Here is a 134,951-nt window from a genome sequence, read left to right on the forward strand (position 1 = left end):
AGCAACCTTCCATCAAGAAGCTCACAGAAGCCTCTTGGCCTCATCCACCAGGGAGCAGACAGAAGAGTCAAGAAGAACGACAATCCAACAGTGGAGGCTAGAACAAAAATTACATTACAGAAAGTTAATCAGGGTGAAAAAGCAGTAAGTTATGTCCCATATGAAGGGACAAGATAAAACCACAGAAAAACAACTAAATGAAATAGAGATAGGCAACCTCCAGAAAAGGGACTCAGAATAATGATAGTGAAGATTCAGAATATCTGAAACAGAATGGAGAAGATGCAAGAAATGTTTACCAAAGACCTAAAAGAAGTAAAGAACAAACAAACAAAAATTAACAATATACTAGGAGGAATCAGTAGAAAAGAATAACTGAGGCAAAGAATGGATAAATGAACTGGAGGATAGAATGGTGGAAATCACTGCTGCAAGACAGAATAGAGAAAAATGAATGAAAAAAAAAAAAAAAAATGAAGACAGCCTAAAAAACCCCTGAGACAATATTAAATGCACCAACATTTGTCTTAGAGGGGTCCCAGAAGGAGAAGAGAGAGAGAAAGGACTCGAGAAAATATTTGAAGAGATAGTAGCTGAAAACTACTCTAACATGGGGAAGACAATAGGCAACTAAGTCCAGGAAAGACAGAGAGTCTCAGACAGGAGGAACACACCAAGGAGGAACACACCAAGACACATAGTAATCAAACTGACAAAAATAAAGACAAATATAAAATATTATAAGCAATAAGGGAAAAACAACAGGTAACATACAAGGGAACACCCATCAGATTATCAGCTGATTTCTCAACAGAAACTCTGCAAGCTAGAAGGGAATGGCACAATATATTTAAAGTGATGAAAGAGAACAACCTATAATCAAGATTATTTTACCCAGTGAGAGAATCAATTTCTAGGTAGGTTGATAAGATGTCCAGGGTGCCCAAGGAGGAGAAAGGGGGCCAGACCCCTTGAGAAGGAGAAAGGGGTCTGGGGCTCTCAAGGAGAAAAGGACAAACATTTTTTTCTACATTGCTTTGTCTTAGTCAATATAACAATGTATTTTGCTGGAGGACATGTTTCTCCTTAACAAGGACCTTCTGGCTAATCTTGTTATTTTAAGACATTTATTGTGGGAGTGGGTCTGGTAAGACCTTTATATTGTTAGTTCTAATCCTGTTAATTTAAGATGTATGTTGTAGGAATGGGTCTGGTAAAAGTACATAGTTCAGTTGCTCGGTCAGGTCCGACTCTTTGCGACCCCATGGACTACAGCATGCCAGGCCTCCTTGTCCATCAACAACTTCCGGAGTTTACTCAAACTCATGTCCATTGAGTCAGGGATGCCATCCAACCATCTGATCCTCTGTCATTTCCTTCTCCTCCCACATTCAATCTTTCCCAGCATCAGGATCTTTTCCAATGAGTCAGCTCTTTTTATCAGGTGGCCAAAGTATTGGAGCTTCAGCTTCAGCACCAGTCCTTCCAATGTTTTTGCTGACTGTATAGAGCTTCTCCATCTTTAACTGCAAAGAATATAATCAGCCTGATTTTGGTGTTGACCATCTGGTGATGACTATGTGTAGTCTTCTCTTGTGTTGTTGGAAGAGGGTGTTTGCTATGACCACTGTGTTCTCTTGGCAAAACTCTATTAGCATTTGCCGTGACGTCACCAGACAGTCGACACTGAAATCAGATTGATTATGTTCTTTGCAGCCAAAGATGGAGAAGCTCTATACAGTCAGCAAAAACAAGACTGGGAGCTGACTGTGGCTCAGATCATGAACTCCTTATTGCCAAATTCAGACAGAAATGGAAGAAAGTGGAGAAAACCACTAGACCATTCAGGTATGACCTAAATCAAATCCCTTACAACTATACAGTGGAAGTGAGAAATAGATTTAAGGGACTAGATCTAACAGACAGAGTGCCTGATGAACTATGCACAGAGGTTCATGACATTGTACAGGATGCAGGGATCAAGACCATCCCCAAGAAAAAGAAATGCAAAAAAGCAGAATGGCTGTCTGAGGAGGCCTTACAAATAGCTGTGAAAAGAAGGGAAGCAAAAAGCAAAGGGGAAAAGGAAAGATATACCCATTTGAATGCAAAGTTCCAAAGAATAGCAAGGAGAGATAAGAAAGCCTTCCTCAGCAATCAATGCAAATAAACAGAGGAAAACAATAGAATTGGAAAGACTAGAGATCTCTTCAAGAAAATTAGAGATACCAAGAGAACATTTCATGATAAGATGGGCACAATAAAGGACAGTAATGGTAGGGACCTAACAGAAGCAAAAGATATTAAGAAGAGGTGGCAAGAATACACAGAAGAACTGTACAAAAAAGATCTTCACGACCCAAATAATCACGATGGTGTGATCACTCACCTAGAGCTGGACATCCAAGAATGTGAAGTCAAGTGGGCCTTAGGAAGCACCACTAGGTTGATGAATCTTTATTAAGCCAGGGCCCACCAAGAGGACAGCTGGGGCAGGAGCAGGGCCTCCTGTAGGCTGGGGGCACGGGAGGCTCGGGGTGGGAATTGGAGAGGGGGGCCCAGGGTGATGCCCCGGCGCTCAATGATTCTCGCTGGGGTGCAGAGTCAACTGCACCTTCTCCACCAGCCCGGCCCACTGGCGCTGCATGCCTTCCACCAGGGGCTCGAATCAGCTCCTGAGGCGGGCCTGGAAGGCCTCGGCCTGCAGACGCATCTGGTTGCCCTGCTCCTCGACCTTCGCGCACACCTCCTCTAGCTGCTGGCGCATCTTGTCCAGGTGGTCCTGGGCCCGGACGCCCACCTCCTCCAGGCGCCCGTGCAGCTTTTGGCGCCAGGCCTCGGCGCGCTCCAGCAGCGGCTGGCCGGCTGGGGTGCTCAGGGTGGCGGCCCGCGATTGGCCCTGCTCCCCCAGGGGCCCGAGGCGCTCGCGGATGGCGCTCACGCTGCGCTCGGCGCCCTCACTGGCCCCGGCTTGGTAGATGGCCAGGCGCTTATTCAGGTCGCCAGCGTCGCGGAGCAGCCGCTTTCGCAGCTTGCACAGGTGGGAGGCCATGCGGGCCGCAGCTCCTCGGTGGTCTTGCCCAGCATAGCCTGCACCTCGCTTCGGTACTGGGAAGCACCACTAGGAACAAAGCTAGTGGAGGTGATGGAATTCCAGTTGAGCTATTTCAAATCCTAAAAGATAATGCTATGAAAGTGCTGCACTCAATATGCCAGCAAATTTGGAAAACTTAGCAGTGGCCACAGGACTGGAAAAGGTCAGTTTTCATTCCAATCTCAAAGAAAGTCAATGCCAAAGGATACTCAAACTACTGCACAATAGCACTCATCTCACATGCTAGTGAAGTAATGCTTAAAATTCTCCAAGCCAGGCTTCAGCAATGCTGCTTTTAGAAAAGGCAGGGGAACCAGAGATCAAATTGCCAACATCCGCTAGATCATCGAAAAAGCAAGAGATTTCCAGAAAAACATCTATTTTTGCTTTATTGACTATGCCAAAGCCTTTGACTGTGTGGATCACAATAAACTGTGGAAAATTCTGAAAGAGATGGGCATACCATACCACCTGACCTGGCTCTTGAGAAATCTGTATGCAGGTCAGGAAGCAACAGTTAGAACTGGACATGGAACAACAGACTGGTTCCAAATAGGAAAAGGAGTACATCAAGGCTGTATATTATCACCCTACTTATTTAACTTATATTCAGAGTACATCATGAGAAACGCTGGGCTGGATGAAGCACAAGCTGGGATTAAGATTGCTGGGAGAAATATCAATAACCTCAGCTATGCAGATGACACCACCCTTATGGCAGAAAGTGAAGAAGAACTAAAGAGCCTCTTGATGAAAGTGAAAGAGAATAGTGAAAAATTTGGCTTAAAGCTCAACATTCAGAAAACTAAGATCATGGCATCCAGTTTCATCACTTCATGGCGAATAGACGGGGAAACAGTGGAAACAGTGGCTGACTTTATTTTTCTGGGCTCCAAAATCACTACAGATGGTGATTGCAGCCATGAAATTAAAAGACGCTTACTCCTTGGAAGGAAAGTTATGACCAACCTAGATAGCATATTAGAAAGCAGAGACATTACTTTGCCAATAAAGTTCCAGTGGTCATGTATGGATGTGAGAGTTGGACTATAAAAAAGCTGAGGGCAGAAGAATTGATGCTTTTGAACTGTGGTGTTGGAGAAGACTGTTGAGAGTCCCTTGGACTGCAAGGAGATCCTACCAGTCAATCCTAAAGGAAATCAACCCTGAGTATTCATTGGAAGGACTGATGTTGAAGCTGAAACTCCAATACTTTTGCCACCTGATGCAAAGAGCTGACTCACTGGAAAAGATCCTGATTTTGGGAAAGATTGAGGGCAGGAGAAGGGGATGACAGAGGACGAGATGGTTGGATGGCATCACCAACTCAATGGACATGGGTTTGGGTCAACCCTGGGAGTTGGTGATAGAATGGGAGGCCTGGCATGCTGCGGTTCATGGGGTTGCAAAGAGTCTGACAGGAGTGAGCAACTGAACTGAACTGAACTGCTTCATTCTGTACTTCAAGGCCAAATTTGCCTGTTACTCCAGGTGTTTCTTGACTTCCTACTTTTGCATTCCAGTCCCCTACAATGAAAAATAAATCTTTTTTGGGTGTTAGTTCTAAAAGGTCTTGTAGGTCTTCATAAAACCCTTCAACTTCAGCTTCTTCAGTGTTACTGGCTGGAGCATAGACTTGGATTAGTGTGATATTGAATGCTTTGCCTTGGATACAAATAGAGATCATTCTGTCATTTTTGAGATTGCATCCAATTACTGCATTTCAGACTCTTTTGTTGATTATGATGGCTACTCCATTTCTTGTAAGGGATTCTTGCCCACAGTAGTAGATATAATGGTCATCTGAGTTAAATTCACCCATTCCAGTCCATCTTAGTTAACTGATTACTAGAATATCGATGTTCACTCTTGCCATCTCCCGTTTGACAACCTCCAATTTGCCTTGATTCATGGACCCTACATTCCAGATTCCTATGCAGTATCACTCTTTACAGCATCGGACCTTGCTTCTATCACCAGTCCCATCCACAACTGGGTGTTGTTTTTGCTTTAACTCCATCCCTTCATTCTTTCTGGAGTTATTTCTCCACTGAGGTCCAGTAGCATATTGGGCATCTACTGACCTGGGGAGTTCATCTTTCAGTGTCCTATATTTTTGCCTTTGCATGCTGTTCATGGGGTTCTCAAGGCAAGAATACTGGTTTGCCATTCCCTTCTCCAGTGGACCACCTGTTTGTCTTGGGTGGCCCTACACAGCATCAAAAATATATAACTTGATAAGACTAAAGAGTGGGGTACTCCCCATCTCCCTTCTGATGTGTATGTCAGAAGTGTTCTCTGTCCCTTTTTCACTTTAATAAAACTGTGCTACACAAAAGTTCTTGAGTGATCAACACCAGTCCCTGGTCTTGAACTAAATCTTCTTCAGAGATCATGAATCTGACATCGTTCACTGTAAGCTATCACCAGGAAGACGCTCATTTAGATTTGATGGAGAAATCAAAAGCTTTCCAGACAAGTAAAAGTTAAGAGAATTCAGCGCCACCAAACAAGCTTTACAACAAATGCTGAAGGAACTTGTCTGGGCAGGAAATACAAGGTAGTAAAAGACTTACAGAAAGTAAACCCAAAACAATTAAGAAAATTGTAATAGGATCATACATATTGATAATTACCTTAAATGTAAACAGATTTAATGCACCAACAAAAACACATAGACTGGCTCGGCAGACGAAAACATGTGCATGTACGCACTGCCACTTACCCCATGACTCTGCTTGACCACACCCCCATATTGTATGTAATTATTCATTTTGTAGGGATTGGGAAGGGGTTTTGCCTAATGGTTCAGTTGGCAAAGAATCCACCTGCAATGCAGGAGACCCAGGTTCAATCCCTTGGAGGGGGAGATTCCCTGGAGAAGGAAAACGGCAACCCACTCCAGTATTCTTGCCTGGAAAATTCCATGGAGACAGCAGCCTGGTGGGCTACCATCCATGGGGTCACAAAGAGTCAGACATGGCTTAGTGACTAAACCACCACCATTTTATATTGCTAGGTTAATCATGTTCCCATTATGGCTTGCAATTGTAATTATCCATTTATTTTTTGTATGGCCATTGATTATGAAAACTGATAAACATCTTTTACTTTTTCATTATGTAACTATTACTCATTTAATACCATTGTATCATGATTGGTCAACAGAAAAATAATAGAATTCTGTATCACCAAAACTACCATTTAATAGAAAAACTTGTGATCACTTTTTGAAATCCACATGCATTTCACAATTATCTTGGAATTTTTGAAAAATACAAATGCTCAGGTATTGCTTTGTTTCTCCAAAGCTCCAGATATGTTTCTAATGATCAGTCATGTTTAAAAACAACTGGGCTATATGGTGATCTTTTATTTTATCTAGTTTGTTTCACTTTTTCTATTTCATATTCAGTGCTCCCATTTTGTTTAGTTTATGTTTTCCAATTTCTCCATCTCTTTTTTTGTTGTTCTTTCTCAAGCTTTTATCAAGTATAGTGGAAAAGCTTTTGTATACATATATACATACAGATAGTATGTATAATATGACATTTGATTCCACTTGTTTGACTTAGTATGAATAGAATGCTACTCTTCTAATTAAAACAATAGATATGCAATAAGCAAGAAAGGTTTACTGTATAGCACAGGGAACTACGGTCAATATCTTGTAATAATTTATAATGGAAAATAATCTCAAAAATAATATATGTGTATGTGTATAACTGAATCACCTTGTTGTGCACCTGGAACATTGCAAGTCAACTGTACTTCAATAAAATATATATATTGAGAAAAAAATTCCTTTCAATGGCGTGTATCTGCCCGTGAAGTCCAACATCCAGGATAGGCATATCTCACTCTGCTTAGGAATTCATTTGTACACTGATGTTTAACACTTAAGAGCCACTAATGATGGTGGTACAATCTTAGAAATGTAATGAATCCCACTGAACAGTGCACTTAAAAATGATACATTTTATGTTATATGTATTTTATCACCTCCTGCTCCTCCCACAAAGAACCACTCAACTGGACTAAAGTATGAGACAAAAGGCAAATCTATATGTGATGTGGGACATTTAAATAACTCCCTTTAACCTCCAAAAGGATGATGGGTGGTCAGTTTCGAAAAGTTCTTGGCTTGTCTGCAGGATTTATTACCTTGTGACCTTTTTCTTATTGAACTTTTTATTATAAAAATTTTAAAACGCAATAAAAAGTGGAGAGGATTGAACAACGAACCCACTTTGAATCTGGGTCCCAGCTTTAACAACCATCACCTTTTCCTGTTCCTAATTATATAGCCCTCTAGCTTTCTTCTCTTTCTCTCCTTTGGAGTATTTTAAAGCATTTCACAGGCATATTAATAGTTCATCCATAAACACCTTAATTTTCCTATTCTATTTTACCATTAAGTTTCATAGCTTAAATCTCATTAAAGGATTCACTAGCTGCTGTAAGGATTAAACAAATAAGATTAGGTTCAAAGTCAGCTCAGTTTCTAAATTAGTATTCGACTTATTCCATGTGATAGGTGGTCTGACCTTGAAAAACTTGACCCTCTACCTGAAAAAAAACGAACCATGGATATAAAACAAAATTGTGAAAAATTAAAGGCTACAATCACTGAGCCATAAATGTCAAAGGGCAGCCAGCATAAATTCTGTAATAAGACTTGAATCTTGTGCATGTCAGCAGAGTAGGAATTCAGGAGAGTGGGCTGGCTCTCTGAGCCAAGCAGTTGGAGAGGTCAAGATAAGAAGATACCAGGAATGGGTCTGGAATCTGTTGCCTTGGCATTCAACATTTGGTGTTCCTCACAAGATCATTTGTAACTGTAAGATTTACAGATCTACATTGCTGGTCTTTGGCTTTCAGATCCTTTGCTGAATACACTCTGTTCATTTCTCTTATAAACTTCTCATGCCACTGGTCCCCACCACAAACTATTCGGTTCCCTCCTTGCTTCTTCTACCCCAGACCTTCAAGACTCTGCTCACGTTGAGCATCAGCTTTTCTCCAACTTCCTGGTTCTTTAGAGGGGCTGTGGTGGAGCCCGCCACAGCTGTTTGAAACTGGAGAACTTTACTTGTGTTTTGGACTTGACCTAGACTGTGGACCCAGAGAGAGAACCTGATGGGCAAATCCATGAAGGTGGTGAGGGCTCTTTAGCGACTAAAAAGCAGAGGTAGGGGAAGGAAGAAAAGAAGGACAGGAGGAAAGGATGGATTTGGAGTCTAGCTGAGGGTGTAGAAGAGACTGCTGGCAGAGATCCAGGGCTCGGGGGGCCTGCGGCCCAGCTCAGCTAGAACGAAAGCAGGGTCTCATCATTACCAGTTGATGGCCTCCTGGTCTGCCCAGGGCCTATCAGGGAAAATTCAAGCCAAAATTTAAGGCAAGGCAGGGTGAACTGATTCTGGAGGGAGACGGACGAAAGGTGAACTGAGCTGGCAACAGGCTGGTGTCAGGTAGGAGCTGCGCTGTGGGATTTAGGACCCAGTGCTTTGTGACATCTAGCTTCCTGTTCTAAACCCTTGCATTTACAGTATGATTTTGGGATTTAGAGCATCTGTATTATTCAGGGGTTGTTAGCAGTGCAGAACCTCAGTCCTGCTCAGACATACTGAATCAGAAACTTTGGGGTGGGAATTCCTCGGCAGTCCGGTGATTTCACGTTTCCACTGCAGGGGGACCGGGTTCAATCCCTAATTGGGGAACTAACATACTACAAGCTGCATAGCATGGCCAGAAAAGAAAAAAGAAATTCTGGGAGTGGCATTCCTTGGCTTATGGCTACATCACTCTAAACTTTGCTTCTATTGTCATCATATCATTCTCTGAATCTGACACTCCTGCCTCCTTCCTCTAAGAACACTTGTGATTTCATTGGGTCCACCCAGATAATCCAAGATAATCTATCCATCTCAAGATTCTGAACCGAAGCACATCTACAACATCCCTTTTACCAGGTAAGGTAATTTATTTGCAGGTTCTGGGAATTAGGATGTGACATTTTTGGGGACCCACTATTCAGCCAACTACAGGAAACCATTAGAGTAGTGACACAATTTGACACCCATTAAAAAAATAATTTTATTTGTTTATTTTTGACTGCTGGGCCTTCGTTGCTTCTCAGGCTTTTCTCTAGTTGGGGCAAGTGTTGGATTCTCTTGTGAAACACAAGCTCCAGGGCACATGGGCCCCATTAGTTGTGGTTCCCAGGCTCTAGATCATAAGCTCAATAATTGTGGCTCACGGGCTTAGCTGCTCCTTGGTATGTGGGATCTTCCCAGACCAGGGATCGAACCCATGTTTCTTGCATTGGCAGGCAGATTCTTTATCACTGAGCCACCAGGGAAGCTCTTGACAAACATTTTAAGGGTAACTATGGCTGCTGCTTCAAAACTTGTTTTTTAAAATTTTTGGCTGTTCTGGGTCATCACTGCTGTGTTTAGGCTTTCTCTAGTTACAGAGAAGAGGAGCTACTCTCTAGTGGAGGTGTGCAGGCTCTCACTGTGGCGGCTTCTCTTGTGAAGTACAGGCTCTAGGCATGCAGGCTTCTGTAGCTCTGGTGCACGGGCTTAGTTGCTCTGTGGCATGTGGAATCTTTCTGAACAGGGGTCAAACCCATGTCTAATGCATTGGCAGGTGGATTCTTAACCACTGGATCACCATGGAAGTCCTGGTTGCTGTTTTGAAAATAGTTTTGTGGTGGCAAGAATGGGAACAGGAAAATGAGTTATTGTGTCAGAGTCACTGTTTAACTTCTAAGGACCTTGTAGTCTGTTCCCATGAAAATGAGCATATAATTCTGTTATGGGCTGAATTTTGGCCCCTTAAATTTCTGTGTTGAAGCCCTAATCCCTGATACCTCAGGATGTGGCCATATTTGAATATAGGGCCTTCAAAAATGTGACTAAGCAAAAATGAGCCTGTTAGACTGGGCCCTAATCCCTTGTGACGGGTTTCTTCATGAGAAGTGGAAACTTGGTTGAATGAAGAGACACCGGGGACATACATGCACAGAGAAAAGTCCCTGTGAGGACACAGTGAGAAGGTGGCCACCTATAACCCAAGGAGAGAGGCCTCAGAAGAAACAGCCCTGCCAAAACCAGGATTTGGAATTCCAGCTTCCAGAGCTTAAAGAAATACCCAGTCTACGGTATTTGGTTGTGGCAGCCCTAGAGAACTGATACAAATCCAGATTGTCTTCCTGAAACCAAGATACAGACTTCCTCCTAACCCCTCAGTTTATGATTCTTGCCAGAAAAGGAAATCATGTCAGAAAAGTAGTTGGCAGTTCCTTTCTGAAGTAACCCTATATATATACCAGGGGTAAACATTTAAAACAATCTTTGTTATTTAAAAGACGTTGTTCAAAAAAGGAAAAGAAAAGCCAAAGACTCGGGGAAACAGTTTGTAAAATACTCATCTGATAGAGGCTTGTATCCAAAATACATAAACCATCTAAGGAAGACATGGGCAAAAGATTTGAACAGCTACTTCACATTAGACAAGGTACAGATGACAAACAAGCACACAAAAGAATGCTCAACATCATTAGTAACTCAGAATGCAAATTAAAACCATAAAGAGCTATCACTATATACTAACGTACTAGAGTGGCTTTTAAAAAACTGACAATACCAAGTGTGTGCAGGAATTCAGAGCAATAGAAATCTCAGACACTGCTGGTTGGAATGGCCACCTGGGACAACAGTTTGATAGATATTTATAAGGTTTAAGCATACTCTTATCATATGATCCAGCAATCTTACTCTTAACTATTAAGCCAAGAAAAATAAAAATGCTTTACTGAAGGACCTGGGTAGGGATGCTTATAGTAGCTCTATTCATACCGTCTCAAGCTGGAAGCAACCCAGTGTCTCTCAGATGATGAACAGATGAACAAGTTATGGCATATCCACTCAGCGGAACACTCCTCAGAAAAGAGAAGGAATTATTATATGCAAAAAAATGGATGACTCTCAAAAGCATTATGCTAGTGAAAGAAACCAGAAAACAAAAACCACACACTGTATACCCCATGACTTTTTGAAAAGGCAAAACTATAGGATATAAATAGATTGGTGGTTGTCAAGGGCAACCCAGCTACCCGGGTGAATTTTGGAGGGGTGATATATAGTTCCATATGATTTGTAAAATACTCATACTCAGTAAAATACTCATACTCATTTGTAAAGTACTCAGTTGTCCTTACATGACTATATACTTTTGTCAAAATTCTTTAAATTGTACATTTAAAATTGGTAAATTTTAAGGAGAATCCCATGGACAGAGGAGACTGGCGGGCTATGGTCCATAGGGTCACAAAGAGTTGGGCATGACTGAAATGACTTAGCATGCACACACACACGGGATGGTTGGATCATATGGTAAGAGAATGTTTAAACCTTAAATCAGTAAAGCTGTTTCTTAACAATATGTGGACATGGTGAGAGGATAACTAAGCTATGACGTGGGATAGACACGGTCCTTGTGTCTTGAGTTCTTACGGCTACTTCTGTGCGGGTCACTCTACCACAGTGGTGGAGCCCTGAACCCACAGTTGTCCTGGTCGGTGGAGGAGACACTGGGGTCACTCACAGGCAGCTGTGACAGTATCTTTTTCCACGAGGTGGCTGAAGAGCAGAGGAGTGATTTTAACGTATAAAAGAGTTTGAAAATCATTGGTTTAAAAGAGGGGTCTTTAGCAGCAATGTATGTGTGCACACAGGAGGCGCTATCTCTGTGTGTATGTGTGTGTATCTGTCTCTTCTGTTTGCAGGAAGGAGGCTGAGGGGGAAGGAGTGAGGACAAGTGCAAGTAGAACAGGGAGGAAATCTATGAGATTTTAATATCCTTAGATAATCTGGGCCCAAACAACTTTGGGAGAGCTTAGAATTTGTGGATAACTGTTACCTTTGGCTTCAACTACCTTCTCTACCATTTTTTCCCCTGTGACTCCAAAGCCTCTCCCCCATTAGAGGCTTATCCCTTCACCTTAGGCTTTAGGCACCTTGCTGTTTTAATGAAAACAGCATTTTAATGCTGTTAATGAGAGTTGCTTAAATCCGCTGCTCAGTTCCTCAATGTTGTACCCTATTATCATCCACCTTGAATGGATACAAGAACCTACAAAGAAATAGGAGTCTTGTCCCAGTTTACCCAGGGAGTAAGTGGGTAGCTTTGAGGCCTCCAGCTCCAGCATCTCCTGGGCCAGATGGCTTCCATAATTTTCCACTACCCCTCACCATCCAAGATCCTATTTCCTTTGTGACCACCAATCAGAGTGAGGAGGGGAAATGGTGCTGGGGTGAGGGGGACTGGCAACAGGGCACAGAGGTGACCAGGAGAGAGTGACTTGGAAGGGAAGGTTTTGAGCTCCCTGCAGTTTCTGCCTTGGGGTATTTGGCTGGGGACTGTGAGGGGCAGAGCTGGGGAAGTTATACCTATGTAAGAGAAAAAGCTGCTAGAAGTGGCAGACGGTGTGACTGTAATTGTCAGGAGACCACCCCAGGAAATGGACAACACACGGTGGTCACGAATATGAGAACTTGGTAGAAAACCTCACCACGTGGGAAGAGCAGAGCCTGGAGCTGGGAGACCAGGATTTCTGTCTGGACCTATGCTTATTAAACCTTGAACAAGTTACAGACCCTCTTTCAGCAAACAACACAAATAAACATATTCCAATGTGTTTTATAAAATGCTACACAGGAATGAGACCTGATTCCAAAAATTGGCAAACCTTCATTAGAAGAGCAGTCCTTGTGAAATGAAAGAAATGAATGAAAGAAAGTCTTACACCACCTTTCCTGAGGCAACGCGCTGCTGCTCTACACTTGAGCATTTAAAAATGGGCACTTGAAAGATTTATTTGTGATCTCTGATCCAAAGTAACTTGCTGGCAACTCAAGATTCTGACCAGGCCACACCCAGATATCAGTGTCAGTTATCTCTTGGGTAGCAGAATTACGGAAGAATTCTTATTTTACTATTTATATGGTTCTGCAATTAAGAAAACAAAGACATAAGCATGTGAAATAGTGGGGAGGTCTGGGGGAACTACAAGAGGTCAGGTGTGTCTGGAAGTTGGGGTATTTGCAGAAGGAGATAGGGCAGGAGCTTGAGGACAGCCATGCTAGGGACTGTGCCTATGGAGTCCTCTTTTCAAAAGCCCTTAGCCTACTTTGCTCTGGGTTTAAAGCTGTGGCCCTCAAAATGTGATCTCCAGACTAGCAGCATTTGCCTTGCCCGGGAACTTGTTAGAAACACAAATTCTTAGGCCCCAGCCCAGGTTCAGTTCAGTCGCTCAGTCGTGTCCGACTCTTTCCGACCCCATGAATTGCAGCACAGCAGGCCTCCCTGTCCATCACCAACTCCCAGAGTTTACTCAAACTCATGCCCATCGAGTCGGTGATGCCATCCAGCCATCTCATCCTCTGTCGTCCCCTTCTCCTCCTGCCCCCAATCCCTCCCAGCATCACAGTCTTTTCCAATGAGTCAACTCTTCGCATGAGGTAGCCAAAGTATTGGAGTTTCAGCTTCAGCATCAGTCCTTCCAATGAACACCCAGGACTGATCTCCTTTAGGATGGGCTGGTTGGATCTCCTTGCAGTCCAAGGGACTCTCAAGAGTCTTCTCCAACACCATAGTCAAAAGCATCAATTTTTCGGCGCTCAGTTTTCTTCACAGTCCAACTCTCACATCCATACATGACCACTGGAAATACCATAGCCTTGACTAGATGGACCTTTGTTGGCAAAGTAATGACACTGGGGCTAGAACCCAGCTCTGTTTTAATAAGCATGCAAGTTGAAGCCTGAAAACCACTGGCTTAAAGTGAAGAAGCTGGCTTAAAACTCAACATTCAAAAAAGCAAATATTATGGCATCTGGTCCCTTCACCTCATAGCAAATAGATGGGGAAACAATTTAAACAGTGGCAGACTTTATGTTCTTGAGCTCCAAAATCACTGCAGATGCTTGAGCTCCAAAATCACTGCAGATTCTGACTGCAGCCATGAAATTAAAAGACGCTTGTTCCTTAGAAGGAAAGTTATGACAAACCTAGATAGCATATCGAAAAGCAGAGACATCACTTTGCTGACAAAGGTCTATATAGTCAAAGCTATAGTTTTTCCAGTAGTCATGTATGGATGTGAGAGTTGGACCATAAAGAAGGCTGAGCACCGAACTGATACTTTCAAATGTGGTGCTGAAGACTCTTAAGTCCCTTGGACAGTAAAGAGATCAAACCAGTCAATCCTAAAGGAAATCAACTCTGAATATTCATTGGAAGGACTGATGCTGAAGCTGAAGTTCCAATACTTTGGCCACCTGATGGGAAGAGCCAACACATTGGAAAAGACCCTGATGCTGGGAAAGATTGAGGGCAGGATGAAAAGGGGGTGAGAGAGGATGGATGGTTGGATGGCATCACCGACTCAATGGACATGAGTTTGAGCAAACTCTGGGAGTTAGTGAAAGAAGGGAAGCCAGGCGTACAACAGTCCATGGGGTCACAAAGAGCTGGATGAGACTTAGCGACTGAACAAGAACAACAAAACTGGCCAGTGCTGCTTGCTCTTGGTGAAGTGGTAAGAAAGACTCAGTTGCCTCAATCATCTGTTAGCCCACCCTATTGTGTGGGGTCCCATGGATTGTTTTTCTAAGCCCTAAAGAGGTCCTCTTCTCTGACATAAAGGCAGTGTAGGTGAAGCCTTGTTGTTGAATAATTAGCCGGGATTTTATTTACAGTCAGAGAAGTGTCTGGGAGGGACAGACTTCATGGTGCTTGTGCAAATTTAGTTGCTTCTCACTTTGGGTTAAGGAAGGTCTGGAAGGAACCCAAAGGAGGTCCTCAGAAGCACTGGGTCATCTAGTTCTAGGGTGTTACAATATGTTCCTTGCTGGTTTTTCTGCTGTTGTTCCCTACTTGTTCTCATTATCCAAGGACAGAGCCTCCCACCTGGGCCTCCTGGCTGAGAACAAAGAGGCCAGGGGTGCATTGAATGTGCTATAAATCCCTCAGGGCCAACAGCTCCAACTCCTTTGACTCTCAGATCCCTCCACTGGAAACAATCTATGCTTTACCTGCACTTACTTTACTCTGAAACTCTTACCCAGAAATACAATTATCCCTGTGGATCTTATCCTCCTTACAGTCAAAAGTGCCTAGTACATAGTAAAGAGTTCAGTAAATAATAGTTACAATTATTGTTATTATCATTTTGTGTTAAACAGGGAGAGAAGAGGTGGAGGGCATCCCAGTCAGAGGAAACAGCAGGGTTGGCTGCATAATTTGCAGGCATCATCCTACAGGAGGAGTAGGGGGTGACAGAAGATGAGAGGGTTGGATGGCATCACCAACTCAATGGACATGAATTTGAGAAAACTCCAGAAGATGGTGAAGGACAGAGGAGCCTGGTGAGCTGCAGTCCATGAGGTCACAAAGAGCCAGACACGACTGAGCGACTGAACGAGAACAATTGAGAGGAGCATTGTGAGCCAGGCAGAAGTACTGGCAGTTGAATTTTAGGAAGATGATAACTTAAGAAATATAAGACTTCCTTTTGGACCCAAGCCTAGCTAGTCTCTACAAGCTCCAAATGTCTTTCACACTCAGAATTCAAGACCCATTCCAACATGTCTCTGGAACCACTGGTTATGGTAAAGAAACCTCCTTATAGCCTGGATTTCTTTAAAAATAAACAAAGAACAAACAACAAAACCTTCTCCTGCCTTTTGGAAATCTGATTCTCTCCAGAGAGCACTGGGCTGCTCATTCACCAGCTGCCATCTGAGGAGCTGGGGAGCATTGTCAAAAGTCTTCTAGCATTTCACTGCTCTTCCCCCCAAATTTTTCTTTATCTTCTTCTAAAATCCTTTTTCCTTAGGAACAGTACTTGCCTGTCTTAGCAGTGTTGTGCTCTGTGGTTCCTATTCCTATTCCTCAAGGTTCTAGAGATCCAGATCATTGTGCTCCTGCCTAGCTCAAGTTCTGTGCCATCTTTCACTACTTTAACCGTAAAGTCGACAGACCTATATCTAGATTCAAAGTTTCCTGATCTAACAATACATTCAATAGATCTATTAATGTGTTAAATTTTGTACCCTATAGAGAATACACTGTATTTTCCAGAATTCCTGTTTTTTTTTTTTTTTTAAATTAAACAGGAAGCAAAACTTATCATTGCTCTCCAAAGTTTTTCCTAATATATTACTCCTCTGCTATCTTTTTTGTTGTTCAGAAACCAACTCTTTTGAGAACCATGTCTTTTTGTCCCTTCACTGACATTGATGGTTTGGATATGACCTGGATGGCCCCAACAGGGCTCCTTGCTCAGAGGGGCCCCGTACTCGGCTTAATGATCTGCTCTTGCCATCTTTAAATTCTTAATAATTTTATCTTTGAACTTGTGTTTAGTAAGTGACGTCCAATGAGACGATGGAGCATGAACATGAACAGAGAAGATACTCACAACATGTGTCCACCATTCCTTGCTGCCCATTCATATGGCATTCATGATGCCTGATGGGCACATAATTTTATTTTATAGCCCCAGAGGCCATATTTATCATTTCAACTAGAACTTGCTTCAAATGCAGAAAAGAAGGTATTTTAAGAAACAGAAACAATTGAGGAACCCTTTCATATCCTTTCTTACTGCCCACCACTTACTCTGAAAATGATGGCAAAGAAAGCAAAGATTGGTTAACCCATAGTTCCTTCTTACAGTCCTCTCTTACTCATCACTAAGCCTAAGGTAGGTGGAATTGTATACATTAAGAAGTAAAGTTAAAACAGGTAAGTTAGTTTTGTTCTGATAAGATGAAATGCACATTCTGTAGCATGTACCCAATACAAAATATAGATTCTGTAATTTTAGTGATTCTGCATATGAGTTACATGAATTAAATGCTCTTGTGTTCACATTTAAATTGGCATTGCACATAAAGATGAACAGTAAAATTCATACTAATAAGTTAAATATTTTATTTTTTGTAATCAGAGTGACATTAAATAGCAAATGAAAAACATCATGGCAAGTCAAGAGAGAATGTGGGGGAAAAGATAGCTTTATCAATTTAGGATCATGGCCCATATGAATCCTCTTCACCTAGCATCAAGCTCTGCAATTTCAACATTCATTTGGTTGAGTCACAGTCCAGAGATATATGTTTTGGAAAAAGACAGTGTATTATCTTAAGATAAAAAGTTGTATATTCATGAAAGAGTTAGAAAAATTGACCTATTTTATATAAGAATGTTTATTCTAATACTTCTTACTATAGTAAAAATTTGAAACAATGTATATGGGATATAATGTATATGGAATGGAACATCAATTCTTCCCTGGGTCTCTGTCCTACAGATTTCAAATTTGCCAGTCCCAACAATCACATGAGCCAATTCCTTAAAATAAATTCCTCTCTTTATCTACAAACATCCTATTGGTTCCGCTTTCCTGGAGAACCCTTACTAACAGAAGTTACTACACTTTTATTTGCTTGTGCATTTCTGTGACTAAATCTAGACCATGCCATGATCAGAAGGAGCATGATTGCCCCCTACCCATTCAGCACCTCAGATGCCGTTCTTCTCTTACTCATAGACCTGCATCTACACACCTGTTTCTTCAGTCTCATTGACATCTCTAGTCCTGTCATCCTTGTATCTTCTCACCATCTATCTACCCTATTCTGATTGACTCCTTTGTCCTTCCCACCTGGCTTAAGCTTCCACAACCTATTATTTCAGTCACTCTCATGCCCCAAATTTCAATTCCCTTACCTTTCCCCTTTTGCTCCAACTGCCCTTGTTGTTGTTGTTGAGGCACTCAGTTGTGTCTGACTCTTTGTGACCCCATGGACTACAGCACACCAGGCCTCCCTATCCTCCACTGTCTCCTGGGGTTTGCTCAAAATCATGTCCATTGTGTCGGTGATGCCATCCAACCATCTCATCTTCTGTTGCCCCCTTCTCCTCCAGTCCTCAATCCTTCCCAGCATCAGGGGCTTTTCCAATGAGTCGGCTCTTCGCATCATGTGGTCAAAGTATTGGAGCTTTAGCTTCAGCATCAGTCCTTCCAATGAATATTCAGGGCTGATTTTCTCTAGGATTGACTGGCTTGATCTCCTTGTTGTCCAAAGGACCCTCAAGAGTCTCTCCAACACCACAGTTCAGTTCAGTTCAGTTCAGTCACTCAGTCATGTCCAACTCTTTGTGACCCCATGGACTGCAGCACGCCAGGCCTCCCTGTCCACCACCAACTCCCAGAGTTTACCCTAACTCATGTCTATTGAGTTGGTGATGCCATTCATCACCAGTGATCCCCTTTAGGATGCACTGGTTGGATCTCCTTGTAGTCCAAGGGACTCTCAACAGTCTTCTCCAACACCACAGTTCAGAAGCATCAGTTCTTCGGCACTCACCTTTTTTTACAGTCCAGCTCTCACATCCATACATGACTACTGGAAAAACCATAGCCTTGACTAGATGGACCTTGTTGTTAGCAAAGTAATGTCTCTGCTTTTTAATATGCTCTCTAGGTTGGTCATAACTTTCCTACCAAGGAGTAAGCGTCTTTTAATTTCATGACTGCAGTCACCATCTGCAGTAAAAGCATCAGTTCTTTGGTGCTCAGTTTTCTTTATGGTCCAACTCTCACATCCATACATGACGGCTGGAAAAGCCACAGCTTTGACTATATGGACATTTTTCAGCAAAGTGATGTCTCTGCTTCTTAATATGCTGCCTAGGTTGGTCAAAGCTTTTCTTCCAAGGAGCAAGTGTCTTTTAATTTCATGGCTGCAGTCACCATCTGCAGTGATTTTGGAGCTCAAGAAAATAAAGTCTGTCACACAACACTGAAATACAAAGGATCATAAGAGACTACTACCAGCAGCTCTATGCCAATAAAATGGACAACTTGGAAGAAATGGACAAGTTCTTAGAAAAGTATAACTTTCCAAAACTGAACCAGGAAGAAATAGAAGATCTTAACAGATCCATCACAAGCAAGGAAATCGAAACTGTAATCAAAAATCTTCCAGCAAACAAAAGCCCAGGACCAGATGGCTTCACAGCTGAATTCTACCAAAAATTCAGAGAAGAGCTAACACCTATCTTACTCAAACTCTTCCAGAAAATTGCAGAAGAAGGTAAACTTCCAAACTCATTCTATGAGGCCACCATCACCCTAATTCCAAAACCAGACAAAGATACCACAAAAAAAGAAAACTACAGGCCAATATCACTGATGAACATAGATGCAAAAATCCTTAACAAAATTCTAGCAAACAGAATCCAACAACATATTAAAAAGATCATACACCATGACCTCGAATAGCCAAAGTAATCTTAAGAAAGAAGAATGGAACTGGAGGAATCAACCTGCCTGACTTCAGACTATACTACAAAGCCACAGTCATCAAGACAATATGGTACTAGCACAAAGACAGAAATATAGATCAATGGAACAGAATAGAAAGCCTAGAGATGAATCCACGAACCTATGGACACCTTATCTTCGACAAAGGAGGCAAGGATATACAATGGAAAAAAGACAAACTCTTTAACAAGTGGTGCTGGGAAAACTGGTCAACCACTTGTAAAAGAATGAAACTAGAACACTTTCTAACACCATACACAAAAATAAACTCAAAATGGATTAAAGATCTAAATGTAAGACCAGAAACTATAAAACTCCTAGAGGAGAACATAGGCAAAACACTCTCCAACATAAATCACAGCAGGATCCTCTATGACCCACATCCCAGAATATTGGAAACAAAAGCAAAAATAAACAAATGGGACCTAATGAAACTTAAAAGCTTCTGCACTACAAAGGAAACTATAAGTAAGGTGAAAAGACAGCCCTCAGATTGGGAGGAAATAATAGCAAATGAAGCAACAGACAAAGGATTAATCTCAAAAATATACAAGCAACTCCTGAAGCTCAACTCCAGAAAAATAAATGACCCAATCAAAAAATGGGCCAAAGAACTAAACAGACATTTCTCCAAAGAAGACATACAGATGGCTAACAAACACATGAAAAGATGCTCAACATCACTCATTATCAGAGAAATGCAAAGCAAAACCACAATGAGATACCATTACACGCCAGTCAGGATGGCTGCTATCCAAAAGTCTACAAGCAATAAATGCTGGAGAAGGTGTGGAGAAAAGTGAACCCTCTTACACTGTTGGTGAGAATGCAAACTAGTACAGCCGCTATGGAAAACAGTGTGGAGATTTCTTAAAAAACTGGAATTAGAACTGCCATATGACCCAGCAATCCCACTTCTGGGCATACACACCGAGGAAACCAGATCTGAAAGAGACACGTGCACCCCAATGTTCATCGCAGCACTGTTTATAATAGCCAGGACATGGAAGCAGCCTAGATGCCCATCAGCAGATGAATGGATAAAGAAGCTGTGGTACATGTACACCATGGAATATTACTCAGCCATTAAAAGAATTCATTTGAATCAGTTCTAATGAGATGGATGAAACTGGAGCCCATTATACAGAGTGAAGTAAGTCAGAAAGATAAAGACCATTACAGTATACTAACACATATATATGGAATTTAGAAAGATGGTAATGATAACCCTATATGCAAAACAGAAAAAGAGACACAGATGTACAGAACAGACTTTTGGACTCTGTGGGAGAAGGTGAGGGTGGGATGTTTCAAGAGAACAGCATCGAAACATGTATATTATCTAGGGTGAAACAGATCACCAGTCCAGGTTGGATGCATGAGACAAGTGCTCGGGCCTGGTGCACTGGGAAGACCCAGAGGGAGTGGGTAGAGAGGGAGGTGGGAGGGGGGATCAGGATGGGGAATACATGTAAATCCATGGCTAATTCAAGTCAATGTATGACAAAAACCACTACAATATTGTAAAGTAATTAGCTTCCAAATAATAAAAATAAATGAAAAAAAAAAAAAAAGTCTGTCACTGTTTCCATTCCACTCCGCCCCCGCACCCCATCTATTTGGCACAAGGTGATGGGACCAGATGCCATGATCTTAGTTTTTTGAATGTTGAGTTTTAAGACAGTTTTCTCACTCTTCTCTTTCACTTTCATCAAGAGACTCTTTAGTTCCTCTTAGCTTTCTGCCATTAGGGTGGTGTCATCTGCATATCTGAGGTTATTGATGTTTTCCCCAGCAATCTTGATTCCAGCTTGTGCTTCATCCAGCCTGGCATTTCACATGATGTACTCTGCATATAAGTTAAATAAGCAGGGTGACAATACACAGCCTTCACGTACCCTTTTTCCCAATTTTCAACTAATCCATTTTTCTATGCCTGGTTCTAACTGTTGCTTCTTGTCCTGCATACAGGTTTCTCAGAAGGCAGGTAAGGTGGTCTGGTATTCCTATCTCTAAGAATTTTCCACAGTTTGTTGTGATTCACACGGTCAAAGACTTTAGCATAGCTGCCCTACCAGTCCCTAACTCTGAATCATCCTAGCCAACTGCTGCCTTCACTCCTTCTCTTCTAGTCTTCCTCTGGGGGATATCAGTATTTTTCTCTTATGGACTTCAATTAATCGAATGACTATAAACAGTAATCTTCTTTACTCAAAGTCTATTGATTTAAATGTAATTACATTTAAAAGATAGTTTGACTAAGCATCAGGATACCATAGCCTAGTCAAGTTAACACATAAAGCTAACAATCACAGCGGGGCAGTTGCAAAAACTCACATTTTCATTTAGCAAATATTTGTTGAGCATGAAGAATATGCTGTGTAACGGAAACACAAAGCTGGATAAAAGACATCTTCCCTATCCCCCCAAGGAGTTCATCGTCTCTTAGAGTGAAGTAGATACAGAAGCAAAGACATTTGTAGTGTGAGGAAGTAAGTGCTATGATGGAAAGGTATATGGAGGAATTATCTGTTTGGGCTTCCCTGGCGGCTCAGTTGGTAAAGGATTTGCCTGTAATGCAGGAGACCTGGTTCAATCCCTGGGTTGGGAAGAGTCCCTGGAAAAGAAATGGCAACCCAGTCTGGTATTCTTGCCTGGAGAATTCCATGGACAGAGGGGCCTGGCGGGCTACAGTCCATGGGGTTGCCAAGAGTAGGACACAGGTGAGCGGCTAACACACACACACATCTGTTTGTAGGATACAAAATGTGATAGGGGTCTATTAAGTCAACAAGAAGATCAAGAAGTTGTGAATCTAGACATAGCATGAATCAGCCTCATGGTTGAGGTTGTTATATAGGATGACACAGAACTTGGACTGGACAAAAAGGTGGTGACTGAACTGCATCTTAGACTTTGTTTCAGTGAGGAGACTAGGACAGGTGAAACAGAGAGAGTGATGAATACAAACTTAAGTAGTCTGCACTTGATCCCATGTGTAGTGAGGCTAGATGAAAGTGACAGTGTGGTTAAAAAAAAAGACTCCAGATAATATGGATATAGGCACATTTACTAAAATGTAGGGCTTCTGAGGGTGGATTAGGAGACAAGGGCTTTGAATGAAAAGCTAAAGGTTTGAAGTTTACCTTTCAGTCTAGCACTTTTCAAAAATTTTGAAGCAGTGAAACTCTTTTTTTCCCTGAAAATAATCTTAACAGAAGTCCAATATATCAAATGGATACAATATATCAAATATATCACTGTTTGCCTGGTTTGAAAGCCCCTGATGAAGGTGATGAAGATCTGAGGAGTTGTAAACTCTGATGTCCATATAGAACCACATTGGAAGGGAAGAGGGTGAGAGCTGAGAGGAAGGTTAGAAAGAGAGGAGAGTGTGGACTATGGAGGAGGCAATAGAGATGAAAGGAGCAGGTAGATTTGAAGGATGTTGGAGGAATAAGCAATGGGCGTGGGAGTGGTGGAGGAGAGAGTCCAGTTACATTCAGGAGGGAAGAAGGAGAGCCCTTGGTGTGGTGGTGGGCTGAGGTTCTTGGCTGCCATCAGGGGGGAGAACATAAAAACATCTGGTCCAGTTGTATGGCCACTGTCATTATTCTTGTGGTCATTATTTCTTGTCCCCAAAACTGCTGGGATGTTTTGGAAGAACTTTAGAAAGAAGTTTTTGGATTTATTCTCATGAATAGTGCAGTACTACGTATTTGTTCATGCAGTCTGACAATCTGAGGAAGTAAAAGAACTACATCTGGGCTGTCAGGAAAGTTTTATTTGAAAGACCCAACATAGTTCTTGATATTGCTAACACTGCTGTTAAGTCCTGTGCTAAAATTGTCCTTGCAGGTGCCCAATAGTCAGGAATACTTAAAGGTTTGAGATTTTACCTGACTTCAAAGCTATAAGACTGCCTCATGGATACTGGCAGAAGACACAAGATTCCTGGGTCAGAAACAAAGGACAGCTTGTTACTCACAGCAATAGTAGTAGCTACAATTACATCCTTTTTGCACTGGTTACTCAAAACCCAATTTCCACAGGATGACATGAAAAAGCCAAGCAATGCCTGCACATGTAGTGGGAACATTTTAACAGAGGAACCCCAAGTTTGGGGAACTTGGATCTCTTATGGGGCTTTCCCGGTGGTTCAGCAGAAAAGTCTCTGCCTACAATGCAAGAGATGTGGGTTCAATCCATGGGTGAGGAGATCCCCTGGAGGAGGAAATGGCAACCCACGTCAATATTTTTGCCAGGAGAATCTGCATGGACAGAGGATCTTGGCAGGCTATAGTCCATGGGGTTACAAATAGTCAGACACAATGATCTTTTATAATGAATAGCAAGCCTACCTTAACTTTCTCCTGAAGGGAGACAATATCCTTTTTATTTTTTAAATTAAAAAAACTTGTATTGAAGTATAGTTGACTTACAATATTGTGTTAGTTTCAGATGTACAGAAAAGTGATTCAATTATTTTTTTCAAATTGATCCATTGTACTTTATTGCAAGATATTGAACATAATTCCCTGTGTCATACAATATATCCTTGTTGCTTACCTATTTTATGTATGGTGATTTGTATCTGTCAATCCCATACTCTTAATTTTCCCTCTCTCCCTCTCCCCTTTGGTAACCATAAGTTGTTTTCTGTGTCTATGAACCTGTTTCTGTGTATGTGGATTTATTTGTATATTTTCAGATCCCACATATAAGGGATATCATTTGTCTATCTGGTTTACTTCAACTAAGTATGACATTCTCCAGGACCATCCATGTTGCTGCAAAAGGCAATATTTCATTCTTTTTAAAGCCTGAGTAATATTCCATTATACTGCTGCTGCTGCTGTCACTTCAGTTGTGTCCAACTCTGTGCGACCCCATAGCGGTAGCCCACCAAGCTTCCCTGTCCCTGGGATTCTCCAGGCAAGAACATTGGAGTGGGTTGTCATTTCCTTCTCCAATGCATGAAAGTGAAAAGTGAAAGTGAGGTCGCTCAGTCATGTCCGACTCTTAGCGACCCCATGGACTGCAGCCTACCAGGCTCCTCCGTCCATGGGATTTTCCAGGCAAGAGTACCGGAGTGGGGTGCCATTGCCTTCTCTGATATACATCACATCTTAAGCTAATCATCGGTTAATGGACACTTTGGTAATTTCTATGTCGTGGCTATTGTAAATAGTGCTGCAATAGTGAACATTGGGTTGCCCATATCAACAAATTTGCCTCATGCTCTGGAGGGAGACACCATCTCTGTCTTCAAGGTTGTTTGCTATATAGACATCCTTGAAAAGATATCTGGAATAAAGGCAGCTCTGATCCCAAGATACGCAGAATGCCAGAGAATATATAGACTTGTTCCCTAACATGACAAAGCTCAGATAATGATCAGCTAATGTGGTGATTAATTTCCCTTCACTTTCTATCTCTTTCTCCTATTGTATTACTCTTTCTCCCATTGCACCTATAATACACAGGTGACTTTTCCAGTTGACCTAAAAGGTCAAACCTTCTTCTATTACTGGCATGCTTTTTTTTTTTTTTTCATTTATTTTTAGTTGGAGGCTAATTACTTCACATATTACTGGCATTCTTTTGACCACTATGTATCTGAAGTTGTCTCCTAAAGGGACGTTCAAATGATCCTTCACTGATCAATTCCTCAAGCTACTTTGCTTCGTCTTACTTCAAAGCTCTCACGTCCTTTGTTAGCTTGAAATATGGTAAAATTTGATCAGTTTTACTTACTTAGACTCAAATCCTGAGCTTATAATTAAGAGATGTATAAGGAATGTTCAAAAACACTTCTAAAGATTTTTTTCAAATTTGAGAGAAATAAAATGCATATAGAACTTGGCAGAAAAAGAGTTGTAAAACAGAGCAATACACCTTGATGGAAGATTTTATGAGGTAGTTGGAGAGAGTAAGCTTCACACCTGGAATGTCTTGCTAAATCACTGGTCTGGACACTTTATAATCTCACTGGAATGGAGGTTCTTACTCTGTCACCTTCAGATGAAGGTGAGTTACAGCAACAGCCCAGACCGATGCTCTAAAGGAAGGTATATCCTCAGTCTCTTTTGAGGCTAGAGGGTTAAAGTGGAGGCTGCATCTGGAATTGGTCAACAGCAAATGCACAATCTTCCATCAGGATAATGCAAGACTACATGTTTCTCTGATGACCACGCAAAAGCTGTTGCAGCTTGGCTGGGGAGTTCTGATTCATCTGCCATTGCACCTTCAGCTTTCCCTTTGTTTCTGTCTTTACAAATTTCTCTTGATGGAAAAAACTTCAATTCCCTGGAAGACTAAAAGGTACCTGGAATAGTTCTTTGCTCAAAAAGAAAAAGTTATGGGAAGATAGAATTATGAAGTTGCTTGAAGATGGCAGAAGGTAGTGGAATAAAATAGTGAACTTGCTGTTTAATCAAGTTCCTGATGAAAATGAAAAATTTGTCTTTCATTTTTACTTAAAAACTGAAGAAACGTTTAGGCCAACCCCATACGTTGAATCCTGTCACTCACTTGCTTAGCACCCTTTGGAACTTGGACGAAATTTCCTCTCATAGCCCTCCAGAGCCTCATCTCGCACTCCTTCCTTCATGCTGCCCCCATTCTGTACTTCCCTCAGGGACTTGTCCTTGTCAAACTGTTTCCTATTCTGTTGCCTCTGAGCATGCTGTTCCCTCTCCCGGAAGACTTTTTGGCTCCACTCTGCCTGGTGGCATCTGAGATGCCATGCACATTATGCAATGTCTGCTGAGGTTGGCACCCGGGCAGCCCTCTTTCCTAATCACAGAATTCAGAACGGGCTGTCAGCTTCTCAGTTGCAGAGCACCACACTCTTCCCTCATAGCATTTGTCATCATTTGTATTATATACATACTTCAGTTTTCACTTTTTAACTGTCTGGAGAAGGGGGTAAGTTCCATGAAGGTAGAAATCATATTTGACATGTTAACCACTCTCTCTGTGGGCTTAATACAGTGCTTGGTATAGCAGGTACTCAATAAATTCCTGGTAAATGGATGGATGAATAAATGAAAGCCAGCAGGGTAAGGGGAACAGGGTCTTACAGTCTGGGTAATGAAGAATTAAGTGGCAGCTTGGCACTAATACTGAGAGAACTTGAAGCATGAGTAACATCCTGGGTCCTTCTCTGAGAGTCCCATCTGTCAAAGCTCTTAGAATGTGTACTGATCATTCTCTAAATGGGGATAAATATTAACATACCTTTATTATGCTGAATGTGAACTCAACCTGCACAATACTTGGCCTTGTCTCTCGAGATGATCACCAGACACAAATGGAGAGAGATGGGTATATCCCCGTTTTTTTGTTTTTTAGCTGAGACAGTTATTTATCCAGTATCTCTTTAGCCTGAAAACAAAACCATTAATTACAAAGACCAACTTTTTAGGACACAGAGCAGGGTTGATATACCACCCTGGAAATTGTGTGTGTCTGTGTCGATTTCTGATTACTAAGCCTCTGGAAATATCTTGAGAACTAACTCATGCCTACAGAATAGGCACAAGCTTCTGGCGTCATCAGGATTCAGCCACCACCAGTGGATGGCGGCTCTCTTCCATGTCAACACGACTCTCTCCCAGAGCTCTGTTCTATAACTTAATTCTATTAAACCTAAAACTTCATCCACCCCATGGCTCACATCCCCACAAATTATAGTCACTCTCTGTGGTAGTCATTAGTTCTAGTCACAGAATATTTCTAGTTCTCCAAGTTCACAGCAGGATTGCATAACCTCATCCCTTTAAATTTAGATGTGACCATGTGATTGCTTTGGTCAATGTAAAATTCAGCAAGTGTACACCAAGAATTGAACTTTGGCTATATCATGGACAGACAGAGACAGCTTCTGTCAGCCTGGATCTCTAAGTGAAGATGACAGGAAACAGAGGCAATGTCAACCTGTAATGTAGGAATTAAACACAAAGATAAAATTATTAAGAATTTCAAGATGACAACAGCAGATCATTCAGCCACGCAGAATCTGCCTTTCCTCCTCCTCTCACACCTCCATTCTGCACCCTGATAGCTTGATGTCCCTTCAAGCTGCTGTGTTCTGCCTTTACTTACTTACCTTTTTGGTGTGCTCCATACCCAGAAGGCTGCCCTCTCTTTTTGGCCCCTGCATTGCAGGAACATTCTGACCCTTTCCTTGGGGATGACTGCTGAATCAACTCTGTGCTGAGACCTTCCCTCGGGGCTTGCTGATGGCTGGAGCGCCCCCACCTCTTGCCTGCCCTCACTGGCCAACACTGTTCTCACCAACAGTATGTCAGCTTTGTGTCCTGACACCCATTCTCTAAGGCTACATTGTAGCTGTCTCTGATCAGGGAGGGAGAGCTATTCCTTATGCTCTTGTGGATTTAAAAAAGCAGGTATTACTTTATCACTAAATGCCTAGAGAATCGAAATCCCAGAATAAAAACAGAACCCTCTCTATAGTCTCTTTCTACTTCCTTAAACTTTTTTTGTAATTTTTATTTCTTTTTTTCTACTTCCTTTTCAAACTTCCTTTTCTGTCTCTTTGTATCTACAGTCAACAGAAAATTAGAGCCATAACTCAATGGACATCAAAGTTTCTGCTGAAAAAACTGGTAGCATTTGATAATTTATCATCATTTAAAATTTTAATTACATTTTATAATGATGTGCATGATATAAAATTTAGTGGATGTGAAAAGGTAAACACAAAATGTTAAGTCTCCCTCTTCTGCTCACTCTGCCCTCACTTCCTCTCTGTCAGGTTCTGGAATAACCTTCTGGAGATCTTCTATGTACTTACAAATATACAAGTATTTTCACTCTCCTTCCCCTCCCCCCAACTCTTACATTGTTCTGCAGCTTTTTCTTTACTCTGAACATGCTCTGTAAATAATCCAAAATCTTTGCAACTTTTTTATAGCTCTTTATAGTATTCCCTTATTTAGGCATATTGTAATTTACATTAATAAAATGATGTATAATTACATACATATTCAAGTATATTTGTGAATACTTTCCTAGAAGTCGAAGGGTATGTTCATTTTTAATTTGATATAATGTCAAATTGCTGTCTGCAGGAATTTACAAGAGTGCCTGTCCCCATATATCTTTGTTAGTATAGTTTCTAAAATCTTTCAAAGTTGTCAATTGATGTGAGCTAAAAAATGTATCATCATTGTAACTTTAATTTGCATTTTTAAAATTATAGTGATCTCAACTATGTTTCCATATATTTAGAGCATTTATGTTTTCTTTCCTATGAACTCTTCATATTCTTTCCCATTTTTCAAATAGGAGAATGCTCTTCTTACTGATTTTTAAAGAAGTTTGTTTATAGCAGGTTTGACTTGAGGAATTAAAAATTTTTTTTAATGTAGCTAAATTCATCTTTCTTTTAAGGCATCTGGGTTTTGTGTGATGCTTAGAAAAGCTTTAATTGGAGGTTACTACAAAATTTTTCCCACAATTTTTTCTAATAATTTTTAACATATAAATCTTTGTTTTATCTGGAATTAATTTTGTAGTAAGCACTAAGCTAAGAATCTAAATTAATTTTTCTTCACTGATCATCATCCTGATGTTCCAACACCATTTATACATTAGTTAATCCATTTCTTCCTCACCGACTTGAAAAACCACCTTTAACATATACTAAGCCCCTATTTGTCTGTGGATCTGTTTCTGGATCTATCTCTGGTCTGTCTAATTATGACTTAAACTCTATAACTTCTATTATTATGTCAAAGGGGTTACAATAGTATTTTAGGCTAGTGTTAGGGGGTGCTGCTGGTATATAGCAAAGCTAACTAGGCCATATGGAGACAATTCTTAATCCTGGCCTAAATCATTCATCATCTAGCTCTTTGCCAACTACAACAAGGGAGGGTCTGACACTTAAGGAGCAATGGGTTAGGGATGTCTAGACACCACATCCTGCTCTCCGTTAAGCTCACAACCACCCTATGAGGTAGGGTGCTGCTTGAGTTATTTTGGTCACAAGAAATAGAGATTCTTTGGAGCTGATTCAAATAATAAGGGGGTCACTCTTTTCCTATATAAATAAGGGGGACATGAATCTCTGCCACCTCATCAGGAAAAGCCCACAACAAGATCTCTCAGGAAGATCTCAAGCTTTTTTCTTTGTAAAGTGCACATCATTTATGTAGTTTAAAAACATAAGCATACACAACTTACCTTCCAAGGTTGAATGCATGCATACTTAATGACTTATAGCAAACATACTAGAGTGCTGGCCTATGACAAAAGCTGGGGAGGAAAAAGTTGCAAGTATCAAGATGGAAGGGTTAAAAAAACAAAAATGAAAAGAAATAAACTGCAAGTAATGGGACTTTTCATGAGCTGATGTGAGTATGCTATGCATTGAAGAATTGTGAATCATTTGCATTTGAGATTCTTTTATGAGACTGATGTGCTGCCTACTGCGCTAAGGAGGCAAGTTTGAGATTCTTTTAAAAATTAAAAGTCATAAGTCTGTTCTCTATATCTGCATCTCCATTGCTGCTCTGCACATAAATATCAGTAGCATCCTTCTAGATTCCATATATATGAGTTAATATATGATATCTCTTTTTCTCTTTCTGACTTACTTCACTCTGTATAATAGGGTCTAGCCTCATCCACCCCATCAGAGCTGACTCAAATGCATTCCTTTTTATGGTTGAGTAGTATTCCATTGTATATATGTACCACAGCTTCTTTATCCATTCATCTGTTGATGGACATCTAGGTTGCTTCCGTGTCTTGCTGCAATGAACACTGGGGTAAGGGTGGGGGAGAAGGAGAGGGTGAGATAAATGGAGAGAGTAGCATGGATGCATATACATGAACATATGTAAATAGATAGCCAGTGGGAATTTGACCTATGACTCAGGGAACTCAAACCTGGGCTCTGTAATAACCTAGGGGTAGGGGAATGGGTGGAAGGTAGGAGGGAGATTCAAGAAGGAGGGGACATATGTACACCTATGATTAATCCATGTTGATGTATGACAGAAATCAAACCAACATTGTAAACCAATCAGCAATTAACAATAAATAAATACTAAAACAACAACAACAAATTAAAAGTCAAAATGTGAAACTCCAGGCAGTTCACTGGAGCCCTTAAGACAGGTCTCCATTTTGGGGGGGCAGGTTATACAGGGATTGATTAGAACTCAAAGAGGCAGTGGTGAGCTCTTCTCATAGGAAGACTAGAAAGAACAGGGCAGCCAGATCTCATGGACACTGAGCTCCTTGTGACTCAAAGTAAGGTCCATGAACCGGAGGCATGGCTCTCACCTGGGAGCCTGTCTGAAATGCAGAATCTCAGGTCTCACGCCAGACCTGCTTAATCCGAGTCTGCCTCTTAACAAGATACACAGGTAACAGGAAGAAATCATTAAAACTTGAGAACCTCTGCTCTAGGATATAGTTTGGGAAGAGGAATGTTGCTTAGGATCCAGTACAACCCAGCCTACTGAGCCATTTCCTTGTCCATCTATGGTGGTCCTCATAGGTTTTACCGCAGAAGGGAAACAAGTTTGAGAGGATTCAGGATGTAGCCTCAAGGAAAGTGATCAGAATACAAAGAAGACAGAGGTCACTGGATTTGGAAGGGACTGGAAGCTATGAGGTCTGGAAGCTATGAGGCCAGGGTGTTTGGTAGCTGTCCTTAGGGCCATTGCAGTCTCCCAGGATTCTGCGGGACTTGGAGAAGACAAGAAGACTATATTCCAGGAGCCCAAAAGGGAAGGATGTCAATAAAATGAAAGACTGGAGGTGACCCAGCAGGTGGCCATGAGTCTTAATGGAGTGGGACTTTTACTCAAGGATAGAGCCATCACCGGCCATGGGAATGCCAATTTCACTTACCCACCCTCAGGTCTGAAATGTGTAGGAAGAGAAGCCTCTAGAGGAGAGCTAGAATTCAGGTAAGGTCCAGCGGTAAAGGACACATTCTGTGGGGAAGTTGATGATGCAGGAGAATTTCCTGGTACAAAATGGGGCTCCACAAGGTATACTGTGGATACTGAGATTTGAAAAGAGAGGTAGAAAATTAAATGAAGGACAGCAAACTTGGAGTAATCCAAGGAAAAGACGTAGGAGGAAATGGCTGGAGGGAAGCCAATATTTGGGGAATGGCACCAGTCAGGATAACCTTACCCCCAACATTACAGGTTGACACTACCTCTGTTTCCTGTCATCTTCACTTAGGGATCCAGGCTGACAGAAGCTGTCTCTGTCTTTCCATGATATAGCCAAAGTTCAATTCTTGGTGTACACTTGCTGAATTTTACATTGACCAAAGCAATCACATGGTCACATCTAAATTTAAAGGGATGAGGTTATGCAATCCTGCCGTGAACTTGGAGAACTAGAAATATTCTGTGACTAGAACTAATGACTACCAAAGAGAGTGACTATAATTTGTGGGGATGTGAGCCATGGGGTGGATGAAGTTTTAGGTTTAATAGAATTAAGTTATAGAACAGAGCTCTGGGAGAGAGTCATGTTGACATGGAAGAGAGCCGCCATCCACTGGTGGTGGCTGAGTCCTGATGACACCAGAAGCTTGTGCCTATTCTGTAGGCCTGAGTTAGTTCTCAAGATATTTCCAGAGGCTTAGTAATCAGAAATCGACACAGACACACACAATTTCCAGAGTGGTATATCAACCCTGCTCTGTGTTCTAAAAAGTTGGTCTTTGTAATTAATGGTTTTGTTTTCAGGCTAAAGAGATACTGGATAAATAACTGTCTCAGCTAAAAAACAAAGAACAGTGATGTATTGTTCTGGATGTTTTAGCTGATACTTTAATCTCGACTCCCTGAACTCCCGTGTCTCCTTGAGACATCAACCAGTGTTGCAAGTGGGAGCAGCCAACCACACATTTTCTCTGATGGCTAAAATCCCATCGAGTCATGTCACACTGTCTTCTCTGATATGATTTAGAGAAGCAAAGTTTTAATGTTCTTGGATTGACTGACGAGCAAGGGTCTGTGGCTATTTTGAGTGCCAGCCTACTAGTTCTGCAGAAATATAAATATTAAATCACAAATGTTAACCTCTCTGGGTTCTGGGACTATAGATCTATATAATCTGTTGTGATTAGGCCATTAGTTTATAAATTTCCTGTTTGGATGACTTTGAAGGAAGCAGATGCTGGACCCCAAGACCTTTGAAGCAGTCAGATAGGGGACATTGTTGGCTGTCTATCACATCCATTCTTTTCCCTAAAAAACCTGATATTGTTTGGTCCCCCTAGTCCACCAAATTACTAGGGGACGATAACCCTGTCATCAGCTCAGGGATGAGCCCTGACTGATCTAAGCCAGGTGTCTCAGTCTTGGCACTCTTGACGTATTGGATTGGATAATTCTTTGTTGTGGGGACTTTTGTGTGATTACAGGATGTTGGGCAGCATCTTTGAGAGTAGTATTTCCAGCCCTAGTTGAAACAACCCAAAATGTCTTCAGATATTGTCAAATGTCTGCTAGGAGGCAAAATCACCCCCGTAGTAGAGAACCACTGATGTAAATCAGCCATGATAATCTTACTCTTCTTTCAAGATAACTGAGTTTAGAATGGGTATATGGCAATTTGACTAATGAAATTAAGGGAAAAGAAGGCCACTGGGGAGTTTCATGATATGTTTTATTCCCTTATGAGAAAGAGACCCAGGAGGAGATAAGTCCTTTCTCTTTCTCTGGATTTTGTAGTTTGTGGATGAAATCTGGATATGTTGTAGCACAAAGATGAGACAAACTCAGAGAGAAAGACAAAATCAAGAGATTCTCCGAGAAGTGGGGCAAGAGCCCTGATACACCCACCAGGAGCCCAGCCCACCACCGGGCAGATTTTTATTAGAACCAACAAGTATTTTTATTGTTAGAGCCAGAGTGTTTTGTTCTTTGCACCTGAAATCATCTGAACGGAAGTCACTGGGGAGAGTGGCACAGAGAGAGGTAGGGCCCTCCCTCATTCCTGCTGGGACAATTGCCTTCTTAATTAAAAGTAATAGATTTCCCATAATGGCAACCCACTCCAGTATTCTTGCCTGGGAAATCCCATGGACAGAGGAGCCTGGTGGGCTACAGTCCATGGGGTGGCGAAGAATCAGACACGACTTAGTGACTAAACCACCCCATTTCCCATCATTGAAGCGATAGGACATTCCTGCTGGGACAATTGCCTTCTTAATTAAAAGTAATAGATTTCCCATAATGGCAACCCACTCCAGTATCCATGCTTGGGAAATCCCATGGACAGAGGAGCCTGGTGGGCTACAGTCCATGGGGTGGCGAAGAATCAGACACGACTTAGTGACTAAACCACCCCATTTCCCATCATTGAAGCGATAGGACGTTAGGAAGTTTACTTGGATTTTTGGCAAGTTTATAAATAAACTGAGCTCCTACTGTCTAGAGGACAGGGATAAGGCAGCTACAAAGATAAGGACTAGATGATGCTGGGCCAGGAACAGATACAAACATTGGAGAAGCACAAACGTGCCAATCTGTGCTAAGTAGGTGGAGGAGTCAGATTTCAGTGCCAAGACTGACGCAGGCTCAGCTGATCCTCCAGCACTGAAGCCAAACCCCCAGGTTTGCTTATACCGTGCTTTTTTTTTTTTAACCATTGGCTGCACATTGGAGCCACTCGCAGAACTTTAAAAAATGTTGATGCCTGGGTTCCCTCCACCGTCCTCGCAAGCTTCTTATATAATTGGACTGCTGTGTGGGCTGAGCATCATTTTTTTAAAACCTCAAACTTTTCACAGTTGGTGGATTCAGGTGTCTAAGCCCAAGTGCTTTCCATTCTATTGTGTTGCCTTTACACTCGTGGGTACGTTTCTTATTTCTATCTTTGTGTGTGTGTGTGAATAGATAATTCTTGCACCTGGTGCAAAAGACTACACAAACACACACAAAAAGCCTACACAATACAGTTTCTCTCCCATGCCTGTCTCTCAGTTAACCACGTCCTCTGCCTAGAGGAAAATTTATGACTGTACTACACAGGCATAAGTTTATTTTTGGTTCTTTTTATACACTAATGATAATTTTGTACGCATACTGCTCTACAGCTTGAGTTTTTGACTTAACTGTATCTTATAGATCATTCGATATTAATACCTAATCTCTTTGTTTTTTATTATGTGATGACTAAGTAATACCCATGTATGGATGGGCTTTAATTTACCTAACCAGTCCACAATAGATAGGGCTCAGGTTGGTCCTGCCTGGCCTTACTATGACAAATTATGCCCCAGTGTATAAACTTACATGCATTTGTAGGTATGTCTGTAAGAAAAATGGGATCTCAAGATCAATGGGTAGGAGTGCTTGTAATTGAGGCCTGTGTTAAACTGACCTCATGGAGGCTTTGTTCTGTCAGCAAATGTGCTGGAACAAAGAGCACCTCCTAGACTTGCCTGGAGGTCCAGTAGTTAAGATTCTGCGCTTCCAATGCAGGTCGTCTGGATTTGATCCCTGGTCAGGGAATCACAATCCCACATGCTGTGGTCCGTGCCACTCCCCTCCTCCCAAAAAAGAAACAGTACCTCTGTCCCTGTGGGAAGGGGTGTTAGCATTATTTGATTTCTACTGAACTGATGGGTAAAAAAATGGTACAACAATATATTTAAAATTTGCATTTTCACTACTCTGAGTGATGTTAATCATCTTTTCATATGCCAAATAGTCATTTGTTCCTTTCCTATGAACTTCTGTTTGTATCCTTTACCTAAGAGTTCTTGATTTCATTTTCTTATTAACTTAAAGAAGCTCTTTATATAGTCAGCACTCTTTCAAAGAGCAGTCCAAAGGTGAGAATCACTGTCTTAAGAGTTTTTCCTGTCTCCATCCCTCACACTCAATCATTGATCATGTCCTGTTTGGGCTACTTCGTGCTCTTATCACTAATTTCACATCTTGTCTTCTGTCATAAGCCTAGTAGTGGCATTCAGCATCTTTCCCCAGGACTCTGGTCTAACCTCCCACCAGTCCGTCCTCCACTTTGCTTCCAGCCTTGGTGCTATGCTTTTGAGAGCTGATGGGATTCTATTCCTTCCATTTCGTCTGAGCCTTCTTTGCCTAACTGCCCAGCTTCCCTCCTGCCAATCCTCACTGAAATCTGCTCTCTAGACCAGAGCATTGCATGCCATTCAGAACAAACCAATCCTTTCCATGACTCCAAGACCTGGCATTTGCTGTTTCTGATATGTGGAATTTTCTTTAATCACTGAGTTCTTATCAGATAGAAAACTTGATATTATGAGTGATGTGCTTAGGTAACTGGTATTCAAGATCCACCACATATGAGGCTCTGAACTGAAGTCTTTGCATATCGTGTCTCATGATCTCCACTTTGCAGATAAGAAAAGCAGAGCTCAGAAAGGCTTGAGGCCACACAGTGCTCCCAAGTCAGTTTCAGCATGCTGCCGTGCTCTTCTCAGGCAAACTGTTTGGGGGATAAAAGCCCAGTGGCCTTCAGGATAAGGGGATCAGACACAATAGCCGTCACATTTAGAATGGCACTGCGCGGGGGCTTCCTGGCAACATTTCATAGTGGCCTTTTGCCCATTTACTGTTGACATGGACTATAACTGTGGACAGAAACTGGGTTTCAGAGTATTGTGGACAGGGTGAATCTTCCAGCCAGGTCAATTCATTTATGGTTAGTTTTCCTGCTGTCATTTAGCCTGCTGACTACTTTCTTCTTCCTATTGAATATAAATGTTCTATTTTTAATGTTCACTTGCTTTTTAGATTTCCCTGGTGACTCAGACGGTAAAGAGTCTGCCTGTAACGCAGGAGACCAGAGTTTGATCCCTGAGTCAGGAAGATCCCCTGGAGGAGGAAATGGCAACCTAGTCCAGTATTCTTGCCTGGAAAATCCCATGGACTGAGGAGCCTGGCTGACTACAGTTCATGGGTCACAAAGAGTCAGACATGACTGAGTGACTTCACTTTCACTTTCACTTTTTAGATTTCACATATAAGTGAAATCATATGGGTCTGACTTATTTCACTAAGCATAATACCCTTCAAGCCCATCCATGTTGTTGCAACTGGCATGATTTCATTCTTTTTTTTTTTTAATGGCTGGGTAATATTCCATTGCACGTACATACATCTTCCTTAACTATTCACCTATGGATGGGCGCTTAGGTTGCTTCTGTATCGTAGCTATCGTAAACAATGCTGCAATGAACATAGGGATGCATATATCTGTTCAAATTAATGTTTTTGTCTTCCTTGAAAAAATAACCAGAAATGGAAATAGCGGATCCTATCATAGTTTTTAATTTTTAATTTTTTGAGGAACATCCATACAGTTTTTCATAGTGACTGCACCAGTTAACATTCCCACCAACAGAGCTTGAGGGTTCACTTTTCTTCTCACGTTCATCAACATTTATTTGTTGTCTTTTTAATGATGGCCATCCTGACAGGTGTGAGGTGATATCTCACTGTGGTTTGAATTTGCATTTCCTTAATGATTAGTGATGTTGATCATCTTTTCTTGTGTTTGTTGACCAACTGCATGTTTTCTTTGGGAAAATGTCTATTCAGGTCTTCTGCCCATTTTTAAAATGGATTGTTTGTTGAGTCGTATGAATTTTTGTGCATTTTGGATATTAATCCCTTCACAGATATACTGTTTGTAAATATCTTCTCCCACTAACTAGATAGATTTTTCATTTTGTTGATAGTTTCATTCACTGTGTAAAAACTTTTTAGTTTGACGTAGTGTCATTTATTTTTGCTTTTGTTTCCCTTGTGTGGGGAGACATATCCAAGAAAATATTGCTAAGGCTGACACTGCCTGTGTTTTATTCTAGGAGTTTTATGGTCTTATACTTAAGTCTTTAATCTAGTTTGAGTTTATTTTTGTATATGGTGTGAGAAAGTGGTCCAGTTTGATTCTTTAGCAAGTAGTGGTCTAGTTTTCCTAACATTATTTATTAAAGAGGAGGTCTTTTCTCCATATTATATGCTTGCTTCCTTTGTCATAGATTAATTGGCCATGTAAGTGTGGGTTTATGTCTGGGCTCTCTATTCTATTCCGTTGATCTATGTTCTATTTCTGTGCCAGTACCATACTGTTTTGAGGACTGCTGTAGCTTGTGGTACAGTTTGAAATCAGGGAGTGTGATACCTCCAGTTTTGTTCATTCTCAGGATCATTTTGGTTACTTAAGGTCTTTTGCATTTCCATAGTTTTAGAATTTTAAAAAATTTTAGAATTTTTTATTCTATTTCTGTGAAAAATGCCATTGGTATTTGATAAGGATTGCACTGAATCTACAGATTGTTTTAAACTTTGCAATGTTTCACACTTAGTGACTACTGGGTGTGATGAATGTATTGCCAAGCTTTGGGCCTGCCCAGTCCCTTTGAACACCCTTCTTAATTTAGGACTTCTCCATGTTGTGACTCCTGACCCTGTGGGCCTGCTTCCCCAGCTTCCCTTGAATCTAGGGCACTAGTATGTGGCTCAGGCTCAGGCAACCAGTTGTCAGATGTCAGTTCAGAGGCAAATACCATAAAGAAAGGGGTGCCATGCAGATTTCCTTCTAGCAAGGATGCTGACAGATCGATATCTAATCATCAAAGGTGGCTGTGGCATATCGCAGCTGTAAAACCCTATGCTTATCATCAGGTGTTGGGCAGAGAAGCCAGAGCCTGGTAGCCACAGTAATAGCATATTCACCAGCAGAGTTTGATGGTATAATTTGCATATTATGCTTAGCTGGCTAGTCTCTGAATTTGATTCTCTGATCCTCCTGAAGATCCTGAAAGGGACCACAGATTCTTCAATAAATGCTTTTTCTGCTTAAATTAGCTTGACGGTGTTCAGTTTGCAACTGTGACAGATAAAATTAGATTGTTGTGTACCCTGTGGCTTCAATTTTTAAATTGCAACTGCTTTTAAATGACTCTTTTCCCCAATCTCTCAAATTCACACATTACCAAAAAAAAAAAAGTTCACACATTACAATTGAACTATGAAACATAAGAAATTTATGCATATCATTAGGGTCCAACATTAAAGACAACACAAAGCAAGTAGAGTCCTAAACATTTATATTCAGGGCAGGCCCGCTCTCAGTCTTAATATTCTCTAAGTAGTCCCATCACTTACAACATGCTGCAAACTTGATAAAGCCCAACTAGTTAAAGGAATATTTGACAAAGAGAGTGGCCTCTTGCCAAAGTGGTCTCTTCCCAGGGCAGCTCCCTGAAGCCTAACGGTCAGGCTCAGGTCAGCCCTGTGTGAGGCAAGAGGCAGCCTTGTGTAAAACCTGGCATCATATCTATCAGACATGCCTTTGCTGACTGGCCTGTGGCTCTGTCTCTTCCTCCTCCAAAACTCCATCACATATAAACACACACATGTTTTGCTCTTGAAAGTGAAAGTGAAGGTCGCTCAGTCATGTCCAACTCTTTGCGACCCCATGGACCATACAGTCCATGGAATTCTCCAGGCCAGAATACTGGAGTGGGTAGCCTTTCCCTTCTCCAAGGTAATCTTCCCGACCCAGGGATTGAACCCAGGCCTCCCGCATTGCAGGTGGATTCTTTACCAGCTGAGCCACAAGGGAAACCCAAGAATACTGGAGTGGGTAACCTATCCCTTCTCCAGCGGATCTTCCCAACCCAGCAATCAAACTGGGGCCTCCTGCATTGCAGGCGGATTCTTTACCAACTGAGCTATGAGGGAAGCCTGTTTTGCCCTTAGTGATAGACTTTTCCATTCTGTAATAATGCTTTTATATCTTTGATTGAACAGTTAATCCCTCAGAGGTAAGAAGCACATTTTGTGTTTCTTTTGTATTTCTCACAGCACTGAACAGACTGTCCTGAGCATAGCAAGGGTTTGTTTAATACATATTTGCTGATTGATTTCTCTTTGGGTTATGGAATGTAAATTACGTGGATGTGTCATGACTCTTCAATGTTTGTGTGTGTTTGTGTGTGGGGATGGGCTCGAGGATCAATAAATAATAAATTCCACATGTAGAGTTTGGAGCCAGAAAAGTTGAAGATGTAAGTCCTGGCCTTGAGTGAGCAATACTCTTTACTTTTTCATGTACGTGTGCAGGCTTATAACAATACCCACTCCAACCACCTCCCAGGATTGGGAGCTTTGTGAGATAACAGGCACTTGAAGTACCTTGTGACTGTTATCTGGTCCATAAGAAATGGGACCAAAGAGGGGAGTGGGGAAGAGGCTCTACAATTACCGTGTGGAGAAAGAATCTAGATGACATGACCTACTGGGCAGATGGGGACTGCGGTCATGAAATTAAAAGACGCTCACTCCTTGGAAGAAAAGCTATGACCAACCTAGACAGCATATGAGAAAGCAGAGACATTACGTTGCCAACAAAGGTCTGTCTAGTCAAAGCGATGGTTTTTCCAGTGGTCATGTATGGATGTGAGAGTTGGACTATAAAGAAAACTGAGCGCTGAAGAATTGATGCTTTTGAACTGTGTTGGAGAAGACTTGAGAGTCTCTTGGACTGCAAGGAGATCCAACCAGACAATCCTAAAGGAAATCAGCCCTGAATATTCATTGGAAGGACTAATGCTGAAGCTGAAACTGTAGTACTTTGGCCACCTGATGTGAAGAACTGACTTACTGGAAAAGACCCTGATCCTGGGAAAGACTGAAGGCAGGAGAAGAAGGGGATGACAGAGGATGAGATGGTTGGATGGAATCACTGACTTGATGGACATGAGTTTGAGCAAGCTCTGGGTGTTGGTGATGGACAGGGAAGCCTGGTGTGTTGCAGTCCATGGGGTTGCAAAGAGTCGGACATGACTGAGCGACTGAACTGACTGGGTTTGGTCCCACTTGCCTGGGGCCAAAAGGTTTTGTAGCACTGTACTACTGGGTTTCTAGACAGTTTTTCTAGGCAGCAGGCATCCTCATCTCCCACTCCTAGCCAAAGTCATCAACACCACCTCAGACTATAAAACACCTAACCCTATTGCCTGACTCCCTAACCTAACTTTACCTTGGTTCAAGTACTGATGCTATCTTACAGCTTCAGCCTCTTTCTGCCTCTAGTCTCTGACCTCCTTGCCCTGTATCCACATGGAGGGCAATTATTACTATAAAAAAGCAAATAAGATAACATCATGTCTCTAAGAATCTCTGTTGGATAGCTAAACCTATTTATCTGTGGCGTTTCTATATCTAAAGAGGGAAACCCAGTTATGAGACTATTGCAGTCTGGTGAGAGATGTTGGGTGTGTGAATTGTTACACAAAACGTGGACAATGGTTATCTCTAAATATTTTGTATTAATTTATCAAACAAATATTTATTACATGCCTGCCATGTGACAGGCACCATTCTAGGCCCCGTGGACACGAGCAAACAACCCAGGTACAGATCCTGCCTTCTTGTAGTTCACAGTACATAGAATGGTTTGTATTTTATAGGTCACTTTGGCCCCTGAGTGAAGAACTGACAATAGGGGTTGGGTGGAGATAGGCATGAATGGAAGCAGGGAGCAAGGCAGGACAACAAGATATTGGCTCCGGCTGAGTTGTTGGTGGCTTGGCTATGGGTCAGATTGACTGTTCGCTGACAGACTGGCTGGATATGAAGGTGAGTAGTAGGAAGGAATCAAGGATGATTTAGGGTGGATGATGATGCAATATGCTGAGACAACTGGGAAAGGAATAGATTTGAAAAGACAAGTTGAGTTCGGCTTTGGACATGTTAAATGAGAGATGCTAGTCACTTCAGTGGGAGATGACAAATGGCAGTTGGAGAAATTAGTCTGGAACTCCGGGAGAGGTCCTCGCTGCAGATCTACACGTGTGAGTCATCAGCACGTAAATGATATAATAGTCATGGGACTGGCAGGGAACACCAGGGAGAGAGTGTAACTAGATCAGAGAAGAGGGTGAAGGACAGACCTTGAATATGCCAGCATTTACCAGTAGGGAAAACAGGGGCTAAGGAACCTGGAGTGAGGTTCGAGGGAAACTAGAAAGGTAAAGCTTCCCTGGCTCAGTAGAGGAAGGTGTGTTCAGATGAGGGATTTGGTCAGCTGTGCCCAACATCCCTGAGAGATGGAGTAAGACAAGTGTATAAAAGAAAAAGGACTGGATAACCAACAAGGACCTACTGTATGGCACAGTACTCCATATTTTGGAATAGCCTATCAAAGAATCTGAAAAATATACATATATATATATAGAATTGAATATATACACAATAGTTATATATATATATATATAACTGAACCACTGTGCTGTATGTTGGAAACTAACATGACATTGTAAATCAACTATTGTGCTGTTGTTGTTTAGTCGCTAAGTCGTAGCCAACTCTGTGACGCCATGGACTGTAGCCTGCCAGGCTCCTCTGTCCATGGGATTTCCCAGGCAAGAATACTGGAGAAGGTTGTCATTTCCTTCTCCAGAGGATCTTCCTGACCCAGGGATTGAACCCTTGTCTCCTGCATTGGCAGGCAGATTCTTTATTTCTGAGCCACCAGGGAAGCCCATAAATCAAATACATGTCAATAAAACATTGTAAGTGAGAAAAAAGAGATAGGAACAGAGGATTTGACAATATGCACGTCATTGTGGTGACTATGACCAAAACAGTTTTGGACCTAAGCCTGACTGGAATACAGGGAGGGAAGGGTGAGAACTTGTAGTTGGCAAGAGTACATAGCTTCTGAGAAGTTTTGCTGAGAGGCTAGATCATCGATGTTTTTGTTTTTTCTGTATATTTGTATATAAGCTCGTATATTCTTATTTCCCAAGAACGAACATTTAATACTGCTGTTTTATTATTATTATAGATTTCAGATAGCACTCCCCTGTTTATAAGAGAAGGACAAGCTCCCCAGTAGAACACTGTGAACCCTCATCTTCCCTCTTCTGTGATCTTTCCAACCTCAGGCTTGCTGTTCTTCACAATCACTGATCTCCCACAGGCTGCAGTCACTCCTGCTGGCTTCCATCATGAATAAAAGTCTGGTACCAGCATATGATCCAGCAATCCCACTCCTGGGCATATACCCAGACATAACCGTGGTTTGAAAAAATACATGCACCCCTATTTACAACAGCCCAAACATGGAAACAACTTAAACATCCATCTACAAATGAATGGATAAAAAAGACATGGAATGTATATATAATGGATTACTTAGCCATAAAAAGAATGAAATAATGTCATTTGCAGTAACATGGGTAGACCTAGAGATTATCATACTAAGTGAAATAAGTCATAAATAGAAAGACAGACAGAGACTAAGACCAATGCCATATAATATCACAAATACCATGTAATGTCACTTATATGTGGAAGCTAAAATATGACACAAATGAGACAGAAACAGTTTCACATATACAAAGAATAGACTTGTGGTTGCTAAGCAGAAGGGCAAGGGGAGGGAAGTATTGGGAGTTCAGGATTAGCAGATGCAGACTATTATATATTATATGGATAAACAATAAAGTCCAACTGTATACCACAGGGAACTGTATTCAATATCTTGTGATAAGCATAACGGAAAAGAATAGGAAAAAGAATATACATGTATAAGAGCATCACTTTGCCATACAGCAGAAATCTACACAACATGGTAAATCAAATGTTATTTCAATAAGATTTCTAGAAAAAGGAAAAAAAAGTGTGATGCTGGACATTAGCTGTGGCTCCTATTTGTCTCAGAATCCCTAAGTCACCCCACTCCACACATGGCCAGGGTCGTTTGGTTACACACAGCATCCACACAGTTTCACTCACGCCATCAGTCCCACAGCTGCAGACAAAAGTTCTTTTCTGCTTTCCACTCCCCCGCTCTTAGAATGGCAGGATGGGATAACTAATAGGGAAAAGAATAGGGCCTCAAAGTCAGAGGGACGTGGGTTCCTTCGCTTATCTGCCACTCATTAACTGTGTGATCTTAAGTTTCTTAAGGGCTCTGTATCCTCATCTGTAAAACAAAGTTAGTAAAACTCACATCCATTCCGTTTTGTGAAGCTTGGCATAAAGTAAAGCAGTAGTTGTGGCGGCTAACTTTGCGTCAGCATTGCGCGGACGCCTGGAGCCACAATAGGTGAGAACGAAGATGCTTCAGAAATGTGACCCGGTAGCAGGGGCCCCTCACATGACCCCGAGATGCCAGACAGTGTCTCCCTCCCCGCCCAGGGCGTGTGCAGGTCCGCTGACCCGTCTTTCCAGTCACCCCGCACTCCGGGTCTGTGATCATGCACCCCCCACCCATAGCTGAGCCTGACGCGGCGCTGGCTCATGCGCCTTTGCGCCGCAGCCTCCTGCCACGGACCACACGTCTCATCCTCGGCGCCTGGCCCCGCCCCCCGCCCCAGGCGCGCCCCTTCAGCTTGCCCACTCCTGGGCTGAACGGCCGCGCCCGCGGGCCGTAAGCTCCGACTGGCTGCGCCGCGGCGGCGGGCGGCCCGTAGGCGCACACACCCTCCCCGCGCAGCCAATGGGCGTGCGCGCGTCACTGACCCGGCGCCCCGCGAGCCGGCAATCCCTCAATAAGCCACATTGTTGCACGAAACTCCAGCACAGGAGTCCCAGGCCGCTGCTAGCACCGCCGTGACACCTAGCCGGGAGGATCCGCGGGCGAGCGCAGCCCACGTATGAGCCGGAGAGGTCCGGTCGCCCTAGTGAAGCCGGACTTCGATTCTTTCTCAAGTTGAGCCTTAGTGATCTTGTGGCTGAAGTTAGTACTTGGACAGTGGGACATCCCAGCGAGTCGCCGGGAGTGACTCTCGGTCTCCTTTCAGCAGTTGCGACTACCAAAACCTGTTTTCAGAGACCCGAAACCCTCCAGCCAGGCGCGCCATCGTGTGCTTTCTTTGTGTGCCTCCCGGACTCACCAATCCCGGCCGCCAAGCCCAGGTACAAAGCGGTCCGACCGCGCCGCTCTCCTACCCCGCACGCGCTCCGGCCTCGGTTTCCCAACTCTGTTCCGTCGGGAGTTGGCAGGATGATTGCCTCTCATCTGCTCGCCTACTTCTTTACGGAGCTCAACCACGACCAAGTGCAGAAGGTAAGTGAGCGCGGGAGGGGCGGCTGACTCTCTTCTGAGGACCTTACTTTGTCCGCGGGTCTCTTGACGGGTCCCGGCCGGCTAGGAATCTCCTCTTAGGCCTTGCGGGGACCCGCCTTCTCCCCATTCTGGGCAGCGGACGCGGAAAATGCCAGGACGGCGGGGAAAAGCCCCGGGCTGGAGGAGCCACGTCCGCTAGGCACCGGCCGGCGTGTGCGCGCGTGCGAGGCTCCGGAGCTCGTGCACCGCGCGCCGCTCCCTCTCCTATCCCGAGCGCGCTCGCGCTCCCCCCACCCCGCCCCTGGAGGGGCGGGCCACCCTGCACGTAGTCTGTGACTGCTGGCTCCACGTGGGAGGAACCCCCCTTTCGCAGCCTGTGTTCCGGCCAGAGCACGTGGGGAGAATCGTGGCGGGTTTGGGGGAGAAGACTCGGCTCCCGCGCTAAAGACGGCATTTCGGGGACCTACGATTCCCTCTAGCGTTCCTCACGGCCTCGTGGGAAAAGACCACACGGGAAAAAGCTGGGAAACGGGCAGAGGAACTGCGCCCGCCGCGCCCCTTTTCCGGAACTGAGGCGCCCGGAACCGAGGCTCCGCTAGGGACGTACGCCCCCTCCTCCTCTCATCCCCCAGCGCCGGGCTCCGGACCGCCCCCACCTCGAGTACCCAGCCCCGGGCCCGCCTCCAAATGGGGGGCGGACTTTGGATATTACTTTTGGTGTTCCCAAAAGTTTCTCCAAGAGGACCAACTCCACAACCCCCTCGTTCCTTTGCCGTCTTCCTGGGGATTTTTGTCGTTCTAGAAAGGAGATTTTTCCAGTTGTAGGCCTCGACCTGTCTGCCCACTTTCTCTCTCAGCAGTGCCCCCAAATCCGAGCTCTTGCTCGGGTCGGGTCTTTTACCTAAAACGAACCTCCTGCCTCTCCGGGGAGCTGGCTCTCTGTGCCTCTGGGTATGGAGTGGGGGTGGGGCTAGCCAGGGCCCCAGGCGCTCTCTGGGGGAGAATTGAGTTTCTGAAATGCTCGAGATTGCGGGATTGGCTCCTGCCCTGGGCCTCAGCTAGGATTTGAGACGAAGGGGTGGGCGGGGGTGGAGGGTGTCCAGATCTGTGAGTCAATGACGGAACGTTGCTCAATTACATACTTGAAATTTCTGTCTTAGTGGGAACACATTTTGGGGAAAATGTTTTGACATTATCTTTCTGTGGGGTGACCTGCTCATACTCTCTTTCTGGTTGATCCTGAGAGCGAAGGAGAGGATGGTGGGTCGCCATCTCAGTGTTTTCAGAGCCGTGGCAGATGAATTCCAATATAACATGAAGTTTCCTAGCCTCAAACTGGAGTAGGGAGCAGACGGCAGCTGATTTACTTGAGTTTTACTTTGCTTATAAGTGACTTGCTCTCTAACTCAATCCTGGGATGAGGCTCAGCACTTTAACTTAGTTTATTTAAGTACCTGTCTGTCAGAGGCAGGATCGTAGCCTTGGGCTTATTTGCCCAAGAAGTGAGTTAGCCCTTGTGGAAGACTACCATTTCTTGGCAAGTCCTAGAATTCAAAGCTTGGTGTTGTTTAGTCACCCAAGTCGTGTCTGACAGTTTGCAACTGCAGGATGTCAGGCTCCTCTGTCCTTCACAATCTCCTGGAGTTTGCTCAAATTCATGTCCATTACGTTGGTGATGCTGGGGCTTCCCAGGTGGCTCAGTGGTAAAGAATCTGCCTACCAATGTGGGAGACGCAGTAGATGTGTGATTCCTCTAAATTTAGGTAATTCCTCTAAATTACCTGAGTCAGGAAGACCCCCTGGAGGAGGAAATGGCAACCTACTCCAGTATTCTTGCCTGGAAAATTCCACGGACACAGGAGCCTAGTTGTAACCTCATGGGCTACAGTCCATGGGGTAGCAGAGTTGGACATGATTGAACAACTAAGTATGCACGAATTGGTGATGCTGTCTTACCGTCTCATTCTCTGCCACCACTTCTTTTGCCTTTAGACTTTCCCAGCATCAGGGTCTTTCTGATGAGTTGACTCTGCATCAGGTGGCCAAAGGAGCTTCAGGTTCAGCAGCCCGCCTTCGGATGAATATACAGGGTTGATTTCATTTATTTTATTTTATTTTAGGGTTGATTTCTTTTAAACTGGAGGGTTATTAATTCAGGGGCGGTCTTCTCAGTTGGGTGAAATATTGCCCCAGGACTTCTAAATTTACTCACTCCTTGTACAGAGGATGGAACCTAGGTCCACAAATTTACCCTCCCCCAAGCCAGAGGATGAAAGCTAGGGCTGGAACCGTACTGGCCTGGAATGGGGAGTGGTCATCCCTTTAGTCCCAGATTGTAAAGAGAATTACCCAGGATATGTAGAAATGAGTTCTAATCTCTGTTTTGTGGTTTATTAACCACAGGACCCTGAGCAAGTCACTGTGCTTCTTTGGACCGCCAACTTTTTTTTTTGTAAAACAAGCATGATAAACCTCAAGTTTCTCCACTTTAGGAAGTTGTGATGATTAAGCACAACAATGTAAAAAGTTCTTTATTGTGGGTTTCTCTGCACTTGCAGCTAGCTACCTTTCAGCCAGTGAAGTGCCTCAGGGACACTTGGGTGTATTTCCTCTAAATTACCAGTGGGGGCAGAATTGAGTCAGGCCTTAACTCAGCAGTTGCGAAAGCTGGAATTTAGTCTTCCAGTTTAGGTGAGCAGTAAAAAAGTTGGAGGAAAAAAGATGAGAGTGAAAAAGTTGGCTTAAAACTTAACATTCAGAAAAATAAGATCATGGCATCCAGTCCTATCACTTCATGGCAAATAGATGCGGAAACAACGGAAACAGTGAGAGACTTTATTTTCTTGGGTTCCAAACTCACTGCAGATGGTGATTGCAGCCATCATATTAAAAGACGCTTACTCCTTGGAAGAAAAGCTATGACCAAACTAGACAGCATATTAAAAAGCAGAGACATTACTTTGCCAACAAAGGTCCGTTTAGTCAAAGCTATGATTTTTCCAGTAGTAGTGTATGGATGTGATAGTGGACTATAAAGAAAGCTGAGCGCTGAAGAATTGATGATTTTGAACTGTGGTGTTGGAGAAGACTCTTGAGAGTCTCTTGGACTGCAAGGAGATCAAATCAGGCAATCCTAAAGGAAATCAGTCCTGAATATTCATTGGAAGAACTGATGCTGAAGCTGAAACTGCAATACTTTGACCACCTGATGCAAAGAACTGGCTTGTTGGAAAAGACTCCGATGCTGGGAAAGACTGAAGGCAGGAGAAGAAGGGGACAACAGAGGATGAGATAGATGGATGGCATCACCAACTCGATGGACATGAGTTTGAGCAAGCTCTGGGAGTTGGTGATGAACAGGGAAGCCTAGCGTGCTATAGTTCATGGGGTCGGAAAGAGTTGAACATGACTGAGCAACTGAACTGAACTGAACTGAACTTGGGTGAGCAAAGCTATTTGATTCTAGCTGCTTTTAGGAAATAGGAAGCGAATCAGAGACAGTATTTTGGAAACATCTTTTAAACCATGTCTCTTACATCTCCAGCATTGACAGGAAGGTTCTTTATCACTAGTGCCACCTGGGAACATAGAGCAGTGACTCTTAAACTTTTAAAAGTTGATCCTTGAAGGAAGAATTAGGAGAGAAGGTTGAAGCTTGAATTTTAGAGTTTTTTGAAAAGACCTTGATTTGAACTCTTCTGAAATCCCTATCATTTTATATATTCTGAGCTGAAGTCTGAGGCAGGGAAAGTTTAGGTTCATCTGCCCAAAACTAGCCCCATCGGAATCACTTGTCTCCTGATAGACAAGTCCAGTGTTTTGTGCTATTAGGAGAGGAAGGGTTATTTGCTCACTTTTGCTAATTTGACAGTTTGAAACTCAAGAGCAAACACATATAGCATCTACTGTGTACCAGGCAGTTTTAAGCTCTTTACATCTGTTATCAGCATTTGCTCTTTACATCTGCTCATTAACATTCACAGCAACACCATGAAGTAGATACTATTATCAGCATTCCTGTTTTACTGGTAAGCAATTGAGGCACAGGTGACTTGTTCAAGGTCACTAACTTTCTCGTAAGAGCAGGGAATTGAAGCCAAGCCAGTTGGGTTCCAGAGGTCCTTGCTCATGACCATACTGCCTCTGCCTCTGGGACCTGCCTCTGGGACCATTAGAAGACTCCATCCTGGTCTATGTCTGTGTTCACTTTTGGATGCTGGCAGCACCTTCATCCAGCATGTCCCGGAATGCAGCTAGCTCTCCTCTTGGTCAGATTAATGGCACCAGTGCTCTCTGACTTTTCTGATTGGGATCCCTGGACTCATTTAATTGCATTTCCTTTCTGATTGCTATACATTTGTCAACTGGCCTCTGGGTTACTTCAGAGGCCTCGTGGGGCTTGCTTCTAGTCTCTTTCTAGAGTTGGACTAGATCATTTCGGAAGTCTTTTAAGACCTTGTACTATAACTTTATATGTGGAGCCTAAAATATGACACAAATGAACTTCTTTATGAAACAAACAGACTCACAAAGAACAAACTATGGTCACCAAAGGGGAAAGGGGTGGGGAAGAGTAAATTAGGAGTTGTGGTTAGCAGATACAAACTATATATTAAATAGATAAACAAGGTCCTGTTGTATCGCACAGGAACTATATTCAATATGCTGTAATAGGGCTTCTCTGGTGGCTCAGTGGTAAAGAATCCCCCTGCCAGTGTAGAGGACATGGGTTTGATCCCTGAGCCCCTAAGACCCCACATGTAGCAGAGCAACTAGGCTCATTCACCACAACTGTGAACCTCTGCTCTAAAGCCCGGGAGCCGCACCTGCTGAGCCCATGTGCTGCAGCTCCTGAAGCCTTCACGGCCTAGAGCCCGTGCTCCGCCAGAAGAGAAGCCACAGCGATGAGAAGTCCACATACTGCATCTAGAGAGTAACGCCTGCCGCCTGAAACTGGAGAGAAACCTGTGCAGTGTCAAACAGCCAGCATGACCAAAAATAAATAAGTAAATTTTAAAAAATGCTTTAAACAATATCCTATAGTAAATCATAAAGGAAGAGAATATGAAAAAGAATATATATAATTTATCTGAATTACTTTGCTGTATACCAGAAACTAACACAACTTTGTAAATCAATTATACTTAAAAAAAAGACCGCACTGATTGCCCTCTGACCCCAGCTCCCACATCAGCCTCATCTTCTCTATCTCCCATTCCCCAGAGACGTGCATCACCATTCCTCTTGAGTGTCACACCTGTTCACACTAGGTGCTTTTGTGCGGCATTTGTATCATGCCATTGTACACTGGAGTTGGTAGTTTCAGAGAATGGAGACTCCTAGCCATTCACCTTTATAGCCAGTTTGTAGCCACTAGTGAGGTGCTCAGTGAATGCAAGGATGAAGGAGTAGACCTTTCCGGAAAAAGAACCTGAGTAACTGCTGCAGCAAGTGGAGGAGGGTGAGAGGCAGCTGGGGAGGTGCTGGTACTGCACTGAAGGGGTGAGTGGATGGGTGGACTGTTGGATTGTGAGCTATTCCCTCATCAAGGCCTGAGGCGTGGTGTGAGGCTGATCCCAAGAAGAAGGGGTGGCAGGAGAGATGGAAGGAGAAAGAGGGAGTTTCCTGTCTTCTACCTGCTGCTGCTGCTGCTAAGTCACATCAGTCGTGTCCAACTCTGTGCGACCCCATGGACGGCAGCCCACCAGGCTCCCCCGTCCCTGGGATTCTCCAGGCAAGAACACTGGGTGGGTTGCCATTTCCTTCTCCAATGCGTGAAAGTGAAAAGTGAAAGTGAAGTCGCTCAGTCATGTCTGACTCTTCGCGACCCCATGGACTGCAGCCTACCAGGCTCCTCTGTCCATGGGATTTTCCAGGCATACAGATAGTTAGTTTAGGCTCTTCACTAGATTAATGAGGGGTAGCTTTCAACTCTAAACTTAAGTGAGAGGGGGAAATATCTTGGAAGCAGAAAGGTTTAACAGAACCCCCAAGAGATAAGAGTTTAATGTTTTTTGAGAACCTGCTGTGTGTACAAGGCCCTCTAGATAGTATGTCGAAAATTGAGATTAAGACACCTTTCAGCTCTCTAGTGAGATAAGGCTCCAGAAATAGATACTTTACTTCCGCTGAAGGGTTGTGGCAGTTATTTCCATGGGATGGGGAATTGACTGGTATTTTTTGAGCACCTACTCTGTGTCATTAATCTTCAGATAGGGGATGAAAGTGTGGGAGTAAAAGGATTGATTAAAACCTTAATGGCTCAGCAGTAAAGAATCTGCTTGCAAAGCAGGAGACATAGGAGATGTGAGTCCAATCCCTGGGTTGGGAAGATCCCCTGGAGAAGGGAATGGCAACCCACTCCAGGATTCTTGCCTGGAGAATCCCGTGGACAGAGGAGCCTGGTGGGCTGTATAGTCCATGGAATCTTGAAGAGTCGGACATGACTGGAACAACTTAGCACAGGCACACGTAAGATTATTTTTGGCTGAGTTAACTGACATTGACAGGTAGGTACAATTTGGCCTATTTGTTCAACTTTAACTTAGTACTTAGTATTTTAATACTAAGCTCCTTTCCTGCTCAGAAGACAATCGATGCTAACAGGAATGTTTTGTAACTTTTTAAATATGCTTTTTAAATTTATTTAAATATTTTTTGGAAAAAGATTTTTACAATGTTATTTTGTAGCTTTTATTCATCATCCATTTGTTTTGTATTGTCAAATTTATATTTCGGAGAGTGGCCAAGAAGCAGGTTTTTCTCTACCCCTGAATGAATTAATATTCTCTCTGAGCCTCCTCAGACAAAGTCAATATATATTTTTATGTATCACTTTTCAAAGTTGAACTTTTCTATCACCCTAAAGAGTTTGAGGGCAGGCAGGGGCCCTTTTCCAGGAGGCCTCAAAATAGCACAAGCCTAACAGTTTTCTCAAAAACTAGCAGCCTTAGTAAGGAAATCTGGTACATTAAAAGAACTGAAAACAGAAAACTGGCTTCCTTTGTTCAGATACTTCCGGTTTAAAAGATGACTTCTGATAACTGGTTCCTCTTTATCAATGTTAAGTTTTGAAGTCAGCGAGTTTGGTTTGTTTTCCAGCACTGCATGTTATCTGTCTTTGATTTTCCAAAGCGGTTGGGCTGGAGATGTGGCAGAGCAAATCGCAGAGTTCATTAGCTGTGACTTAGTATCTCACACCATAGATCACAGGTGGTTGTTTCTGCTTGCTTTTAAAGCAGTTCGCTCAGCCTCAGTGTTGTTGACATTTTTGGCTGAATAATCTTGGGAAGGGCTACCTAGTCTATCATAACGAGCAAGAGTTTTTCTCCTAGTCCAATTTACGGGGGCAAAGACTGTGTTTTTTGTTTGTTTGTTTTTAAACTACTCCTTTAGAGCAATGGTTTTCAACTATTAGTGATTTTGTGCCCCAGGTGTACTTTGGTGATGTCTGGAGACAGTTTTGGTTGTCATAAGCAGGTGGATGAAGATGTGTTATTGCATCTAGTTAGCAGAGGCAAAGGATGATGCTAAACATCCTACAATGCCCAGGACAGGTGTCCTCCCACCCCCTCCCCCCCCCAAAAAAAAGAGTTTTCTGACCTCAAATATCTATGGATTGAGAAGCTACATCAACAGAAGCTGCATTAAATGGAATAGTCTATCCCCCATTCTAGGATTGCAGTGCATCGCTAAATGGTCGTAAAGCTACTTAGTAGTAGCTGTGATGAAGACCATAGTTTTTAGCTCTCAGTGTCCCATATCGTGGACTAGGCATGGGGGGAGTGGCCTTTTACAAAAGGTGAGTTTACAGTGAGGTCTGCAGACCACAATAATTAACAGATGTCCATGGCCCCTGGCTGAAATGTGGATTACCTGAGTTACTATTTTTCTGTCTTCAACCAGAAAAATGTGGGCAAGGTGAGCAGTCCAGGAAGCCACGGGAGAGAAGTTAGCTCAGCTGAATCCCGGAGAATCTCACCCTGACTTTCGCTGGGGTCTCCCTGAATGCCAGGCATTGCCAGGCTTCTGAGCAAGGCAGGCATGTGAGAAGGTGGCACTACTATCTTTGGGAACAGGAAAGGGGCTGTGGGTACCCACTGAGGGACAGTCCAGCCCTCTCGGGGAGGGTCTCCATGGTGACCAGTAGAGCCAGGCTTCCTGGGGTTGAATCCTGGTTCCTCACAAGCCAGCTGTGTGAACTTGGGCCAGTTATTTAACCTCTCTAGACCTCAGTTTCTTCTTGTGAAATGGTGAGTGGATAACACCTTGATAGGTTCTTTGTAAGGATTTAAGAGAGTGAATATATGTGAAGTTCTTAGAGCTGTACCTGCCGGAGTCAACACTCAATGTGTCAGATATTGATGGTGGTGGTTTAGTCACTGACTTGTGTCCTATTTATTGCTACCCCATGGACTGGTTCTGTTCCTCAACCATCAGATATGAGTACATAAAGACATTCTCAGATACCCAACTGTGCTGCCCATCTGGGTGGGAGCAGAAGAGGCCCTGTTTCTTTTTTCCTAAGAGCTTTCAGGGCAGGTGGGGTCTGGCCCATTTATGTTCTCTGTCTGATGTCAGGTTAGAGCAGAGGACAGGGAGGATAGAAGGATGAAAAGTTCCTAAAGCTGAGGAATGAGGAAGCATCCTCACTGCTCCCTTCTAAAACCTTCTCTTTCCCGGGCAGAGGAGACCCACTTTTGAACTCTTCTTCTAACTTGCTTTCCTCCTGATCCTCTGGGGAGGAGGTAGCAACCCCATTGGGAGGGTGGGTCTTTGGGATGCCTGGGCTGTTTCAGTGCACCTTAGTTGAAGCGTCCTCCTTGGAAAGTCATGCGAGACAGTTGCGCTAAATAGTCATAGCATTAGTTCAGCCTCTTTTCCTTGTAGAAGCCTGGTCCCCTCCCCATTGGAACCTCCCCTGGAGGGCAGAATTGCAGAGGCTCCAAGGGCAGCTGCTGAGGCCACTTATGCTGAAGTTGGCTTGTGAGATGCTTGCTCACACTTCCTCACATCTGCCGCAGACTCTGGCTTCCCACTGGGGGAACCACTTGAGGTGTCTTGTGCTATTGAGTCATAGGGCTGGGTCATAGTAGGTTTCAGCCCCACTGACCCTGGAGTTTTAATGAAGTGAATGGTCATTCTCCCATTTTTTTTTTTTTTTTTTTGGCACATTGACTGTAGAGTCTCTGGCCATCTTGGTTCTCAGCAGAGAGCTCTTTGCCCTTCATATACAGACTCTGGGCTGTCCAGTTTGGCCTCTTCTGACATTAGGGTGCCTGGGGTTCTTGACAAAGCCGGAGAGGACCTCTGTGTGGGACCCACGCCCTGCCTCCCATTCCTGTACAGCCTTTGTCTTGTCTAGATTGTCATGGCTGGACAATCTCCTTTTCCCCGGAAGTGTCATGCTTTTTGCATTTTTGTCTGGATCTCTAAGCACTTCCTTAATAGTCCTTCCCTGGAGCGGCGTTGTTGTCGTTCAGTCGCCCAGGCATATGCAACTCTTTGGGACCCCATGGACTGTAGCACGCCAGGCCTCCCTTTCCTCACCATCTCCCTAAGTTTGCCCACGTTCATGTCCATTGCATTAGTGATGCTGTCCAGCCATCTCATCCTCTGATGCCCTCTTCTTCTGCTGTCAATCTTTCCTAGCATCAGGGACTTTTCCAATGAGTTGGCTATTTGCATCAGGTGACCAAAATATTGGAGCTTCAGCTTTTAAAATCAAAGATTTTATTTGACTGGTTTGATCATCTTGCTGTCCTAGGGACTCTCAAGTGTCTTCTCCAGCACCACAGTTCGAAGGCATCAATTCTTTGGCACTCTGCCTTCGTTATGGTCTAGCTCTCACAACCGTACCTTACTCCTGGGAAGACTATAGCCTTGACTATATGGGCCTTTGTTGACAGAGTAATCTTGGAGTTAATGAAGGGAGTGAGGCTCTGGGAAGCGTTGGTACCTTCCCACCCAGCCTGCTTCCTTCTCCTCAGCTTAGCAGCCCTGTCCTGGAGGCTTGCATGTGGCCTATGTTCTTGGAAGGCTTTGTTCCCAACTTCTTCCTTCTGGCATCTCCATATTGTCTGATAAAGGAATGAAGCCAGATAAGCTATTGAACAGCTTTAATTTGGGCTAAATAAAGGAATTTGAAGCTGTCACTTTTCCTTTTTCCCATTTGAAGGACTTTTTCCTCCTCAATTTTCCTGTTTCAACCCCTTCTAATGAAGTCTTCCAGCCATTTCCCATCAGCTTTCTTTTCCCCTCAATTCCCAAAGGCCTTAAAATAGCAAACATGTGCACCGCTTAATAAGTGCTGGACTCTGTCTAGGAACTTGACCACAACTCAGGCCACCCTCAGGCAGCCCTCCAGGATAGCCATTATTACTGCCTGTTAGTCAGATGGAGACACCGAGACACAGAAAGGGATAGTACCTTGCTCAGGAGCAAGCCAGCATTCAAACCCGAGAGGTCCGATTCCAGAGCCCCGGCCTTTAGCCCCAGCATGGGGCTGCCTGGGACAAGTGGGGATGGCCAGTTGTCTTTCAGCTTCATGGGGTTATGAGACTGGTGTCCATTGAAAGAGACCTTTGAGCTCATCTAGTCCAAACCCTTCGTTTTACAGTTGAGGAAACCAGGTGTCTTGTGCTAAGGGACCAGCAGGGAACCCCGTTTCACGCCCCGGCCATCCTGTTTCCTTTCAGCACCACTGGTATAGCATGAGCTGTTCCCATCATTCAGATGTGGGCTCCCCAAGAACTACAAGCAGATTTGCTCTGTGGCTCATTCCTATGATAACCCCATAATTTTTTTTGTCCAAACCGGATCACTTGAGAGTAAAAGGGGACATTGTTAACAGTTATGCTGCTACCACAGTGGGCAGATTATCCCGGGCAAACTGGGATATATGGTTGCCCTGCTTATGGTGGGTGTGACGAGGGTGGGGGGGAAAGTCTGGGGCTGGACATGGTACTAAGGGACAGACCCAGGGAGTTTGATCCAGCAGGTGACAGAGGGCAGCACACAGGAATGGGAATTTAGATGCCCCTGTTGGAATCTGGGCTCAGGCGCAGAGTCTGGTCCCTGGCATAGGCTGTCCTGAGGAGGCAGGGTAAGGGATCTGGGGTAGAGGCCGGGGCAGCCAGGTAGATGGAAGAGGAAGCTCTGCTGTCAGGGTCGCATGCAGTGCAGGCCCAGGCCTGAAGAGCAGGGCCAGGCTCTGAGCACCTGGGCAGTCTGCAGGGGCCAGCACTTCTGTTACCCTCTCACCCCTCTCCGCGGTGCTCCCCTTGCCCCTTCATGTCCCCGTAACATGTGTCTGGAGCACCTGCTGTCTCAACACTGAAATAACTCTGGTGTCACAAATATGAAGTTGGGAACCTGGAGTCGGTGCTTTTATTCCTCTGGGACCAGTGACAGCAAGAGGCGCTTTTTAGTCAAAAGTGTGTTAGTATAACCAGTTGGGAACTTGGGGAAGATATTTGTGAAGAGGCCATTTGTATTGGGCCCCTGAAGAACAACTGGGAATTTGTTAGGCCAGAGTAGGAGTACATTCTAGGTACGGGGTCAACACACAGCTCTATCCTTTTCAAGAAAAAACAAAACTCAGAATTGTATTGATGTGTGCAATTTAAGTGATTGTGAATCTATATCTTATTGTAGTGAAAGAAACTGCTTATTGTCTGTCCTTGCTGCTTCAGTTTGTGATTAGTTGTTGACATATTTGCCTCCTACTGATAGTCTGAGCATTTGCAGGCAGAAGGATCTCCTTTGTCCCAGTATCCTAAGTGCCGGGCACACTCAATTTAGCAGTCAGTATGTGTGGGTGGAAGAACTGTTGCAGGGTCATGCACACCTGGGACATGTTATTCCTTTGAACTGAAGTCCTGTAGTCTGAGGATAGGAGGGTCCCAGGACAGGGGTCCCAGAGGCCTGTCTCCTGGACCCTGACAGGTGCTGTTGCCTGTGGTCTGTCTGGCTGTAACTTGATGCAGCTGAGAGCAAGAACTGGAAGAACAGGAAACTGTGTGACTCACGAGCCACAGGATCCTGGAGGAGTGGCCTGTGAGCCTCGCTCCACACTCACCCTGGCCTCTAGGCTGTGAGTGTGTCGGCTGGCATCTCCCTGAGGTGGCATTGTGCCCCTAGCGGGGGTCTGCTTTGTCCCATCTGAAAAAAGTGTCAAGGCAGATCTGTAGCTTTTGGTTAGCTGCATTTCAGAGGAGAGGAGCCTTAAAGAATCCAGAATCAACTGTGTCTTTTCCTCCCCAAATCATCCTTTTTGTTGTTGTTGTTATCTTATCGGGAACATCTGGCCTTGGCTTGGCAACTTTACAGGATAAACCTGCTGCTCTTTGTACAAACTTGGTCCTCCCAGGAGGAGTCTGTGAAGACATTAGTATTAATGAGGTCATAGATAGCAGTTACCTAGCTTTCCCTGGATGAGCGCACACCTATGCCCCAGGTCAGGGCATTCATCTGGCCTGGATGTTACAGGACCTGTTAGGAACTTGGCCTATGGTTTGGGGAAGCTTCTTCAGACCTTGGTTTCCTTGTCAAAGATTTGCAGTAAAACACTGGCAAAGGAATAATGTGAAAACATGAAATTCTTTTGAAACTAAGTTGCAAGTGTATACTAGCACATAGAGTCACTGGAAGGCTTTGTGTGGCTGCATTTAGGTTATGGCTTTCCCCTCCAATTTGACCTCTTTGGTCCTACAATGTGCCAAAGACTAGGACCTAGTCAGTACCTTGTCATTATTCCTTCCTTTATTTTTAAAGTGAAGTATAATTTGCAGAGAGAACTGCAAACACTAAGTAACCACCACCTAGATCCAGTAACAAATTATTACCAGCAACAGCAAGTATGCATGTGTGTGTGTGTGTGTGTGTGTGTGTGTGTGCTAAGTCACTTCAGTCATGTTGGGCTCTCTGTCACCCTGTGGACTGTACCAGGCTCCTCTGTCTATGAGACTCTCCGGGCAAGAATACTGGAGTGGGTTGCCATACCTTCCTCCAGGGGATCTCCCCAACCTAGGGATTTGACCCAGGGTTTGAACCTGAGTTTCTTGTGTCTCCTGCATTGGCAGGCAGGCTCTTTACCACTAGCGGCCGCTGGGAAGTCCCAACAGCAAGTATTTCCCCCACTAAATGTAATCACTATCCTGATTTCTACTTGCGTAGATCTGTTTCTGTACTTATTATAAATGGACTCATATGATCCGTTTCCTTTTGTATCTGGCTTTTACTCAACTTTGTATTGTGAGATTTGTGTGTAACGACAGGCGCTGCATTCTCGTTGCTGTATAGTACCCTGCCCCTGCCCCTCCAACCCTGTTTTAACTGTAGTTCAGTTAAAGTAGATGAAACTAGCCAAAGTCCTTCACTTCAAGCGGGCGTGGTCCTTTCTAACTTTCTTCCTAGGAGACTAGGTTATAGAGCCCTGGAGTCTGCCCTAATGTATTATTTAATATATATACACCAGATTGTATCTTTGGTACAAATATAAAAGGGCCAGGAAAGTTGAAATTCAGTCAGTTGGTTTGCTTGGGGACTAGAAGAATCTAAAACCTAGGAATTAGCTAGTGTTCATTCAGCAGCTCCTGGAGAGAAGTTTCTAGGTACTAAATCAGAAATACTCAAAGACTGGAGAAAGCGGTTTGGCAGTACAGCAGTACCTCAGGGTGTCCTTGTGTTCTCGCCCCAACTGTGCTTATGGGGTTGCTTTCTTATCCAATTTGGTCACTTGAATTTGCCCTTCTACCAGGAGGGTGTATCTTGTAGGGATGATTGATGAGCATTTGCTTGTTCATGTGTTATTTATTTTCTGCCTGCTTATTAAAAGGATTAGTTGATATGGTTTAACTTTCATTGAAAGGACTTCTAGAATAAGAGTCATGGAACAGGCAGGAATGATTAAAACTTCGTTCATTAAAGTTGAATACAGAGCCCTGAGCTTCCTACTAGCCAAAGCAAAAACAAAAAACAACAACCGCCAAAACTGACTCTTTCTGAGTCAGTTGTTTTAATTTCATTGGCCTGTATCAGGAAGTACAGTGACTCTGGGCAGCAAGACTTTCTCTTGACACTAAATCCTACAGGGAATTGACTGGCCAGTGAACAACACAGCAATTTCATGCAGTGGGGTGATCTTTATGATTCTCCCTTCCTGTGACTCCTTGATTAAAGGTAACTAGGATTAAGTCATACTAATACGAAAGCATTGCATTAGGCAGCTAATGCAGGGTAGTGAGGTGAGTGGCTTTCTGGTCATAAAGTTCATAACCTCCTTCCAATATCCTGGGCTTGCCCACACCTTCTGAGCCTTTTCACATGATCTCTCTACTGTCTCCATGTCAACATACATCCATTGACATGTATGTTAGATATGTATGTTCTTAGCCCAGAAGCAATCTCCTCTGAATGCTAGTCTCATAGGCCATTTACTCATACTCACTTCCAATGGGCCATTTTACATTAACACCCATCTTCCATTCATTTCAGAAACATTGAGTCTACAATGAGTTGAGTTCTGTGGTATCTTATAAAGTCCTAGAGAACAGGAATCTTGATTTCTTAAAAAAAATTTAAAAAACATTTGTGTGCATCAGTTGACCATTGAACAATATTGGTTTGAACTGTATGAGTCCATTTATGTGTGGATTTTTTCAATAATAATAATGTGCTATAGTACTATATCACTGCATTATTCATAGTCGGTTGAATCTGTGGATGTGAACTATATACAAGGAGTGCCAACTATGGAGGTTCAGCACCCAACCTGTGTGTAGGTCAAAGACTCACTGTATATATATTTAGAGTGTACATCACATTGTTGTACAACTATCACCACTATCTCTGCAATTGATTTCTTTTAAAATTATATTCTTGTATACTATAGTGCTTTGCATGTAATTGATTTTCAACAAAGACTTAATGAGAGAAGCTGGGGTCAGGGATTCAGCAATTGAATGATAGAAAGGAATCTTACAGATTTAGATGTTGAAATTTAAGGTTTCTTCAATACTTTCTTTTGAGACCTCTTAAGGTATTCAAGGTAAGATTTATGGCACTTTATGTAACAAACTGTCAAACTTGGCATATTGCTCTTTTCTGGATGTAAGTAGTTTGATGAGGACCATTTCTTCCCTGGGACTTGTTAGGATGGCCTCAGGGAAGGCCACTAGTCGTTCAGTTGAAATTGGCCTGCAAGATGACGGTAGGTTCCTGAGGACACTTGGGGGTAGGATTGTCATTTACTATTTCTGACACTATAGTAAGGGATCTGGGTGATCCAGGTTCTAGTTTCAACTCTGTGACCTTGGTGAAGGCTGCTCCCCTGACCTCAGTTCCGTGAGTTTCCTTTCTGGCTCTCACCTCCAGGCCTTTCCTTGCTGGGCTTCCTCATACCTGGCTGGGGCTGTGTCTGCCACGCCCGAGCCACTTCACACTTTGAATTGGAGCCTCTGCGGCAGTGTCTTCTGCTCCATCCATTCCTTGCATTGTTGCTATGACAGTTTCTCCTTTTAGTGCTAGTCTAGAGGAAACTGTGGGCACTTAAGGAGATGAGCTTTCCATTTGGTTGTGTTGTTCAGTCGCTCAGTCGTGCCTGACTCTTTGCGACCCCATGGACTGCAGCATACCAGGTTTCCCTGTCCTTCACCATCTCCTGGAGCTTACTCAAACTCATGTCCATCGAGTCGGTAATGCCATCCAACTATCTTGTCCTCTGTCATCCCCTTCTCCTCCCGCCTTCAATCGTTCCCAACATCAGGGTCTTTTCTAATGAGTCAGTTCTTTGCATCAGGTGGCCAAAGTGTTGAAGCTTCAGCTTCAGCATCAGTCCTTCCAATGAATATTCAGGACTGATTTCCTTTAGGATTGCCTGGTTTGATCTCCTTGTAGTCCAAGAGACTCTCAAAAATCTTCTCCAACACCACAGTTCAAAAGCATCAATTCTCCATAACTTAGCTTTCTTTATGTGTCCAACTCTCACATCCATACATGACTACTGGAAAAACCACAGCTTTGACTAGACAGACCTTTGTTGGCAAAGTAATGTCTCTGCTTTCTAGTATACTGTCTAGGTTGGTCATAGCTTTTTTCCCAAGGAGCAGGCATCTTTTAATTTCATGGCTACAGTCACTATCTGCAGTGATTTTGGAGCCCAAGAAAATAGTCTGTCACTGTTTCAATTGTTTCCCCATCTATTTGCCATGAAGTGATGGGACCAGATGCCATTATTTTAGTTTTTTGAATGGTTAGTTTTAAGCCAACTTTTTCACTCTCTTTCACTTATCTTAGGCTGAGCCTGAAGTTACTATTCTCCACCTAGATGGGGGCTTAGTTCTTGCAGAAAAACTCAGGAGAACTCAAGAGATAGTTGTTCTGTGTATCCCTTGAGGAGGAACCAGGACCCTGCTTTATTCCTGCACTGTTATTTCTTGGCTGCTCCTCCTTCATTTCCAAATTCCGTCGCTTCCCTAGTTAGTAACTGTTTGAGTTAGTTTAGAACTCTGGGGAAGTCTAGGAGGTCGATGCCTTTTTTCCTGCAGACATGAACCGGGGGCTTAGAAAGGCTTTTGTACCTGGGAAGGAAGACCCACAGGGTCTTGCTTGTTTCCAGTTGCTCTTTCGAACTTCTCTTGCCGGAACCCACAGTTCTAGAGAGGAGGCAGGCATGGACTAGTGTGTTATGTGAAGAAAGAAATTGACCAAAATTGCCCAACGAGGAATTTCTAATCTTGAGATTGCTAAATAGATGTGTCTAAAACTGCTATCTCTCTTTAATACACACCCTTGCCTCTGGTTAGGCAAGTGACCTTCTCATACCTCAACCAAGCCTTGCTTCTGGCCTGCCTCTTTATCCCCAGCCTGGAATGCCCCCTCCTTTCCATCTTTTTTCCTCATAGAGATTTAAAGAGAAGTAGTCCAGGGTGATAGGCCACATGCACACCACAGAAAGAGAGGAAAGCGTTTGGGGAAACAGCTCCTGTTTTGCTAACCCCAGTGTGACTAAGTGGGGTTAAGAAATGTCTTTGATCCTCTGAAGGTGCCGCTTGGCACAGAGGAGTCTGGGAGGAAAAGAGGAAAGGGGATAGACTAAAAGGTTAGATATTAATAGATAGCTTTACAATTGCCACCTCATTTATGCTAGTGACCCTGTTGTGAATGCTAGCCCTCCCATTTTATAGGGAGGAAACTGGGACTCAGATGCCTGCACAAATGCTAGAGCCAGGATTTGAACACTGATATTTCTGATGCCACAGCCTACAGTTCCCCACCACCACCTACTAAATAAGGGCTAACCTGAATGATTCAACTTTGATAGCTTCCAACAACTGAAACTTTTCCCCAATAAGTTTCAGATTCGTCTTTCCAACTCTCAACACCCAGAACTGATGAAGGATTATTTCACAGTTTAGCCTAATGTCTTAAGTACCAACTTTCAAAGATCCCAGGCAGAAAGTGGTAACAAATGACCTTGAGCAGTGTTGGCTAGAACACAGTCCGTTATTATCACATTATTGGTAAGGTAGATACCAGCCCAAGGAGAGGGGAAGATGTCTGAACATCCAGACAGTAATAAAGGTGTCAATTTGATTAGTCTGGAATGGGTCTTTGGGATTCTTAATAGGTCATTCTAACGTGTAGCCAAGTTCAGAAACTCTTATCCCAAGTGGCAGAACATAGACAGAAGTTATCAGAAAGTAGATTTATCTCAGAGAAAAAGCTTTCTAACAACTAGAGCTGACCAACAGTAGAAGCTGACCAATTTTGAGAAGTGAGGAGCCTGTCATGCTTGGAAGCATTCAGATGTAGGCCTGATGACTATTGGGGTAAGAGGGACAAACAAGATAAACTCAAATGCTGTCTACGTTCAATGGGATTTTGAATTGTCATTACCCCAAGGTTCTAAGAGTTAATATTTTTAGCCATAGTATTACTGTGCTGTGTACACTTGGTAACTCCTAAGTGACATTCTGCTATGACTTTGGGCCTTCGTTGTGTTCCCTTCCACTGGTTGCACTGTGAGTGAAAGTTGGCAGGATTCTGTCAGGTGCATTTACTTCCTTCCCAACCCAGGAAAAAGGTCTTCGTCTGGAGGCTGCTTCTGTTTCCGACTCCTGCTTCCCTTGGCTACCCTCAACTCAACGCAACAGTGCTGGCCAAGGCTGGGTGGGCCTCAGTGGTGTGTTAGGAAGTTAGAGCATCAGGTGATTAATCATTCCTTCCTGAGTGGCCCTAAGAAACTCAGGGTGGATACATCATCATGTCCATCATTATGGCCCAAAGAGAGGAAGTTTGGGCCAAGGTGCTGTAGTTGCATTTTTCGTAGCTGTCCTGTATCCTTTTTCTTGGTCTCATCTGATGGAGAGTAAATCAAAACACTGAGGTCATCCAAGAAACTGCAGAGAGTTCCCACTCAGATGAGTAGGGTCCTCAGGAAAAGTGAGGGTGTTAGTCCTAAGGGCCTAGCTTTAGAACCAGACACCTGTGCTCCTCACTAAGTGATCTATAAAATGGAGATGTAGAAGTTTTGCAAAAGGACAATGGATGTCATGTCAGTAAACTTGTAGGGTGGGTTTTGGGAGGTAAGAAATGCTTGGTAAATGTTTAGCTGCTATAAAGGTGATCATCATGATCATTTTCATCTGTTACTGAACACTGAAGAATGATTATAATCTCTTGGGTAAAGGGCAACATGATTTGAGTAAAGGCTGACCCTTTAACTTGTTAGGTCCTTTTGAGAGTTAAGGATAAGGAGTGTTGATTAGATTTCTGACAAGCCTTGTAGCAGCTTAAACATCAAAGTTAAATTAAGCATGACCACTGTAGAATTATGGCCATCCAATCTTGGTCTTTTGTGTACATGACCTCACAGTCCAAGAAGGACCTCACACTCCTCACACTCCACAGGGCAGCTCCTTAACAGGGCAGCACCACAGGCTCAGCTTTCCCACAAGGGAACATCTGGAGCCTTTGCAACATCTGGAGCCATCTATGGAGGCGGGAGTGGGTGGCAGCGAGGCTTCCGGGCCTCTCTTCTTTTTGGGAAAGTAGTAAGGCAGGAGCTCCAACTTAGTCACCTGTCAAACTCATGACAATGTCCAGAGATGTGTCTGCTGCCCTCAGACCTGCCAGGGCAGCCCTGTGCGTGTCTGTGTGGGGGGATGACTGGTTCAGAAGATGGCCTTTTAGTGGATGTGGCCAGCCTGAATGCGCTGTAGTGCCATTTGAGCTGCATAGACCTTGCTACTCAGGGCATTCATCTAGCAGAGTGGACAAGAGCACAGCGGGCTGCCTGTCTAGCCCTGGCTTAATCTTTTGCATCTGTGTGATTTTGGGCATGTTGCCTTCCCCTTTCAGTTGAATGGAGAAAATAACACCTCAAAGGGTTGGATTCAGTGAGTTAATGGGTATAAAACCTTGAGAACAGGTTTTGCTGAAGGGTTTGCTGTTATTACTGTTGACTATGAGGTTGTACTTGGATGTGGCTTGGCTTTAGCCTTTGTTTGGTCTGGTGGCTGGGACTTGTACATTAGCACTGAGATGCGTTAAGCCCTAATGTAGTGTTCCTAGGCCAAGCCGGGTGTCACTGGGTCTGAAGCAGGAGGCCTCTGGGGTGGTTATAGTTGCTCTGGGCCCAGAGTCTCCCGCATTTTGCCTCCCACTGTGCCAACAGAGAGAGAACGTGTCTGAGCCTATACGCTTTTTCCTCCTGGGAGCCTCACGTGTCGCTGTAGGGGAGGCCAACCTCCTGAGGAACACCCTGGCTCCCCAGTATTGTAGGAAGCCCACATCAGTGACCCTGCTCAGGGCAGGGGCTAGTGTCCCACAGACCTGAGGTGCCATGAACCTGAAATTAGGAAATAGAGTGGATGATTGAAGTCTTTCTGATTTAGACCAAAGGAGTTAGATGTCTACGGTAGCTCTCTAATAAATGCTGGCAGCAAGGGAACTTGGGGATATCCTCATTTCTGCAAATTTAAAGCTCTCTATGAGAAGCCTCATCCCTCCGCTGGCTGGGGAGGGAGTAGAGATGTGGCTGAGTGGCTTTCACTGCTCTAGGCCTGCTTTGTCCTTTTCCATCCCATCTGAGGATTGTGTCTGTCAATTTTGTTCTGTTTTAACCACATCACAGTGACGGAGAGGGGTGGGCTGATTAACCAAAGTCTCTTCTTTGTCTTGCTTACAGCTTCTTGCAGCATTTTATCCAGTTTCTGATCTTTCAACTTTTGGGATTTTAGAAGAATGATGAAAGATTATTAGTGGTCAGGATGTTTGTAATGATCCGAGAAGGGCCAATCTCATAATTACTCAGGAGAGAGGGATGGACCCCAAATCCCACAGGGAGTTAAGATGTGGCCTGGAAGAGAGAACATGTGAGTAAGAGGACTGTTTCTCTTGCTCTCTGTCTAATTCTGCAACCCTGCCCCGCCCAACCCAAAAGAGGGCAATGGGTCTGTTCTTTCCTTAAAGTATTAAACAACTTTTGCCGTTTCTCTGAAAATCTCAAGCTTCAAAATTTGGTTAAAAAACTTTGGTTTTAACTTAGAACCAAAAAAGTTTGGTTCTAAGAAGATCTGACAAAGAAAAAGTGCTGGAAAATAGAATAATCTATTAATACTAATGAGCCCATTTGTCTGGGAAAGCTAATTATAAGTGAATGTGTATGCTTCTTGGTCAGAGTTGGGCAAAGGACAGGTGGGCATTTATTTGTGTTTCCCACAGGAGTAACAGTGGTAGTGGTCATCAGCCAAACCAAGCCAGTCAGGATTCCTTTGGGAATCCTGAAGTTTGGGAGCGGGGAAGAACAGGGTCTCTTCATCCCCCAGTCTGCTGGTGAGGCTGGGAGTACCAGGTCCACCACCCTCATACCTTGAGGGCACAGCTGTAGCTTGGTCCAAGGGTCCCGATTCTACCCCCGTCTCCGTGGCCAGCAACCCCACCTGGCCTGGACATTGCTGCTGAGAACAGGGATATTGTGGAAACTTGAGTGACTCCTTGGATGGATTTCTATCAGATCTTTTTCTGATCAAAGGAAACTGGGAATATCGACAGCCAGAGCAGACGAGAGCCTTCAAGAAGCAGACTGTCTGAGGGGGACTCCTGTTGTTTCTCCTCCCAGTGTTAAATCTGGGAAAAGTTCACTTAAATTTATGTTGAGAACAAGATAAATGAAATGACTAGGAGAGCCGCCTCTGCCTCTGAGGATGGGGGAGGACCTTTGCTTTACCACATATGTCAAGCCTCTGTCAATGTGTCATGCACTGTGCTAGGCTTCAGGGATGCAATCGTGAACAAATAGTCATGGTTCTTGCCCTTGGTGCTTATGATTTGGACACTAATGAATATATATTTCCAAATTGAGGTTGGTGATGTGAAGGGAAAAGTCCGAGTTCATAGGAAAAACAGGGAGGCCTGATTGTTTTATTAGGAAGATCAGAGAAGGCCTCTGTGCAGAGAGGCCTGAAGGATTGGTAAGGGATTTGTAGATGAAGAGCAGAGTGAGGTGCTGTGTGGCTTGTGTGAACAGTCGTAAAGGCAGGGAAGGGCAAAGTTGGTGTGTTGGGGGACGGAGCCAAGGCTGGTCTGCACAAGGAGTGCAGAGGCAACTGGTAAGATGAGGAGGAATGGGAGAGGCGAGGCTGTATGGTAGGGCCTTGGAAGGATTTCAGATTTGGTGCCGATGGGAAGTCACAGAAAGGTTTTAGGCATGGGAATAGTATAGACTCTGTCTGGGGATGGAAAATGGATGGCAGAAGTAAAAGTAGAATCAGGGACTCTTATTAGTCTAGGGAGGAGGCGACGGCTGCTTGGCCTGTGGTGAGGGGCAATACAGTTGGCACGACTGGCCTTGAGTGCGGAGGACAAGAGATGAGCCTTTCCCCTAGCTGGCCTTTCCCCTGGTCTTCACCATTATCCAGAAATAAAATTAGACCATTTTTCTAATTTTAATTTTTAGTTAATCTTTTTAAAAACCCTGTCATAGATTGTGGTTCAATGGTCTTTAATAATAACCTTCTCTACCTAATAGATTTTACCCTTTTGAGAAGCTGAATGATGTTCCATGAGATAAATGAATACCATAATTCATTTAGCATATATGTCACTATTCACGTTCCCGTCTTTCAGGTTGACCAGTATCTCTACCACATGCGTCTTTCTGATGAAACCCTTCTGGAGATTGCTAAGCGGTTTCGCAAGGAGATGGAGAAAGGACTTGGAGCCACCACTCACCCCACGGCTTCAGTGAAAATGCTGCCTACTTTTGTGAGGTCTACTCCGGACGGGACAGGTAATGTACCCATGGGGAGGGGTCTGAGAGCTCCTTTGCCTGGGGGAGACTTGGGTGACTTTGCTCAGGTACCCAAAGAACTATATACATCAGTGACGGTTCTTTGGTTTTAAGCCTCAGAAGCCAACGCTGGCTAATTTAAGCATGTAGGGATTTGAATGGAAGTCTATGGCATGGGATAGAGGGAAAACTGGGAAACGAGGCAGCCCTGGCAGTCAAGGGAAAGTAGATCTTTGTCGTTCCTGCTGGGGTACTGCTATTGGCCATTTGATTGCATCCCATGGCTCAGTTTGGGATTTTTATACCTTCACAGAGACTGCATACAGTGCGGGTCATAAACAACAAATATGCTTAAGATGCTTACGGCCATACGCCATGGCAGTCACTCTTGAGCCCACCTAACTGGTACATTCCACAGGCTTGTTGGAGAATCATTGCAGTACAGATTGTTCTAGATTGTTTCTTGAACTCCATGAATAAAGACCACTAGAAATCCAGATAAACTTGGGATAATGTAAAAGAGACATGGTACATAGTAAGGTATGAAAGTCTCTGAAATTGTGCAATTAGAACTTGTCAAGCTTTGTTTTACCCCCTTATTTGGATGCAGTCTGTATTTCATGATGCACCTCCCCAAAAGTGATTTAACTGAACTGGAGAAAAGGGTCATGGGGAGACTGAAGTTGGAAGGTGGGTTCGGGCTAGATTCAGAAACCTTGCATGCATACCTGGAACACTGAGTCTTCAGTAATACGCACTGGGGAGTAGCTGAAAGTTTTTGAGACACTGAGTCTTCAGTAATACGCACTGGGGAGTAGCTGAAAGTTTTCGAGAGGTGTGAGCAGAGCTGTCTTGGTAACGCACGTTGTCAGCAGCTTGTGTAGAGTGTGTGTGTGGGGGGGATGATGGGTGGTTAGTAGAGCACGGGGCATGGCCCTGGTGGAATGTAGCGGGCAGAGACCAGAGAGAATTCAGAGGTCATACCAGGGTGTGGAGCACAACTGTCCCAGGGTGGCAGCATCCTCAGAGAAGGGAATGGAACTAAGTTGCACCAGCGCTTTCTGCAGACAAACTTGCCACGCAGTTTGTTTCATTTAATCTTCATGACAATCCTCCATTTTAGAGATAAAGTGTCTCTGGGGCCACGAGGAGTGAAGGGGGTGTGATGGCTACCTGCATATAGAGGGTGAGAGAGAGCCCGGAGGCAGCTGCCAGGGGAGTGGAGGAACTAGGAAGTACAGAGCCTGAGCCGCCCGGGAGAGGAGACAGGCCAGGAAGCTGATGGTTGGTGAAGATCCGCATCTGCAGAGACACTCCCGGGGTGGGGAAAGTCACGGGATAGGGCTTGTTCATGCACGATGTGCTTTCAGAGTTTCCATCATGTCTGTGTCCCTGAGGCTCACCTTTCTACAGTTCCTAAAAGAAGTATGTGTTTGCTAAAGCCTTGGGTCCCAGAGCTGAGGGTGTGACCTTGTTCAAGACTGTTTTGAGTGAGTGTGTCTCAGCCTCTCGGAGAGCTCCTTTAGTGAGGATCCTCCTCCGGTTCTCATGTATCTTGGTGTGCTCTCTGGAAGGGCACGTTTACTCTACCTGCCACTTCCTCTAACTGGCAGCCACACCCGCTTTTATTGCTTTTATTTGACATTCTGATAAATTTACTAGCTCTTTTAGTCCAGGGACCTTGTCTTTGTCTCAGGCACTAGCACTAAGCAAGTATCCTAAATATTTTCTAAATATATGTTATGGGCTAAGGGATTTTTCTGAGCACTTAATGTAGTAATTTATTTACTTTTCACAAAACCCTATAAGATGTGTACAAATTTTACCTTGTTTTTTTTTTTTAAGATGAGGAGTTGGGAGCCTGAATGGTCAGATGGTTGTCTACGGTCACACAGCTAAGGAGAAGCTGAGTCAGGATTCAGACTCATAAATGCCAAAGGCTAGGCATCAGGGCTGCTGCCCTTGATCCATGGTGTGTGTACGTGCACGCATGAGCCTGCCCACTCAGCGACAGCGCACACAGCACAGGCTCAGTTAAAATTTTTTGAAGCTTATTGGGGAGAGCTAGGTATGGGGCCAACTTTTTCTGCTCTTGTTGCTTTCCTGAGATTGCAGCATGGAGATCTCCCCTTGCCTCTTAGAGTTTGAACCCATTGCTATACGGTATGGTCACAGACTCTACCGTGCTAATGGAGACAGCACCTAACATGGAAAAGGGATACTGTGTATTACGTGAGTCGCTCAGTCATTTCCAACTCTTTGTGACCCAGTGGACTGTAACTCACCAGGCTCCTCTGTCCTTGGAATTCTCCAGGCAAGAATACTGGAGTGGGTTGCCATTCCCTTCTCCAGGGAATCTTCCCGACCCAGGGTTTGAACCTGTGTCTCCTGCATTGTAGGCGGATTCTTTACCATCTGAGCCACAAGGGAAGCCCCAACTGTGTATTGGAATGTTTTATTCACTTAAGCAGAGCAGGTGCCCACTAGAGGACTGGAGACCAGACTGCAGGAAATGGGGTCCCCAGCCCCGATCATTTCTCATTTCCTGAGGTGTCCGTGGGCCAGCTCCTCACCCCAGCTGTCTGAGACTCAGCCTTTTTTCCTTTGTAAAAATGAGAGGTAGGTCCAGCAGTTCCGGTCTGTTCAACATGTCCTGGAACTAGTGTGTCCTTCTGCAAAGGTCCTTGAATTACTGTAATGAAGGAAAAACCCATAATGTTCATCAGCTGGGCACTGCTCAATTAATGCGGAAAACAGTCCTCGGTAACCTGCATAAACCATGAGGCAGTTTTATCTAAATTCATGGGAAGATCATATGTATGTGATCACATATATGTGTACAGGTGTGTAAAATCTCAAGGACATGTATTAAGTTATTGGTAGGCTTTGCCTGGAATGTGAGGTTGGCAGTGACTACATATACATGTATATGACGACTCAGCAATTCTACTTCCAACTATACCTTAAACAAATTTCTATATGAACTTGAGGAGACATGTCTGAGAATGTTCATGGCAGTGCTGCTTATAATAACAGTGTATTGGGAACCATTTATAGACTGTGTATGATGGGATACTATACAGCATATTACCAAAAAAAAAAGTGTATAAATATGGATACATCTGGGGAAAAAAATGAATGAAAACAGCAGGATATGTACCTCACAGTAGTCGAATGTAATTAAAAAAAAATCCCTCCAAGCATTGCTGTATGTTGCTCATGCACACATCCTAAAATTGTTAGGGTATAAACTTAAAAATGTGTACCAGATAAATGATAGGGTTGCTTCTGGAGAGAAAGAAAATTGAACTGGGGAGGGGAACATGAGGGAATATACTTGAACGTGGTCAACATCAAGGCTTTGAGTTTTATGTTTTGTTAATTGGGGGCTGTGAGTCCTGGAAGGTGGCAGTGAGGACCGCTAACACTTCAGTCAATGAAACTTGCTGAAGTGAAGATCCTTCTTTGTTACTGACACCCCAGGAAAGTGCTGAGAGGAGAAATGAGGGAGAGTTGTGTGCAGGACCGCTGCCTTTCTCCAGACATGGTCACAGAGCCTGTGAGGCTTGGCTGAATCACATGCTTGCTGGTCGAGGCTGCAGTCCAGACACTGCTGCTGCTGGCGGCGACTGTGCTTCTCTGCTGCAGAGGGCTCGAAAGTGAAGTCACTCAGTCGTGTCTGACTCTTTGTGACCCCATGGACGGTAGCCTACCAGGCTCCTCCATCCATGGGATTTTTCCAGGCAAGAGTACTGGAGTGGGTTGCCACTGCCTTCTCCAGGGGATCTTCCCAACCCAGGGATTGAACCTGGGTCTCCCTCATTGCAGGCAGATGTTTTACTTTCTGAGCCACTAGGGAAGCCCGCAGAGGGCTAGAGGCCTTGCGCAAGTGTTGCCTGATCCAGGCTAGCCTTCTTCAGCACTCAGATTAGCCCTTTCCCATGTTGCTTTTCTAATCTGGGAAATTAAACCTCCGATCTAAAGCTGTGATCTAGAGGGATGTAGTCAGTGGCTTTCTAACTTTTCTGGACTACATACTCACAGTAAGAAACTCATACATAGGAATGTTGATAGACAACTGAAATGAGTTGCAGGAATTAATGTTTATTCTTAAATGTGACACAAATCTATTATCTTCTACACTTTAGAACTGTCTGTAGTCAGGACTTAATTAATTTTTTTTCAGCTTGCAGTGTGAGAGCCACTATCTTAAATGCTCCTCACCCAGTTTGTCCTGGTCAGGCCTTTGTAAAATTGGCTGTTTCTTGCCAGGGGTAAGAGGTGGTTTCAGGGCAGTGTGTGGCAAGGGGCAAAGATTAGAATTCTAGGTTTAAAAGAGTGTGAATTCAAGTTGTAGTCTTTTGAGTAACTCATTTATGCCCCAGTCCTCCATTTTCTCATTTGTAAAAAGGAGAAGCATCAGAGGGTTGGCTCTCAGAATTAAGGGGGAGTCTGTCACGTAGCTTTCTGTGTGCTGTGAACCCAGTCCTATGCAGCCACAGCAGCGAGATGCACACCCAGCACTGATTTTCGTTGCTCAGGGAGCAGGTGTGCGGGCTCATCCCCATCATGGGTGGTCCTGCATTTCGGAGCACGGACCGAGTTCCAGCTTTCATAAATCAGATCTTAGCTATCGAACGGTAATCAGAGGCCTGGTAAGAGAGTGTGGGAGAGACTTCAGGAAGTTTCAGGCCGTTCATTTATGATGGAGGCCTCCATTACACCCAAGAAAAAAGAACCTCCAAATTATGGCTTGAGTTCTTTGTGAGAAGGAGGGAAATGTCAACAGCCAGAACCCCGTGGCGGCTGACTCAAAAGTATCTGTGCTTCACAGGTTGTGCAGACTCTGCAGTGCAAAGAAAGATAGTTGGGACAGATAGAAATGAAATATTTATAAATGATCCAAGGATATCTTTGTTGTTGTTCTAGGTACTAATTTGTGTCTGGCTCTTTTGGAACCCTGTGGATTGTAGTCTGCCCCTGGTGACTCAGTAGTAAAGAATCTGCCTGCCAGTGCAGGAGATGAGGGTTTGATCCCTGGGTTGGGAAGACCTCCTGGAGGAAGAAACGGCAACCCACCCCAGTGTTCTTGCCTGGGAAATCCCACGGACAGAGGAGCCTGGCGGGCTACAGTCCATGAGGTCACAAAAGAGTCGGATACAACTAAGGGACTAAACAATAACAAAAATATCTTGCTTGGTGACAGAATTTGATGTCAGCAGGGTATGTATATGAAAAATGCTCCTGATTTGTTTTTTTTCTCTAAGATAGTTTTAGGAAGTTGAAAGAATAATATAATGAACATCCATATACAGACTACCTAGAGTCTACATTTATATTTTAACCAAATCTGTTTTTATCACATTCCTCCATCCTTTTGTCTCTCAGTTTAGCTTGTTTTATTTGAGGCATTGCAAAGTAAATTGTAGAAATCAGTTCATTTCAACCCTAAAACTTCAGCGTGCTTGTTATTAACTAGAGGTCAATGTTACCCTTTTATCTTTTGATGTAAAATTTCGTACGAGATGCAAACCTTAAATATCATCTGATGAACTGACAAATACATACACCTATTTAATACAACATCTATCAGGATAGAAAACATTACCATCAGCCCAGAAGTTCCCTGGTGCACTTTCCCAGGCAGCTCCTGTCCCCATCCCCCAGAAGCAGTCCCTGTTTTAAATCCACATGTATTACTAGTTTTTCTTGTTTCAGAACTTCCGTTATATATGATCATACAGTAGTTACTCTTTATACAAGGCTTCATTTACCCATCATAATGCAGGCTTTATCCGTGTTGTGTATATCAGTAGTTCCTTTTTGGTTGCTGATTCTCTGGTGTGATTGGAATCCTATATGACATGAATTCTATGGACACCTGGTCTGTTTCCAATTTTCCCCTAAGGTGAGGAAAGCTACTATAAACATTGTTGCATAAGCCTCTATGTGGAAATATGTTTCCATTTTCTTCCTTTTCTTGAGTAAACAACTAAGAGTGGCATTTCTGGGTCATAGGGTTTGGGATGTGTTTTAATTCATAAGAAACTCCCGGACCAAAATGGTTTGAATTTTGGTTTCCAAAGTGGTTACGCTATTTTATACTCCTAGCAGTGCTGTATGAGAGTTCCACTTGCCCCAGTAATTATTGTCTGTAACTCCCCCTACCTGTTTTGCTTTTGGCAGTGCAGAGTTGAATGGAGAAACTGTTTACTTGTATCTGCCAGGAATCTCACCATCTTGAGCTCGCAGTGGGCAGCCCTAACCTAAGCTTGGCTGTGCGTATGTGATTGCACAGCCCCAGATATAGCCCGATTGGGACCTACTGCATGCCTCACAGGGATATGGCTTTCAGGGGCAGTTTCATCTTGTGAGGAAATGCAAGAAACGCTCAGTTGTATCTGAATCTTTGCGAACCCACGGACCGTAACCTGCCAGATTCCTCTGTCCACGGAATCCTTCTCTAGGGGATCTTCCCAACCCAGGGATCAAACCTGGGTCTCCTGCATTGCAGGCAGATTCTTTACCGTCTGAGCTACCAGGGAAGCTTCAAAAATACTGGAGTGGGTAGCCATTCCCTTTTCCAAGGGGTCTTCCCAATCCAGGGATAGAACTCAAGTTTCCTGCATGGCAGGCAGATTCTTTACTGTCTAAGCCATCCTCTAGCTAGACTTAATTCCCTCCAGAGCAGGGAGTGATGATGATGATGAAGAAACTAGACTCAGATTAGGCAACTAACCTAAGTTGCATAGTGAGCAAATCGAAGCATTGGGATTTGAACCCAGCCAGCTGTGTTTCAATGCCTGGGCCGTTAGGCATATCGCTAGTGCTGCATTTGTGTTTATCTGCCCCCAACACTGCTAGCACAATGCATCCATTCTTGTGTTAGTAACTTAGGCCTAGCTATTCAGTTCATTTAATAGAGTCCCCACTGAGTCTGGTCCTCTATGGGGCAGCTGTGTGCTGAACTACCCCGTGTCCCATCTTTGAAGAGTGAAAGTTATCCTGGGGACATAAGGCTTGACCGGATGAAATGATTATTCAATGATATGGGGTCACATAATGCAAGCACATGATGTGATAAAGAGCGACTAGACTGCGATAGGGTACATGGAACCTGGCACAGAACCCTGTCAGGGGCTCTTATCTTGGTTACTCAGCATTGTATCAACAGCTGCGTAGTAAAGACATAGATCAATAGCTTTCATACATGCAGGTTAATAAGTGGATTTATATGGTGCCTACAATATAAAATGAAGATTGTATTGATTAGCCTCCATATAGTCATATAATCATATAACTGGAGTTTATTAAACATTTACATGTGCCAGGCATTGTGCCAAACACCTTACGCCTTCATTGCATTGATCCTTGACCAAAAACTTTGTGTGTCTATTTGTCTTTATCCCCGTGTCCTAGGGAGAGATGGGGAGGTGCTGGCTAGATAGGATATTATTACTGTCCCTTTTAAACAGATGGTGAAATCCCAATGTCAGATTTCTAATAATTTGCCCAATTATATGGCTAATAATATGGCTAAATGTTAAAATGGGATTTGAACCCAGGTTGGCCTGCCTGAAAACCTTTACACACTCAGTGCCTACACATTATTGTAGCAATCATATCTGAATCCTTTGAAGAGTGGTTTCACATCTTTCACAACTAGTATAACAGCTCTGAGTTTCTTAAGAAACATTACCTGAGTATAAAAGTACCAGAGTGGTGCTTTCTGATGATAGTTTGGCAGTTCTGGGGGGCACTTAAAAAATGTTATGTGCTCCAGGTTCTTTAATTGGAGTAGGGAGCAATTATGTTTCTCTATTTGTACATTTGCATTCAGCATCCTGTTGGTGTGCTATAATGAAGTATCTGAAATCTTGGAACTTAAAAAGAGACTGCCAGATGTGGTAATGACTGAGGTGTTTCCAGGTATGTAGGAAATACGTGCCTTGAAATGTTTGTCTGGCAAAGTTAGTTTTGCTGGCTTACATACCCAAGACCTGGAGATTTTTAGTTGTCATCTCAATTGGAGTCCATGCCATACATTCTTAGAGCAGTCTGTCACGGCACCATGCCACCTTCTAGGATCCTCAGAGCTCTGGGAACACTGCATCGAAGTTACTTATTTAAAGAAAGCTTCTGGAGCTTGTGGTTCTGAAGAAGACAATTTAGTCATCTGAGGAAGCTGTAAGGTCGTGAGGTGGGCCCAGTTTTCAGCCTTAACAAGGCAGGGCATTGCCACTTCTGAACACAGTTACCTTTGACTAAAGGGTACTGCTACTTAAAAATTCAGAACAAAACCAGACCTGTTCTATTTGCAAGTCACCCTTTATGCACTGGTTGGCACACTGCTCTGAGCTCCCTATGGGAGGGGCAGGTGGTGATCTATTTTAATCAGTGGCAAGTACCTAGTGATTGAAAATAAACCGTTGAGAAATCCAACTGGCTCTCATCCCTTACAAATTACGTGGACATTGGGAGTGGGTGACTTGAACAATGCAGGAGTTATGGCCTGCTCAAACACATTACTGATGTCCCATCAGCCATGATGATGGTGAGTATCACGTTCAGGCCGTTAGTTACTCAGATGCTGTTTTAGTCCTCTTCTGTCTTTCCCTGGGATGGATGAGTTCCCAGGAGAAATTGAAATCCCTTTATTTTGCTGACTTTATGTATTTGATAAGAACCTCACTGAAAGTGGGGTTTCCCTGGTGGCTGAGACGGTAAAGAATCTGTCTGCAATGCAGGAGACCTGGGTTTGATCCCTGAGTCAGGAACAGCCCCTGCAGAAGGAGATGGTAACCCACTCCAGTATTCTTGTCTAGGAAATTCAATGGACAGAAGAGCCTAGTGGGCTACAGTCCATGGGGTCACTGACTGTGATGTCGGACGAAGAGTCGGACACAGCTGAGTGACTAACACTCGCTGAAAGTGGGCACAGTGGTAGTCCAGGATGGGAAATGAGTCAGCAAACAAACTCTGCCAGAGGGAACAACTTGAATCTTAAACCACTGGGCAGTTTGATGGAGGGTGGCAAGACCTAATACTCTATTGCTAGTTCCCTTTTTTCCTTTTTTTAAATTTATTGATTTGTCCACATCAGGTCTCAATTGCATCATGCTGTGGCGCATGGACTCACTAGTCGTGGCCCTCGGGCTTCAGTGATTGTGGCATTCAGGCTTCCCAGCTGCAGTGCTCGGGTTCTGGAGTGCGCGGGCTTAGTTGCCCCATGGCATGTGGGATCTTAGTTCCCTGACTAGGGATTGAACCTGCATCCCCTGCATTGCAGGACATACTCTTAACCGCTGGCCAGGGTTCAGGAACACGGAAGTCTGGCCCGTTCCTCTTCACTGTGAGTTATTTTCTTCTGATAGAGGGTTGTTACCCCTTCTTTTGTCTGTTTTCGGAGGGGCATGTTCTTAATTAGGAGGTCCTTCGTTGGAGAGGGCTTGGGGAGTGTCCAATAAGTTGGGAACAGGGGTTTGGTATAATTGTGTGAGACAGCACCAGTTTGCGGCTAGCAAAAGCACCTGCCTCAGAAAGCTTTAGTAGGTCCTGGGTTCCCGTGAGGACAAGGGCGTGTCGCTTCTTGCCAGTGGGTGTCTGTCCGCCACTTCCCACTCAATTTTGAGATCATTAGGCCCAGAGGGATGGGCCAAGTTACTGATAGAGATAAGGGTGTTTTTGCTTTTTTTTTCCCCCAACACTTTATGGCTTATTTGCTTCCATCCTAGACTCTGCGTCAGGTAATCCTCAACTTCAAGGAAACAGCACCATGAGAAATATGGGTGAGGCACATAGGGGCTGGCATGGGTGTTGGGGTCAGATGAACTTGGGGTCAAATCCAGCAGGCCTTTACCCCGGAATGATCTTAGCCAAGTGACTCAACGTCTGAGCCACACTCTCCCTTCACCACCCCAGCCAGCTCAGAGCCTCTGGGTTTTATGCTCTTGACATTGATAATGAAGATTCCCACCCTCCCATCCCTTCCCACCCCCTGCTTTTTTGGCCGCACCACACAGCTGGTGGGATCTTAGTTCTCCAACCAGGGATAGAACCCAGGCCCTCAGCAGCGAAAACTAGAGTCCTAACTACTGGACCGCCAGGGGAGCCCCAATAATGAATAATTCCTTATTTGAGGATTTACAATCTTCTCATGAGCAGCCTCCTTGCTCACTACAATAGAAAACTTTGCTGGAAAACTAGACCTGAATTTAGATCTTGATTTTAGTTTTTCTTGACTTGAGCCTTGGTTTTCTTATCTGGAAATGGGGGTCATTGATGATTAACGAGATTATGTTTATAAACATCATTTAACATGATAATTTCTATTTAAAATATCTACATTTTGGGCCTTAAATTAACCGAATCTCCTCCACACCTGCCTCTGTCTTTTCATTGTTTTATTACCACAATAATTCAGATGCAAGTAGGGAAGTCCGAGCTGTGTCCCAGAGACCAGAGATGAAGGGAAGGTTCTGGGCTCCAGTTTTTCGAAAAAGTCACATAAGAAAGTATAAGATGAATTTGATCTTTCAAATAAACCTATAGTGAAACCTCGCTTCTTTGATTTTTTTGTAGTGGTGGTAACACCACTTAGAACTAACTGGAGAGAGCGACTTATAAAGGAGAGTGAATGCAGACATCCAACTGGAAAAAAAATTGTAGATATACAACCAATAAAACTATTCTTTTTAATAAACAAAGAGCTCTTTTACGTTATTAATAAAATAAAGAATACATATGTTTAAAAGGCAAGACATGTGAGTAGAAAATTCATGGAAAAAAGAATTTACACTGCCAGTCGGTAATTCAAAGTGTCTAACCTACACAAAGGAAAGAAATGAAGTTTAAAAAATGAGGTGCCTCTCTGACCAAGAGGTTGGCAAAGATTAATTGTACGTGACATAGGACACTGGTGACGGTGAAACCCATTTGTTGGATTATCTGGAAAGAATTTTTAGGAAGATAATTTGATAATATCTCTGGTTTTCCTGGTGGCTCAGATGGTAAAGAATCTGCCTGCAATACAGGAGACCCAGGTTCGATCCCCGGGTTGGGAAGATCCTCTGGAGAAGGAAATGGCTATCTATGCTATTATTCTTGCCTGGGAAATCCCACGGACAGGTCAGAAAGAGTCAGACACGGCTGAGTGACTAACACACTTGGTGGTTAAAAACATAAATCCTTAGAACCAGCTATTCAAATCCTTTTCATAGAATGTGTCAACCAACAGTCTTGTCTGTTTTTTAAATAATTTTATTTATTTATTTATTGTTGACTGTGCTGGGTCTTGGTTGCTGCGAGGGTTTTCTCTAGTTGTGGCGAGCGGGGGCTCCTCTCTAGTTGGGGTGGGGGCTTCTCACTGCGGTGGCTTCTCTTGCAGAGCCCGGGCCCTAGGGCGCGCAGGCTTCAGTAGCTGCAACATGTGGGCTCCGCAGTCGTGGCTACCGGGCCTTAGAGCACAGGCTCCGTAGTTGTGGCGCAGGGACGTAGTTGCTCCGTGGCATGTGGGATCTTCCTGGACCAGGGATCCAACCTGTATCTGCGGCATTGGTGGTCAGATTCTTTACCACTGAGCCACCAGGGAAACCCTGTTTGGTTTTTTTGTTGTTGTTGTTGTTTGTTATTTTCAGTATTGATGTATTTATTTGGCTGTGCCGATTCTTACCTGTGGCACATGGGATCTTTCAGTTGTGGCATGTGGGATCTTTAGCTGCAACATGTGGGATCTAGTTCCCTGACCAAGGATGGAACCTGGGCCCCCTGCAGTGGGAGCATGAAGTCCCTAGTCTTCCCTGTTTTTATAGTATAAATGTATCTAAGGACACTCAGGGCTTCCCAGGTGACTCAGTGGGTAAAGAATCCATCTGCAATGCAGGAGTCATAAGAGACGTGGGTTCCATCCTTGGGAAGATCCCCTGGAGGAGGGCTTGGCAGCCCACTCCAGTATTCTTGCCTGGAAAATCCCATGGACAGAGGAGCCTTGTGGGCTCCAGCCCATAGGGTCTCAAAGAGTCAGACATGAGTGAAACGACTGGGCACACACAAGGACACTCAAGAAACATTAATAATGGTTGCTTTGGGGATGTGGAGAAGAAAAGAAATGTCTGCTTTTCATTTTTTCCCACTTTTGTACTGTTTGAACATTTTATTTTATTTTTGTTGTTTGAGCATTTTAAAAATCAGATGTTAAAATTGTTTTCTAGACATACCAACTTGCTTAACAATAAAATATATCTTACCTCTGGTCTTAGGATCTTCTTAAATTCTTAACAAATGAACCATCAATGTGCAGATGAAATATGAGATGTTTTCTTAATCCATTGCCTCATACACCAAATATAGTCATTCAGCAGAATAATCTTGCTGGGCCTCAGTGGGTCCTATGCCCTGTGGCTGTGTGCTTAAGAAACCAGCTATAGGTTTCTCCTGTAGGTTCTCCTGCCCCAGAGCCTTGCTCTTACCCATCCAGTCTGACTGTCCCTGACCCACAGATACCATCCCATTTCATACCACATCACATACCCTCTGCTCTGCACTTCTAGGATGTCCGGAAGGTAAAGAGTGGTGGTAGGACTTGGGCCAGGAGTAGGATAGGAGTAGGCAAGAATTAGAGGGGCTGAGAACTAGGAGAGGAGCAATGTAATCAAAGAAGCAATGACAGTGACAGCAGTAACTGCTTATTGATGATTAACTGGGACCTGTCTATTCAGTTTTAATGTATTCTGTATTTTGTGTAAGCTCATGAGCCCTGGGAAAGTCAGCATTGTGAGCCCTGTTATGCAGGCGAGGTGACATGCTCAGAGAGTCCCTACAGGTACTGAAGCAGCTGAGCTGGAATTCAAAACAAAGCCTGCTGCTGCTCTGTGTGAGCAGCTCATGCGTGGTGGGGAGGTGGGCACTAGGGAAGGGGGGTCCATTCACTGTCTCAAGGGGTCACCTTAGAATTTAGCTCCAGGCGTCATGATGCTGGGCCTGTCTCAGAGATAGTGGACTCTGGAAGGACTGAAGTCTTCGGCTGTGTTAGTTGTGATTATGTATGTTTGTGGAGGGGCATCAGGCAAGAGAGATGAAGAGGAATGTCTGATCTGGCGGAGTCTGAAAAGAATGACATTCCTTCTTGGGAACGGAATTATCAGCAGTACTTTATTATTTGTGATTTCCCTTCAGTCCATCAGCAAATACTGCAAAAGCACCATTCTCGATGGAGCTGTCCCCTCCAGTGAATCCGGCTGGGCTCGCCTTGAATCGTGACCAACCAGGGGCAGCCTCGGCCGCCTCAATCCCCCACGGTCGCCGATTCAGCAGATTCATGTATCCTGGGCTGCAGAATGCTGAGGCAGGCGATTCATCTTTGATTTTCCTTTTCATCCCCCATGAGAGCCTCACATAGTTTTCCCTACAAACTGGCTGACGTCCCACTACCAGGGGAGGCTCAGAACTGGTATGCCTGGAAAAGTCCCCCATGGCCACAAGGGGAGCAGTCTCTCTAGATGGGGTTGAGGTTGTCCTAGCTATCTAGCAACGGTGGCTAAAGGGCTGGGGGACTGCTAGATGCCATGGAAGGGACAGAAAATTAGTGCCCCCTGAGGAGGAGTGCTGAAGTCACTGGCAAAGATTCTGGTGGCTTTTCTTAGACAAATGTCTTCAGTCTCCCCTCAGAATGTTGCTTTTACTTTTTTTCAGTCTGAGAGGCAGCCCTGACGCTGGGCCTGGGAGACGCAAGTGTGAGTGTCAGGCTGTGTTTGCCAAGAGCCTGGAGGGAAGGTTCTAGTCCTCAGTGAGTGTATTCTGAGTTCTTGGTATTGTGCTGGGTACTTGAGGTGTGTTACCTGGTTTTCCCCTCATCTCAGCCACATCAGGTGGGAGGCTTCTGCTCTGGAGAGGAGGCAGCTGAAGCTCAGAGGCTCAGGAATCCGCCATGGCCCCAGAGTGGCTGGAGTTCTGGTGTGGGTAAAGTGGGCGCCAGAGCCAGTCTCTCTGTGTGTTGTTACCAGCAGGACCAGGGCTGTGTGATTACATCCCCCCCCATGTAATCTCGGGGGGATGATGTCTATTTCAGGCTGCCCCTCTGGATGGTAGGGGCTGTGTTGGTAAATGCCCTCAAGGAGCTGGGCAGATGCTGGCTTTTCTCAGGACCAAACAGTCCTTGCTGCTGAGAGCACGTGGGTCAGAATAAACCCTTGTTTCTCTTAGTCAGAGTGCTTCCCAGACCCTCTGATCCATTCTCCCTTACCTCAGTGGCAAGTCTCCCATCAGAAGAGGGGCTGAGTGTTGACAAACATGCCAAGAAGTGCATCCCCACGCCCCACCCCAGAAGTAACCGTGTGGCAGGGCCCGGGAAGGCTGTGGAGCAGGCCTGGTTGAGGAGACTGCTCCTGGGACGAGTGCACCTTGTTCCCAGTCCTGGCCTGCCCCCTGAGCCCCAGCCCCGGCTCTGGCCTCCACGCCTCTTCAGCACTTCCATTCTGCACCGTACAATGGTGTGTGTCCCCGCAGCCCCTATCATCTGGAATCTGGAGCTTTCCTGTTCTGCTCTGCTTATTTCCTGGAGGGACTGGACTATGCCTTCCCGTGACACCTGGAGCTCTCGACCCACTTGTGTCTGTGGAGTCTCCCTCGCTCCCCTCTCGCCCCCGCCCTGTGGCTTGTCTGAGTGGCCTGACTCTTGTCTCATATACTCTTAGGTCAGCCTTCTCTCACACTTGAGTAAGCCTGGGTTTTTTTTTTTTTTTTTTTTGGCGGGGGGCACCTGCTAGACTTATTTACGAGGCCTCTTAGTTTATAGTTAGCTGGATCCCATTTTACTCCCTCTTATGACTCTCATTCCTGCCGAGGGATTTTGCCATCACTGTGTACAAACATTAAAGACTGCGTTTTGTTCAGAGGTCCCAACTTGGCAAAAGGCCCAGGGGGGTGCCACAAGCTTGTAGCAGTGTGTTGGGTGTCCTGGGGTCATGAAGAACAAAACTGAGGCCTGGTCTCTTGATGCAGGGCTTGATGGGCCCTGTGAGCTCAATGGGGACTTGGGTGAAAGCCCTTGGGAAATAGTCAGCTTTTGTGAGGGGGGTGGGCACCCCATCATTGGATATGAAACTGATTCTTCATGTGTATCCTAAAAGTAATATACAAGTGCTTAGGATTAAGAAAAAGAATAAGGCAATACATAAAAGTGCATAGAAAAATGTAAGACCCACTTTTTTCACCCACATCTCATCATCCAGAGATGACCAGTGTTGATGGCAATATTCTTGGGTTTTAAGTTTTGGTCTCTGTGAAACAGTTACGCCTTGTCTTTCCTGAACTAATAGTGGCCCTTCTCTCTGCAGAACATGGAGAGTTCCTGGCTCTGGACCTGGGAGGGACCAACTTCCGTGTGCTTTGGGTAAGAGTAACAGACAATGGACTCCAGAAGGTTGAGATGGAGAACCAGATCTATGCCATCCCCGAGGACATCATGCGAGGCAGTGGCACCCAGGTATGAGCCTTCTCTTGGGGTGGCCACGGGGCTCGGGGCCTTCAGGAGCAGGTAATGCTCCTTCTGTGTGGTCTTGGAGGGAGGAGACCTCGTCTCCCCTCTTTGCCAGATGATGCCTCTCAACACCTGGAGGCTAGGTGGGGGCCCCCATCGAGAGAGGTACATGTGGCCAGAGAGCATATGCACGAGACCCCAGGGTCTGGATGTGCTTTAGTGGGAGGGATTTTGATTTTCTGTCTCATCTGAGCTCTGCTTGCATGCACTGGTGATTGAGCAGTCTGATGTCAGGAGGCTGGACCAGTATACCTGGATACCTATGGTTAGTGGTATCATTGAATAGCAAGTCAGGAGAATACATAATTGTGGCTTCACACTGCCACCTGTCACGGTGATTGTTCTGACTCACTGTTGTTAGCCTAGCAAAGCATGAAAATGGAACCTGCTTCTTAACCTTTTTGGTTATTTGCTCTCCCTCTTTTTGACATTCTAAAACAGACGAGGTTTTACACACAGGGATGGGACCCTGTTGAAAAAATCCAGCTTTGGGGTGTCTCTTCCACTTGGCACTGCAGTGGGCTCTGTGCTTCCACACTGGCCCCAAATCATGCTAAGTCATCCCCACACCTCTGTGACCCCAAGTCACGTTTTGTACTCAGCACATACACTAGAAAGAGTGGATGGAGAAGAAATGTGAAATCCAAGTAAGAGTCGTCTCAGTAATAGCTAGAAGAGAACAAGCAAGGATGGACTTGCCATCACAATAGTGTCTGAACATGTGTTGAGCATCTGCTGTGTACTGGGTCATGGATCCCTGCTGGGAATCAAAGTCCTGGTATACCCTTTCTGTTATTCAGATCCAACTGGACCACCAAGACATACATATTGGCCCACAGATAGTAATACATGTTGTGCAGGAGGAAGAACTGACAGGTGTCAGGCAGAATAAAGGCGCTTTGTATGGATTTCTTCTTTTTATCCTCACACTGGCCCTAAGGCTGGGTGCTTCTATTCTGTCCACTTTTAGATGTGGAACTGGGCTTTGAAAGATTGAGTGACTTGGCCTTAGATTACAGGGGAGGGAGGGGCCAGAGGCAAGGCACAAAGCCAGATCCAAATGACCAGAGCCTGTGTGTGTCTGATCCTAGGAGGCTCCATCTGCTCTTTAGGCCCCATGGTGTGACCTGCGGGAATGGTGCTTCCTGGAATTAGGCAGTATGGTGGTCTAGGGTCCCTACTACCTGCCCCTGCTTCCCGAGTAGAAAGCACTCCCCAAAGGGGCTAGTGCTAACTCTTGGGGGCTCTCTCCCTCTCAACAGTTCCCCCAGGAGAGCCTTCCTACAGAGGGCACTCACTGCCACCACACCAGAAGTGTCTGGTTGGCTGGTGGGTGATGGCCACAGGTTCAGCCATTGTTCTCTGTTTTTCGGTATCCAAGGACAATGGTATCCCCTTTCACCTGCTCTGCAGGTGAAAGAAGCTTTCTTGGGATGTTCTTTCTCCTCCTACTCCAGCTGCTCTCAGTTCATGGAGCAGAATCACCAAAGACATTCCTGGATACTAGCACAGCTATAGGGATCACTCTGGAGTGCTGGCTATTCCTGCTGTGTTTATTATACCTAATATGTACTCAATAGAAGTGTGAATGGAGGGAGACGATATTTAAGGAAGGGGCTCATCTCACATGGCCATCTCTTGAGCCTTGGAGCTTGGAAGAGGTGGAAACTTCTCACTTCTAATGCATTATTCTTCCCACCACACCTGACTACCTCCTGGGAAAGAAATTTCAGACCATGAGTAGGACATGTAGGGGAGACAGTTTTAGACCCTTTGTGTGTCCTTGGGGATGGCCCTGAGGGTAAACCTGCTTTCCTTGTTTTAATGCTGGAGTTGGGCAAGGGAGTCTCTGGGACGGTAGGATTTGAGCTCCACTGAGGTTGTCATGTGGCTCCAATATACAGAAACTAAACGTGTTAGTCCAACAAATCTATGAAACCTATCTGAAAGAAATTATGAACGACTGCAATATAAATGCTTCCAATAGATTTTTAAAATGCTGTATAAAAATGAAACAAAGAAAACTAGAAAATACAGGTGCTCATTTCATCCCAAGGAAGGGAAAGAATGCTATCATTGTAAAAACTGCAGAAAACACTTGGTAAAAAGATTGGAAGGAAATTCGTAGTGGCTATTTTAGTGGTAGAATTATTGGAGCTTTTCCCCCTATATTTTCCTTTTTCTTTCTTTTTAAAATATTATCTATCAACCTTTAATTATAGGAAAACAAATGAATTTAAAAATAAAATTTAGTTAAAACCATGACCAAATCACCATACTCAAAACTTGAAAAGGCTTTTGAAGATCTGTGAACCTGGGTAGTATGAGTCCTGGACAAAATCTGTCTCATGGCCCATGAACTTCCACTTGGGAGCAGTGAATTACAAATTTTAATAGCAGCCAGTTTAGATTTTTTAGTGTTTCCTGTGAGAAGGGGAGTGAGCAGATTCTCAGACCAATAAGGGAAAGGAAGTCTTTCTCCCTTCATAAAGTAATGCCCTTTGAGCCTTTTTATGGCAGGAAAGTGTTAGTTCTTTCTCCCAGTATCTTATCCTTAGATCATCAGCTAACAGAAAAGGAGATAGTCTTCCTTCAAAGGAAGCAGATGGTCTCCTCCTCCCCTCTTTTAAAGAGCAGCAGGTTCCTCTAGCCCACCACTGTCCAACAGAGCTTTTCAGAGTGGTAGAACTGTTCAGGATCTGCCCTGTACTGCGAGGCAACCACTAGCTACTTGCATGTGACTAGTGTGAATGAGGAAGTGACTTTTTAAATTTTAAAAATTCTAATTAATTGAAATAGCTACAGATGGCTGGTGGCTACTGTATTGGGTAACACATTATCTAATGCCTCTTCACTGCCTCTCTCTTTTTTTTCCTGCCTACCCATGTTGGTAGTACAATTGGAAAGAGCAATGATCAGGGCTGGGAGAGGGGAAACCATTTCTCTTTCTTCAAACTCTCCCCCTATCTCTGATGATTGGCCTTATCTCTTTGCACAGCTTCTGTAACTTCCTTTTTTTGGGTAAAACTATTGTACTAAAGATAATTTTGATTAGAGTACCAGGAAGAAGGTGCTGGGAATTTGTTTAACCCTATTGTAAATTGTGTCACTCATCAGCTTGCCAACAGAACAGAACTTGCTGAATATCTATCCAGAAACCCTATTTCCACATTAAAATCCTTGATCTCTGCTCAACGGAGTTGGCACTTAGGCATTGGGGATCCTCTTAGTGAGAGAGCTCTGTCATTACCCAGCATGTACTCTAGAGAAAGTTTTGGCTTGGAAATTGAGTGTTTTGGTATTACTTGAGGTTAATTTTACACATGATCAGACAGAGACAGGATCCACTGGGAAGTTCAGTTAGAGCCAGCCCCCTTCTAGAAGGGGCTGGCCTTGTTTTCCTAGATTCTTCCCACTGACTGAGCATACCCCAGACATCTGGGGGGCCAGTGCACCTCTTAACCTACCCTGTTACCCCAAACCTCTCAGTCCCTTTGTAAATGCAAATACTTTTGGTTTAGTGCAGTGGTTCTCAAACCGCTGCTTCAGGATTACTTCGAAGGCTCTACCACCACCACCTTCTGATTCAGGAGGTTTCAGTTTGGACATGCTGCTGCTGCTGCTGCTGCTACTGCTGCGGACTATACTTTGCGAGTCCCTAGATTAGTGGAATCTTCCTTGTTTCTGCCTGGAAAAGAAAAGGAACACTGTCTTCTTTTACCCCTTTTGGCTTTTAGATTTTGCCATCTGGTCAACCTGGCTCTTTGAATCTGCTCAGTCTTTTGGACCTTTGCTTACTTTTTGCACCAGAATGTTCCTAGCCTCAGCCTCTGTGTCGAAGGGGTCACCAATTTCTCTTTGAGGATATTGACTGGGGAAAAAGGAAGCCAAGGGGCTATGGGCTTTGGGACAAATTGAAAGTGGATGATTTCTTGGGCTTACAATTTTTCTTAGGGGCTTCGGATCCTGCTTACAATAGTTATGGTTATGAGGCTGCCCATCCACAGACCCTATTTCTTTTTCAGTGCTTTTTGTGACTCACTTGGGTTCTCATGTTGAAGTTAGAAAACAAAGATAACTTCTTGGAATTGCCTCCAGAAGACTGGTTTTTCTAGAATGGAGGAAAGATCTGAGAGTTACTTTTGTTAAGTTCATTTGTAGAATGCCAACAGAGAATGTCCCGTCCCCTCCCGCAGTCACAAGAGACTGGGATGCTAAAATACTTGTTGGCAGTCAGATGGGTTGCCCTTTCTGCTAAGATAATCAGCTGTGCATCCATGTCAAGGGAGGTTCTGACAGAGCCACTAAAGGGTATTCTGTTCCTAGGTCTTGTGATGACTTTCTGACTAGCTCTGGCTGCAATTTTTCCCTGCCTAATGTGGTTGATAACTGCATTGTGGTTTGGATAAATGGTCTAAGTGAAAGACAGAATTTAATAATCACTAACTAGTGTTAAGTCCTTATATGTGTTGACTCATTTAATCCTTTTGGTAACTTGTGAGCCAGTCCAGTTATCACCCCTGTTTTATAGATGAACAAATTAAAACTTCAGAAGGGATACATATCTTGCATGTACCCAGCCACGCTAGTTCCTTTCTGAGCCAAAGTCCGTGCTCTTAATCTCTATCCTTTCTGCCTCCCTGCTCATCTTCCTCTGTTGTGCCCTTAGCTGTTTGATCACATTGCTGAATGCCTGGCCAACTTCATGGATAAGCTACAAATCAAAGATAAGAAGCTCCCTTTGGGTTTTACCTTCTCATTCCCCTGCGTCCAAACAAAACTGGATGAGGTAAGATGAATCCTTCAGACATTTTTGTTGCTTCATTCTTTGGAATGGGAGGACTGGAAAGAACTCTGAGCCACTTGCTACTATGGTGATGGAGCTTGCTCTGATGGATTACATGACAATGTTTGAGTATTGGGAGATCTGTCATTCTAATAGAGTGTGTGTAGGTGTATGTGAGAGGGGTGGTAAAGAGGTATTGGAAAAGTGGGGAGTCTTAATCACTGTCCCCTCAGATGACTAAATGCAGGCCGACATACATTGCACATCATCCTTATCCCTCTTAGGGAAACAGGAGTGAGAAATTCAGGGACTCCTTTGTTCTAAAGTGTCGTAATAAACATTCTTGAAAGTTTACAATATTAGGATACAAGAATCGTATTTTGGCAGTTCTATAGCCTGCTTCTTGGGGACAGTAAATCATTCATTTAACCTCCTTACTGGTCTCTAACATAGTTTCCCCTTTGTAGGCTAATAAGGAAGACCTGTATAAATTCAGTCATAACTTTAGTTTAGCCTTATGGCAGAGGTCTTCTAATGATGAGGAGTATGGACTGAGTTTTGTGGGAAATCAATATTCCTTTGTCCTTTTCCAGAGTTTCCTGGTCTCATGGACCAAGGGATTCAAGTCCAGCGGTGTGGAAGGGAAAGATGTGGTTACTCTGATCCGGAAGGCCATCCAGAGGAGAGGGGTGAGTGGGGGCAGCCAAGGGAGATGCAGGGGCTTGGGGTCTGGAGGCCCTTTACATTCTTTTGAGTCCACTCTGAAGGCTTGCCTTGTCTATCCTCAAATCAGCATGAGGATTTTTTGTGGGTCTTAAGGAGAGGTTTTTTTTTCTTCTTCTCTGTTATGTTACCCAAAAAAATCTTTGTTTTTTTCCCCAACTTTATTGAGAGTTAGCTCAATATATAGTATGTGTATATATATATAGATAAATAGATAGATAGATATTTTACATTATTATATATTATATATATATTATAAGTTTAAGGTGTGCTGCATAATGACACACCTGTATATTGAGAGACAATTAGCACACCAGTGATCTTATATATGATCAGATGCCTTTGGGCTCTTTAGATTAGCATGATGGACAAGTAATCTTAGCCTTGGTAAAAGAAAAACCCTCATTTTCAAATGAGACATTTGGGGTTTATCTTGGTATCAGGGTGGAATGGGGCAGAGAAAGGACATGATAAAGATCTAGTCACAGAAAGGCAAGACCTACTGGGAGGGAGGGAAAGAAAGAGAATGAGAAGAAGACAATGACAACAAGACAGGCTCTTCTTTTTTTTTTTTCCTTTATTTTTATTAGTTGGAGGCTAATTACTTTACAATATTGTAGTGGTTTTTGCCATCCATTGACATGAATCAGCCATGGATTTACATGTGTTCCCCATCCTGAACCCCTCTCCCACCTCCCTCCCCATCCCATCCCTCTGGGTCATCCCAGTGCACCAGCCCCGAGCGCTTGTCTCATGCATCCAGCCTGGACTGGCGATCTGTTTCACACTTGATAATATAAATGTTTCGATGCTGTTCTCTCAGATCATCCCACCCTCGCCTTCTCCCACAGAGTCCAAGAGACAGGCTCTTCTTAGCGTGGTAATGGCTGTGAACTAGACTGCAGGCCTGCTGTCAGGGAAGTCCTCTATGATGAAGACCAGTGGGGTGGGAAGTGAGATGCTGCCGTGAGACTGGATCTGGACCCAACTTCCGGCTCTAGCGCTGCACTTGAGCTGTGTGCCTTATTGCTCTTCATCGTTGCATCTGTAGTCTTTCTATGACAGTGAAAGTTAGGGCCCCCCTTGTATCCCTGCAGGACTTTGATATCGATATTGTGGCTGTGGTGAATGACACCGTTGGGACCATGATGACCTGTGGCTATGATGACCAGAACTGTGAGATTGGTCTCATTGTGGGTACGTGAACACTGGGTGTGAGCGCTGTGGGTGTGTGAACGCAGTGCTGGCCAATGGATTGTGGCAGTGGGCTGCCAAGAGAGGAGGAGTCCTTGGCCTGGATCTTCCTTTGTACACCCTGTCAGAAGATAATGGTGTGGTCACTTTTGAGGGCTGAGCCAGGACTTGAGGAGTTGTGGGTGGTAGTGGGTGGAACTGTGTCGAGATGACCCAGGACTCTGCAGGGAGGAATCCTAGTCACACTGAGCGGTCTGAGGACAGAGTTTTAAGAGGGAGATGGGGGCCGGGGGCTGGGGGAGGACAGTGTGAGTGGGTGCTGAGCATTCTCTTGTTTTGTCCAGGCACGGGCAGCAACGCTTGCTACATGGAAGAGATGCGCCACATCGACACGGTGGAGGGCGATGAGGGCCGGATGTGTATCAATATGGAGTGGGGGGCCTTTGGGGATGACGGCGCGCTTGATGACATCCGTACGGAGTTTGATCAGGAGATCGACATGGGCTCTCTGAACCCCGGAAAGCAACTGTGAGCGGCCCCCTGGGTGCAGTGGGCTCAAGGGTTGGGCTCAGCAGCTGAGGTGGGGGCTGGCCAGGGCTAGGGGGTGGTTCTTATTTTTACTTTGCAGCTTTATATATAGCCCCTAAAGTTGCCAAGGCACCCACTGCTTATGGAAATGTGCTTATTACCTACATTATGACTATCAGTTGCTGAGAGCTGTCTACAAAAGATAGAGCAAGTGGACAAACCAGATTATGGCTAATAATTTGACTCTTAAGAGTGGTCATTTTAGAAGATCGTATTCTAAGTGTGCTGCTCTGCTCTTTCTCTCTGCCTTCAGTCTATACATTGTCCATAGAAATAATTTTTGCACCACATAAGAAAAGCCATTTTGAGATAACAAAGATAAGGTATCTGAAAGCTCATTTCATAGCTCCTACCTCTGTCACTGCCCAGGGCATGAGGCTGAGAGTTGGCTCCTAACTGCTGCCTATTTTGAGCTAGGCTGAGTTGCAGGAGTCCCAGGGCCTCTTGCTGTAGCTGTAGGCAGACCCAAGGCCTGTAGAAAAGTTGGTTAAGGAGCCCCTTTGGCTGCCTTCTCTGGACCTGTAGTCCAACCAGGGTCCTTGAGTGGACTGGAGGAGGGGCTCTAACTTGTTTTTTTTGGTCCCTGGGTGCTATATTCTCCAACCTGGTCAGACTTGGTTTTTAGTTACTTTTGATTCTTACAAAACGTTATTTCAGTCTCACAAACGTTTGCCTAATGTCCTTATTAAAGATCTTGAAACAGGGATTGCCACAAGCTCTAAAGGCAATTACGAAACGTTTTGAGCAATCAAGTCCTCCCTGGCGTTTTTTTTGAGCCTTGCGGGATCTTAGTTCCCTGGCTAGGGACTAAACCAGGGCCCTCAGCCCTGAAAGCTCGGAGTCCCAACAACTGTACCACCGGGGAATTCCTAGGCCGTCTATGGTCTGACTGGTGCTGTGACTGTTGTAGGAGATCTAGTACTTATCCCTGCTTGGAGAGGAAAATGCAGCCTTATAAACCAGCTTTATGAGAGAGGCTTTTGCTTTCCAGCGGGGGTGTCCTTGCTTCCTCAAAGCACAGCTTATTTAAGTCACAAGCTTCTCTCACATGTTCAAAAGTGAGTCCATTCATAGAATACTGGCTGTGTCTGCCATGGCTGGTGAGAAACTCATGGACAGAAAAAACTGCTCAAAAAACAAACAACCAAAAAAAGCTGGGAGGACATATTACTAATGCATCAGTTGTCTGTGAAGTTATTGCTGGGCTTGAATACGAACTTTTTCTCACTGGTTTTATTTCTAAATAAATGTGTTCCAAACACTGACTGAAACTCTAAAACCTGAGATAAAGAGTTTCACCACTCACACTTCAGAGCCCCACTGGCCCCCTCCATTACCTCTCACAGAACCAGCTATTTTGGAGAAGGTACAGAGTAGGCACGTGAGTTCCTTACTGCCTCTCACGCAGCATGCCTGTGCTGGTGCTTAAACATTTTAAACATACCTCCTGCTCAAGCAGTTTTACCAGCTCTCCACTTACCTCTAGTTCTGCCATACCTGTTTGTGGGTCTTGGGCAAGTCACTTCCTGAGGGCCCGGCTTCCTCTCTTGTAGTTTGCAGCAGGTGACTTCGGAATTTCTTCCACACCCTGCTCTGGGCCTTCTCTGAAAGCCCTGTGTGCCTCTTCTCTCTAGGACCTAGATCCTTTCTAAGATACCATGAAAGGGCCTTTTTTTGGCTAGAAAGAATTGTAAGGGCTTGGTTTCTCCTGTCATATATCTAAGCCAGAAAGACTGCCTTATGGAGACAACAGTGTCACCTAGTGTTGAAAAAATAAATTACCTAAATTCCCTCTCAGCTATCTTGTCACTTTCCTGCTCAGAAACGGCCAACCTGTCTCACCTGTCACCCCAAACCAGGTGACACTTAGAGCTCCTTCTCATCTGTCCCGACCTGTCCTTCTATTCTTGCCCAATCCCCCTTCCATCCCACATTGTTCTATTTTCTCAGGAAGCCACAAATGGCCTACAAGGGGAAGGAAGTTTGAAGTGACGAGTTGCTAGCCCTGTGGGCCCAAATTTAATGAGAGTGACCTATTTTTTTTTCTGCTTGGAATAAATACTGAGGTTTTGCATAAGAATTCATTTAAAAAGAGTATTTCCTTGCTAGAGAAAAAGTTCATTAAAAATTGCTACCCTACCACATAACCCACTTCACCTCAAATTCAAGCTTTGGTAGAGTGTCCCACACTCCCTGGATGTTTGGTTTGGCTGCTAAAGGACCCTCCTTCTCCATAGTTCAAGGTCCACCCGCCTACAGAGACAGCCTAAGCTCCCAGTGCCTCCAAGCCCATTTGTGCCCACCTGTCACTTCGATTGGAGAAGGAAATGGCAACCCACTCCAGTGTTCTTGCCCGGAGAATCCCAGGGACGGGGGAGCCTGGTGGGCTGCCGTCTATGGGGTTGCACAGAGTCGGACACGACTGAAGCGACTTAGCAGCAGCAGCAGCAGTCACTTCTCTACAGATCTCACTCCTAGTCAGTGCCACACAAGTTTGCGCTTTGTTCTGCATAGGTGCCATGTGTACATGCTGCTTCCACAAGGACATGTCAAGTTTGCTGGCAGCAGAGACTTATTTTGTTTGCTTATTTTGTTTGTATCTCTCTCTGCAGATTTGAGAAGATGATCAGTGGAATGTACATGGGGGAACTGGTGAGGCTTATCCTAGTGAAGATGGCCAAGGAGGAGCTGCTTTTTGGGGGGAAGCTCAGCCCTGAGCTTCTTGCCACAGGCCATTTTGAGACCAAAGATGTTTCAGATATTGAAGGGTAAGCTGTGGGTCCTTTTCTGTTTGCTGGGACCTCAGAAGAGTGGACAGATGGCTGGGGAGTGAGGAAGAGGCACAGGCTGTTGACCCTTCAGATGTGGACAGCAGGAGGGTCTCACCCAGCGTGAGGCTTGGCCTTACATGGCAGGCCTGTGACTTGATGTCACTTGCCAGATATTTTCCACTTGTGTCTGTTTTGAATGTACTGACTACCAGAGTGACTCACGGGGAGTCATGGGGAGAGCTGGCCCCCATACAAGGACTTTCACTTTTACACTCATGTTCCTGTCTGGCACAGCGACCTCAGCTTTATGCTAGAGGCTCCCTGTTGACCCTTTAATGAGTCATTTTCATCTACTTCTCTTTTCCTGGAGCCCTGGTATTTCATTCCCTTTTGTTGTTTAGTTGCTAAGTGGTGTCTGACCCTTTGGGACTCCATGGACTGCAGCACGCAGACTTCCCTGTCCTTCACCATCTCCTGGAGCTTGCTCAAACTCATGTCCATTGATTCAGTGATGCCATCCAACCACCTCATCCTCTGATGCCCCCTTCCTCTCCTGCCCTCAGCCTTTCTCAGGATCAGGGGCTTTTCCAATGAATTGACTCTTCATATCAGGTGGCCAAAGTATTGGAGCTTCAGCTTCAGCATCAGTCCTTCCAATGAATGTTCAGGACTGATTTCCTTTAGGATTGACTGGTTTGATCTCCTTGCAATCCAAGGGACTCTCAAGAGTCTTCTTCAGTACCACAATTTGAAGCATCAATTCTTCAGCACTCAGCCTTCTTTATGATCCAATTCTCACATCTGTACATGACTACTGAAAAAACCATAGGTTTGATTATATGGACCTTTGTCTACAAAGTGATATCTCTGCTTTTAATATGCTGTCTAGGTTTGTCATAGCTTTTCTACCAAGGAGCAAGTGTCTTTTAATTTCATGACTGCAGTCAGCATCTGCAGTGATTTTGGAGCCCCAGAAAATAAAATCTGCCACTGTTTTCATTTCTTTGCCCATCTATTTGCCGTGAAGTGATGGGACCGGATGTTATGATCTTGGTTTTTTGAACATTGAGTTTTAAGCCAGCTTTTCTACCTTCCTCTTTCACTTTCGTCAAGAGGCTCTTTAGTTCCTCTTTGCTCTCTGCCATTAGGATGGGGTCATCTGCATATCTGAGGTTATTGATATTTCTCTTGGCAATCTTGACTCCAGCTTGTGATTCATCCAGCCTGGCATTTCACGTATGTGCTCTGCAGAGAAGTTAAATAAATAGGGTGACAATATATAGTCTTGACGTACTCTTTTCCCAGTTTTGAACCAGTCCGTTGTTCTCTGTCCAGTTCTAACTGTTGCTTCTTAACCTGCATACAGGTTTCGCAGGAGGCAGGTAGGTGGTCTGATATTCCCATCTCTTTAAGAATTTTCCACAGTTTGTTGTGATCCACACAAAGGCTTTAATATAGTCAATGAAGCAAAAGTACATGTTTTTTTTTAGTTTCCTTGCATTTTCTATGATTCAACAGATGTTGGCAATTTGATCTCTGATTCCTCTGCCTTTCTTAAATCCAGATTGTACATCTGGAAGTTCTTGGCTCACGTACTGTTGAACCTAGTTTGAAGGATTTTGAGTGTTATCTTGCTAGCATGTGAAATGAACACAATTGTATGATAATTTGAGCATTCTTTGGAATTGCCCTTCTTTGGACTGGAATGAAAACTGACCTTTTCCAGTCCGGTGGCCATTGCTGAGTTTTCCAGGTTTGCTGGCATATTGAGCCCAGCACTTTAACAGGATCATCTTTTAGGATTTGAAATAGCTCAGCTGGAATTCCATCACCACCACTAACTTTGTAGCGATGCTTCCTAAGGCCTATTTGACTTCATCTCTAGGGTATCTGGCTCTAGGTGAGTGACCACACCATCATGGTTATCTGGATCATTAAGACATTTGTGCAATTCTTCAGTGAATTCTTGCCATCTTTTTAAAATCTCTGCTGCTTCTTTTAGGTCCTTGCCACTTCTGTCCTTTATTGTGCCCATCTTTGCATGAAGTGTTCCCTTGATATTTCCAGTTTTCTTGAGATTTCTAGTCTTTCCCAGGCTATCGTTTTTGTCTATTTCTTTGCATTGATCACTTAAGAAGGCTTTCTTCTCTCTCCTTGGTGTTCTCTGGAACTCATTTAGTTGGGTGTATCTTCCTTTTCTCCTTTGTCTTTCACTTCTCAGCCATCTGTAAGACCTCCTCAGACAATCATTCCCTACTGGCAACTTTCAGAAAGGGCTCTATCCTGACTCCTGCTTCATAACAGAAAAAGAGGTCCTTGGACGGCCCATTAGTTCCAAAAGTTAGAGTTGAGGCCTGCATTTTCACAGAGCAGTGGAAGTGGTAGTGAGCATGGCCTGATTTTTGTTTTTCAATCAACGATATCTGAAAAGTTGGACTTGGTTTCCTGGTTTTTTTCCTTTTAAACTGCAGCTTTATTTATTTACTTATTTTTGACTGAGCTGTGTCTTCTTTGCTGTGCAGACTTTCCTCTAGTTTCAGTGAGTAGGGGCTGCTTTTCATTGCTATGCGTGGGCTTTTCATTGTGGTGGCTTCTCTTGCTGTAGAGCGTGGACTCCTGGGCTTCAGTAGCACGTGGGCGAAATAGTTGTGGTTCCCGGGTTCTAGAGCACAGGTTCAATAGTAGTGGCACACGGGCTTCGAGTCTCTGTGGCATGTGGGATCCACCCAGACCAGGGATCGAAGCCGTGTCTCCTGCATCGGCAGCTGGATTCTTTACCACTGAGCCACCAGGGAAGCCCTGGTTTCCTCTTCCTGAGACTTCCACTTGTCACTTGAGGAGGCCTGTTTCAGGCACCAGATGGTGGAGAGGAGATGATTTTGTGGCTAACAGGAGCAGTGAGACAGTCCCAGTGACTTTGTTTTTAGTGGGATACTTGAATGAACTGTACCTGCTTGTTAAACTTGGAGGAGATGACAGTGCTCGGTATTTGTGGACACTTAGTTCCCCTAAGAAGAGGGCTAACCTCAAAGCATCAATCCTTGACCAACATCTCTAGATGCAAGTTAAAGCAGTGCCAACTCCATTGTGAAGTGCAACTGACTGACTGCTTGACAGAGAGAAAATAGGGTGGGCTCCACAGCTGGGTTCCTGTGGTCGGAGATAGTTGGCGGCAGGGACAACATTCCCACTATCCTGAGACGATCAAACTCACACACACACAACTTGGTGTGTAAAGCCCCAGGAACAGGGCCTTGTCCTCGCGTAGTGTGTGCATAAGGAATCTGGGTTGTTCTCACTGGGGAAACGGGCACCTGAAGGACTGTGTGTATGGGGGCGGCGGGGGGGAAGGAAGACCTCAGCTTGTGCCTTCCTCGCCTCTTTCTTCACCCCACCCCTCCATGGGTGGGCAGAGCAGTGAGGCCGGTGTCTGCCTTCCCTAGGACATGGCACTTGCTGGGGCCGAGGGCTTTCTTTGTGGGCACACATCTTCCCTCCCACTGGCTATGGTAGCTCACATGCTGTTTCTGTTCCCCAGGGAGAAGGATGGCATCCGGAAGGCCCGCGAGATCCTGGTGCGGCTGGGCCTGGACCCAACACATGAGGACTGCGTGGCCACTCATCGGGTCTGCCAGATCGTGTCCACACGCTCAGCCAGCCTGTGCGCTGCCACGCTGGCGGCCGTGCTGCGGCGCATCAAGGAGAACAAGGGCGTGGACCGGCTGCGCTCGACTGTCGGGGTCGACGGCTCTGTCTACAAGAAGCACCCCCAGTGAGTCAGCACGCGGGGCCTCTGCGAGGCCTGACCCCGCAGGGACTCTACGTTGCACTGTGGGGGTGGCGGAGATGGACCATGGCGTCGAGGTTCTTTGTGGAACGAAAGCTCCCCTCTGGGCAAGTGGGAACTGGAAGTGTGTTTCCTTGGCATGGTTGGAGGCTTTCCTTGGAGCTCTCCTGTCTTCTAGGGACTCTTTCTTTGTACTTTCTCAGTTCCAGCTTTATCTGGCTCACCTGGGTATTGAATTAATCCTGCCCTGCCATCTATGTTTTGATCCCTTGGTCATAAGTGCTTAAAGATTCAAATCTCAGTTGGGACTTGAAAGATATTTTTCTGTGGTACCCACTTAGCTCATCATTTTCACCTAATAAGAACGCCAGGTCAATGCCCTTCATTAACTGAAGGGGCATGTGGAGGGTCTCAGCCCTTCCATGCCCCAGGCTCCTAGTCCAGTGCTTCAAAAACTTTAAGGTGCGCACAGATTACTAGAGGATCTTGTTAAGTGGCAGATTCTGATTCAGAAGGTCTGGGTTCAGCCTGAGATCCTGTGTCTCTAGTAGCACCCAGGGATGCTGCCAGCCCATGGACCACACTTGGAGTAGAAAGGCCTTGGAGACCGTGGCTCCAAGCAGCCACCACACAAATCCTCAGCTGTTCAGACACTTCTGGGGTTCTTGGCAGAAATCAGCCAAAGAGAGGCCGAAGTCTAGAAGATCATTTTGACGTTTCTGGTTTTGGGTCTTTCCTAGGCAGCATCTGCTGAAATGATGAAACATGAATAGTAGTTGGTGTCAGAATCACCTGAGGCTGCTAAGTTGGGCAGAGGAGCTGGGGCCTGTGAGGAGGGGGGGTCTTCTGTGAGTGTGTGCAGGAGATGGTGGCTTCCCAGAAGGGTCCTTCCCTTTTCACAAGGTGGTTGCAGTTACATATTTTGAGCTTTCATACAGTGACCCCCAACCTGGGAAAGAGTAGGGAGAGAGTGTTTAGGGTGTCATTTGGGCTGAGATGGTGAGCTACTGCCCCAACCCTTTGTACCACTGGCCCTTCCTGTGGGCAGCCCACTCTTACCCCATCTCTGTGATCGCAGTTTTGCCAAGCGTCTTCACAAGACCGTGCGGCGCCTGGTGCCCGACTGTGATGTCCGCTTCCTCCGCTCTGAGGATGGCAGCGGCAAGGGGGCCGCCATGGTGACGGCGGTGGCCTATCGGCTGGCCGACCAGCACCGGGCCCGCCAGAAGACCCTGGAGTCTCTGAAGCTGAGCCGTGAGCAGCTGCTGGAGGTCAAGAGGAGGATGAAGATAGAGATGGAGCGAGGTCTGAGCAAGGAGACTCACGCCATTGCCCCTGTCAAGATGCTGCCCACCTACGTGTGTGCCACCCCTGATGGCACAGGTACGCAGCAGGGCTGCCACCCAGCTCACAGGGCTCAGTCACTCCAAGAGGACTCCCCTAGCCTTCGCATTAGGTGTTCAGGTCAGATCGTCATACATGTTTCTTCAGCTGTAGTACTGGGAAATTCTGGTGTCCAGTGAGCTCGACCAAGGTACTCCTTTGCTAAAAGTGAACAGTGGTCGTAGTAAGCACTTAATGAATGCTTACTGTATGTCCAGCGCTTCTCTAAGCATTCCGCACGTATTAATTCATGTAATCTTCAACTGTTAACAGACACTGATAGTTAATTTTGTTTATTAACAAGCTATTATGTTTTACACAAAACCTAGACACAGGGAAATTAAGGAACCTGCCCAACTTCACATAGCTAGAAGATGGTAGAGCTGGGATTCAATTCTAGGCATTTTGGTTCCAGGGTTAGATCTTATAAGGTGAGGGGTTGGCAAACTAAAATCCATGGTCTAAATCTAGCCCACTGCCTATTTTTACAAATAAAGTTTTATTAGTACACAACCATGCCCATTTGCTTGCATATTGTTTATGGCTGCTTTGTGCTACCAGGGACACGTTGTATTGATACACCCTAGTCCAGCCAGGTCTCGCTCCTCTAGAGAGGGGAATGCAGTGCCTCCCTCTTGCAGCTGCCTGAGGGTTGCCTGGAAACTGTGATTGAGGCATGTAGTGCATTGTGACTGTCCTACAAAGGAGGGTTTTCTCATTTAGAAAAATTTCCCTTCAGTTTTTTTTAAAGAGTTGGACTCCGTTGTTTCTTCTCTCTTCTCTATTCTGGAACCTTATGTAAGGTGGCCTTTGATTTTGTACAGGTGGCATGTTTGGATATTGTGGAGTGTACCATATCACCATTTTTGTGTTCCGGAGCTCATTGTAATTCCTGGGATCCCGCAACTTGAATTTATTTGAGAACCACAAAGGAGCCAGGGAATCTCTAATCCTGGGGTCCTTATTTTCTTTATCATTAGGTGGAGCTTACTGTCTATCATGGAGAAGGAAATGGCAACCCACTCCAGTACTCTTGCCTGGGAAATCTCATGGACAGAGGAGCCTGGTGGGCTACAGTTCATGGGGTTGCAAGAATCGGACACAGCTTAGTGACTAAACCACTGTCTATTATCCCGAGGTTGTCCAGGCCTCCTGGGAGAGCTCCCTATTAGGGGAAAGTGACTGTCACTCTCTTTAGCCCCAGTAAATTATCTTCCTGGGCTTATTTTCCAGAGAAAGGAGACTTCCTGGCCTTGGACCTTGGGGGTACCAATTTCCGGGTGCTGCTGGTGCGTGTACGGAACGGGAAGCGACGTGGAGTGGAGATGCACAACAAGATCTACTCTATCCCGCAGGAGGTCATGCACGGCACAGGGGACGAGGTAAGACGGGCGCACCCCTGGGAGGGGCTCCAGGAGACTCACCCGGGGGGACAGTGCTTTCTCTGCTTCCACCCGTGGTCCTGGGAGGAGTAGGTGGGCTAGGGCTCTGGCTGGCCTTACCTAAGAATGTGCCTGAGCTGGCATTTCTCTTGGGTAGAGGCCCAGAGCCGGTGTTCAGGCCCTGCTGGGTGCAGCCTGCCCTGGCCAGCCCACGTTCCCACCCCCACCCACCGCCCCACTCAGAGCCCACCTTCTCCTTACAGCTCTTTGACCACATCGTCCAGTGCATTGCGGACTTCCTGGAGTACATGGGCATGAAGGGTGTGTCCCTGCCTCTAGGTTTCACTTTCTCCTTCCCCTGCCAGCAGAACAGCCTGGACGAGGTAACAGTGCTTTCCCAGAGGGCTCTCCTATGGGCTGTACTAACTCTGAACCAGCCAGGGTTTTAGAGCAAGGGATAAAGCTGACCCAAGAGGAAGAAAGGAAGGGCATTAGTGATCAGTCATGGGGAAGGGCTTGTTGATGGGAATGAGCAAGTCAGAGCTGGTGAGAGTCAAGTAGGTAACAATCTTTGGGATAGTGATGACAATGCTAATAATATCAACAACTGACATTTTTAAAAAGTATTTTGTGCAAGGTACTCTGCTAGGTTTCCTCATTTGACCCTCACAGCAACCTTATAAGGTAGGTGTTTGTGTGCCCATTGTGCAGAAAGGAAAACAAGGTCTACAGAGATGCCAAGTATCTTGCAGGTCATATAGCCTGTGAGTGGCTAAGCCATGATTTCATTCCAGTTTCTTGACACATGAGTCCATGCTGTCAGTTATGCTCAGCTGTTCCTGAGGCCCCTGTTTTGGGCTCAGGACATTTCACTCCATCTCCTGTTTGGATGTCATGATATTTCCCGAGTGTCACCGTTGCTTTTTATTTCCCGTCAGCTTGCCTTGGATGAGTGAAGCAGGGGATAAAGATCTGGTGCTCTCACAGCAGACTTTATGTCGCTTATGAGTTTTGTAAACGCCTCCTAGTCCTCCCCTCTGAGAGTTAAATTTACCGTGTGCACTGCTGGCACAGGTCAGGTGTTAGGAAGTCCTGGTAAAAACCCTGCCTAACCCAGTGTTTCCCAACATCTGTTAACATTTGTCCAGTGTTAACTAGTCTAGGATTGCTTTCAGTTTTTCCAGCTTCTTTGTCTCAACATATTATTTTTTTCAGTATTAATGCATTGGTTTTCAAAGCCTTCTCATTTGCATCAGTTTACCAAAAGTACTTATCAAACATGTATATAAACATTTATGTGATATTTAATGAAACACTGCTTATTGTAACAGTCATTAGAAACAAACTGAGTTATTCAGCAGTTGGGAAATAGTTGTCATGAGTCGTTCACTGCCTCATATTAATGACTAGTGTTTTGGAAGGAATCTCAGTGATTTGGAAAAACACTGGTGGTAAGACTAAAATAATATTTTTAAGAAAAGTATAATCTCTATAATACAAAATGTATAAAATGTGATTAATAGGAAGATAAAAAAATTCCAATTTATATGCTTCTAGACTTCTATTGAAATATTTTTAACAGATTTTCAAGTATACTTCTTCTACTGAAATATCTTTAACATACTTTTCAAGTATAGCATGTATATATATATATATATATATATATATATATATGCTTATGTGCATATATATATGCTTATATATTTATCTGGTGGCCCCCAAGACATGTCAGCTGTTTCTTTTCATGCCTGAATTGTAAAATTCCAGGTCATTGTACTGCATTTATGCCGTATGTTCTAAGTTTCTGTGAGCAGCAGGTGTTCAGTCTAGAACTGTGAAAGCTAAGAATAAGAGAAGCAGAAGCTGGGTTCTGTCTTTGTTCTGTCTGTAAGTTGGTTTCTGCTCTGCTGAGATCAGCCTGTTGAAGGGGACATGAGCAGGTTCTGAAGCCCAGAGGCCTCAAGCCGCCTGGCTTAGCTGGAGGCCACGGGCAGCTCTCCCCAGCTGTTGGGGCCTCTGCATGCCAGATTATTTAAGGATCATTTGCAGTAATGTTATTTCAACATTCCAAATGCTTGGAAGTGCCAAACACAAAATTTCATCAGAGATGTCAAGCTAATTTGTAAATAAGAAAATCAAAGTGGTTTGGATATAGGTGTGTAAACTAGGTCACTCCTGAGATTGAACTTGGTTTTTCTGAGTTTCCTGGGATCCGAACACAGTGGGACTTGTGATATCAAACTCCTGGGCCGTGAAAAACCAAGCAAGTCTTGGAGAAACCATGCCAGTGGGTAGTAGTGAGCACATGGCCCTTTTGTGGGTTCAGGCCTCTCAAGAGTGGTCTGGGCGTCCTGGATGCCTATTCTCTGATGGACTGAAGCAGCATAGAGGGAGCCAGGGAACAGTATATGAAACAGTCGCCCATATTCCTCATATATATCCCTCATGTATCTGCTCCTGAAAGGCCCTGTAACTCAGCAGAGGTACTTATTTAACTTCGTAGTGGAGTCTGAAAATTCAGAGACACAAACCGACCCCTCTGTGTGATGTTCAGGGCAAAGTGTTTTTCCTGGTGAAGGAAACAGTTCCTTGGCAGGGGCAGTTGTGTGGTGCTTATGAGCCCTTCCATTGGAGTTGGTGAGCCTGGGGGTGAGTGCCTCCTCTATTCCAAGCTGCAGGCCTTGGGCACTTTACTCCAGGGCCAGAGTTACCTGTAAAATGGGCATGATAATGATAAACATTTCATACAGTTGCTGTGAGGATTAAATGGTGTAACACATGTGTTGTGCTTAGCCCAATACCTGGTGCATAGTCGGCCCTGCTAGTAGATAAAATAGGTTCAGAATAACTTGTGGGTGAGGTGATTGGTTTTCAAAGGGCCTCTGATAACCTGTGAGGTTGACAACTAGAGAATGAGCCAAGAGTCTTCTCTGATATCCACCTCCCTGCCCGTGTGTGATTTTTAGAGCATCCTCCTGAAGTGGACGAAAGGCTTCAAGGCATCCGGCTGCGAGGGTGAGGACGTGGTGATGCTGCTGAAGGAGGCCATCCACCGGCGGGAGGTAGGAGAGGCGCAGCGTGAGGCCTGAAGGGTCTGTGGGTGCAAAAGCGGGGGACTGCTAAGTGCAGTGGTGTTGGTCACAGGGATAGTTATTCTAGTCCTTCAGCAGTTTGTGAGTGTCCATGGTCTGTCAAGCCCTGCTCTTGGCAACTGGGGATTCAGGAATGGCTGCAAGCTCTCGTTCTGTAAACAAACCGTGAGCTAATGTCAGGTGCTTTTGTGCTATGAAGGAAAATGAATTTGGGTGAGGACAGAGTGAGTGGGGCTGGGGAAGCTCATTCTTTTAAATAATATAACCAGGGAAGGTCTCTGAGGAGTTGACATTCGAGCAGAGCAAATAAGCCCTGCTATATAAGCTTTCAGTTCAGTTCAGTTCAGTCACTCAGTCGTGTCTGACTCTTTGCGACCCCATGAATCGCAGCACGCCAGGCCTCCCTGTCCATCACCAACTCCCGGAGTTTACTCGAACTCATGTCCATCGAGTCAGTGATGCCATCCAGCCATCTCATCCTCTGTCGTCCCCTTCTCCTCCTGCCCTCAGTCTTTCCCAGCATCAGGGTCTTTTCAAATGAGTCAGCTCTCTGCATCAGGTGGCCAAAGTATTGGAGTTTCAGCTTCAACACCAGTCCCTCCAATGAATACCCAGGACTGATCTCCGTTAGGATGGACTGGTTAGATCTCCCTGTAGTCCAAGGGACTCCGAAGAGTCTTCTCCAACACCACAGTTCAAAAGCATCAATTCCTCGGCCCTCAGCTTTCTTTATATAAGCTTTATACACATCTAAATCTTCCTTGCAAGTGTCTGAGGGGCAATATTGTGGCTAATTTGGGGGTTGGGACCTGCTGTTGTTCTCAGGAGTTTGACCTGGACGTGGTTGCCGTGGTGAACGATACAGTTGGGACTATGATGACCTGTGGCTATGAAGACCCTCACTGTGAAGTTGGCCTCATTGTTGGTGAGGACTTGGGCTGTCCTTCCCCTGTGGGGTCACATAGCCTAGGATGGGGGGGAGACAGTGCCGAGGGAGGCCCTGACTGACGTCTCTTGGTTGGCAGGCACAGGCAGCAATGCCTGCTACATGGAGGAGATGCGGAATGTGGAGCTGGTGGAAGGGGAAGAGGGGCGGATGTGTGTCAACATGGAGTGGGGGGCCTTCGGGGACAACGGATGCCTCGATGACTTCCGCACAGAATTTGACGCAGCTGTGGATGAGCTCTCCCTCAACCCTGGCAGACAGAGGTAGGTGCCCAGCTGCGTGTGGGCTCTGGTATGTTTATATCAGAACTAAACAGTGATGAGTCGCCCACAACAGCAAAGCGCAGGATGCTCATTCTCTTGAGATGTTAACAGAAGAGATTTCTTTGGAAAGGGCTTCTTGTCAGATACATCTGGGAAGTTGTGGGTTAAGTCCTTTTTGTCCTGCTGAACTGTGATGGTCTTGAAGTCCAGTTGGGAAAACAAAATCACAACAGTTATGTTGCAAGGAGAATTGGAGTTGGTCACACAGGTTTTAGAGGGATGAAAAGATCAAAGGGGGTTGCTGAGTAGCACAGAAGTTAGTATACCTGTAGGAAGCAGCTCCTACTGTGAGGACTGGACAGGTGAGATAAAGTGTTAAAACCTAGGTGTGGGACTTAAGGAAAAACAGACAGTTGAACCACTTGTTGCCATCAGGGTGAAGAAGCATTGCTGGGGCGAGGCAGGTAGGACCAGGAAGCGAACAGGAGCAAGCCTTTCTCCATCCATCCAGTGTGTAGCATCCTCTGTTGTCATACTGGACAAGGGGGCAGCCCCAGCATCACCAAGCCCTTGGTGTGGTGGGGTCCCATTAGGAAGAGGTTGAATGTAATGTTTCCTAATTGGATTAACCAGGGACCGTACTTCTGCAGAATATCCCTTGCAAACATTTGTCTATAGTAGAGGTCACAGACTAAAGTGCCTCTAGGAACCAGCCAGACAACATTAATGAAAAAAAAACAGGCTGGAGTAAGGCAAGATTAAGCGATAATGGAATCTTGGTTGAAATTGAGAATGTTGATATTTTTAAAGGCACTATGCAGAGCCAGAAGACCCTCAAGCTATTGAGTAGTCATATTTAGTTCTCTTGGCCAGTTTAGTTCTCAGCTAGTGCTAGTTACTTAAGCAATAAATGATTAGGTTAAAGAGAGAGCATGCTAAATTCTCAGCAACATTAGGGATTAAGATTCAGCATCCTACCCTTCTGGAAGTGGGGTGAGGTTTGGTGTGAGTTCCTTCTTGAGAAGTCAGGAATAAGCCTTGGAAGGAAAATGAACCCATTAAATGGAGTCAATTCAGGGAATCCCCTTGGGTCTCAGGACACATTTTACTGAACGCTATGAGTCAGTACATGTGGACGCCAGGAATCCTGCCTAAGTGAGTCAAATAGCATTTCCTTTTCCACCACTGGGAATCTGTATGCTCTCTACCTTCTAATGCAGTGGAGGCTGGTCTGTCTCAGCACATCCCACACTTTTTAACCTCCATGAACGTTACCTGCATTGCAGGTTTGAGAAAATGATCAGCGGCATGTACTTGGGCGAGATTGTTCGTAACATCCTCATCGATTTCACCAAGCGCGGGCTGCTTTTCCGTGGCCGCATCTCAGAGCGGCTCAAGACAAGGGGAATCTTTGAAACCAAGTTCCTGTCTCAGATTGAGAGGTGAGAATTTAGGGCCTGGAGTAGGATGGACCGTATATCCTTTTCGTGGACAGACTAGCTGGGATTTTCACAGTTCAGGTAAGATCAGGGTGTGGCTCACATAAAGATCAGTTTGGGAGCTAACGTGTTTATATAGTGTTGTTTTAAAGTACTTTATGAACAGTTGGCATTTTAAGGGAAAATATGTGATATTTCTTGTGAAAAATCATGATTTTTCATAAGCTGGATCAACCTCTGCAAAGCAGTATTGGTGGTTCTAGGCCAATTTCAAAGGTAGGAAGAAAGATAGCTGCTCACAGAATGTAAATGGGAATGCACGGCGGAAGAAGATAACTCACTAAAGCACCTGTGCTTGGCAAGAAGGCTCTTCTTAACCGCTGGCTGCAGTAGTAAGGCAACCAGGATCAAGTGGCCTCCTGTGGCGGCTCATGAAAGCGAGGCCTTCTTCCTCCAGTTTAATGGTGGGGAAGAGAAGTCTGCTCTAAATTAGAATGCTGAGTTTCAGAGCCTTCTGAAAATTAACGCTGTGTCATTAATATTACTCTCAGGCGTATTGAAAAGCAGGAACTGGACAGCCTACATGAGGGGGCCCTAAGTTATCTGCAGCGGTAAACAGAATACTCTTCTAGTTTACATGTCTGTTTTCTTCTTCTATAAATAGAGCACAAGTAGACCGCAGACCGCCCAGAGTGGGGGACCAGAACAGGCATCTAATGTTGGCTGTCGGTGCTTGTCCTGCTGGCCTATGAACAATGAGAGACTGGACAGGAAAGGGCTTTGCAACTGAAAGCTGTCATGTGTTAGCATCATCACTGTCTTTGCTATTTCCAAATAAGTGGAATCATGGCCAGTGAATTTCCTTTTGAGTATCAGTTTTGCAGCAGCAGTGTGCCTGGGTGAAGTGGCAGAGGGAGCTGTTTCTTTGTGTTCCTGTCCATGTGGGCCAGTGTGATAAGCGCTAGTTCCTGAATTGGGTTTAAAAATGGAACCATCTCTCACGGACGGTAGCCTTTACCCCTAGCCCTTGGAAATCCAGGTCCCCCAGAACTGCTTCTGATGAAGGAGCCAGGCCCTGGAGGGGCAAGCCTTCAGGCCCTCTTGGTACGTCACTGACCACTGGCTGTCTCCTCTTGCCCCAGCGACTGCCTGGCCCTGCTGCAGGTCCGTGCCATCCTACACCACTTAGGGCTCGAGAGCACGTGCGACGACAGCATCATCGTCAAGGAGGTGTGCACCGTGGTGGCTCGACGGGCAGCTCAGCTCTGTGGTGCAGGCATGGCCGCCGTAGTGGACAAAATCCGAGAAAACCGTGGGCTAGACACCCTCAGAGTGACAGTGGGTGTGGACGGGACCCTCTACAAGCTACATCCTCAGTGAGTGCCTGACCTACACTCTTCCTACCCATCTTTCTCCCACATCTCTTCATTCTTTCCCTGCTTTCCTTTCTCTCTCTCTCTATTTTATGGCAAATTATCAGACGTTCCAAAGAGTGTGTATAGCGCATGTATTATAGTTTAAAGATTAATAACTAGAAGTAGGTCTGTGTTTTACCATCCAGCTTGGAAGCCCCCTGTGAGCTCTTCCCAGTTGCACCCTTCATTTTCCCCACCATGGGTAAATGCTGAGGTGTAAGTCTATCACTTTTTTTCTCCCATATTTTATGTATGCATCTACAGTGTTTATTTTTACTTAATTTTTTTTGGCTGCACTGAGCAGCATATGGGATCTTAGTTCCTGGACCAGGGATCGAACCTGAGCCCCCTGCATTGGAAGCTCAGTCTTCGCCGCAGGACCACCAGGGAAATCCCAGTTTGACTTAATTTTTAATTTACCATAAGGGAACTCATGGCATCTTTTCTTTTGTGACTGGTTTTTCTCACACTGCATGTATGGTTTTTAGATGCATCAACACTGAAGTCTGCAGTCATAGTTCATTAATTTTCAGGGCTGTAACCTTTGAGTGACTAAGCTATAATTTATCCTAATGATGAATATTTGGGTTATTTCTAGATTTTGACTATTACAAACAGTGCTTCTGCCAGTGTTCTAGTAAATGTATGCTGGAAATCTGGAGCATTTTTTTCTGTAGTCTAGGGTAGGAGTTGGCAGATTATAGCCACAACTATTTTTATAAATAAACTTTTATTGAAACACAGCCATACCCTCCTGTTTATCTGTTGTCTATGACTGCTTCCAGCTATTAACAGCAGACTATGTGACCCACAAAGCTCAAAGTGTCAACTATCTAGCCCTCTATAGAAAAAGTTTGCCACCCTCCTCTCTAGTATGGAAATACTGAATTCCCTTTTCTTTTTACTCTTTTTCCGGTCTTTGTCCATCTCTTCCCCCTTTTGTCCTCTCATCACTATTTCTCTTCTCCTTTCTTCTCTCACTTGCATATATTTTGAATAAATTGTTTTAAATCAGGATATACCTCAGTCTCTTTCCCAAACAGAGCTGGGCCCCTTGATCCGCAGAAGGTAGGATGGAGAGACCCATTGATTGAATTGTCACCTGTGTCACCATGATTGTTTCAAGGAGTTGAGAAGCTTGCTCAGAGTCTACAGTTAGTGCAAAGAGTGGACTCTGAGAAGTTCTAAGTTTCTCTTATTGGTGTTCAGTGTCATTGTGAAAATAGGAACCTCAGTCCCAAGTGAGGGTTGGGAGTGGGACAGAAGTCCAGCCACTAGCACGGGGGCTTGATGTTAGGACCTCTGTTCTCAGCTCTACCAGTGGGGAGGAGCAACTGGACCCTGCTCTCATGGCAGATAATGACAAATGGTCTCTTTCTCTAGTCCCGTATCAGGAAGAATCTTTGATTCTTGTCATCTCCCAACAACACCCTCCTAAGTCTGCTCCTTTTACCTTTAATGAAATTTGGGGTTAGACATGAGTCTGATATGAGTTAATATCTCTGGAAAATGGAATATCACGTGTATGGGACTTGGTCCTCCCCTCTAGAACTGATAAACAGGCACTTCTGCAAGGCGTGCATAAATGACCGCTCTTTTAAGAACACAGCTGGCCATAATCTCAGGCTTTTGTCCTAGAGTTGAATCTTAGCTTCTCACTTAGCTTCTCTTGCCCACTGTGACATAGAATTTGGGCATGTTGCTTAGTCTCTCCAAACCTGAGTTTTCTGAAACACAATACATAGTGTTTAATATGGTAGCTATCATCTTCTCCATCTCAATTATTTCTAGGTTTCTAGCATCACTTCTTAGGGTCCTATCTTTCAGGACACAAATCTATCATGACTAAGATATTTTATTCTGTCTTCCTCCCACCTTTCTCAGCTTTGCCAAAGTCATGCATGAGACGGTGAAGGACTTGGCTCCAAAATGTGATGTATCCTTCCTGGAGTCAGAAGATGGCAGTGGGAAGGGGGCAGCTCTCATCACTGCTGTGGCCTGCCGCATCCGAGAGGCTGGACAACGGTAGAGCCCCTGCAATTGGAAGGACTTCCTCTGGTTTCCCTTCTTTCCTGCTTTAAATTATAAGATGCCATTCCCCTTGTGTCAGAAACAGACCCCTTGGCTTTTCCTTGCAGAGAGGACCTCATTGGACTAGGTTTTGTCTTTCTCTACTCATTGTAGAGTTTGGTACCCAAGCCTTGGCCCTCCTGAGATAAATACAATTTGAAGTAAGGATTTGTTCACACTTGTCACAACCATTACCATTGATTTTCTTAAAACTCGAAAAAAAGATTTAATCTTTAGTAATCCCCCTGGCCAAATTCCATGTCCCTGTATAATCCTACAGGATGGGGACAATAATAAAAAATATGTTTGCTTCACCTTGAAGCCTGACCGTGACATTTCTAGGTGGAAAGCATCCCCCAGCTTGAAGGTTGGTGCTATTTCTTCTCTCAGAGAGCTGAGAGGTTTCCACTGACTTGAGCCCGATTCTCCCATAGGCAGGGGGGGAGGGACAGCAATGGAAGGGAAGTCCATGGATAGCCATGTGGCAGCCCCTCTTCAACCTCATCTATAAGCATTTGCCTCGTGGGTTCCAGTGGGTGCTGTTCCTGGAATCAAAGCATCCTGCGACTGATCAAGCAAAACCAAAGCCTAGAGTCCCGGGAGTGGGTTCACAGGTCATCAATAAGCAGTGGACCTTTGGGAGCGGGAAGACTTTTTGGTCTGTTTTAAAATTTTTTTCCTGCAGAAGTGGAAACACTGTATTTTCATTTTAATTTATATTTGAAATGTATTTAGTTCATGAAGTACATCTGCTCCTTCATCTTGACGCTGTATGATCCTCTGTATGTAATGTATTTATATGTTAATTTGCTATGTCTATAAATACACAGAGTCTCAATAAATCAATGTAGTTAAAGGATGGAAGATGAAGATATACTGATCAGTTACTAGAAATACCTCATTCATCTCCAGGAAGAGAAGGAAAACATCATTAAAGTGAGCGAATGGTCAAGCAGCTCCTCCTTTCCCTGCAGACTCAGAAACTTGGAAGGTGTCTGGGGATAGTGTGAAGGAGGTTGGGACTATGGACTGAAGAAACCACACCAAATGGTTGCTCAGTCTAGAAACTTGTCTGGCACAATATTACATGAGACATTAACAAAGGAAACGAATCATTTCAAATAAACTGCTTAGCAATCTTCATTCTTAGGGCAGTTAGTAGCATTTTAAACCTCTCTAACAAGATAAAGGAAGCCACCAAAAATATTTGCAAAATGGTCTAACCGTTGATAGCAAACCAAAACCAAACTATTTGTCAAACATACAAAACTTCAGGGACAACACATTTGGTGGATTTGTACGCTTCTAGCAAATTTCACCCTGGGTTTGTTTTGTAAATGTTCTATAAGAGGTATTGTCCACAGACTTCCTAGGCTGAGCTGTTTTTACAAGAAGTATTTGTTTCAAACTGCTTGGGTGGAGAGGGGAAGGGACCTAAAACCTTCCTTACCCTACTTTTTAGAGTGCAGTTAATCCTGAATCTGAGAGCCCACTCCTGCCCTAAAATATGAAATCATTTTAATATTTTTATTAAATCCGAATACTTCATAATAAAGAGGGGAAGGCCTTTTAACAATGTTGAGTAGGATACAAGGATCAAAATAAAAATGAAATGACACAACTCAGAGCACCCAAATTTTGCACATTCATCAAACTTGTAGTGAGAACAGTGTCTAGATTTGTGTATCACTAAGGGATGCCCAAGAAATAGAAGTGAACTTTAACTTTTAAACTTGAAAAATTAGGCATCATCTATGAAATTGCACATTTTTAAAAGGTAGAGCTGTGTGTGTGGCTTCTAAAACGGAATGCTGGAAAATGCATTTTGAACTGTTGTGTTCCCACAGATAGGTGATAGTTCCTTGCTGATGCTGCTTTGCCTGTGTAAATATATTGACTCTCAATCTCTGACTGTGATGTGCTCAATAGCAGATCATCTCACACCCTTGAGCACTCAGTCTAGTGAAGATGTTGTCATGTACAATAAAGAACTAGTTCGATTAACTGTGTGATGTTAACTATTATTAATAAATTTTAACATTTTTCAAATATTCCACGTGTGATTCATGAGACTTTTCAAGAGTGCAGTCATCTTTCAAGCATATTAGTATTTCCTAACCCTTTCAAGCATATTAGTATTTCCTAACCCATCTGAGTAATTGCTGAGTGTTTTGATTTTGACTATACGTGCTTGACAGGCGTGCGGCCAACACTTGGCCAGATATTTCTCACCACAGAAACACAGTGCCAATGGAATGGGGAGCTAGATGATTTTTCCTAGGCTGTGTTTGAGCCCCTGGATTTCAAGCACCGCTGAAACCATGGCTGATGCGGCAGTCTGCTGTTTTAAGCAGTTTGGCTGAGATGAGGCAGAACCCTCAGGGACTCTGGCTAGACTCTGTAGGTATATATGATTCACATTTAAGATATAAAGCCCTTACTTATATGAACTCTAAAAAGCACTTGCCTCTATCCTCTCCTTACCATCTTTTAAAACTGTTTCCTTAATAAGCAAAATACAAACCTGGTAAATAAACTTCTTACAAGTTCTTAATGATACCCACTGATGATATTGACATGGCCCTGCTTGACATTAACTGAAAAAGGAGCAGATAAAGGCTAACAGAATAATAGAGATAGGCAGAACACAAAATTCAAACTTGCTAGTGGTGAAGGAAAGGAAATTAAAATTAGACCCTATTTTTCTGACTTTAAATTGGTGAGCTTATAGCAGCATACTTATATACAATTGGTAGAAGTGCAAGGTACAGTCATTTAGGAGAGGAATAGGCAATGTCCATTTAAAAAAACAGCATTCTGTATACTTTTCTAGGAATCTGTAAGAGGAAATACACATAGTTGGAGACCAAGATTTATCTTTAAGGGTATTTGTGATTGCATGACTTAAAATAACAAAATAGGGGTCTGCCTAACTCGTACCAGGATCTGGTCAGGAAGACAATCTACTACAGTTAATTCAAACAGATTTTAACACAGGGACTTGGTTACAGAGGTAATAGTAGAGCTGAGAAGTTCCATAGTGTAGAGGAGCAACCCAGAGATTAGCAACATCAAACATCTCCACTTCTATCCTAATGGCTGGGTCAGAAGTTAGAACCATAGAGCTGGGGTGGGAAGTGGTTAGAAATACCTGACTTCTTTCTAATTTTCTGCAGTGTCTCCCATTGACCCTACTTGTGAGGCAAATAGATTCAAGAGATTAGATTTGATACAGTGCCTGAAGATCCATGGGCATAAGTTTATAAAATTCTACAGGAGGCAGTGATCAAAACCATACCCAAGAAAAAGAAATACAAAAAGGCAAAGTGGTTGTCTGAGGAGGCCTCACAATTAGGGGAGAAAAGAAGAGAAGTGAATGTCAAAGGAGAAAAGGAAAGATATTTGCATTTGAATGCAGATTTCCAAAGAATAGCAAGGAGAGATAAGAAAGTCTTGCTAAGTGAACAATGCAAAGAAACAGAGGAAAACAATAGAATGGGAAAGACTAGAGATCTCTTCAAGAAAATTAGAGATACCAAAGGAACATTTCATTCAAAGATGGGCTCAATAAAGGACAGAAATGGTAGGGACCTAACAGAAGCAGAAGATATTAAGAAGAGGTGGCAAGAATACACAGAAGAACTGTACAAAAAAGATCTTCATGACCCAGAAAATCACGATGGTGTGATCCCTCACCTAGAGTCAGACATCTGGAGTGTGAAGTCAAATGGGCCTTAGGAAGCATTACTGTGAACAAAGCTAGTGGAGGTGACGGAATGCCAGTTGAGCTATTTCAAATCCTAAAAGATGATGCTGTTTAAGTGCTTCTCTCAATATGCCAGCAAATTTGGAAAACTCAGCAGTGGTCACAGGACTGGAAAAGTTAAGTTTTCATTCTAATCCCAAAGAAGGTCAATGCCAAAGAATGTTCAAACTACTGCACAATTACACTCATTTCACAGGCTAGCAAGGTCATGCTCAAAATTCGCCAAACTAGGCCTCAACAGTACATGAACTGAGAACTTCCAGATGGAAAGGCAGGATCTAAAAAGGGCAGAGGAATCAGAGATCAAATCGCCAACATCCAATGGATCATAGAAAAAGTAAAAGAATTCCAGGAAAACATTTACTTCTGCTTCATTGGCTATGCTAAAGCCTTTGGCTGTGTGGATCATAACAAACTGGAAAATTCTTCAAGAGATGGGACTATCAGAGCACCTTACCTGCCTCCTGAGAAACCTGTATGCAGGTCAAGAAGCAACAGTTAGAAGCAATGGACCTGTTCAAAATCAGGAAAGGAGAACTTCAAGGCTGTGTATATTGTCACCCTGCTTCTTATATGCAGAGTACATCATGTGAAATGCTGGGCTGGATGAAGCACAAGCTGGAATCTAGATTGCCAGGAGAAATATCAATAACCTCAAATATGGAGATGACACCACACTTATGGCAGAAAGCAAAGAGGAACTGAAGAGCCTTTTGATGAAAGTGAAAGAAGAGAGTGAAAAAGCTAGCTTAAAACTCAGCATTCAAAAAACTAAGGTCATGGCATGTGGTTCCATCACTTCATGGCAAATGGGGAAACAATGGATACAGTAACAGACTTTATTTTCTTGGACTCCAAAATCACCACAGATGGTGACTGCAGCCATCAAATTAAAAGATGCTTGCTCCTTGGGAGAGAAAGCTACGGCCAACTTAGACTGCATAGTAAAAGTCAGAGATACTACTTTGCCAAAAAGGTCCGTCTAGTCAAAGCTATGGTTTTTCCAGTAGTCATGTATGGCTGTGAGGGTTGGACCATAAAGAAAGCTGAGCACTGAAGAACTGATGGTTTTGAACTGTGGTGTTGGAGAAGACTCTTGAGAGTCCCTTGGACTGAAAGGAGATCCAACCAGTCCATCCTAAAGGAAATCAGTCCTGAATATTCACTGAAGGACTGATAGTGAAAATGAAGCTCCAATACTTTGGTCACCTGATGCAAAGACCCGACTCATTAGAAAAGACCCTGATGCTGGGAAAGATTGAAGGCAAGAGGAGAAGGGGACGACAGAGGATGAGATGGTTGGATGGCGTCACTGACTCGATGGACATGAGTTTGAGCAAGTTCCAGGATTTGGTGATTGACAGGGAAACCTGGCGTGCTGCAGTCCATGGAGTTACAATGAGTTGGGCATGACTGAGCGTCTGAATGGAAGATGCTCAGAAGAAAGTTATCTCAGCTTTCTGCACTGAGAGACCCTGTAATCCTCTGGGCCACCCATACTGACAGATTTCCCTCAGGCTGCTCCCTTTACAACTCCCACCTCCTCCGTAGGGTTCCTCACCACTGGGGAAATCTGTTTCCTTCAAACAAATGGACAGCGCACCCAGGTTGTATCTGGCTTGGAAATAGCTTTTCCAGCCTCTGCCAGCTTGTCTTACCTTTCTCTTGCTTCTTTGTTGCTGCATTTTCTTCGGTTTGGGCCCCAGGGGCAGAAGGTTAGATTACTTAAATGCCCACTGTCCGTGCCCCGCTCCCCACCATTCAAGACATTTTCTAGTCTTTGCAAGGACATTTCTTGCTTTTTAATTTTCTTATCACCTTTTATCCTTTTGCCCATTCTTCTCTAACAAGTGGCAATCATGTGCAACTTATTTGTGTGTCTCGTGTGTGTGATTTTTAATTTACAAAATGCTGCTGGCTAAAAAAAAAAAATCACTTTTTGCCTAAAAAAAAACAAAACAAAACTCGTGGATGCTGCTATTGTGCGCATTTGAGTCATTACTTCCAGTTACTGCATAAAAATCCTATTGTGTGCTTTCCCGCCTGTGCTCCCAGTAATAGACTTGTGGATTGACTCAGCCCAGCTATACAAACATCACTGCAACCAGCAGCTTTGCACATTAATTATCTTTGTGATTATTTCTCTGGGCATGTACCCACCCAGGAGCAGGAGAGCTGGATCATATGTTGTGTATTTGCTTAATTTGATCCTGTCTTGCCAAATTACTCTCCTAAAAGGCTACCCCCAGCCATTAATAACCCTAATGGCGAATTATCTTGTTCTCTACATTTTATTAATGTGCTTAGTATAAAGTGAGATAATATGACTGTTTTAATTTACATTTCTCCACTATGACTTCCAACAACTCTTTTTATGTTTCCTTCAGTTAATAGCCTGGTCATTTTCCTTGCTGATTTTTCAACAAGGGTTCTTTATTTTCTTTTGCTGATTTGCTGGAGCCTCTTATTTAATCTAGATTATCAGTCCCTTATTGGCTTCAGGTATTGAATGTAACTTCTCCCAATCTATTAATTTTGTCCACTGTATCCTTTGTTGACTAGGAATCCTTTCTTTTGGAAAAACCAAACCCATCAATTCTTTTTTGCTTTATGTTTTGTAACTTTGACCTTTCTCACCCTTATCCCATTAATATTGTCTTCTATTAAAGTTATTAATAGTTTTACTTTTTTTTAAGGGTTATTGTAAAACCATTAGAGTCCATCTTTCTATGTAATATCAGGTAAAGTGCAGTGTTTCTGTTCCTTTGTGTCGTTAGTTAAGCCTGCTCTTTCTCACTGATTCATAACTCTTCTTCTGAATATATTAAGTTCCTGAGGGTATGTTTCTGAGGACTCCTTTCTGCCCCACTGATCTATTTTGTTTGTCCTTACACCACTATTTGTCCTTGAACCACAGACGTTTTCTATTACCAGGACTATCTAGAGTGCTTTACCTAGCAGGGCAAGTCCTCCTTTTCTTTTCCAAATTTGTGCTACTCATGGTCCTTTATTCCCCCGTATAAATTTTAGAGTAAGTTTACAAATCCCAGAAAAGAAAAAGCTTAAATTTTGTTTAGAGTTGCAATGAAATTACTGATTTGGGGGGTAGAATTGACCTTTTGAATATTTATAAGAACATAGAAGGTCTCTCTGTGTACTACAATCTTTTCTCAGAGTTTCAAATTTTTTTCTTATAGAGGCTTTGTGAATTTTGTTGATACCTAAGCCTTTGACTGTGTGGATCATAATGAACTGTGGAAAATTCTGAAAGAGATGGGAATCCCAGAACACCTGACCTGCCTCTTGAGAAATCTGTATGCATGTCAGGAAGCAACAGTTAGAACTGGACATGGAACAACAGACTGGTTCCAAATTGGGAAGGGAGTACATCAAGGCTGTATATTGTTACCTTGCTTATTTAACTTTTATGCAAAGTACATCATGCAAAATGTTGGCTGGATGAAGCACAAGCTAGAATCAAGATTGCCGGGAGAAATATCTATAACTTCAGATACACAGATGACACCACCCTTATGGCAGAAAGTGAAGGAGAACTAAAGAGCCTCTTGATGAAAGTGAAAGAGGAGAGTGAAAAAGTTGGCTTAAAGCTCAACATTCAGAAAACTAAGATCATGGTATCTGGTCCCATCATTTCATGGCAAATAGATGGGGAAACAGTGGCTGGCTTTGTTTTTTGGGGCTCACTGCAGATGGTGACTGCAGCCATGAAATTAAAAGACGCTTGCTCCTTGGAAGGAAAGTTGTGATCAACCTAGACAGCATTTTGAAAAGCAGAGATATTACTTTGCCAACAAAGGTCCATCTAGTCAAAGCTATGGTTTTTCCAGTGGTCATGTATGGATGTGAGAGTTGGACTTTAAAGAAAGCTGAGTGCCAAAGAATTGATGGTTTTGAACTATGGTTGGAGAAGACTCTTGAGAGTCCCTTGGACTGCAAGGAGATCCAACCAGTCCATCCTAAAGGAGATCAGTCCTGAGTGTTCATTGGAAGGACTGATGCTGAAGCTGAAACTCCAATCCTTTGGCCACCTGATGTGAAGAACTGACTCATTTGAAAAGACCTTGACGCTGGGAGAGACTGACAGCTGGAGGATAAGTGAACAATAGAGGATGATACGGTTGGATGGCATCACTGACTCAATGGACATGAGTTTGGGTGGATTCTGGGAGATGGTGATGGACAGGGAGGGCTGGCGTGCTGTGGTCCATGGGGTTGCAGAGTTGGGCACGACTGAGCGATTGAACTGAACTGAGACAGTTTACACTTGTGCATGACCCCTGATTTTTGTTATATTTTCTGGTTGATCATTGCAGGGATTCTTAGCCTTGGCACTGTTAAGATTTGGGGCTGGATAATCCTTTTCAAAAGAAGGTGTCCTGTGTGTTGTAGGGTGTTAGTGCTATCCTTGTCTTACACCATTGATGCCCGTAGCAGCCCTTCCCTTTGATGTCTGAAAATGTCTTCAGACATTGCCAAAATTCCTGTTGGAGTGGGATTCTCACATAAAACACTAACACTTAATGTTTTTGTACATGTTTAATTATGAATTGCTTATCTAAAATTCTAAAATTGATTTGTCAAATTTATCAATCCTACCTGCAAGGCAAAATCACTCTTTGTTGGGAGGCACTGGTGTAGAAAAAAGTTAGAAATTTGTGTATGTTGACCTTGTTTCTAGTAATCTTGCTTAATTTTGTTATTAATTGTAATAGGTTGTTTGTTCTGTTGTTTTTCTATGCAGATTATCATATTTTAAAATAAATAATTGCAGCTTTATTTTTCCCTTCAAATCGCTAAAACTTTTTTCTTTTCTTACCGTATTGATTAGGATCTCTAGCACTGCTATATCGTAGCGGTAATAGTACATTTTTGTCTCCTTCCCAATCTTAAAAGAAATGTGCCTAAATTTTTTCCATTAGGAAAAAATTTTGATGTCAGTTTTGGGGTACCGATTTAAGGAACTTCTTTTTTCTATTCCTAGTTTGCTCAGATTTTTTAATTATAAAAACTTCAATAGATGTACATTAAAGGCTTTTTCTGCATCTACTGAAACAGATGATGGTTTTTTTCCATTTAGTCTTTTTTTTTTTTTTTTTTTTTTTTTTTTTTAATATTATTTTATTAGTTGGAGGCCAATCACTTCACAACATTTCAGTGGGTTTTGTCATACATTGACATGAATCAGCCATACAGTTACATGTATTCCCCATCCCGATCCCCCCTCCCACCTCCCTCCCCACCCGACTCCTCAGGGTCCTCCCAGTGCACCAGGCCCGAGCACCTGACTCATGTATCCCACCTGGGCTGGTGGTCCGTTTAGTCTTAACTGTAATGAATAGCACTATGCATTCTCTGGAAAGTCTTCCTTTATTTCCGGGGTAAACCATATCTTTTAGTATATTATTGGATGGAGATCACCTGGCATTTTACTTTTTGCATTCTCATTCATAAGTGAAATGGGTCCATCATTTTTTTTTTTCTTTTGTATTGTCCTGATTTGCTTTTAAGTAAGATTACATTAACTTCACAAAAAAGGCTGGGCGGTTTTCTCCCTTTTTTCACTTACACATGTAAACGTATACAGAATTCTGCATCCTCTGTGCTTCAATAGTTATTTACTCGTGGCTAATTTTATTTTCTCTATACCTCCATTTTCATCCCCTTTCATATTATTTTGAAGCAAAGCTCAGACGTTTTATCATGACAACTATAAATGCTTCAGTATTTTTTTCAGTCTACCCATAATGCCAACATCTCCTCCCCAAATATTCACAATTTCTCAATGTCAACAAAGACCCAGTGTTTAAAGTTCCAACTGTCTCATAAATATCATTAAAATTTAAAAAAAAATCAGAATCCAAACAAAATCTATATATTGGGCTTGGTTGCCTGTTTTCTAATCTCTCATAACCTTCTGTTCCTTCCCAACTCTGTTTTCCCTCTCTTAGGAAGAAATCACATTGCCCCATGGCTGATTCATGTCAATGTAAGACAAAACCCACTGCAATATTGTGAAGTAATTAGCCTCCAACTAATAAAAATAATTGGAAAAAAAAAAAAAGAAATCACATTGCCTAGGGTTTCCCAAGACTGCATCTCTAGATTGATCTGTATTCCTGTAGATTGGTAGTTTAAACTCAATTCTTGATCAAATGTAGATTTGGTGTCTTAGCAAGACTGCTTCAAAGTGGTTATTGCATTATTCTTTTATTTTTGTTAGTCTGTAATTTTCCCCCTTTTCATTGTATATATGTCTATTTTAATATATAATGTCTCTTTCTCACCTCTTTCCTTAACCAGTTTTGCCAGAATTTTCTTCATTTATCTTTTCAAAGGATTAGCTTATGAATTTTGTTATTTTTTGTTTTTTTCCCATTCATTGATTTTCTCCGTTTATTTTTTTCCTTCTTGTTTCCTGAGCTTGCTTTGTTGCTCCTGTTTCAGCTTCTTAAGTGAACTGGTTAGTTTATATTTGAAGTTACAAATTCTCCTCTATCTACTAAGCCCCACAAATTCTAATACATTGCCATTTCATTGGAATTCTAAGTAATGAGTAATATGGTATATGCTTTTTTTTACCTTATAATTTTAGTACTGTCATTTAGTTTCCAGTATTGAAATTTATAAGGTAAAATATATATGTATATATATATTTAATTAGGGAATAATTACTTTACAATATTGTGATGGCTTTGGGTTCCCTGCATCATACCTCGAACTCCCAACTCCCACTCTTTTGTGATTGATTTCCAATTTTTTGGCATTATGGTCTGAGAACATGGTCTGGTTGATATTCAGTCTTTGGAATTTATCAAGTCTTCCTTTGTGACCTAGTAGATGGGCAATCCTGTAACCCTTCAAGAAGTGACTAAAAACACTGTATCTCTGTATTCTCTGGTGCAGAGCATAGAATGAAACAAAGAGTATTCAGGCAGAGTGACTGTGGATATGTTCTAGATTGACATGTTACTTATGAGTTTCTTGGTGGTAGAATTATAGGTGGCCTTTGTTTTTTTTTCTTGGACAGCAGTTTCTGTTTGTCTCTTTCCTAATGTTCTTGAAATCCATGTCAACGGTTTCACATGGCACCTACTGCCCCGGGTTGGTAAGAGCACTGGTATGGACAAGGATTACATCTGCCACTATAGGTTGTGTGGATGACTCATCCACCTTTCCTGGCCTGCCATCCTGCTCTGAAAAATGAGGAGACTGAAGCTCCTCACCCAGCTTGAACATTTTTTGTCTGTTATTTGTAAGCACCATCTGCTGCTCGTGTGGTTACCTGAAAACCCTGGCACTGTGTCGGTCACTGCAGGAAACCTCACAAATCTGGCCCACAGGGTCCCACCCACAGGCAGTGGGGCCAGGAAGGAAGTCTTCCTCTCTGCATTATCAACAGCTGATGTGACCTTTTGCTTTCTATCATTCAGTGATAAACAGGTTTCTTTCTCCCATCATGGTCTCTGATCTCCAGGCTGCAAAACCTTTTCCGAGGAATGCAGACATGAATGGTGCCAATTGGAATATGGAAACAGACAGGAATCAGTACCCTTGACTGAACTGGGACTTCAGGTCTCCTGAAGGACAAACCTATACTCTTTGTTTTATTATAAAAATGTTTTCCTTTTAAACAAGCAGTGGGAAATGCCAGAATCATCTGCAGCCGCCTGCTGACCCTTGGGACTGGAGAGGGTGTGTTTGTAAGATTCCATTTTTGGTATACTCAGTTATGCCAGGAATATCCTCGTCTTGGGGTTTAAGAATTGCCCCAGGGGACCAGCTCTGCCTTCATGGTCAAGCAGGATGAAACAATGCTTTCCTTGGCAAATTTCTACAAATTTCTAGGCCTTACATATTGCCATCAGGCCATTTCTCCATGCTTCACAAAGCAAAAACATCAGGAAAATGGCATTTCTACATGTGTATTATTTAATTTATATACATTATGCATGAAAGTGTTGGTCACTCAGTCGTGTCTGACTCTTTGCAACCTCATGAACTGTAGCCTTCTTCTGTCTATGGAATTCTCCAGGCAAGAGTATTGGAGTGGGTTGCCATTCCCTTCTCTAGGGATCTTCCCTACCTGGGGATTGAATCTGGATCTCCTGCATTGCAGCAGATTCTTTACTGTCTGAGCCACCAGAGATGCTTGAAGCAAGTATGAATTTGCTTCACAACATTTGGATGCAAAAAATGTCACAGTACTGAAATTAGCTCTGAACACTCCCTCACCAAGAGAATGAGATGTCCAATATCAAGTACTGTTGGGATAGTTTTCCCCTCACCAGGATGAAGTGGGGGTTCCTGGGAGCGGCACAGTCCAGTGGCATCTGAGAAAGGCCTCCAGTCTTTAAGAACACTGTGGTTCCCCTACTCTAAGCCAGCCCAGGTGGCTTGTTGGGGAGGCCCTGCTGCCTGGAGACTCCCATGTTCCCTGTCCAGGAACCCATCCCACTTCACCCCTGACACTGCTCAGATGCTGCTGAAGAGATGACAGCCTAGGAGCCACACTGGCACTCCATCCCTGGGCTGTCAGGAACTCTGCTTCGGAGACATCCCGTGTGATTGGTCGCATATGAGAACTGCCATTGCTGCAGAAACTCCCCCACCATTTGCTTTCTGTGACTCCTGTCCCCAAACTCACCTTTGACTCTCTGATTCACCGTCAAGACTGGTAACCACTCACAGTAGAGACCAAAACCATCCCCAAGTTAAAAGAAATGCAAGAAGGTAAAATGATTGAGGGGGCTTACAAATAATTGAGAAAAGAAGAGAAGCAAAAGGCAAAGGAGAAAAGGAAAGATACTCATCTGAATTCAGAGTTCCAAAGAATAGCAAGGAGAGATAAGAAAGCCTTATTAAGTGAGCAATGCAAAGAAATAGAGGAAAACAATAGAATGGGAAAGACTAGAGATATCGTCAAGAAAATAAGAGATACCAAGGGAACTTCTCATGCAAAGATGGGCACAATAAAGGGTAGAAACAGTAAGGACCTAACAGAAGCAGAAGATATTAGGAAGAGGTGGCAAAAATACACAGAAGAACTATACAAAAAAAGGTCTTAATGACCCAGATAACCCAGTGGTCTAATAACACCTAGAGCCAGACATCCTGGAATGTGAAGTCAAGTGGGACTTAGGAAGCATTACTATGAACAAAGCTGGTGGAGGTGCTGGAATTCTAGGTGGGCTATTTCAAATCGCAAAAGATGATGCTGTTTAAGTGCTTCTCTCAATATGCCAGTAAGTTTAGAAAACTCAGCAGTGGCCACCGGACTGGAAAAGGTTAGTTTTCATTCTAATCCCAAAGAAGGGCAATGCCAGAGAATATTTAAACTACTGTACAATTGTGCTCATTTCACATGCTAGCAAGGTAATACTCAAAATCTTTCAAGTTAGGGTTCAACAGTATGTGAGGTGAGAACTTGCAGATGTACAAGCTGAATTTAGAAAAGGCAGAGGAATCAGAGATCAATTTGCCAACATCCAGTGGCTCACAGAAAAAGCAAGAGAATTCCAGAAAAATATCTACTTCTGCTTCAATTACTATGCTAAAGCCTTTGACTGTGTGGATCACAACAAACTGTGGAAAATTCTTAAAGAGATGGGATTACCAGACCACCTTACCTGCCTCCTAAGAAACTTGTATGCAGGTCAAGAAGCAACAGCTAGAATCGGACATGGAACAATGGACTGGATCAAAATCAGGAAAGGAGTACATCAAGGCTGTACATTGTCACCCTGCTTGTCTAGCTTTCATGCAGAGTACATTGTGTGAAATGCCAGGCTGGATGAAGCACAAGCTGGAATCAAGATTTCCAGGAGAAATATCAATAACCTCAGATATGCAGATGACACCACCCTAATGGCAGAAAGTGAGGAGGAACTACAGAGCCTCTTGATGAAGGTGAAAGAGGAGACTGAAAAATATAGCTTAAAACTCAACATTCAAAAAACTAAGATCATGGCATCTGGTCCCATCACTTCATGGCAAATAGATGGGGAAATGATAGAAACAGTGGCACCTTATTTTCTTGGGCTCCAAAATCACTGCAGACAGTGACTGCAGCCACAAAATTAAAAGATACTTGCTCCTTAAAAGAAAAGCTTTGACAAACCTAGACAGCATATGAAAAAGAGTAGATGTCACTCTTCCAACAAAGGTCCATCTAGTCCCGGTTGTCATGTATGGATGTGAGAGTTGGACCATAAAGAAGGCTGAGTGGTGAAGAATTGATGCTTTTGAATTGTGATATTTGAGAAGACTCTTGAGGGTCTCTTGGACAGCAAGGAGATCAAACCAGTCAACCCTAAAGGAAATCAGTCTGGAATACTCATGAGAAGGACTGATGGTAAAGCTGAAGCTCCAATACTTTGGTCACCTGATGTGAATAGCTGATTCACTGGAAAGACCCTGATGCTGGGAAAGTTTGAGGGCAGGAGGAGAACAGGGCAACAGTGGATGAGATGGTTGGATGGCATCATCAACTCCATGGACATGAGTTTGAACAAACTCTGAGAGATAGTGAAGGACAGGGAAACCTAGCATGCTGCAGTCCATGGGGTTACAAAGATTTGCACATGACTGACCCACTGAACACCAAAAATGGGTTTTGTGGTAGTTGTGATAATATTTAAAAGCTAATGAAATCATCTTTCTAGCCCCTGCCTCTTTTTTCTGGAGTAAATAAACACACACAACAGGCATTACTCCTTGTCCTGAGTAAGGGGCTGTGAGACTCTTCAGATGTATCATTCTTGGTTATATAAAATCAAAATACCGTGATTTTTAAAAATATTTGGCAAATTTCAATTATCTAGAGGATAGTTTGTTACTGATAAGGGGAGCCTTTGGGTAATTAATACAAAAGCAGTTGAATATCACTAGAAGTTTGGTACTTTTCTGTCATATGCCATTTCATTTGTTCTTGTCAACTGCAATGCCTCCACTTCGCCCCCACAAATTATAGCAGAAGTGATTTGCCCAAGTTGAGCTTTGGTATAGAGGGATGCTGTGTCTGAGGACTATCACCAGTCTCTCAGCATTATATTTTTTTTGGAATGATTTTTAAAACTATATGAATGGATACAAGAAAGAATGAAGGATAGATAATAGCCCCATAGGAAATAGAAGGGTGATAAAAGTAAAAATCCCAGGCACATGGACATGAAAGCAAAAGGGCTCTAAGACACTCTGGAGGGAAGAGGCGGGCAAGCAGCTCGACTTTTACGAGGCTCACTAGGTTCTGAATTTATCCTTACACTAAGTTAGGGCAGAGAAAGTGCTACCAAAGAATGAAAACTATAAAGAATTAGAAAATGAGATTACTATTGATATGTACTATTTAAGAAAAGAAGGGCATAAAAAACAAGAGCATAAATTTTGGCATTGAGACCGTTTTTTAAAGGTTTATTAAAATAAGGACATTTTACCATTTAAGCTTGTCAATAAGTGTAGCCATTTTCCCTACACATCATATAAATATCCCAAATACCATCTAATACATGAAAATTACATATTTATAAAGTATATGAGAAAACTACTTTATGAAGAGGAAGATAAAAACTTTTGTCCAAATATATTTTATCTCCATGAATATAAAGATTAATATATTGGTGACTGAATAACAGCAGAGACAAATAAAAATGGAAGCACAATGGTACAAAACTTATGAGATGCAGCAGAAGCAGTTCTAAGAGGGACGTTTATAGCAATACAATCTTCCCTCAAGAAACAAGAAAAATCTCAAATAAGCAACCTAACCTTTTGTTTTGTTTTTTATTTTTTATTTTTTTACGGTATCACTTTATTTTTTTTCCATTTATTTTTATTAGTTGGATGCTAAATACTTTACAATATTGGAGTGGTTTTTGCCGTACATTGACATGAATCAGCCATGGATTTACATGTATTCCCCATCCCAATCCCCCCGCCCGCCTCCCTCTCCATCCCATCCCTCTGGGTCTCCCCAGTGCACCAGCCCTGAACACTTGTCTCATGCATCCAACCTGGGCTGGCGATCTGTTTCGCACTTGATAGTATACTTGTTTCAATGCTCTTCTCTCAGAACATCCCACCCTCGCCTTCTCCCACAGAGTCTAAAAATCTGTTCTGTACATCTGTGTCTCTTTTTCTGTTTTGCATATAGGGTTATCATTACCATCTTTTAAAATTCCATATATATGCATTAGTATACTGTATTTGTCTTTATCTTTCTGGCTTACTTCACTCTGTATAATGGGCTCCAGTTTCATCCATCTCATTAGAACTGATTCAAATGAATTCTTTTTAACGGCTGAGTAATATTCCATTGTGTTTATGTACCACAGCTTCCTTATCCATTCGTCTGCTGATGGGCATCTAGGTTGCTTCCATGTCCTGGCTTCACAATTTGTATGGAAACACAAAAAACCTCGAATAGCCAAAGCAATCTTGAGAAAGAAGAATGGAACTGGAGGAATCAACCTGCCTGACTTCAGGCTCTACTACAAAGCCACAGTCATCAAGACAGTATGGTACTGGCACAAAGACAGAAATATAGATCAATGGAATGAAATAGAAAGCCCAGAGATAAATCCACGTACCTACGGACACCTTATTTTCGACAAAGGAAGCAAGAATATACAATGGAAAAAAGACAAACTCTTTAACAAGTGGTGCTGGGAAAACTGGTCAACCACTTGTAAAAGAATGAAACTAGAACACTTTCTAACACCATACACAAAAATAAACTCAAAATGGATTAAAGATCTAAATGTAAGACCAGAAACTATAAAACTCCTAGAGGAGAACATAGGCAAAACACTCTCCGACATAAATCACAGCAAGATCCTCTATGACCCACCTCCCAGAATATTGGAGATAAGAGAAAATAAGCAAATGGGACCTAATGAAACTTAAAAGCTTTTGCACAACAAAGGAAACTATAAGCAAGGTGAAAAGACAGCTTTCGAAATGGGAGAAAATAATAGCAAATGAAGAAACAGACAAAGGATTGATCTCAAAAATATACAAGCAACTCCTGAAGCTCAATTCCAGAAAAATAAATGATCCAATCAAAAAATGGGCCAAAGAACTAAACAGACATTTCTCCAAAGAAGACATACAGATGGGTAACAAACACAAGAAAAGATGCTCAACATCACTCATTATCAGAGAAATGCAAATCAAAACCTCAATGAGGTACCATTACACGCCAGTCAGAATGGCTGCTATCCAAAAGTCTACAAGCAATAAATGCTGGAGAGGGTGTGGAGAAAAGGGAACCCTCTTACACTGTTGGTGGGAATGCAAACTAACAGCCACTATGGAGAACAATGTGGAGATTCCTTAAAAAACTGGAAATAGAACTGCCATATGACCCAGCAATCCCACTTCTGGGCATACACACCGAGGAAACCAGATCTGAACGAGACACGTGTACCCCAATGTTCAACGCAGCAACCTAACCTTTTTAACTCAGCCATTAAAAAGAATGAAATCATGCCATTTGCAGCAATTGGATAGACCTACAGAGTGTCATACTGAGTGAAGTAAGTCACAGAGAAGAAGTATCATATGACATCCCTTATATGTGGGATCTAAAAATAAATGACTTCAGTGAGCCCAGACTTTTGCATCTTTGCTAAATTCCTTAACCTGAGAGGTCTGATTTTAAGTAACAGTAATCTTTTGATGTTCCAACTACCTGGTCTTTTTGCAAAAACTCCAATATAGCCAAACAAGGTCAGTCCCTCCATTTAGACCATATTTGGGTACACGGGACTCAAAATTTCTTGCTTAAATGCTCCAGCCTCTTTCAGAGCTGCATGAGCCTCATCCCCCATCTGTCTTGCCTGTGGTGAGCTCAGCTACACGTTAGGGGTAGCCAAAGGCAGCAGGCTTTGGGGTAGGATTTAGACTTGTGGGCTGAGGTCTGCTTCAGTGCCTGCTGGGTGGAGGTGGGAGTGGCAAGAGAAGGTGGGAGTGTGGGCCAACTGTCTCCATGTTTATACTTTCATAGTGGCAGGTATGGGTCAGGGTCCCTTTGGGAAAAGAAAAATACTATTCCTTCCTTCCTACCGAGTCACCCCTTTCCACCCTTTCTCTTCCTCTAGGGTGGATTAAAAGACTTTTTGCAGAAAAACACATCAACCAACACATGAACAAAAAACAAGATCTCAGATTATACCTACATTGCAAACGAGCACAACCCACACACCCAGACGTTGAGCATTTAGTGGACCACCCACCAACATGCCTTTGAAGGGACACTGTTAAGAGGTCTGGAGGAGGGTTGGCCTCTGAAGGGGATGAAGAGGGACTGATACCCGCCTAAGGCTGTTAGGGAGAGAGGACATCTCAGAGGGGAAGGTTATCGGAAGTCAGCCTTGTTGGCATCTTGGTGCTGGCCTTTGGAAAGCTCTCCCTCTAGGAGAAGGGTCTACCACCTATTAATCCGTGTACAACCTCCTCTTCAAAAGTAAACTGACTTGGAAACCAAATGTGACAAATAAATGCTGTGGAGTTATTCTGGCTGAAACAGGGTTGGAGAGCAGGGTGACTGTCCTGCTTGGTGACCCTCCCATCTGCTCCTGAGGAACAAGTTGGAACCTTCCAAATCTAGAGAAATACGCTAGATGAGAGAAGCACTGATCAGGCTGCACCAGGATGTTCTAGGCCCTGAGGGCAGGAGTTCAGGGACAAAGTGGGGGCAAAGTAGACCAACACTGGGCCCAGGACAGTCTCCCACTTTCCTCAGGGCCAGAACACATAGGCAGCTTCTCCATGTTACCATCAGCTCAGTTCAGTTCAGTCACTCAGTCGTGTCCGACTCTTTGCAACCCCATGAACCACAGCACGCCAGTCCTCCCTGTCCATCACCAACTTCTGGAGTTTACTTACACTCATGTCCACGGAGTTGGTGATGCCATCCAACCATCTCAGCCTCTGTAGTCCCCTTTTCCTCCTGCCCCCAATCTGTCACAGCATCAGGGTCTTTTCCAATGAAAGTATTGGAGTTTCAGCTTCAGCATCAGTCCTTCCAACGAACACCCAGGACTGATCTCCTTTAGGATGGACTGGTTGGATCTCCTTGCAGTCCAAGGGACTCTCAAGAGTATTTTCCAACACCATAGTTCAAAACCATCAATTCTTCAGCGCTCAGCTTTCTTTATAGTCCAACTCTCACATCCATACATGACCAATGGAAAAACCATAGCTTTGACTAGATGGACCTTTGTTGATAAAGTAATGTCTCTGCTTTTTAATATGCTATTTAGGTTGGTCATAACTTTCCTTCCAAGGAGTAAGCGTCTTTTAATTTCATGGCTGCAATCACCATCTGCAGTGACTTTGGAGTCCAGAAAAATAAAGTCAGCCCCTGTTTCCACTGTGTCCCCATGTATTTGCCATGAAGTGATGTGACTGGATGCCATGATCTTGGATTTCTGAATGTTGAGCTTTAAGCCAACTTTTTCACTCTCCTCTTTCACTTTCATCAAGAGGCTCTTCAGTTCTTCTTCACTTTCTGCCATAAGGGTGGTGTCATCTGCATATCTGAGGTTATTGATATTTCTCCTGGCAATCTTGATTTCAGCTTGTGTTTCCTCCAGCCCAGCATTTCTTATGATGTACTCTGCATATAAGTTAAATAAGCAGGGTGACAATATATAGCCTTGACATACTCCTTTTCCTATTTGGTATGATGTTACCATCATGTGCCTTTAAATAAGACAATGTAAGAAGGTCTCTGTGATGTGCAAAGAAGTAAGTAAACATGGGTGACATCCCAGTGAAAGAGAAGATGTAGATACTTGTGGCCTGGGTATTCTATATTGTCATCTACCCTAATTCTTTTGTTCAGACTCCTGTGCTGTTTATGAAACCAATGTCTCTCAGCTTACACCCACCCATTTATACTCTACTGTGTAGCAGTGGGGCTACGACTCTGCAAACTACAATTCTCTGTGGCCAACTAACTCCAGGTTAGGTTCTGTCAGCAAGGCTGGAGGAAGGAGCAGGACTCTCTCCTTCCTCACTGAGCATAACTCTAGCAATGACAGCTCTTTTGAAAAGCAGTGTTCCTGTTTTTTCTACACTCCCAGCACCAGCCTCTACACTCCCAGTGCCAGATAAAAGGCAGTTGCCTCTCGTTGGAGGTCTGTGTTCCAGCTCTGCTGGGCCCCTCTGCTAAGCTTCTGATTAATTAGGACCCCAGGCTCTTTCTTTTGCTCTCCAGTCCCAGCTGCCTGCTGCAGTTACTGCCTCTGTGTTTATCTTGACATTCCTCTTTTGCCTTTTCAGCCTCCAGTACCTGCCTAGGTTAAATTCTTTCTGTCAGAATGACTGGTGTGGTTTCTGTTTTCCTATTGAGACCTGACTGGTAGACACTCCTGAGAAGCACCACTTGGGGAACAGATGAGGGTGTAGCCTTGCCTGGCTGGGCTGCTTTGAGAAGCCCAACTGCAGAAACTCTGCCAGCAGCCCCAACTAGTCAACCTGTCCGGTAAAGAAACTCTCTTGTCACCGGAAAATCCCCTAATATAATGCAACATTTATAAACAAACTCACTCCAGGAGGGAAGGTTTAATTTAAGAAAGCCAGTAGGAGCCCTAAGTCTTTTCATTTCAATCAAAACTGCTAGACTCAGTTAGCTTCAAAGTTAGTCAGGTGGCCCCAAAACTGCCACCTGCCCAGCAGCTGTCCTGTCACCAAGGAAACCATAAGTCAGAGTGGAAAGCAATGAACAGGGGCCCCAGGAACCAGCCTGAAACTCGATCATCTGGCAAGTTTGTCATGATCAACTAGGCCATAGTGCAGCATCTCTTGCAAGAATGATTCCCTTAAATTCTCCTGCCTCAATACACCAGACTTCTGTTTCCCAAATTGGGAATATGACCACCTTTGAGAAAGATGTGCAAGAGATAACAAAGGGAGTCACTTGCTTCCTCAATAACAGATGAGGCAGACAGTCTGCTGCACTGACAACAGGGCTAGTGTCTTTGGGACTCCCCCTCTACTTTCCCACGCCCCAGTGACTTCCAGTTATCTAGGCCCCTGAGTGGTGGCCATCAAGTCTCCCCATCTTCCTCATGCAGCAGCACCAGAAGAGCAGCTCTGTAAAGCCCCTTTCTTCTGTCTGAATGGATGTTTGATGTCACCACACTGCAAATAATTAAATAAGCTTCTATCTTATTAATGACTGATAACTTCAAATGTGACAAGAGGATTCACTCATTTAATAGATCATTCCAGAAATATTCACTGAGCACCTCCTGTGTACCAAGCAGTAGGCTGGGCATTAATAATAATGATTAATCATGTATTAGTGCTGGATGGAACCAGTAGACACTAAATAGGACAGTCAGGGAAAGCAGTTCTGAGAAGGGGACATCTCAGCTGTATTCCAGACATCTACTGCTATGCAACAAATCACCCCAAAACTTAGTGGCTTAAAACAATGGTAGCAGTTGTTTTGCTTACTAATCTGTCATTTAGGTGGGGGTTAGTAAAGCATGTCTCTACTCTACCTAGCATCAACTGGAGCAGCTTGGAGGATGGGAACTGGACTTACCTGAAGTCTGCCTTATTTACATGTCTAGTGATTGACGTTGGCTGTTGCCAAGGACCGGAACTGGGGCAGTCAGGAAAAATACCGTTCTGTAGCCTCTCCATGAGGCTGCTTGAATGATGGCTGGATTCCAAGGATAAGCCTCCCAACAGGGAGAATGAAGTTGGAAGCTTTATCACCTTTTTCAAGCTAGCTGTAGCAAGTTATACAGAGTTACTTCTGCAGCATTTTATTCATTGGAAGCAAGAGGAGGGAAAATGAGATTCCACTTTTTAAGAGATTAAAGTCTAAGAATTTGTAAATGTGTTTAAAACCATCATCTAAAGAAGAAATCAGTAGGAGAGCATTCCTGGAAGAGGTCTTAGTATGTGAAGGCCCTGAGGGTGGGAAAACCTTGGTGTGTTCAAGGCAACGAAAGAATAGCAATGCTGGAGCATGGTGAGCGAGACGGCATATATGAGATGAGGTCAGAGGTGATCAAGCAGTTATACAAGTTTGAAATTTATTCTGGGTACAGGGGAGCCATTAAATGATTGAAGATTCAAATTCACACCTTAGAATAATCCTCCCGTTGCTAAACAGAGCATAGATTGAGCCAATGTTAGAATAGGGAAAACCAGTTAGGACACTATTGGAATGGTCCAGAGGAGAGATGATGATGACTTGGGTAAGAATGTTGGCATTGGAGATGAAAAGAAGTAGAGGCATTTGAAAAAAGGTGAGCAAAATAGAAAGAATTTATTAACAGAATGGACATGAGGCTGAAGGAAAAGAAGGTAGGTAATAAAAAGGATTCTTGGGTTTAAGGCTCCAGTATCTATATGGATAGCAGAACCATTTGCTTGGAATGCTAGGAGGGGGGAACTCACTGATATGTGTGAAAGGTAAAATCTAGAGTCTATTTTTAAGCATTTCAAGTTAGAGACATTTGAGAGATATACCAGTGGCAAGGAACAATGATAGCTGGATACACAAGCCTGAAACATAGTGGAGAGTGTAGGGCTAGAATATAAATTTGGGAATCTTTAGCCTATAGATGGTATTTAAAGCCATGGGCCTGGATGAGCTCATTTAGGGACCTAGAGTGAGAAAAATAGTATGAAGGTTTAGCCCTGGGAAAAGTAACCTACAAAGGAGGCTGAGAAAGAGTGGCTAGAAAGAGAAAGCGGGAAACTAGGGTATTGGATGTCATAGAAACCAAGAGAGGTGGTTTAGAAAGAGGGAATTCAGAAATAAAGAATTGATCTAAACGACCTTAAAGCTCTTTCATACCTGGATGTCTATGATTTTATGAACATCTCAAATCACTTCTAGATTGGAAATTCTGTGACTCAACTGCATCTTTGGAAAAACAAACTTCCTGATGAATCATTGGGTATCTCCAAAGACTATAAAAATTAATTCTTGGCAATGAGGAATTTTGTATCTTGTCCTTAAAGTGAACACAGGTAACATCAAGTCTAAAACAAAAATAAGGATCCTTGGAGAGAAGCTTAGGCAACAGTACAAGTGGAAAAATATAAGTGGGGTTATCTGCTCTCTTTCCAGTAGGGCTCATTTAGTCACAGTAGACCAGAGGTTGGGCACAGATGACAACTCCAGTCTTTAGACAGGGACCTGTGTGAGCCCAGTCCTTGTTTTCTGCCCCTGAGGGCACTCTCCAAACCTCTACTCCACGTGTAGGGTTGACCTGTTGCCTTGAGGCGCCCCAAGATTTGTGCCCACAGGTCCTCCGAGGGCTGGGCCCTGGTCTGGGGGGGCAGCCTGACAACTGGTCTGCTCCCACTGGCTGGTGTGATTTCATGTGAGATGGGGTCACCAGAACGGCACGGACACACTGAATTGGGTGACTCTCATCAGACACCGGGCACTGGGCTGCTGCTGATCCATGCCAACACTGTGACCTGAGCTGCATGTGTGTGCCTTACCCATCTGTGTCCAACCACAGTTCATCTCTGATTTCTAGCTCTCAAAGGTATGGGACAGTGGCAGGCATCCTTTACCCTGCACACCCCCTTGCTACTGGGAGCTTTCATCCCACGCCCCCATCAGGCTTCACATCACACATGAGTTCTCCAGGGCTGACTGTGCATAACTCCTTTGAGGGCTTTTAAGATTGTTGCTTTGCAATGACAGCAGGCTCTTCCAACCAACGTCCTCTCTTGTCTCCAAATGATATAGTGATAGTATACTTTCCCAGGTCAGTCTTCAGCTATGCCTAAGGAATGAGCATTTCTGGTGTTACTGGGACTGTTTTTCTTGCTCCATTCATGTCTCCTTACCTCTCTTCCCTTTTAACGGTTGTGTGTTTGAAAGCAGGACTGTAGACAACACGAAAATGATCATATTCTAAAAATGCAGTGGTTATAGCCTAAAGAATTCAAGAGAAAAGGTGATTTGAAGATATGTTGTTATACATTAATACTATAAAAATCCAAACAGAAAATTTAATATAATCAGAAACTGGATTAGCATTCATATTTTCATGTATATAAAGCTTGGAGAGGCTTGCATTTTTCGGTAGACACTATCTGAGAGAGTATGCATAGGTGCCACAATTTATGTTTGCAGCGTCATGAGTAATGATGCAACCAGCATTAAATAAACGGTATTAGAGGACTGCAGAGGCACAAACAGCGGGCAAAAACCCCAAATCCAAAGCCATATTGTTTCAATACAAACAAGTTTCAGAGAGCTCTGACATTGTCAGCAATTGTTATTCCTATTGTGTTGCTGCCTTTTTCTCATTGTGAGAGATACAATATTAGCCTAGACATGATAAATAGATGTTTCCTTGCACCTCAACAGGAATAATTGGTGCCTGGACTCTATGAAGAGTCTTTATGTGCCTTCTTAATACAACAAACAAATCCTCTATTGATGAGCTTAAATCTTCACTGATTTAGAATACTAGCACTTCACAAGGCTTTTGAAATACATTTTAAGATCAAATTGTTTAGATAGACAAGAGCCCTGAAAAAAATATCTTTCCAAGTTTCTGTACACCAGGGGTGGCTGTGGTGATTGATGATCTTGAAAATGCAATCTCAATGGATGGTGGTATTAAATACTTCACTGGAATAAGTGCAAGAGGGAGCGAAAAAAGATAAATTGGAGATAATGAATATAGATAAGTTTGCAAAAGTTTTTTTTTTTTTTCAAATAAGAGCAAAGAAATGAGCAAATGCCATTATCAACCGATTGGTTCTTAGTACCAGAAGTTGGAAGGGTGTGTGGGTCAAGAGCAAATTTTTTAGTAAAGATGTATGCTAATAGAAGGGCTTTCCAGGTGGTGCTAATGGTAATGAACCTGCCTGCCAATGCAGGAGACATGAGACACGGGTTTGATCCCTGCGTTGGGAAGATCCCCTGGAGGAGGACATGGCAACCCACTCCAGTATTCTTGCCTGGAGAATCCCATGGACAGAGGAGTCTGGTGGGTTACAGTCCATAGGGTCACAAAGAGTTGAACACGACTGAAGCGACTTAGCACGCACTTACTAACAGGAATGGTTCAGCAGAAGGAGGAAAAGTAGATGCTGTAAGAGAGGGAAAGAAAGAGACTGAGAGGAAGAGAGAGAAGAGATGCCACAGTGACTTCCTTGAGAAAGCAAGAAGGGTTGGAAACCTAATGGACAAAGGTGGAGGGAATGGCCTTGGAGAGAAGCACTGACATTTCAGTCTAGTAGCAGCTGGGAAGGCAGAGTACCTGGCTGTAGGTACTGTTTGGTGAGCAGGTGTGGAGATGAGAGTGGGCAGAAGCTCCAATCTCAATGCTTCTATTTTCTCTATGAAATAGCAACCAAGGTCATCAGCAGAGAGAGCCAAGAGATTGTGAAGGGGTGATATGTTTGAGGAGTAAAAAGAAGGTGTCAAATACTCATCTGGTGAGTAGGCAAGTGAGCAGAATGTGGTGGGATTGCTACCTGCTCTGATTTTCACTTGAGACTGACCATAAGACTTGTAAGACCGGTCAGTTTGTTTTTCATTATTAATGTTTTGCTGTTCTCTCAATCTGCATACAGCTGCATCAGTGTCAGTGCAGAATAGACATAAGATTGGATTTAACTCGGGTTGATGTGTCATGTACAGGTGTGAGAACTGAATCATAAAGAAGACTGAGTGCCCAAGAATTGATGCTTTTAAACTGGAGAAGTGGTGCTGGAGAAGACTCTTGAGAGTCCCTTGGACAGCAAGGAGATCAAACCAGTCAATCCTAAAGGAAATCAGTCCTGAATATTCATTGGAGGGACTGATGCTGAAAATGAAGCTCCACTACTTTGGTCACCTGATGCAAAGAAGTGACTCATAGGAAAAGACCCTGATGCTGGGAAAGACTGAAGGCAGGAGGAGAAGGGGAGGACAGAGGATCAGATGGTTGGATGGCATCACTGACTCGATGGATATGAGTTTGAGCAAGCTCTGGGAGTTGGTGATGGACAGGGAGGCCTGGCATGCTGCAGTACATGGGGTCACCAAGAGTTGGACATGACTGAGCGACTGAACTGATTGAACTGGTGTGCCATTATCAACCGATCGCTTCTTAGTACCAGATCCACCTTCATTGCTTGCTGGCTAGGTCGGAAGCTTTCTCTTCAGCCACATGATTATGATTTTATGCTATATCAGTAGCGCACATTGGAGGACAAAAGGGGGCATTTCTTGGTCCCAGTGTGCCTTTTTGAGAACAGGTTATTGTAGTGCACAGAGGCCAGCAGTGTGCAGCACCTCTCCTTAGGCATGTTTCCGAAGCACCCCAGAAGGTGAATTCCCATGAGTCCAGCCACGGGGCACTTAAGTGACTTTGCTGCTCCGGGAGTCACGGCTGCGCCCTCCGCAACAAGACCTTGATCCCAGCTCTGGCGGGATGGGATGCTCTTTCGTGTTCATTTCATCCTTGGGTTTTCTTCCTCAGCGTGGGAGCATACATGCAATTCCTCTGTTCTTTACAGTTCTCTTTGCACCTTAATAGTCAATCCCCTATTATAGTTATGAATTTTTAAACTTCACTGTTCAAATTCTGTGTGGTTTCTTTCTCCTTATTGGACTCTGATACAGATGAGGTTTTATCACAGAAAGAGGGAAGAATTGTTAAAATATTGTCCACCACTTTTCCCTCCCACATTTTTATTGCTTCTATTTTAGTCTCCTCCAGTAGCATATAAACTTGTTCAAGTTTCTCCCATATATTTCTATTATTGCTGCATTTACTTTTACAATCAAGTTTCTCAGAGGAGGCAAGATGGCGCGTGAGAGTCATAAGGCACAGTAAGACAGATCCCCAGACCCCAGAAGATGTGAGACTTGTGCAGTAAGACTCGACAGGCGCCTAGAACTCGCTGCAGTGCCCAGACGCGTAA

At 43.9% G+C, this 134,951-nt stretch overlaps 1 protein-coding gene and 1 pseudogene across 2 annotated transcripts; one reads left to right on the plus strand and one right to left on the minus strand.

Annotated features, from left to right (window-relative positions):
* Positions 1-2,578: 2,578 nt before the first annotated feature.
* On the minus strand, positions 2,579-5,824 carry LOC136164038 (apolipoprotein E-like; annotated as a pseudogene).
* Positions 5,825-44,032: 38,208 nt separating this feature from the next.
* HK2 (hexokinase 2) lies at positions 44,033-116,769 on the plus strand. Of its 2 annotated transcripts, none has more exons than XM_065929634.1 (19): positions 44,033-44,585; positions 66,717-66,879; positions 82,212-82,360; positions 87,084-87,203; positions 87,794-87,889; positions 89,021-89,120; positions 89,462-89,645; positions 92,318-92,473; positions 96,015-96,248; positions 97,342-97,646; positions 98,880-99,028; positions 99,292-99,411; positions 101,995-102,090; positions 102,946-103,045; positions 103,146-103,329; positions 104,616-104,771; positions 105,911-106,144; positions 108,068-108,208; positions 115,217-116,769. In XM_065929634.1, the coding sequence occupies exons 1-19, from the start codon at positions 44,523-44,525 to the stop codon at positions 115,242-115,244; spliced, it is 2,778 nt and encodes a 925-aa protein (XP_065785706.1). In that variant the 5' UTR covers positions 44,033-44,522; the 3' UTR covers positions 115,245-116,769. The 2 variants fall into 2 exon arrangements, with proteins under 2 accessions (XP_065785706.1, XP_065785707.1); XM_065929635.1 differs by lacking the exon at positions 115,217-116,769 and adding an exon at positions 109,084-110,304.
* The last annotated feature ends 18,182 nt before the right edge of the window (positions 116,770-134,951 follow it).

Source organism: Muntiacus reevesi, chromosome 3 (assembly GCF_963930625.1).
Source record: "Muntiacus reevesi chromosome 3, mMunRee1.1, whole genome shotgun sequence".
Classification (NCBI taxonomy): Eukaryota; Metazoa; Chordata; class Mammalia; order Artiodactyla; family Cervidae; genus Muntiacus; species Muntiacus reevesi.

Excerpts from the sequence above, each read along its gene's own strand:
- HK2 (XM_065929634.1), top strand. The coding sequence starts at position 44,523 with ATGATTGCCTCTCATCTGCTCGCCTACTTCTTTACGGAGCTCAACCAC. Across the intron at positions 66,880-82,211 it reads GTCTACTCCGGACGGGACAG|AACATGGAGAGTTCCTGGCT; the intron begins GTAATGTACCCA and ends TTCTCTCTGCAG. Across the intron at positions 87,204-87,793 it reads TCCAAACAAAACTGGATGAG|AGTTTCCTGGTCTCATGGAC; the intron begins GTAAGATGAATC and ends GTCCTTTTCCAG.